The 144,179-nt window shown below is 41.2% G+C and overlaps 1 long non-coding RNA gene across 1 annotated transcript; it reads left to right on the forward strand.

The window, feature by feature from the left end:
• Nucleotides 1–23,784: 23,784 nt before the first annotated feature.
• LOC131412024 (uncharacterized) lies at nt 23,785–100,907 on the forward strand. The gene is made up of 9 exons (XR_009221689.1): nt 23,785–23,873; nt 59,133–59,362; nt 61,252–61,298; nt 62,473–62,527; nt 63,134–63,251; nt 82,617–82,723; nt 84,820–85,013; nt 91,889–92,059; nt 93,108–100,907. It is a non-coding gene; the product is annotated as an uncharacterized LOC131412024 (long non-coding RNA).
• Nucleotides 100,908–144,179: the final 43,272 nt, after the last annotated feature.

Consider the following 144,179-nt stretch of genomic DNA (forward strand, 5'->3'; position numbering starts at 1 on the left):
GAGACAAAGTTGAGAAATTGACAATTGCTTCCCAGGTGATCACACAGAGAGAATCTTTCTTTATTGGGCAACCATTCTGAAGACTTTGAAGGGCTTCTTTGGTTGAAAACCATAATAATCTTTGATTTATTTATTTTTTTTTTCCCCCAAAGCCCCAGTAGATAGTTGTATGTCATAGCTGCACATCCTTCTAGTTGCTGTACGTGGGACGTGGCCTCAGCATGGCCGGAGAAGCAGTGCGTCAGTGTGCGCCCGGGATCCGAACCCGGGCCACCAGCATCGGAGCGCATGCACTTAACCGCTAAGCCACGGGGCCAGCCCTAAAACCATAATAATCTTGATGGGGGAAACTGGTCAGACTACCTAGAGCTTGTAATGTGCCCCACATCTCTCACAGATTACAGGCACGGAACAGAACCCACAGCTTATGCAACCTCTCTTTCTTTTGGTCATCATCTGTTTTCTAGTTTATTTGTGGTTGGTCCACGTGACACCAAACAACTGGCTTGACTGGTTTTTGTTCCACTAAATGGATGAGACTGACCTATTTGGTGTCCTGTGGAGAGAGATCCCAGCACTGGGACCTGTGGCTTGCTGAGGGAACAAGCCTCCCTTTTCATGGAGGCGAGTTTGAGTGTTCCTGTATGTTTGAGGTATTTTGATATGGCAGAACAGTAAGGATATGTTCTCAGTGGTTTTAGAGTAGGTCTGGAAAAAACAACAACCACCCACACCACACCCAGACTGGAGGCACTAGAAACGGGGCTTTAGCGACAGGTCCCAGAAAGACGTGGGATTTTGGAAGGTGCTGATGTGTTCCACGTCAACCCTGTGGTTGTTGGGAGTGGCTGCAGAGGGCAGGGGTTGTGAGAGAAACCAGGTACCAGGGAAGGGTGACGAGCTGGCATCTAGGCCAGCTTGAGTGCCATTCTATAGGGGGCATCCAGACATTGGTGGGCCACATCAGAAATATGGTGCCGGTTAACTCCGTATAATTCTGCTCTCAATTCCAACGTGTGGGTTTTTTCCCCACACCACCAATTCTCCCACACTAGCTATGTGGCTTACAATTCAACTTAATTCTGATACTCTCTACCTGGAGATCATATCAGATCCCACAGCTTAAGGGCTCAGTCCTACAAGACTGCCCCCTGCCCCCACTTTAGATACCAATTGCAAGTTCAGGTTGTCACCTGTGCTTCTGACCCACTATAGATGGGAGGTTCTAACCACCCACTCCTTGGGTTCGAATAATTGCTAGAGTGTCTCACAGAACTCAGAGAAACATTCTACTTAGTAGATTACCAGTTTATTATAAAAGAGTATAATATAGGAACAGCCAGATGGAAGAGATGCATAGGGCAAGTTATGTGGGAAAGGGGCACAGAGCTTCCATGCCCTCTCTGAGCACACCTCTCCCTGAATCTCCATGTGTTCACTAACCCAGAAACTCTCTGAACTGTATCCTTTTGGGTTTTTATGGAGGCTTCATTACATAGGCATAATTGATTAAATCATTTGACCATTGGTGATTGAACTCAATCTCCAGCCTCCCCCTCTCCTGGGGGATCAGGGGGATGGGACTGAAAATTCCAACCCTCCAATCACCTGTTTGGTTCCCATGGCAGCCAGCCCCCATCCTTAGGTGCTTTCCAAGAGTCATCTTATTAACATAAACTCTGGTGTGGTTGAAACGGATTTGTAATGAATATCAAGGCATCTTTATTGGTCTTATCACTTAGGAAATTCCAAGGGTTTTAGGAGCTCTGTGCCAAGAACGAGGACAAAGACAAAATACATATTTCTTATTACAAATCACAATATCACCCTCAGGTTCCTACACCTGCAAATGTAACATTTTATTTGCATGGTACGTTTAACCCTGAGTCTAGCCACTGACAGTTGCTTGATGCCGATTTTTACAGTTGCTACAGTTCTGAGACAAGTTGGCCCAATACATTTGCTAGTTATAAATGATTAACTTTATTATGCAAATTAAAAATGCTTTAATACGCTCCCTCCTCCCACAATAAATTGTTTGGTTTGGAGAATTACCTATGATATATGTCATGCCTTAAGCCTGAGGAAAGAGGTACAATGTTTTTATTAATGTAAAATAAGGTTGTTCCTAAACATGTATCCAAATGTTAAATAATGAAAAGTATAGCCATGGAGTGCTTACTATGTGCCAGGAACTTTACATATGTCATTGCATGTTTGACCCACAACAATGCTGTGAGGTAGGTATTATTATTTCCCTATTACAGATGAGAAAATTAAGGTTCAGAAAGCACAAGTAACTTGACTTCAGGTCATAACATTTGTAAGAGTCAGAGCTGGAATGCCCACCCAGGCGGAAGGACTACCGAGTTCCAGCAATTAGTCAGCCCCCTCTGCTGTATTGCTTCCAAATATTAAAAAAAAATTTAGTTTGAAGAGTTGTCACATTGTTAGCTGTCTGGGTGTCAGTCTGTGTGTGTTGCTTGGGCTAGTGCCATTAGGCAAAAATGCCAGAGGAGAACCTTGGTTTCTTGAATGATATTGAAGAGTGAATATTCTCCAGGTGAAGTAAACAGGGTGGGCAGAGAGAGTCAGCCTGGGGATAGGGAAAATGTGTAGACTCCCTGAGAGGTGTCTTGTAGAATGCCTTGGTGGGCTGTGGAGGGATGCAGCCCAGATAGGAGCTCTCTGGGGCCAAGTAGGAAGAGCCTTTCTTATCGAGGAGGCGGAGACTGCTGGGCCTGAGCAGGAGGGCTCCAGAGGGTCCTGCATGTTGCAAACACACGGAATGATGTCACTCAGGTGCAGCACTTAGCATTGGCAGGTGTGACCTACAACTCCAGACTTGCGATCTCTAGCACCACTCAGGATGCGGCAGGTGCTTCTCCATTTGTCCCTGATGGTATATCCTTGGACTGAAAGGAAGAAGGTTTAGGGGCTGTGTTGCCACCAATATCAGAAAACGATACTGCTTCGAAGTGCAAGGAGGATTTCAGTGACAGAGCCCTGAGGGAGGGAAAAAACTGATTAACTTGTGAAAACATTCATCTCAGATAGCGTAAATGCTTGGATTCTTACCAAATATAAGTTTCCAGAAGTGCCAAGTATCCATTTTCTTGCTTCTCTTCAATTTCCAAATTCTGGTGTTGGAGGCATTCAGGAATTAGCAGGATATTATTTGCAACAATTGCAAATATCCAATGACTGAGAAACATTTTGTGACACAAAACAATTCGTATTAATCTTAGATTTGTATATATGTACATCTGGGTGTAACATATGTGAGGCATAACACCCATTCTTTATATTAACAAGCAACCACATAGACTTTGGATGCTAGAATTGCAATGCTTTATTATATTATAAACGATTTATTATAAAGGATGTTTTATTTTTATAAAAACCCTCAATATAATCAAATTAAAATTTCAGGAAATCAAATTAAAATGTCACCATTATTTAAATTTTATATTCATTAATTATAATTTGTATTTTGCCATTTAATTTTAAAGGATAATTTTGAATATTAAAAGTATTAAAATAAATTTAAACTGTGTGAAAATTTTACTTTTTTATTTTTTTACATTTTTGATGAAATATACTCAACTTAGGCAAAGTTTGAATAGAATCGCATTTTATATTAATCTTTTTGTCATTAAGAATGAATACAGGGGCTGGCCCGGTGGTGCAAGCGGTTAAGTGCGCATGCTCCACTGCGGCGGCCCCAGGTTCACAGGTTCGGATCCCGGGCGCGCACTGACGCACTGCTTGTCAAGCCATGCTGTGGTGGCGTCCCATATAAAGTAGAGGAAGATGGGCATGGATGTTAGCCCAGGGCCAGTCTTCCTCAGCAAGAAGAGGAGGATTGGCATCAGAAGTTAGCTCAGGGCCGCTCTTCCTCACACACACACACACACAAAAGAATGAATACAAGTCAAGATTGTGATAAAAATATAAAATAGAAGAGTAAAGCTCAGAAGCGGAAAAAAACCAGAAAATCATCATAGACGTGATCTGCTTAAATCTTATAAAAAACTGCAGAAATAATAAAAGTGAGTAGGCTTTTGTTAGACCATCCCACATAAAATTTTTACGGAGGTACTTACAAATGATTCACTTAATGAAGATTTAATTAGTAATCAAAACAATGAGAATGTAAAAGGGAATTATTCATATCAAATTTACAATTTAGGGGCCACAGATGCAACTTGTGCTTGCCTAGGAGACACAAGGAAAATTACATTCATGAAATTAGCCCAGTGGAGGAGAATAATGAAACAGAAACCTTGGGGGCTTCACTGTTCTTGTGGGAGGCTGATTCTGAAAAATGGCCCATCATGTCCTTCTCACAACAGGAGAAAGTTTCCTTGAAATGCAGTCCCATGCAAATGAATGATTATAAATCTTGGATGAACATGGCAGAAAATCTAATATTTCATTTTATACCAAAATTCTTCCAACTGGAGAAAGAAATTGTAGAAACTGGCTTTCATATACTAAGTTCAAAGACAGTATTTTGTTAATTCTGTATCAATTACAACCCATCTTGAAGGTCAGCTTTGGCTAAAGAAGGTGGGGCCAGCCCGGTGGTGTAGTGGTTAAGTTTGCATGCTCCGCTTAGGTGGCCAGGTTTCGCAGGTTCGGGTCCCAGGCTTGGACCTACACACCGCTCATCAAGCCGTGCTGTGCTGGCCTCCCACATATAAAACAGAGGAAGATGGGCACAGATGTTAGCTCAGGGCCAATCTTCCTCAGCAAAAAGAGGAAGATTGGCAACAGATGTTAGATCAAGGCTAATCTTCCTCACAAAAAGAAGGTATTTATGGCCAGAAGAGGAAAGTCACTAGTATTCAACAAAGACAAGGAAACACCAAGACAGAACATTGGTGTGATATTCTTAAAGGAAAAATGTTATGTGTCTAATATTTAGCCAAACAAAATGATGCTTTTCGTGGTACTAGTAGTGCAGTCTTTACAGAAAACAGTGGAAAGTCATCTGGGTTTTATAAAAATGATTTAAGAATTGTTGCTAGATGTTCTTTAAAGATGCAAAGTTGTTTTTGTGTGTGTGTGCGTGTGCGTGTGTGTGTGTGTGAGGAAGATCAGCCCTGAGCTAACATCCATGCCAATCCTCCTCTTTTTGCTGAGGAACACTGGCCCTGGGCTAACATCCGTGCCCATCTTCCTCCACTTTATGTGGGACACCGCCACAGCATGGCCGGAGAAGCGGTGCGTCGGTGTGCGCCCGGGATCTGAACCTGGGCCGCCAGCAGCGGAGTGCCCACACTTAACTGCTACGCCACCGGGCTTGCCCTAAGGATACAAAGTTAAGATGAGTGGTAAATAAGCCCTAGAGATCTAATGCACAGTATAGTGCATATAGACAACAATATTGTATTATAATCATCAAACTTGCTGAGACTAGAACTTAAATTATTCCAACCACTAAAAAGAAAAGAAAATTATGTAATGGGTGATAGAAGTGCTAATTATCATGACAATGGCAATCATATTACAATTTATAAATGTATCAAATTAACATGTTGTACACCTTAAAATTACACAATGTTGTATGTCAAATGTATTTCAATAAAAAAAATTTGCTGCTAGAATGATCAAACATGAAAGAGAGATTAAAAAAAAGAAACCCAAGTGATCATTATTGAGGATGGAGGATTAAAAAGAGATTATTAAATTAATGGATAATAAAATGATAAGAAATATACATAACATTTAAAAAGCAAATATTACTTGGTTCAACTAGATCATAGTGGAGTCAAAAGTCATGTTGAATGACTTACAATTATGCTTAATGTTAAATTATCAGAAGAAGAAAAACAAGAAACTTGAAATTAATGAGTATTTTATTGGATTTACACCCGTTGTGAAAAATACAGGTTTTCTCTTAACTGAAGACATAGCTTTAAATTTTAGCCACTGATTTAAAAGATTATTGGGGGTAAGCCTATAATAATGATGTAACCTTGATTGTTAAAGAAAATGTATACAATCCAGAAGTTTGGCTGAAAATACAAAAGCATTCTCTGAACTGTGGTTTGAATTTTAACAAGGACATGCATAGCTTCAGCTGTGCGGATAGCAACGGCAGTTGCTTGGAACAATTCAAAGATTATATACATTGTTTTCAACATATTATATTGTTATTGCCCAAAGGTGGCAGAACGTCTTGATGAAACACATACCAGACCTGACTTGACGAACACTTTTAGCTCTACAATGGAAATTCCAATGAAATGCTGTTAAAGCAATTAAATTTAACTTAGACAAGATATGAAATACATTAGTGGAGTTCAACAAAACAATAGAAGATCCTCAAAAAAAAGAGAAAATCTTGGTCTTTGGCAGAAAGTGAAATTAATTTTGAATTCTCACCATCCATTTATCTGTGATGAAAAGTTGCTTGCCATAAATAATGCTAGCAAAGGTTTATAAAAACAAACAAAAACAACCAAATCCTGAACTGTTTTAAGTTTGGTTATTTTACTTTTAAAGAGATTCTAAAAATGTACAGTATTTAAAAATTTAGAGAAAATTGTTATTCTAAATTTTAAAAAGCTGCGTAATAAGTAGGCAACAAAAGTACAATTCCAGTAAAATACACGGAAATTTCAACAATGAAACAAAAATGTTTCTATGATTATAAAGGAGAAGATTCATGTATACACAATCTGGAAACTGTTTCTATAGACTGTTTTTTGGCCATTCTAGATGAAAGTATCATCTTGATTGGAGAGAAATTTGAACAAATAAACCAACACATTGCTATTTTCAGTTTTCTTTATAGTAATCCAGTCCAGAAAAATTTAAAAGAAGAACTTATGAAATGGTGTATAGATTTAGATATTGTTTTAAAAGAAGGTAAAAATCACTATATAAGTGGCAGCAATTTGTATAACGAAATTAAAATATTTCATATTTCCAGTGACAACACTGATTTACCATATGTGACCCCGTTACAGTGTTTGAGCTTGGTATGTAAAATGCATGGTTTATTTCCAACCTAAGTGTTGCTTTAAGAATTTTAGTGACAATTCTAATGGTTACTACCTTAGCACAGTGTTTCCCTAAGTTGAAATTGCCAAATTTGGCATCACTGTGAAAAATTTTGATTATAGCAACACAATTAGTGATTTGCTGAAATGAAGGATAAGAAATATAGATTTTATGAAATAAATTTATGATAATTAATTAATTATGGTGTACCTTTATTGTATTACCCTCCTAAACATCATCAGCTCATCAAGATGTGCAACCAGATATGTGCAATCAGTTGTCTTTGATATGTTGTTAACTTTTAGTCATACAAAAACCATAGTTTTACACACGTTTCAATTTTGATGTTGCAAAAGTTATATTCGTCAAAGAAGGAGGAAAGGACATACTGTATTTAATAGTTTTTAGCTTGGGTTGTAACTTTTAAATATTTAGACATATGGTACCTTGGGTGGGCTTGAATGCTGGGCTGACTTCCAGATGGATGTGCACGTAGCTTGCAGGAAAAGGTTTGGGAGCCCACACCTGATGGGGAGATTAGGAAACAAATTTGAGGTGGAACTGAGAATTCTTCTACATCTGAAGGTAGTGTAAACCCAATGCTTCTTTCTGCTAAGAGAGCAGTTCTTAACCTTGGTTGCCCATTAGAATCATCAAGGAAGCTTTAAAAATGCTGATGCCAAGGCCCCACTCTCAAGAGCTTCTGATTTAGTGGTCTAGGTTGAGACCTGAACATCAGCATTTTAAAAGCTCCGAAGATGATTTTAATGAGCAGTCAGGGTTGAGCACAGCTATCTGTGGCTTGGCTAGCAAACAACAACCTGACAGTGTCGAATGAGCTTTGCAGCCAGTCACACTATGGCCAAATTTTGGTTATGTTATGTTAGGCCTTAGTCAAGCTAAGGTTGGACAGGGCTGGAACAAGAGGCTGTCATTAATAGAGAAATAGCAAGTGAGCCTCAGGTTCATTCGTTCAACTGACATTTATTCTGCTTCTACAATATTTTAGGAACTGGGCATACATAAAGGAATAAAACATTAATTCCAAAATGGGGAACAGATGTGTAAACAAAAAAAAATAAAATATTACAAATACTATGGTAAAAGTATATATAGTGTAGAGTAGGGATAATATTCCATATAGGAAGGAAGGTTAGATGAAGGGGGTCTAAATTGAGTCTTGAAAGACATGGGGGTTTGAGAGGGCTGTTGGGGTGGAGGACCAGGAGTTTGTAGAGAGACAACTTGAATTGGGCAGGATGGGAATCCCAGGTGTGTTGAGAGCAGAAGCAGGTTTTTTGGGAAACAGGAATGTGGGACGGTATTACTAGGATAATCGGCTGGCTTCTCTTTGTTCTGAAACAGACACTGGGTGTGTACTCTGAGCAATATCTTAGAGCATCTTCAAACTGGGATCGTGGGGGGCTTTCTAAGAGGTTTGAGGGCAGGGGAAGGGGATCTATTTCCAGATCCCTAACTTCCATATGTTTTTTTCCTAAGATTTCTCTGCCGAAAAGCTGGTGATTGAACCATTCTCTCAGCAGCTTCAAGCTGTTTTCTCCTCACCCACAATCACAGGCAGTAGTTCTGCTTTCCACAGGCAGTAGTTCTCGTCATTTCAGTCTCCCTGTGATGTGCTGCCCAGGGTGTAAACTCAGAGGCACCAAGTAAAAGGATTATTTGAAACATCAGTTCCAGGGTCGTCCTTTAATGATTAATCAAAGAACCATGAACCTGCCACTGGTTTTGTATCTTTAACACATTTCTCTTAAAGATAAAACGTAGTGTTAGACAAGGGTATTTTGGCCCATTTTGTGATGTTTTGGATCCTAATATCTTGTAGAGCGGAGAAGTTGGAGTGAAGGCAAAATTCCTTTAATGATGGATCTTGCCTCTTCCACCCCCAGATGGCTGTCAAAGAATGAATCTCTCTTGAAGGAGAATTCCAGAAGAGAAAGGCAAAGAGAGCGTGTGAAAAATACTGAACGCTAAAATGGCTATTTTCAAATGTTTAACACAAGCAATTCCTTTCAGCTATTCTCATATACTCATTCTGGGATGCCTCATCAGCTAGAAGAAAAAGCACATTTAACCAGTGGAAGCAATTAATGATGCTGATTCTTTTAATCTTTTGTGAGATTACCAAATTATTCAAGATATATTTGAAAAAATATACAGATAAAACGTGTGATTTATTTCAGAGGGTTCTGAGTTAGTCAATAAAGTACTTAAAGTCTATATTATGAAATCAAATCATGAATTGATTATACCTTTGCTTATCTTATTTCATCTTATAAAATATTTAATATTTTCTGTTACCTACTTTGTAATATCTATTACTTTGTAATAAAAATACAAAGTTATGTGCTAGCTGCCAAACTGATTAGTTTTGTTTCTTAGCAGTATATACTTTTCTCTGTCATTAAATGGATAGGAAAAGTTTGATCATGATGTTTAATAAATTATTTCTGATTTTTAAATGTGGAATTTTATTTATTTTTCCCCAAAAGCTGAACACCAGAGTTTGATAACACACGTATACTGAGGGAATACTACTATTTTGATCATCCTCCTTCCTTCATAAAAAACATAATTTTTGCTACCCATTACTTTCTATTATTACAAATTAAGAAAACAGAAATAGCACATTGATTTATCATGTTGTTTTACAACTTTCAAAACCAGGGACAATTAATTACATGGATCGACACCACTTTAGTATTGACTTGGCTGTTAATTCCCATAAATCAAATGAGCTCAATCTTTGGGTCCAAAATTTTGGCAAAAACACAAAAGAAACACAATAATGTTAAATATTTTGTCAAAAAACATTGCATTAGTAAAAATATATTCAGATTACTGTTATTTCAATTTTTTCTAACCCTTTTAGTACTTTGGCTTAAACAAGGTGGGGCTAAGCGAATGAGTAAAAGGTATACTTGTTAGCGATTTGCTGAGTCTTGGACAAGAATTTTTGCTATACTTTTCAGCAAATGAAGAAGCAATTGACTATTGCAAGATTGCTGGTTTCTAATTCTCTTTACTTTCAACCAGATTGAAGAAGCTTTTTGAGTTGTCATCTGTTGACATTAAAACTGCTTTTGGGAGAACATCACTGTGATCCTTGGCATGTAACTCAGGAGCAGTTCAAAGAAGTAAGTGACATTCTAATAAACTCCTAGTTCTAGCCACCCCCTTATATGGACAAGTTCTCAGTGCTTTCTTCTATTAAAATGAAAAATAGCACAGAATTGATTCTGAAATTCTATCTTTGTGGCAATGGACACACGAGTTAGCTGGAAAATTAAGACTCATTCTTATTAAGAAATCCATTTCTAATGAAATTTTACTTTTTATGTAATGTATTAATATTTTGATTAATTTTGTATGAAATAATAACATAGTGATAACTCAATTGAGAAAGATTTTGAATACTTAGCTTGAGGGTCACAAGAAATCTTTTTAAAAATTAAATTTAAGTTATATATTTGTTGTGAGAAGTATGATATGGTGATGAGTAAGACTTTCAACCATAAAAATATTACATTAGGGTAAAATTCTGTAGGGGAAGTAATGGAAATACAAGTTCAAGCAGAAAAAGGAATGATAAAAAATTTCTGTCTGTTAAATACCAGCTTGTTCATGTAATTTTAAAAAGTTTTAAAAAGTTATTTAAAAAATATATATAGTAAAATTAATTATCTGTGGTGTACAGTTTTAAAAGTTTTCTTAAGTGTGTGGTCATTTAATCACCACCACAATGAAAATACAGATCCTATCATGCCCCCCGCCCCACCCACGCAATTCCCCTCTTTTGCCCCTTTGTAGATAATCCTTCTGTGAATCTCCCACCCCAGGCAACTTCTAATCTGTTCTGAGCTGCGATAGTTTTGCCCTTCCCAGAATGTCATACAAATGGACTCATACAGTGTGTATCCTTTTAGGTCTGATTTCTTCACCTAGTGTAACGCACGGGGGATTCATCATGCTGTAGTGTGTGCCAGTAGTATGTTTCTTTTTATTGCTGAGTAGTAGGCTGGGCTGTAGGCTGAGCACAGGTGGCCCCAATGAGATGACCATTGCAACTGAGTTTTCTATGTGTATTGGGACATTGCCTATTTCCGATATTTTGGCTCAGTATATTTGATGCTGAGAAGTATAAGAAAGCAGCAGGTGTAGCAAATGGCCTGGGTGTAAACCCCTGACCCATCATATATTGTCCTGTGGCCTCAGGCAAGTTCATCAACCTCTCCAGGCCCTGTTGCCTCATCTGTAAAATGGGGATAATAGTACTCACCTTGGTGGTACTATTTCCTGTGGTACCCGTAGGGGCATCCTCTATCTTAGGTTTTGCTAGGTTGGATGCTGCTTGAAGGCTAGGACTTTGCATTGCTAGTGACCAGCACATCCTGGACTTACCACAAGTGCTGCTCAACAAATGGTTGCTGACTACAAGTGGCAATAGGGAAGCAGTAGGTGTTAGTGAATTATTGGGTCAGACAGACCCGCGTTCAAATCCTAGCTTCATTATTTACTAATTGTGCAAGTTACTTAATTTCCTCCACTTCACTTTCCTTGTCTGTAAATGAGGATAATTAGAGAGCATGCCTTACAGGTTGTTGTGAAGATTAAGAGAGGAAATGCACGCGTGGTACACAATCGAGAAATCACAGCTGCGATGACTCCAGGTAGGCATGAGGGAGAGGACTGAATGTGGGGTCAGGCAGCCTGTGCCCAAGTTCCTGATCTGATACATTACCAGCCCTCTGATCTTGGACAAGTCACCTAAACCTAACCTTTCTGAGCCTTGTTTTCTTATCTGTCACATAGAGATGTTGATGCTCCATTCCTCCGGACTGTTGTAAAGTTCAGATGAGGTGACATATAGGAAAATCTGACATCCATGAAGCACTAACTAAATATAAAGAATTAGTGTATTCTGACCCCTGTTGCTTCTACCATCCAAGTCCTCTGTGGGATGTCAGAATCCACCATAAGGTGCCCTGGGGGTTCAAATTCCTTTCCTTGTAGGAAAGTTTATTTTCATGAGAGTCTGCTGCCCCCTGGTGGATGTTATCACCACGTTGTAAAGAATTTTCCTGGAAAAGATTAGGCAGCTTGGCTCAGCACCTCTAGTGAAGCTACAACATTCTGGTCTTTGCCCTGGAGCCCCCCAGCCCCTAGCGTGTGAGGCTGCACAGTTACTTGAGGGGCTGGAGGCCATAGCACATCTGGGAGTGTCAGCCATGAGTGGCCGGTCCTTGGCCTATCTTCTAGCCCTCTAGGGCAATGGTTCCTGGAAGTGTGGTCCCTGAACACAGCATCAACATCACCTGGGTGCTTGTTAGAAACGCAGACTCTCGGGCTCTGCCCAGACCTATTGGATCAGAAACTCTGGGAGTGGGGCCCAGCAGTCTGCTTGAACAAGCTCTCCAGACTGAAGTTTGAGAACCACTGTTCATGGGACTCCAGGACTTCAGAACTGGAAGGGAGGGGCAGGAGAAGAGGTGAGAAGGGTGGTGACTTTGAGGTGTGCAGTCACACAGCTGGTTGGGGATAAGGTCCCTAAAGCAAAGCAGGGCCATGGATTCTTAGATGATGTGGGAACCTCTAGGAAGTGGGCCCTTGGTCATGGGACTCGGCCCCTCTCATCTCCCCTCCTGCAGGAGGCCCTGCCCTGTGGGGACACACATGGGGCTCACCTCATTATTTCCAGAAGAACTTTCTGGGTCTGTCGGAGCCTCTGTGATTGGGACACCCCCACCCCCACCCCCCACATGGTACCAGGGTAAGTGTGGGCACACCCACCAGTAGGGGGTGGGATATTCTCCCAGTTTTCTTCTCAGGGAGAAGAGAGAAGCCCAACTCAGCCTGAGCCTGGAGTTGGAGGAAATTTCAGTTCCTGGGGAGAGGCCTTTATTGAACCCGCTAGAAGCCTGGGGACCAAGAGGAAGGAAGTGGGTTTTTCCAAAAAATGGAATTCTTTTTAAAATTTCTATGTGGAAGGCAGTTTGAAATACTCATTAAATATTTGGTTTTAGGAGTCGGGTTGCCTGGATTTGAATCCTGGCTCCTCCAGGCAAAATACTTCTCTAAGCCTGTTGGAGGAGAAGAGACCAACTTGGAAATGGGAAGCAGGAAGGTACTCTTCTGTGGATGAGGAGAAGGGATCCCCCTCATCTGATCCTTAGACTTAGGGGCTGTGGCTGTAGTTTTTTTAAAAATGGAGATGCCACGCCCTGGGCAGCCCCTCCCTTGCGCCCTCCCTCCCTCCACCCTTCAGCCCCAGCTGTGGGCAGCAGCAAGCTAAAGTCAGTGTCCCTGTTGGCAGGACTGGTGTGGTAGACAAATGTGGAGAGGAACTGAGAAACGTGAACAGGAACATTTGCCTAGAAGTCTAAGCAGACAGTATCAGCAGACCTGCACCCCGCCCCCGTCACCCTGGGAGGGATCATTGTTTTGTCTCCCGAAAGCACCTACCTTCTGCTCTCATAGCCAACATCCAGCACTTACACCAAGTCTCTAGAGGGATGAGACAGAGACCAGAAGGCTGGGTGGCATGAGTGACTCCTATTATGGACGGAGCCAGGCTGAGGCCTGCCCTCAGAGGGAAGAGGCCCTGCAGGTGGAAACCTTGTGTCCACGCTTGGTCCCAGTACTTTGCCCGGCCTGTGTCTCTGGATTGCAGGCATGGCTTCTGCTGCCGTGCATCACCAGTACTGGGGAAGGAGGACACGGACTTCTGGCCCCCAGTGCAGAGGAATCTTTCTGCGGTCTGACAGGCAGCTGGGGAGTCTTGCGGCCACACTGTTTTGCCATCTGCAGCTGAGGGAGGCCTTGAGGGCCGGCAGCCATGCTCCAAACATCTCATGGCCCTGACATTCTTCTGCTTGGAGGAGGGACAACTGGTAGGTGCTGTCTTGGGGACTGGGGGCACCCACACTGCGAGCTCCTTCCAGGCCCAGAGGGGTGATGTTCAGTCTTTCTGCCTCTGTGCAACTTTTTTTTTATGCCCACAGATGAACATTTATTAGTCCTTGTCCCAAATTATGAAAGTGTTCTGCATTTTGTCGCCAAAAATTTGGAAAAGCCAAGGGTGGAGGGTGGGGACAAGAAATTCAAGATCAACTATGATCACTCACAGATAATCAATGTCAACATTAAAAACTGTTTTATTTTGAAAATGTTAAAACTGCAGAAGATTTTAAAGAATGATAGAATGATTACCATATACCCTTCACTGGATTTATCACTTGCTACCATTTTGCCACATTTCCTTCATATTCTGCTCCCTACATTTTTTTGTGTGTTGAACCATTTGAAAGAATGCTGCAGAAATCATAACACTTCACTCTCAAATATTTAGCAGGCATTTTGTACAAGTAAGGAACTTCTCATATACAGTCACAACATCATCATCACAACTAAGAAAATTAACAATTTTATCATTTCTGTATTCAAAGTTTCAAATTTCTTTAACTGTCCCCAAAATGTCTTTTGTGTTGTGTGCGTGTATGTTTTAAGTCTGAGCTCTAATCAAGGTTTATGCATTGTATTGGATTGTTATGTTTTTTTAGTGTCTTTTAACCTAAAATAGCCCACCCTCCTTGCCTTTTTAACAAATTTTATGATGTTGACTTTTTTGAAGAGTCCAATAACTGGATTTGTCAGATTGTTTTCTCATGATTGGATTCAAGTTAGCCTTTTTTTTCCTCCCCAAAGTCCCAGTGCATAGTTGTATGTCATAGTTGTAAGTTCTTCTATGTGAGCTGCTGCCACAGCATGGCTATGACAGATGGGTGGTGTGGTTCCGCGACCAGGAGCCAAACCCTGGCTGCTGAAAGAGTGAGAGCGCCGAATTTTAACCGCTAGGCCATCAGGGCTGGCTCCAGGTTAGGCATTTTTGGCAAGAATTCTTCATTGGCGATGTTGTGTGCTTCTTGTAGCATCACATCAGGAGGCTCCTGATGTCCGGTTGTATCATTGCCTTTTAATGCTGCTTGTGCCTCTGAATCACCTGGGGAGCTTTCTTCCCATACAGATTTTTGGGCTTCACATCTGGAGTTTTAGTTTCAGGGGTCTGGGGTGTGCGCAGCACATTTGCATTATGCAAAAGCTTCACAGGGATTCTGCTAGGCGGCCAGGGTTGTAACCTATGGGAACACAGCCTTCCAGTCTCTCTCTTTTTTGTGAATTGACACTGTCCATCCATACATTGTAAAGCCTCCCTCCCTAACCAGTGGAAGCGGAGCAGTGCTACCCAGTCGCCCTGCCTCTCCATCACCCCATAGAGCCTCCTCAGCCCAACCTCCTCCCACCCCCAGGGGATCCCGGGAGACAACTCGCTCCAGCCCCTTTGCCCTGGGACACAGACTCAGGGGCCTATGTGGATCTTCCCCTCACTGTGGGGTTTGGATGGTGGCGGGTCTGACTGTGGGGTTGGGGCTGGTGTCAAGGAACCTGGAAGGAACTCTGCCTGGGGATGGGACGTAGAACTGCCACAATCTACCCACTGGGTTGAGAAAGAGAGAGCGAATGTAATCTGAGCCCCTAAACTTTCTTCTTGTGGTTGGGAGTGACATTTCTGGAAAGATCAGACTGACTTTGAAAATAGCAATTTGGAGATACTCAACACTCCCTCTTCATATTGCAACAGATCAGCTAGTGACAATTCCCACTACCCCAACATTTGTGTACATGCACACACATATACGCACACACACACAGACACACTCGTATATCCCCCACGCCGAGTTTATGGCTTGTTTTGACTTATAATCTCTACTTCAGTGGAGACGATGATAAAAGTGCAAATGAACTTGAGAGATGCTGATGTCAGCATGGATGGAAAAGTGGAAGGAGGAGCAGGAATCTTGGCCTCCTTTTGAGCTGGTGACCAGGAGTCAGGTACAGAACAGTGAAGAAAAGGTAGTCGAGGCATGGGGATTTGATCAAAGTGAAAAGACTCGCAGGAGCCGCCACTGAGGGGAATTCGTTCCCATGGATTGTGGGAGGAGAGACCGATCAAGAAGTGCTGAGTGGAATGGCAGGGGAGTTGCTGCAGGGGATAAAGATAGAGGAAGCTGTGGAAACGCCCTTAAATCCAGCAGGTTTGACAGTGTCCTTTAGGCCTAGAGATCAAGATGATCAACTAAGAGTTAGAACATGGAGGTAGTAACACAAGGTTGATCAGTGCAGGAGGCTAGGTCAGGCAGGACACGCTGGCTGGCTGTGCTCTAGTCAGTTACCTCCCTGGGTACCTGTACACAGTAAGTACTCGGAGATCTCAGCAGCAGAGCACAAAGGTACTGTGAACAACTGACTGTGTGAGTAGCTGGAGGAAGCTGTGGCCCCAAGGGGGCTGGGGACCCTTAGATGGAGGCAGCAGACCATTGAGGAGCACAGACCACTCTCGGCCTTGTCCCTGGAGCATCACTCTGTCCCCACTTGGACGTTGTGGTGGGCACAGGCTAGCTGGAGCCCAAGTGGATCCCGGGGGGGAGAAACCATTTCTAATCCTTGTTAGGATCAACTGTCTACCTACCTAGTGCCCCTCAACTGGGAGTAAGAAGCAGCTCCTGGGGTCAGGATGGCTGAAGGTAGCCACATCAGGCGAGGTGAGGAGTGTGAGCCCCTGAGATGGAGGGGTTGGGAGGAGGAGGAAGGCATGATCCTTTGCAGCATTCCTGTAGCTCTTACCTCCCCACATCTGCCCCTCGTGCCTCACATCCAAGGCTGGCTGCACGGCACCTCTGATCATGCATGGATGCCTTTGGAAATGTCAGAGCCCAACAAGAAACTTCAGAAGATGCCACCTTGTCATGTATTCACCTATATGTACTCACACACGCACACACACCACATATGTACAAACACATGCACACGCAAGTTAGGACTCAGGGCTGGGCCCTGGCAGGTCCAGTCCCCGCTCTGCCACTTACTAGCTGTGTAGCCTTGAGAAAGTTGCTTTACCCCTCTGGGCTATAGTTGCCTTCTCTGAGAGAGAGTGAAGTGAGGTGGTCTCTGAGATCAGAGAATGTCAGAGCTGGATGACAAGTTAGGAGTCATCTTCTGCTCTCTCTTCATTTTACAGATGCACAATCAGAGACCAGAAGGAGCTCAGAAGCTGTATCATCCACCTCTTCCCTAGACCACTGGAGAAACTGAGGCCCAGCTGGGGAAAGGAAGTGAACTTGTGCTGGGGCATTTTTATTCATGGGCCTTGCCCCAAGAAGCCAGGAGACAAGCTCCTCAGAAATCTCTTTTCAGTCTCATTCCTTTTCAAACTTCCAAAATCAAACTGGAGAGGAAGAGGATGGTGGGTAAGCAATGGACAAAGGAGAACATAGAGGGGAGAAGACCAACAATGGTCACTTTGGAGTGGAATGGCATGAGGCATGCGACTGAGCGTGAGCACGCTGTCTGTGCAGTTAGGACACTACAGGGGAGAAGCTCCATAAGTGTATATGTTGGAACACGTATTTGTTATGCATGGGTACCGAGGAGTGTAATTGTGAGGTTGTGCAAGTGGCTGCTGCTGCTATGTTTCAAGTTGCCTGAGGTCATAGTTTCAACCTTTTAAAATAGTTTTGTCAACCACTCAAAAGAACTGAGTCCACATTTTTTGTTTTTGGTGTGTACTCAGTCTGGGCCCACCTAGCTCAAACGTGAAGGTTTAATCTAGAGTTGCCCAGAGTGAGCTCCATGGAGTGTTACTATATTTCACGGAGTGGGGAAAAATGTTTGGAAATGCTGGGGTTGACCAAGGCAAGGAGGTTTCTTTACTCAGAGTAAGTCGTCTTAGGGCCTTAGAGCTTTGTGGGTCTCTGGGTGAGGATGTGATGTGCAGCATCCCTCAAACCGCTGGATCGTGGATCCTTCTCCTTGGGTCTTAGCATCTCTGGAAGCCAGAATTTTATGGACTACCCTTTAGGAAACACTGTTTAAGTCCCAGGCATTTATTAAGTCATAAAGATAAAAAAAAAAAAGAATTTCTTATTTTTAGTATGCAAAAATTTACTCATGCAACTGATTTTAAGCAACATTAAAAAAGACTATATTCAAAAATCATCATCAAAGATGATGATTTTAAGTAAATTTAAAGACTCTATTCAATATTTTTTCAATGATTCATAACATTTATGGTGAGACAGCATAGGATTTGCTCCATCCACTTTTCATTCTTCTGACTGGGCAGTCATACTCTCAATGTCTATTCTTTTTTTTTTTTTTGGTGAGGAAGATCAGCCCTGAGCTAACATCTGATGCCAATCCTTTTTTTTTTTTTTTTTTGCTGAGGAAGATTGGCCCTGAGCTAACATCCATGCCCATCTTCCTCTACTTTATATGGGATGCCGCCACAGCATGGCTCGACAAGCAGTGTGTCGGTGCACATCCGGGATCTGAACCGGCGAACCCTGGGCCCCTGTAGCAGAGTGCACGCACTTAACCGCTTATGCCACCCGGCCGGCCCCTCAATGTCTATTCTTTTATTTGTTAAATTGGAAATTTAACACGCATATTTAACTTAAATTCTTAGATTAGGAGCTTTACTCTTCTCCCCAAACCAACTCAATGACTTGAGAATGCTTTAACCCTAACCATACCTCTTGCCTTATATGCAATTGTTGTCCGACATTTTAGCTGTCTTATCTCTGGAAGCCTCCAAATTAGACATTATGACTATTGTTTTATATCTCGACGTTTGTATAGATTTGTTCACACGTTAACAAATTTGCTTGCTTTCTTTGTTGCTTCTTACGTTTCAGACTTTAGAGTTTTCTTACTGAGGGTCTGTTGATAACATGCTCTGCTCTGCTTTGTCTACAAATTTCTTTACATCACTTTATTCTTGAAGGATAGTTTTGTTTGGTATTAAATCTGGGTGGATGCTTATTATCTCCAAATTTCAATTCCTTCATCTATTAGACATGGGTAGTAAATATCTTCCTTAATGACTTCATCAGGAGGTTCTTGGGAGGACCATATGGCGCAATGACTAAAAGCTTTAAGCAATAAATGTCAGATGTTTTTGTTTGTCCTTTGACCCATGAGAAAACTCTGGAAGTTGTGTAAGACAGCACTAACTTTCTCAGCAAACAGGCTCTTTGGCAAAATGTCCTAGCATAGTGTTTCTCAACCCTGTTTTCATTATTGTCCCTTGTAAGGAGACTTCTTAGATATTTTTTTCTAATTACTTCTCCCTCCATAAAATTTGATACTAAAAATGTACTGTATATCTATTACGTACTGTATGTATATCTGTGTTTTATACACAAAAAGGATAAAGATTATTTTGCCCTCCCCCCCAAGAACCAATTTTTGCTCCCTTCAGGGCCATATCGCCTTCGTTGAGAATGCACGTCCTAGTGGCAGTAGAAAATTAGCAGCATTTTCAAATCATAGTGTTGCCTAAGCATTAAAGGATCATGCTTTGGAATTGGGTAGACCTGGAACTGAATCCCTGCTCTGTCATTGACTAGCTGTGTCACATTGGGCAAGTTACTTACCTTCTCTAAGCCTGTTTTAGATGGGAAATATGGTGACAATTAAATGAGCATTTAGTACCATGCCTGGAACATAGTAACTGTTCAGTAAATGTTAGTTATTAACAAACACTGCCAAAAGAGTCTGTATTCCTTCACATTTTTCTTTTGTCAATTTATTATAAAAACAACACATATATGTTTTAACATATTTAGACATTAAAGAAAAATAAGTTATCTAATTCCACCCTCTCCCTCTCTCCAGACCCAATCCCTGTCACTGTAAGGGGGACCCCAGAGTAGCAAAAGCCCGCAGAGGTGCCTGGCTCAGTGGCCCGGTAAGAAGGAACCCTCCCTGAGGAGCCCAAGGGGAGTCCTGAGGCTGAAGAAGCAGACAGAGGTCCTGGCAGGCTAATTCTCATGGCAATTGTGCAGAGCCCACCACCTACCTCTGAACACACTGGAGGAAATTCCCCGAAGGTCTGAAAGAAGTAGCCTGAAGAACTTCACCTTCCTCTATGACAGTGGTTCTCAAAATGTGGTCCCTGGTCTAGCAGCATCAGCATCACTGGAGAATTTATTAAAGCTTATTTGGACCCCAATCCAGATCTACTGAATCAGAAACTCTGGGGTTGGAGCTCAACAATTTGTGTTTTAACAAGGCCTCCAGATGATTCTCAGACATTCTCACTTATGAGAACCATTGCTCTGAACAAGTGTTCCCTCCCACAATGTTTCCTAAGGGCAGGATTGCAAAAGATTTGAATCTCCTCCTAAGGAGAAACAGGGGTTAGAAGTTTACAAGGCTTTGAGCTGGAAGTCAACTGTGAATGCTTGAACATTCCTCGGAGACCTCTAATGTAGCTGGATTCTGTTCAAAAGAAGCTGTTAGTTAAGAGTTCAGTTTGGAGCTTGAATTGAACACAACCACCAACAAAAATATATAGGAGTTTGCCTGCATGTTGAGCATCTTCCTCCGCAGGATATTATGTTTTCTTTCTACATGAAAACAGAATGTCAAGGTGATGCCAATGTGGGGTTTAGATATAGAGTATGTTGTGGCCCCAAATGTTTCACGTGTCCAAGATTAATTTTGTGCCAACTTGTCCCAGTTAGAAGAAATGTTCTAATTTATAAATGTATCTCTCTAAAGCTAAGGTAGTTGAGCTAATAATAGACTTTAATTCCTCTGCTCGGTTCTTAAAAGAAAAAAAAATCAGTGGGATTTAAGCAGATCTGCTTCTACCAACTTCTCAACCTTGGGGAAGAGAGACTGGTCAGTTGGAAATTAGGCCAGGCTACATAAAACAGGAAATCTAAATTAACAGTGGCTTATACCCATAAGGGTTTTATTTTCTCACATCAAGGAAGTCTGGAGGTAGGCAGTTCAAGGTCCATGGTCATCCAGATTTAGGCTCCTTTTATATTTCTGCCCCATCATCCTAGCTTGTGACTGCCATCCTCGGTGAAGGTCACCTCATTCCCAGAAAGCAGGACTGAGAAAGGGGAAAGGGGGAAAAAAGGAAAGGGGGAGAAGGCAACAGGGGGCTGGGGCTGCCTTCACTGTGCCTCCCAGGAAGCCCCACACTGAACTGTCTCTTACATCTCATTGGCCAGAACACTAGCTGCAAAGGAGTCTGGGAAACGTAGTCTTATTCTGAAAGGCAATGATCCCAGCTGAAAACCAGGGTTCTGTTACTAAGGAATAAAGAAGGTTGGATAGTGGGGTAAGCAGATAATAACCTGTGCCCTGTGAGACTGGTTCTGTCGACATACAGGATCTTTGAGGGGCCGAGGAGAAAGCACTTTAAAAGGGCTAAGACTTGGCAACAGCCTCGAGCAATGGCATGACGTCCTGAGACACAATCTTGTTTCTCTGCTTCTTCCAGGAGGGGAGAGAGGCGCTCCCATGCTGAGCTGTGGTCCCAAGGAGGAGAATGCAGGACTTTGCCCTGGCTCCCCTCTCCCTCTCATTCCTTGACTGTTTTGCACACGATGTTTGCATGCCCCCTTCCTCCATTTATGCATCCTGGATCCTCACTTGCCTTCCTGTTTCCACTAGGCAAATGAGGAAACTGAGGCTCAGGGAAGGTAAGCAACTTTCCGGGCTGCAGAGCTACATTACAGAACCAGATGTCTCAAGGTCCCCTCTGTCATGATGGGTGTCCATGACCTCCTTCACGCCTTCTCCTGGCTGAGCCTGATCCCTAGAGAGAGCTGGGCTAGGAACTCTGGCTGGATTTCTTAGAGGCTTTAATGGAATAGGGGTGCATCTGACCATAGGGCAGTGTGTCCTTTTGTGGGGGAGAGAGGTTACTGTTAAATAAGTTCTTAGGGGGCAAATTGCGTGAGGGACCTGCATGGGATAGATACAAGGGCAGAGAAACCCCTAGCTTTGGGGAGGGGCAGCCCCTCCCACTCCAATACCACTGAAGGTGAAGTCATCATCAGCCCTTTCTAGCCCTATGTGGGCATCCTCTCCCGACCCTTTCCTCACTGGAAGGAAGGGCTCTAGTCACACAGCTTGCCAGAGCCTTAGGCTTGTGATTTGGGAGAAATCTGGAGCCAGGTGGAAACTCTTGATCATAAGGATTTCATTTCCTGGTGACTTGAGTCTTTGGGCCCGGAGAATGCTTGGAGTCTGAGCAATCAAAGCCTTGGGCCTTGAGGGAGACACAACAGAATTTGGCTTTAAAAACTAGCATGTATGACAATAAGGGAATAGTTAAATACATTCAGGTATGAAAGACTGTAATTAAAAAGAAATAGGGATATGGACATAGATCTCTGAGATGTACCATTTAGTGAAGAAAACAAGTTGGAGAATAAATTAAAAACAGAGTCCTGTTTATGTAAAAAAACAACAACAAAAAACCAACTTTATTCCAAACGCACATGCATGAAACTATCAAAAAGGTGCTTTAGGATTCCAGCAGACCAGTAATTGCTCTAAACCTCACAGAGGCTTTAAATGAGCTTTAAATAAGATAATATATGAATGTGATTTGCAGAAGTTAAAGTGGGAGACAAGTGTAAGGTAGAGGATATGAAACATTCCTACCCTTGCTCCCAAAGTGAAATTGGGATAAAGAAGGAAGGAAAAAATTGAGAGCTTATCATAGGACAGACACTGTTCTAAGTACTTCTCAGGCATTACTTGCATGCACTACAACCCTATGGAGTAGGTATTATCATTACCATCCCTTTCACAGTTGAGGAACTAAAGAATTTTTAAGGTCATTTCCATGGTCATTCAGCTAGCAAGTTGCAGTCAAAACTTGAACCTAGGGTCTGACTTCAGAGTGCTGTTCTCAATTGTGCTAACAGGTTGAAGGATCCAGGACACATTCATAGTCAAATATATATAAATATATATTTTATAATATCATATATTTTATTTACATATATAAAGTTTTTTACCATCCCCTTCTGGTAGCAGTTCTGAGGAAGCTGAGATTTAAACCTCCAAGAATGAGTATGTGAAACTGATTCTAAACACTATGAAGTACTTATCATACGCTGGCGTCAGGCACAGGAACAACGGTGGCTACTATTTTCGGAGCTTTTGCTATGTGCAAGACATAGCAAGTTATAAGTGCTTTGCAAGTATGAATTAATGCACACACTTTATGCAGGAGGTACTATTATCCCCATTTTACAGTTGAGAAAAGTGTTGCACAGAGTTTCAGTAACTCGCCCAATGCCAAGATGTTTACGATATGGTCTCTACCCTTAGTCCAACGTGGGAGTAATAAGTAAAACAATGCAGTAAATGCTGCAATGTCATATTTACAAAGTCCCGAAGGTGCTCAGAGAGGTTCAATCCCTGCAATGGAAGGTGAGACATTTTGCGTGGGATCCTGAAAGGGGGAAGTGGTGGGGACTGGGGGGGGGGGGGCGACCTGCACGTGCAAGCTGCTGGGACGAATAAGTGCAAATCCAACCTAAAGTTCTGGGTCAGAAGCGAGCCCCATGCCAACTGCAGCGCCAGCCAAAGAGCCGGCGGCTGCCAGTCTGAGGCCGAGGCCTTTCGCAGATCCCCAACCTACAAAACCCGCACATCCCCGCGGGGGCGGGGCCCGGGCTCAGCGTCGGCTCCGGCTCTGGCCACAAGGATTCCGCCTCGCCCTGGCCCACGTGACCGGCAAGCGGTAAACTGCGCTGCCGATAGGCTGAAATGGTAAGGAACACTCTCGGAAAGTAGAGCGATGATTGGTGGAAGCGATAAAGGCGTGAGGGGACTATCGGGATTGGTTGCCGCCTCCTCCGCCGTAGGAGGGCCGGGCAGGGACTCCTCAGCTAGAGAAGTTTTCGGGTAAAGACGTCTGGAGCCCTTTCTCCCCGCTACTGACTCCTGTGAAGGCTTCCCGTCACGTGAGTGTCACTTTACATATTTAGAAACCAGACGCCCCGTAAGAGAATTATCTAGTCACCCTGCACTGCTCTTCCCGCGGTGAGCGCTGCGCCATCAGCGAAGTTTCCGATTGGCTGCTGTGGGGTGGGGCGGGCCTAGAGAGGAGCCCGCGCAGCGTGGGGAGGAGCCCAGCTTCCGCGTCTTTCTCTCCAGCCCAGGACCGTCAGCGCCCCCAGGTGGTCCGCGGCGGTAACGCCTGGCGCTGTTGCTGCGCGGAATGCGCGCTTGGCTCGCGTGGCTCCCGGGTCGGAAACCATTTAACCTAGAAAGAGAAAGACCTAGATTCGAATAGGAATCGGCCATGCTGGATGAGAGCGCAGGCTCTCGGGGCAGACTGCCTGTGGAAGGTTCCAGCTTTACGCTTACTCAGTTTCCTTTTTTTCCTGTCTGGGTCTCATCTGTAAAATGGGTGTAATAATAATACCTACCTCAGAGGGTTGTTTTGAAGTTTCAATGACTTAATATGCTTAAGGCTCGCACAGTGCCAGGCACTTAAAAGGTGCATAATTAATGATAGCTGGTGGAGATATGTGAACTGGTTAAGAATGAGTGTTCTGGAGTTTGAAAGACTAGATTACTTAGCCTTTCTCTCAATTTCCTCATCTACAAATGAGACTAGCAATAGCACCTTCGTCATGGAATTGTGGATTAATTGAGATAATATTGGTAGAAATACCCAATATGTAGCAATTGGTAAATGTTGGCTTCTATTATTATTATTATTATTCAACTATTATGATTACTGTTTCCCTCCTTCCTCCTCCAGGCAGAAGGTCACTTCAGCCCAAGTTGGCCCCTCCGAAGGAGGAATAGTAGTTTACTTTGCCTGGAATTAGAGTCTCTAAATCTATGACATTCACGTGTGTGAAGATAAGACTTGGAAAATCTCTACATCGCAATTCTGTTCACTATTTCCATTACTCTTTTAGGCACTGTCTTCTTAAGCCCTGGTTGGTACCTGAGAAGAGCAGAACATTATAATCATTAACTCTGGTGCAGAATTAGTTTGTCGGTGTATCTTTTAAGTTGATTCTATGTTGAACAGTATTCTGAGGGCACGGCACACAGAATGACATGTTCTGATGGGGTAAGATAATGTGTCAGCGGTCTGAAAGTGAAGGACCTAACTCAACATATGCTCCAGGGTGAGCCTGTGATGGGACTAATGATGGTGAGGTTGTGGTGGTGGTTGGGTTCAGGGCAGCCTGGAGTCCTTGTGCAAAATGCAAATGGAATAATGTTCTCTTGTATGGTTTATGGCACATAATAAACACTCTATAAATACTAGTTGTTATTGTTATTATTAATTCCTCAAAAGTATGTTGAGGATTATGGGAAAAAATGCAATCTGTTAAGCTTTTATATTTCAAGAGTCATGGGTACCTGAGATCACTGAATGAGCAATTGGGAGTTTAGGAAGGGTGGTCCACGTTTCCTTTCTTTTCCACTTTCTAGTTGTTATCTCCTCTTTGTCCCTAATTAAAAGTCCATTTAGCAGGGGAAGTCACATAAGTGACCAGTTTCATGAGGTCTTCATAATTCCTTGGTTGCCTCCCTGGCCTACTGTATATCTGACCACCTTCCGTTATCTGCCCCACACACTCCTTTCCCTTTTGGTCTGTAAGACAGAACTCTAGCTAAAGCTTAGGCCCTGCATACAGTGATCTCTGTGTACCTTGGCAGCCCCAGGGTCCCGGGGTTCTTCTTGGGGTGAATGACTTAGTAATGGGAAGCCCAAGGGTTAAGGTAGTACTGCTGAGAGCAGCTATGGTGGGGGTGGGTGGGTAGGACAGTTGATGTCTTCTCCAATCATCTAACAACTATTTTTGTGTGATTAGTATATTCTTCTCACCCTGGGGGCTATGTCTCTCCCATTCTGAAGATTTATGTAGAGTTATTTCTCAGTTAAAAATGAAAAGAGGGAGAATTTTTAGTGGGGCTTTTGTGTTGGGCAGACTTACATTTGAATCTAGTGCTTTACTGTGTGATCTGAGATGAGTTGCTTATTTTTAGTTTTCTTAGCTATAAAATGGGGACAATTGGAATACTACTCAGCAATAAAAAGAAAGCTATTGATAAATGCAATAACATGGATGAATTTCAAAATAATCATGCTGGGTGTAAGATGGCAGATAAAAAGAGTACACACTATATAATTCTATTTATATAAAATTCTAGAAAATGCACACTAATCTATAGCATCAGAAAGCAGACCAGTGGTTGTCTGGGGACAAGCAACTGGAGAGGGGCAGGAGGGAGGATTACAAAGGGCACAAGAAAACTTTTGAAGGTGATGTTTTCACGCGTGTATACATATATCAAAATCTATTACATTGCACACTTTTAAAATGTGCAGTTCATTGTATGTCAGTACTTCAATAAAGCTGTTAAAATGGGCATAATAAAATAAAATAATAAAACCTATTCATAAATAGTTGTGATGTTTTAATAAAGTAAACATTAAAGTTAAAGTGCCAGGAACACAACAAGCAATCAATAAAGGACATTTCTTTTCTCCCTCATTTCATACAGAAAAAAAAACTATTAAAGAAATTAGCTTTAATATCGTATATTTATATGACAAGGCCTGTGAGGGAGTACCAACACCTTAAGTAATACAGGGTACAACTTTTCCTACTCATTTTGGGATTATGGGTACATTATATTGTAAGGATTAAATGAGACAGTTGTGTGAGGAACTTTGAACAGTGCTGGGCATGCAGTAAACACTCAATAAATATATATATATTTTTTGTTTTCACTACTATTATCATTGTCACAGATTTGATGGATGGCACAGAGTGAGTTGTCAGTAAATATTGATTGTAATTATAATTATTTTCATTACTAGATTGGATGGAAACGAAAAACTTGCTGAAAGATCAACAAACTGATTTCAAAAAGGGTTTATTTTTCCTGAGATTCCTTGATTTTGTATTTGGTGCCAAATCGTGACGGAAAGCGTCTATAAGAAATTTGGTTAATGTCTTTTCAGGAATATAATAACTCATCATGACTGTCAATACAGATGATAGTAAAGGTATCAGGTGCATTTACAGTGATTAGTTAATTCAATGGGAATAAATGGTCTCCAGTCCTAAGAAAGTAATACTAACATTTGGGAGACATCATTTTAACCTCAGACATAAGAATCTCCTGAGAAACTTCTCAAAGTGCAGATTTGTGAGGCTTACCTGTAAAGATTCTGACTCAGTAGTTCTGCTGAGGGCCAGGAATCTGTATTTTAACACGCATACCCAGTTGATTTTGATGCAGATAGTCTATAGACCATACTGTGAGAAGCACTGGTGTAAGACATATGGAACCTTGGACAGCTCCTGCAATGCTGGCCCATAATTTTCAGGACTCAGGACAGCTCCTAGCATCTCCAGCCCCATTCGCTGTGGGAAATGAACTCCAATTCTCAATGGGGCTTGCTCATTTTCCTAGAGAATTAAAAAACCACAGTGTCTCTTAAGACTACACTTTGGGAAGCTGAAAGTTCTGGTTCCTGATGGCAAATAAGGAGAAGGGGTAAATGGTACACTCTATAGGAGAAAATGTTCTAAGTCCAGAATGCTTAACTTGGAGACTCTGGGGCAATGGGGGTCAGGTCGTCTTCAGAGAATCTGAGCCCCTCCTGTATGCAAAGCTTGTGAAGAAGATTATGTACTTATATTTTAGTGGTTGGGGGAATTAGCTTTTTCTCCATTTGAGGATGGAAATATTCTGGATCAACTAATTTGTGTACCATTATGTACAATTTATGTACTTTGATAGACTTCTTAAAATTTGTGTGGATGATTAAAGAATTTTATTTAAATTCCTCCTTTTTGTTCAAGTACCTAATAACTATCTGTGTCACTTCAACTATGACAATATCAATAAAAACAAGCAAACAAACCCTGAAAGTATCCAACTCTGACATCTCAAGCCATAACTTGAAGTGTTGTGATGGAGGTCTATTAAAGTTGATATAAAATTGGTTATATTTAATCTTGGCTAATCTGGAAACTTTGTGTTACTAAAATACTATCCTATTATAGGCCACAGTTAATGAGGGAAATGAGGTTATTTGGGTGATTAAGGAGTTTTCTTTCATATTTCATTTGATGTTTAAATGTTCTTATCCTTGATGGCTTTACAAATAGACAAGTCGGTGGTCATGGAGTGTTGAGTTAGCTATATTTTCAGCAGGCCAAACTATTTCTATAGACAAGTGATGGCCATTAACAATATTTCATTTAAAATACATCCCCAAGAGCAACCCTGTTAATATTAAGCAAACCATCCCACATTCTTCATCTGTAGTCTGTCTGATGGTAGTCTGTAGCTTGATATTCTCATATACTTTATATATATATATGTGTATACATATATATGTATACGTATATATTTCTCTTTATATATATACATATATATATATGTATATGTATAAAGAGAAAGTCATTTTCTCAAAGGCATAGCTGATTTGAGTGATCTGTCCTGAAAGGTTTATTTTTTACCTATGGAGAAGACCTTCTTGAGTCAGGGCCAATAAAACATGAGCTACTCCAGCTGTAGAGAGGAGGAAGCAGAGCTATTAATATGCTAATCAGCTCCCTAGGAAACTAAGAGCATACATTTGAAGAGGCAGCTTGTGTCCATGACTCTGACATTTTTCTTTCTATGAGGAAGAGTGAGATAGAAATTAATAACTCAAGGCTCTAAGCAACTCAGAAAACCTTCTGAATTTGTGCTAATTTCAGAGAAAAGATAACCTAAGTAATTGTTTCTCTTGGCTTCTATGACACCAGCTTCTCATGTTTGATTCTCCACCTCAAATCTCACTGGGTGCTCCCTTTCAGTCTCTTAACTGGCTCCATCTTCTTTGCTTGACCTCTCAGCCTCTTTCCTGGGTCCTCTTCTCTAGATACACTACTTCCCTGGTGGATTTCATTTAGTCCCATAATGTTAATACCATCTATATGCAGATGACTTGCAAATGTAAGTCTCTAGTCTTGACCTTTCCTTGAGTTGCAGGCTCATAAATCAAACTGCATACTTGATGTCAAACTGCTTCCCTGACTTGGAAGTCTAATAGCACTCTTAAATGTAACAGGCCCAAACAGAACTCTTTATTCTCTGCTCTTCCCTCTCCCTAAACTGTTCGTCTTCCAGTCTCTTACTTGGGAAATGGCATCACCTTTTCCCAGTTTCTTACGATAAAAACTGGGGAATCATTCCATTCTTTTCCTCATATGTCACACCCAGTTAATCAATTCCATCTCCAAAATATATCCCCAACGTATTAACTTCTTTCCATCTCTACAACCATCACCTTCAGTTTAAACAATCAATATTTGTCATCTGGACTATTTTAATGGTCTCTTAACTGTTCTCTCAGCTTCCATTTTTGTCCCACTCTAATTCTTTCTCCAAACAGCAGCCAAAATAAATGATAAGTCAGATCATATTACCTCCCTTCTTAGCACCCACCAATGGCTTCTCATTGAATTTAGTATAACATTCAGACTTCTTTCTTTCCATGGCCTTGAAGACCTTATGTGATATGGTCATGTCCTTCTCCCTTACTTACCTCCTACCGCTCTCTCTTGCTTTCTCTGCTCCAGCCACATTGGCCTTCTTTCAGTCTGTTCCTTAAACACACCGAGTTCATCCCCACCTCAGAGCTTTTGCACTTACTGTTTCTTCTGCCTGGAGTTTTCATATTCAAGAACTTCACATGGCTGGCTCCTTCTCACTATTCAGCTTTCAGCTCAAATATTATTTTCACAAAGAGATCATTTATATTCATGACAGAGAAATTATTCCTCTATTTCTCCTTCAGTCACTATCTCTCATGTCACCTTGCTTCATTTTCTTAGTTTTTCTAACTTACTGAGTACAAATTTTATATGTCACATATTCAAACAAGCAAAAGAAAAGAAAGTTTTGTTATTTTAATAATAATCATCGTAAGCTAACTACTGTCACAAACAGCCTCAAATTTCAGTGGCTTGACACAATAAAGTTGGTTTCTTGTACGTGTCGCAGTCCCATGTGGGGTGGGCGATTATGGGAATGAGGGCTGGGGAAGGAATGTCTGATCTGTTGCTAATTCTTGTCCATTCCCATCTCTTCTGAGAGATTGACAATTTTGTCTCTGCTGCCGTGAGTCACTGAGGTCCTCACCCTGCCTTATTTAGTGAGATCCAAGCCAATCACCCAGCATCCTCTTTGTCCAAGGCGAGTTGCCTCTCCTGGTCCACTGGTGCTCTCTTAGACAACTCTGTACCCTTTTTGGGATTAGGGAAAACCTTTTGATGCCCTCCATACCATTCTGTGCTGAAGGAGACGTGGGGTGGGGGTGGGGGCGGTGTTGGAGGACAGCTATGTTGAGTTTTCTTTCTGCCTGAACATGCCAGCCTCTGTTCTGCTCTGCGGGAACAACTCCTGCCATGTGGGACATCATATGAGGCTGTGAGAAATTCTGTGCTCTCAGATTCCTGAACCTATTGGGAGACTCGATCATCACCAAACCGAAGTTTCTTTTCTGAGAGGGTCCAGGAGGAAGAGCCTCTGTGTTAGTGACCATCACCAATAATTTTCTCTTTTGCTTTTATCTCCCAATTTTGAAGCTCTTTCCTTCAACTCAGAAAGGTCTTTGATCTCCCCTCTGTGTGGCGAGAAAATGGTATAGAATAGAATCTCATCTATTCTCTTTCCAAACTGTGTTTATGGATAAACTCTGTGCCCTCTTTTTCCCAGTCTTTGTCTTCATAATGTTCAAAGCCAAGCTTTTTGAAATTAAACAAAACAAGGCAAAACAAAGCAAAGCATTTCCTCTTCAAACATCTTGATTTTCAATACTATTGTCTCTTCTATGAATAAAAAGTCTGCTTACACACTCAAAGCCACTGAGGGCAGTGACAATAGAAAGGGACTACTGCTTCTTAAAGCATACAAGGAAATGTGGGCATTGAAATGAGGTTGGCTGTGGAAATGAGAAGCCTCAGTGAAGGTCTCAGCATAGTACTCCTCCACATCTTGTTGTGTATGAGCTCTCTTCCTCCTGCTAAATAATCTCCATGAGAGCAAAGACCTTGTTTACTTATACATTCCTGGGGCCGAGAGCAGTGCTTGTACAAAGTAAATATTTGTTAATTAAGTCATTTTCAATGATTAATTAATTAATATTTGTTGAATGAATAGAAGAAAGGCTTTGGCCTTTTTCTGAACCTCAGTTTGAAGTAGGACTTCTGTCTGCCCATCTTTTCCTACATCTTTACCCCTTACAATGATTTGAATGACCATGGATTACCAACTAAATTTTGTTGACATTTGAGGAACTCTTAGCAGAACCTCTCTTTAGACTCGTTCCTATAAATACTCTACAGACTGAACTCAAGTCTTTTTCTGAAGCACAGTTACCAGGGGATGCACCTGGATTGCTGATACAGACCTTAAGAGGGTCCCTTCTAATGATAAGAACTGAAACAAAATGAGGTTTTGTTATCTAGAAATTAAAATAATTCAAGAAAATAGATCTAAAATATATCCATGCTTAATTCTATAACATTTTCTTCACATTGTTTTAACTTTTGTAGCATTAAAATAGTTTGAGCACGACAGTCATCTTACAGCTTAAAACAACTTAATAAAGTACCATTTTATATTGTTTAAAGGAAGTAAATGCTTTTCAAAATTTGGAGGGAGAAGAAAAAGAAAGGAAATACACTTCTTTTTGTAAGAGTCAAATTTTGAGGCTAAGGTTTTGCTCCCTAGTTGCAGTCAGACACTGACATGTGGCTCCACCTTTCTGTTCCAAGGCTGTCTCTCCAAGTGCCTCGCATGTGCCCAGCCTGCCTAAGCCAGCCAGGTGCTTCCATTTCTCCATCACCTTGGCCATACCATTCCCTCAGCCATTCTTCTACGTTAGAGCTCAGGCTAAATTCCACCTCCTCTTTGATAACTTACCCCCTCCACCTCCCCGTCAGAATTAACTGTTCCTTCCTCTATTTAGCATGTATTCCATTCTGCCTTGGGTTTGAGTGGCTTCATTACACGTGGTTCTCTCTTACTACCCTGCAAGCCCCTGACGAGGCTTCGCTCACCGAGCCTACCACAGTGCTTTGCACTCCGCAGGTGCACAATTATTAATGCTGTCATTCAACAAACACCTGTCTACTGTGTTCCAGGCACTGATCTAGGCCCTTAATATAGCCAGATAGACTAGGCTCTCTGCTTGTAACTAAACAAAAGTCTATTTTACATTATTATTTTCAATTAAATAGACATGTATTTTACTTCAATATTGCAGGACAGATGGTTTTCTCTTCTTTTTTTATTTTTTAAATTTTAGGTACAGGACTTAAACAGATGAATATACTTTTTGATTGTATGTCATTTCCATATTTATTCATATTTCTGCCCTGTTCTCACTGTGCAGAAATCGAGCAGAATCTTTTATACACGTGAATACGTAAAGACACTTCTTCCAGCTTGGTGGGAGGGAGTGAGGGGAAGTTTACATCTGTGTTCACCTTCTGCTATCTTAGTTTGAATTGCTTTATCAGACAGAGAGTCCCTTTTGAAACATTTATTCATTGAATACACATTTATTGAGTATCTTCTGTTCATAAAGCACTGTGACCAATTCTCCTTAGGTTTGCTTTTTACTCGTAGGAGGTATTGTCTCCCCTAAGTGAACGTCTCCCGTCTGGCATTTAGAGCTGGTAGTGACTGGAAAGGTGAAGGCTCCTGGTCATAGCTGATTAGTGTTGAGGTGGAACTAGAATTCAAGACACTTGACTTCCAGTCTAAATTTCTTTCACTTTACTAATGTTTTATTATTTCATTGTGTACTTCTCATCATGCCAGGTATTTTGAAATACAGTGATAGTTAAAATTATATAAAGAAAAATAAAATAAATAAATAAAATCTTTAAAAAAAATAAAAATAACATAATACCCTTCTTTTTCTTTTTATAATTTTATTTATTTATTTATTTTCCCCCCAAAAGCCCCAGCAGATAGTTGTACGTCATAGCTGCACATCCTTCTAGTTGCTGTATGTGGGACTTGGCCTCAGCGTGGCCGGAGAAGCGGTGCGTGGCTGCGTGCCCGGGATCCGAACCCAGGCCGCCAGCAGCGGAGTGCGCACACTTAACCGCTAAGCCACGGGGCCGGCCCCATAATACCCTTCTTGTTATCCATATTTCCTCTTGGTATAAACTAGCATGAACGATCCACCTTTGAAGGGATTATTAATTTCCTGCCAAATTCAGCCATACATTGACTACATTAACCTATTAATTATGGAATTGCTAGTTGCTGAAAGGGACAATTCCTGAAATCTCAGTGGTTGAACCAACAGGAGTTATTCACATAATAACAGTTCAGTGCGGGTGCAGTGGGAGGCCTTCTATGTGGTGATTCAGGGATCCAGGCTCTTTCCATTTGTGGTTGTGGCATTTCTTAGGGCTTCAGAATCCTTTGCTTCCTGCTGGTAGAAGGAAAAGAGAGAGGGTGGAAACTGTGTAGGAGACTTTTATAGGCTGAGTTTTGAACTGGAATACATAATGGCCCACAATCCATTGTCTCCCAGTCTGTCACATGGCCCCACCTAGAGGCAAGAGGGAGCTAGCTGGAGAATATAGTCTCTGCCTGAGCAGCTGCTTCCTGGCAACACCACTAGCAGTATGGACTGGAGCGTGAACGTTCCATCTCTGCCGCTCTGCAGGCTAAATGCTGAAGCCAGTAGGGTCTGTCTTCTCATGCCCCCAGCTTCCTGTTTCTGTTCCTTTTGCCTCCCTCCATGACCCTCCCTTCACTTCCTCCCTAGCCCTATAGGTGCCCAGTCATCTGTCCTTCATCAGAAACTGCTCTCAGGAAGGAAGCAATGGCTGTACTGGAGTCTTAATGACAGACAAGGCCCAATCTGGGGCTGTTTGCATTTTGACAGAAGAAAGCCTCTGTTTGATATAAGTAAAAAAATATGAAGCTTTAATAAGAGAATTTGAAAGTATGTGAAGTATTTTGGGGGAACAAGAAGCATGCAGTCCCTAAAATTAAACCACATGTTAGATCTGGCTGTGTCTTTCTACATAGCCCCAAACAACCACAGGGCTCTTAAGTTAGGAATGGATTTCTTCATTGTTTCATATAATTTGGGAACTGTCCATAAATACAAGCTGTTATGGGCTGAATTGTGTCTCCCCAAAATTCATATGGTGAAGCCCTAACCGCCCCCCCACCCCCCAGCCTCAGAATGTGACTGTATTTGGAACTAGGGTCTTTAAAGAGGTGATTAAGTTAAAATGAAGCTGTTAGAGTGGGCCCTAATCCAGTCTGACTGGCGTCCTTTTAAGAAGAGGAGATTAGAACACACAGAGAGACTACCATGTGAGGACACAGCAAGAGGGCAGCCATCTGCAAGCCAAGAAGAGAGGACTCAGAAGAAACCAAACCTGCCAATACTTTGATCTTGGATTTCTAGCCCTCAGAGCCGTGAGAAACAACTTTCTGTTGCTTAAGCCTCCCAGTCTGTGGTATTTTGTAAGGGCAGCCTGAGCAAACTAATCCACATGTTCTCTGGTGTTGTATATGGATTGGTGTTTTTAAGTATGAAAGGAGGCTATGGAAAGGCTTGGGAGCAAGGAGTCTTGACTGTCCAAGAATCACAGATTAGTGAAAGAGCTTAACAACTGAGAGTGAATGGGTGCTGTGTTTCCTTGAGAAGCCAAGGGTGTAATCTGTTAGATTTTCTCCAGAATAGAGAATTTGCATTATCAGCTCTGCATTAACTCCTCTAAAAGGTGGTCAAATAAATTTGTGCTTCTCTCCATTTGTGTTTATTTGGACTGGTTTATCTTAAGTTACATTGAGGGAATAGAAGATTCCTGCAAAATGCTTCAACACATGGAAAATAAAAATTCTAGTTAAATATTATTCAAAACTTCTTGCTTTAAACTATATCAAATACCCAGCTACCAATACACAATTGGATGATTCAAATTTAAGTTTTCATTTGAAAGGTGGCACTGTGGTCAGCACAGTCATTCTGGAGCCTTGGACTACCTTTTTTTTTTTTTTTTTTTTTTTGCTAAGTAGGCAGAGACTCAAGTCTTAATTTCCTTTTGCTTCTGAAACTCAAAATTGCCAAAATATTCCAAAGCTGAGTTCAAGACTTGAAAATGCCTTAAGTCATGCCAATACTGGGTTGGCAAAGTCTTTCTCTTTTCTTGCAGACACACCAGTGGCTCTGGGGCCTTTTCCAGGAAACAGTGTTCAAGAATTCAAATGCAATCACAAGTCCGCTGTGGGTAGACAGGAGAAAGCAGGCATCTGGCATCCAGAGATAGGAAACAGAAGCAACATGGTCCTGTCAAGTCGCTTTCTACAATGCCTTGTTAGAATTCAATTCTCTTTATCTTAAAAAGCAGTCATGAGCTGCTTAATTTGAGATTTTTGGAAAGCAAATCATACTACTGGCAAAAAACAAAAAAATGTGTCAACCATCTGGCTAAATCAAAGACACCAGCATAGAGGAGGGAGCTTATGCAATGAAAGGGGCAGTGTGGTGCAGGAGAATGAGCCCTGGACTGGAGTCCTAGTTCCCACCCTGCCACCAGCTGCTTATGTGTCCTGGCTCAATCACTTAACCTTGAGTTTTCCTCACCTGTTTTAACAGAGTGGGTCTTGGTGGGTCTACGCTGGGACTCTTGGTGAATAAAGTTAGGAGACATTACTAAACCCATGTAACTATTTGCAACCAGTTATTTGCAAAGGGCCTAGGAAAAAAGGGCTTCATTGCTGTCCACAGCTGAGGTTCAAACATTTATAGACATATCTGATGGATTGGTGTGTGTGCGTATCTGTCTGACTGAAGTCCTATTCTAGGGGAGTGATGGAAGCCACTGAGAGAGAACTCAACAGAAGGAAGAAGGAGTTGGGCAAGGAGAACCTGATTTTAAAATGAGACATAAGTGTGTGGGTACAATGTGGCAGGAGAATCTTGAACTCATCTAGACCCAGCCATTCTAGGACAAAGAGATTTTGTTTGTGAGTTTATAAAGTGCTGTATCAGTAAATACTTGGTGAGGACCCTTCCTCCCATAACCGAATGTGACACAGAAGGAACAGTACCCTTCTCACTTTGGAAGAAGGGCTTGGTCTTATGGTGCAGGGCCAACTTTCAATTCCATGGCATCATTATGGGATGGCAACCATGGCCACAACCACAGATCTAAGTCATGAATACATATGTGCATCCTGAGGGTTACAGGGAAAACTTGGAGAAGGGTAATATGTGAAAGACAAGACTTCCTGTCAACAGAAAGATAAAGGCTTGGAGCCTTTGAGATTTAGGTAGATTGAAATATTCAGCTTTCATGTAAGAGTTTATGGTTGGAGACAGGATCTTTGAACTCAATTCTAGTTCTAATCTTCAATGTTTCTCAGAACATGAAGGAGAATTCAACAGAAACTCTCACAAATGTAATGATAGTGATAGCTATCATTTGTTGAGTCACCTACCTTGTGCCAGGCACTGTGATGAGTTGTTTACATTTCATAATGAATCTAAAAGGTGGATGGCAATAAACCCAGTTTAAGATGAAGAATCTGAAGAGAAGCTAATTTGCCCAGCTCAGACAGTGAGCAAGTGGTATTTGGATATGTCTGATCCCAGATCTTATGCTCTCTCCACTCTACCACAACACCATGGCAGGAGATGTTTTGGAATGGCCTTTTGACCATGCTTGACAGGATGCCTAGAAGATGTGGCTGTCACCAGGAAGCTGCCATGTCAGAGCCCTGAGGTGAGAATTCCAGTGAGAAAGATGAGGCGGGATAAGCCACTGCAGAACCTCTACATCAGTGAGGCTACTCTGGAAGCTCTGTGGCTGCCCTAGGGCCGGGGACAGGTAGAGGGCTCCCCCACTGTGTTACATTTCTGGGCATTTTTGTGATCAAGACTGGACCTGAGTGAAATGGTGAAATGGGAAGGTAATAAAAACAACAATAACTAAAATAACACCTAGCATTTACCCAACATTATTACATGCTAAGAACTGAGCGAAACACTTTATAACCCTCTCTTTTAATTCTTACCTCTCCGTGAGTTGACCGTTAGTATCGTTATTTTACAACTGAGGAAACAGAGGCTCAGGAAGATTAAGCAAATTGTTTGATGATAAAGTGCATGAGTGGTGGGCAGAACTAGGACTTAAATCCAGGTAAATGGAACTCCAAGGGGTGGTTGCAGAATCACTATCCTATAGTGCCTCTCTAGAACAATACTCTGTCTGGTGTCCTCTTCTTCCTCATCTGAATCACCCCACATCTCCCTCTTGCTCTGCATGTGGGACCCTCTTCTTCTCCCTTGAAAAATCACTGGGCTCTAGTGTCCTCCAGCTCTTCTCTGCCCCAATTATAACCCCACGGAAGTTGGAGCAGACAAAAAGACAGGAAAAAGACAGATGATTTTTACTAACCCCAAGAGGATCTGAACAGTTTTTATATTGGTTGACTTAATTATAAAAGTCTCAGTAAAGTTGTTGTGGGTTAAATATTACAAAATGCAATTTTCTATAGCAAATAAACAATGATTGGTAAATACAATTTCCTACAACAGACAATTAGGTGAGTTTCATAGTCTCAAGGTTAGAGGCTGTGTAATATTTAAACGTTATAGTAAAATCCCACAAGAGACCACTGTACAAACTACTGAAATTTATGACAAAATACAGAAAAAGGATAAATCTGATCAAAAAAGCATTCTACCCCTCCAACTTATCTAAAGTTTGTACTCTTAGTGGTTTCAAGTTAACTGACTGGTAAAAATTTTCCAGTTCTTCCCTTTTCTGTATAACGGTGTAATTGTTAGCTCAGTGCAAAGTGTTTTCAAAGTCTCATGTCAATAGTTCAAAGCTTCTCAATCTCTCAAAACTCTTCATCACAAAACTTGTGGCTTCTGGGTTTTTTTTTTTTTAACATGTTATTTTTATTTTCTCCCTGGCTTTATTGAGATATAATTGACATATTACATTGTATAACTTTAAGGTATACGACATAATGATTTCATACACGTCTATATTGTGAAATGATTACCACAATAAAGTTAGTTAACACTGCCATCACCTCACATAATTACCTTTTTTTTTTTTGTGGTGAGAACATTTAAGATGTATTCTCTTAGCAGCTTCCAGGTATATTATACAGTATTGTTAACTATAGTCACCAAAGAGTACCTTAGATCCTCAGAACTTTAACTTTAATTTTAATTAATGGTTAATTAAAGAATTTAGGGTCTATAATTTTTATTCCTGTGGTGTAAATTTAAAAGGAATTTGCATTTTGACTTACCTCTAGTTGAGAAACAACAGCTTTGACCCCCACATAAAGGAATTTTGAGATTCACCCAAGGAAAAGTGTTTTTTGTGGTAGAACAGAGAGTGACTTTTCTCATGGTTTCTGAAATCATGACAGCCAGAAGTCTTTCCTGAAGCTAGTCCAGCAGGTCATGCAATATGGGCAACTGTTTTCTCAAAGATGACATGACAGGAACATAGAGCATGAATGACAATGCACAGTGGTTGGGGATATAAGTGATGGTGTGCACAGAGGTCTCCATAAGGTTGCATAAGCCAGAAAATGAAGCAGAGAGGACTGCTGAGTCCCAGGAGTGTGGCCATGCGGGCTTGAATTTCTTGATACTTCACTCCTTTTTTAATATATTCTGTTAAAAACTCTATTGATCAAGTGTTCTAGACACTGTGCTAGTATTACGGATATAAAGGTAAGCAAGATAGACCAGTATCCTCAAGTGACTTACAGCTTAATGGGGAAAACAGATAGTTAAATGAGCAGTTATGAAATGGTGTGATAAACGTCACGATAAAGTCCAGAATGTTGGGAGAACAAAGCAGGGGCACCCAGCCTCATCAAATGGAGGTCAGGAAGTGGCATTATCTGAGGTCTGAAGGATGAGTAGAGGGTAGCCAGTTGAGGGAGGAGTTTAGAGATGAGGGTTCTAGACTGTGAGTGCTTCTAGTTTGAAGTCCTAGGGGCAAAGATAATGTAGTGTGTTGAGAATTGAAAGAAGTTTACTGTGGGAGGAGGAAGCTGTAGGGCATGAGATAAGGAAGGGAGAAGGAGTTTAGGCTGGAGAGACAGGTAGGGCCCCATCAGAGGCCATGGTAAGGTTAATTTCATCTGAAAGACACTGAGAAATCACTGAAGGGTTTTAAGACAGAAAACGATGTGGTGAGATTCACATTTTAGAAAATCACTCATTGTGATTGAAAGAGTAGATTGGAAGGGGCACAACTAGAGACAGGAAGACCAGTTAGGAAGCTATTACAGATTACCAGTTGATAGATGTTGGGGGTCTGGACTAAGGCAGTGTCAGTGGAAATGATGATAGTTTGAAGGACTTGGAGGAGGTAAAATAGACTTGGTGAGAAATTTAATATGGATGTGAGTAAGGAGAAGGATCAAGGGTGGCTGGTGTATGAAAGTGCCGTACACATAGTCAGGAACAGGTTTGAGGGGGGAGGATTAAGAGTTCAGTTTTGGACTTGTTGAATTTGGGTCCTGGTGGGACAAGTGGGGATGTTGAGTAGAAGGTGGGTTATATGGGTCTGGAGCTTGAGAGAGTGGTGTCGGCTGGCATTACAGTCATGTGTCACTTAATGATGGGGATACATTTGGAGAAATGTGTTGTTAGGGGATTTCATTGTTGTGCGAACATCGTAGAGTATACTTACACAAACCTAGATGGTATAGCCTACTACACACCTAGGCTACATGGTACTAAGCTTATGGGACCACCATCATAAATGATCTGTTGTTGACTGAAATGTTATGTGGTGCATGACTGTGTAGATGATAACTGAAATGATGGGAGAGGGTATGAATGGAAAAGAGAAGAGAGCCTAGGATAGAATACTGAGAAATCGACGTTTGAGTGGCAGAGAAAGAGAAAGCTCCTGTGAGTAGAGAGTAGGAGGAAGACCAGGGGAGCCTGGGCCATGGAAGAGAGTGTTTCAGTAAGGGAGAGGTTGACAGTATCAAATGCTGAGGATGAGTCAAGTAAAATAAGCAGTGAAGAGTGTCTGTTGGAGCTAGCACAAAGGTACACACTGGCATCTTTGGCAAAAGCAGTTAAAGGGCAGTGGTGGGCCAGAAGCCAGATTTCATTGGGTTGAGGAATGGAAAGGAGAGAAAATGGAGGCAGGGAGTGTAAACACACTTCTTCAAGAGGAGAGGGGCTGTATTATGAAGGGGGTATGGGGCTAAAGGTGCACATCTTATCTATTGATGGGAAAGAGCCAGTAGATAAAAAAATTTGAAGATGCAGGAAAGAGATGGGATAATCAATAAAATGAGGTGAAGGTGGGTGGTATCCCAAAGCTAAGGGGAGGGATTAGTCTTAGGCAGGAGGAGCCTTACTTCACTGGGTGTGAAGGAGGCAAATATGAGCACAAATGTGAGCATTTTGCAGATGTGGAGGCAGGAAGTCGTGAAGTGGGGGTCAAAGTGGTAGTCTTCTACTTGTGGGTTGACGTTAGAGACATAACCCCTTATTTCTTTTCATGCATCTCATGAAATATCGTCAGAAATGCTATCAATGAACTTTCTTTTCTAGCTGTGGCTATTGAAGCAGATTCTCCTGATTAAGAAAATGAGAAGAAGGGAGAATTCTATAAGCAATAACCCCTCACTTCTAAGTGAAACAGAGTGAGAGTGCTGCTAATCTCAGGATTATGGCAGTTAACATATCTGGCCATCCAGGCTGGCTAGCCTTCCTTTGGCTGCCAGCTTTAGGTTAGCACCCATCAGGATGTCAACCATACAGGCTAAACGAGACTGCAACCAATGTCACTATCTTAGCCTTCTACCATTTAGTTTTGGCCAGAACATCTTAAGGATCAAGGAAGATAGGATTTTTGAAAGACCTGTGAAAATTGCAGATGATCAGAAATGTAGTGGAGAGAAATGATTATGTAAGGTGGTATGAAGTGGTGGAAAACAGTGGTATGGAAATTACTTGCTGTATAATTTTAGTTGGGTTCCTTAACCTCACTGAAACTCGTCAGCTTTTCATTTATAAAGTAGCCTTTTCCTACCAGCCCTATAGAATTATCATCAGCCTCCAATGCAGTGATTTTCAGTGTGGCTGGTATTGTCCACTGGGGGTGATTTTGGAATGGATAGGGCAATTTTTACTTATTGCAATAATGGAAAGAGTGGCATCTGGTGGAGTGCAGAGATTCAGGAATTTTGTATATCTCACATGCACTTGACAATCCCACAGAAAAATTTTCCACACCTGGTAGTACAATTGCTGGGTCATATGGTAGTTGCATATTTAGTTTTTTAAGAAACTGTTTTCCAGAGAGGCAGTACCATTTTACTTTCTCAGTAGCAATGTATGAGTGATTCAGTTTCTCCACAATCTGGCTAGCATTCGGCATTGTCGCTATTTTATATTTTAGTCATTCTGATAGGTGTGTAGAGTTATCTAATTGTGGTGTTAATTTACATTTCCTTAATGGTTAGTGATGTGAGAATATTTTTGTGTGCCTATTTGCCATCTGTATATCATCCTCGGTGAAATGTCTGTTCATGTCTTTTCCTCATTTTCTAATTGGATTGTTTGTTTCTTTACCATCAAGTTTTGAGAATTCACTGTATATTCTAGATACTAGTCTTTTGTTGGATATGTGCTTTGCAAACATTTTCTCCCAGTATGTAGCTTGTCTTTTCATCCTCTTAGTCTTTGCAGAGCAAACTTTTACATTTTGATGAAATCTAATTTATCAAGTTTTCCTTTTATGGATCATGCTTTTGGTATCAAGTCTAAGCATTCTTTCCTAGCCCTGGATCCTGAAGATTTTCCTTTAAGTTTTCTTTCTAAAGTTTTATAGTTTCGTGATTTATATTTAAGTCTGTGATCCATTTTGGGTCCATTTGTATAAGATGTGAGACTTAGGTTGAGGTTCATTTTTTTGGCCTATGGATATTCAATTCCTCCAGCACCATTTGTTGAACAGGCTATGTTTCCTTCATTGAATTATTTTTTACTCCTTTGTCAAAAATCAATTGGGATATTTGCATGAGTCTGTTTCTGCATTTTCTACTCTGTTCCATTGATCTATGTGTGTCGCGCTCCGCTAGTACCACATGGTCTTAATTATGGTAGCTATATAATAAGTCTTGAGTAGACTGATTTCTACCACTTTATTTTTTTTTCTTAAAATGTTTCCTCTATTCTAGTTTTTTTGTCTTTCCATGTACATTTTTAGAGTGATCTTGTCTATATCTACAAAAACTTGCTGGGGTTTTGATAGTATTTGTATTAAATCTGTATATCAATTTGGGGAGAAAAGACATCTTAACTATGTTGAGTCTTCCAAACCATGAACATGATATGCCTCTCCATTTATGTATGTCTTCTTTGATTTCTTTCATCAACATTGTATGGTTTTCAGCATTAAGTATTGTACATGTTCTGTAAGATTTACACCTAAGTATTTCATTTTTGAGTGATTTGAAATGGTATTGAATTTTTATTTTTGGTATTCACATGTCCATTGCTAGTATATAGAAGTACAACTGATTTTTGTATGTTTATCTTGTATCCTGCAACCTTCCTTAACTCACTTATTAGTTCTAGGAGATGTTTTGTAGATTCCTTGGGATTTTCTATGTAGATAATGATATCATCTGAAAATAGGGACAGTATTATTTCTTTCTTTCTGATCTGTATGCCTTTTATTTTCTTTCTTGCCATAATACCTTAGCTAGGACTTCCAGCACTATGTCGAATAAAAGTGGTGAGAGTAGACATCTTAGCCTCATTCCTCATCTTAGAGGGATGTATTTTTAACATTAAGTATAATATTAGCTGTAAGTGTATTATTGATGTTCTTTATCAAGTTTAGGAAGTACTCTTCTATTCCTATTTTTCTGAGAGTTTTTTTTAAAATCACCAATGGGTGTTGAAATATAGGGTTTTTCTGTATTCACTGATATGACCATGTGATTTTTCTTCTTTAGCTTGTTGATATGGTGAATTACATTGATTGATTTTAGAATATTGAACTAGCCTTGCATCCCTGAAATAAACCCCACTTGATCATGATTTATAATTTTTTTATATTACTGAATTCTATTGGCTAATATTCTGTTAAGGATTATTGTGTCTGTATTTATGAGAGATATTGGTCTGTAGTTTTTTTTTTTATACTGTCTTTGTCTAGTTTTGGTTTCAGGGTGATACTAGCTTCATAAAATGAATTGAGAAATTTTCCTTTCCCTTCTGTTTTCTGGAAGAGAATACATAAAATTGATGTTAATTCTTCATTAAGCATTTAGTAGAATTCTTCAATGAAACCATCTGGGCCTAGATATTTCTCTTCTGCTCTTTATTATTTCCATCTTTCTGCTTGATTTGGGTTTATTTTGCTCTATTTTCCCCTAAGTTCTTGAGGTGGGAGTTTATATTATTGATTGGAGACTTCTTTTTTTTCTAATATATGCATTTAGTACTATAAAATTCTCTCAGCACTGCTTTAGCTCTGTCCCATAAATTTTGTTATGTTGTATTTTCATTTTTGCTCAGTTAAATAAAATGTATTTTTTGATTTTCCTTGAGGCTTCCTCTTTGACCTATGGATTATTTAGAAATGTGTTATTTAGTTTCCAAGTGTTCGGAGATTTTCCTGTTATCTTTGTTATTGATTTCTGGTTTAATTCCATTTTGGTCACAGAACATACTCTGTGTGTTTTAATTCTTTTAAGTTTGTTGAAGTTTGTTTTATGGCCCAGGATATGGTTTATCTTGGTATATGTTCTGTGGACACTTGAAAAGAATGTGTATTCTGCTCTTGTTGGGTGGAGTTTTCTATAAATGTTGATTAGATTCTGTTGGTTGATGGTATTGTTGAGTTCTTTTATATCCTTGATGATTTTCTGTCTCATTGTAGTATCTGTTATTGATCTAGGGGTGTTGAAGTCTCCAGCTATTCTTGTGGAATTGTCTATTTCTCCTTTCAATTCTTTCAGTTTTTACTTTATATATTTTGCAGCTCTGTTGTTTGGTACATTTACATTTAGGATTGCTATGTTTTATTCATTGCTTGATCCTTTTATCATTGTATAATATCCCTTTCTGTCTCTGGTAATTTTCTTTGTTCTGAAGTCAACTTTATCTGATATTAATATAGCCACTCCTGCTTTCTTTTGATTAATTTTTGTATGGTATATCTTTTCCCATTCTTTTACTTTCAATAGTACTATTTATGTTTAATGTAACTATTGTTATGTTAAGATTTAAATCTGCCATTTGATCTTTTGCTTTCTGTTGTTCCTCTCAATTTTTTTTTTGTTTGTTTCTCTGTTTTCTTCTTCCTGCCTTCTGTGGGTAGAATTCCATTTTGATTTACAAAATAGTGTTTTTGAGTGTTTCTCTCTGTGGAATGTTTTTAGTAGTTGCTGTAGGTATTACTTTACACACATACTCTCACACACACCTTATCACAATCTGCTGATGTCAACATTTTACCAGTTTTGCATGAAGTGTAAAAAGTGTACCCCCTTTTATGTGCGTTTTCTCTTCCCTATTTATAAGAAAGATGTCTTAAATATTTCCTCTACATATAATTAGAATCACATCAGATAGTATTATAATTTTGCTTTTACCATCAAATATAATTTAGAAGACTCAAGAGGAGAAGGAAAGTCTATTGTATTTACCTATATTTTTGCTTACTGTGTTCTTTCTAAGGGCACTCCTTCACTCCTCTGGAGAAAGACAAGGTGAAAAATACATGAATCATCAAAGATCGTGACTTACTCTGGAGTAGTTCTGTTTTTCTTGGAAGCTGCCATTCCCTTCAGGAATCCTCACTGGATCATGTAATTCATATTTTTTTGCCCTGTGTGGGGATTTGGCTTTTCTGTTTATATGAGTTTCATAAATACAGCCAGGTTGCATGTTTAGCTAGTGTCCCAGCAGGCATCAGAGAGGCAAGTGTGTCAAATGTAAATTAGCATATATAATCTTAACATACTTCCACTAATTGGTTTAATATGTGCTCTGCCTTCAAAGAAGTCTCCCAGGTAATAAATGTTGAATGCTTGGGAATAGAATATAGACTTATATCTCAGCCAAAAATTTAGCTCCTGAAGCCAAGATTTGGGCAAAGAGACAAAGGGGTTATTTTGTTATTTTTTTTTTAAAACTCTGGGTGATTAGTTAGCTGGATAAAGAAACATAAAAGTGATATAATCTCTTTCTAGTTCTCATTAAACAGAATTTTGAATAAAAATAAACAATAAATATATTAGTATATTAGCTCATTTTAGGATACCTATATGATTATTTCCTTATTGAAAATATGTAAATATATTTCAATAAGGAGAAAAACCTCACTAATTTTGAATAATTGGCTCAGTCCTGTAGAGAAATCCAGTCTTATTTATTTATTTTTTATTGAAATATAATTGATGTATAACATTGTATTAGTTTTAGGTGTACAACATAATGATTTGATATATATATATATTGCAAAGTGATTACCACAATAAGTTTAGTTAACATCCATCACCACACATAGTTACAAATTTGTTTTTTCTTATGATGAGAACTTTTAGGATTTACTCTTTTAGCAACTTTCAAATGTACAATACAGTATTGTTACTATAGCCACCATGTTGTACATTATATTCCCAGGACTTATTTATAGAGACCTAGTTTTAATAAGTAAAAATGTTTGAGAAGTATGGAAGATTTGAATAAATATACAGTGTTAATACTTTGAAGAACTAATAATGAAAGATTGCCAATTAAAAATCCTGACACAATGGCTTTAAAGAAAGGACAAAAATTTTGTCATTGTGACACTCAATGTTGACATGCAAGGAAGTTTCTCAAATACAGTAATTTGGTTATTCAATTAAAATAATATTTTCATTTATCATGTGAGTGCCATTAATTTGTCAAGAAAGCCTTTCTTTTTACAATTGGAGCAAATTCACACTTCAAATTAGAGTATGTCTGAATTAAAATTTCTCAACAGTGGCACTATTGATATTTTGGGTTGAGTAATTCTTCATTGTGTGGAGCTGCCTGGTACATTACAGGATGTTTAGCAGACTCTTTGACCTCTACCTGCTAGATGCCAGTAGCAACCACCCCTATCCCTCAGGTATGACAAATAAAAATGTCTGCAGGCATTGCTAAATGTCCCCGGGGGACAAATTTGCTTCTATTTGACTATCACTGGTCTGAATTGTTGGAATATCCAAAACAGTGAAGTTAAAATGACTAGGTCTTATTGAACATCTATTCTACAATGAACATGAAAGAAAAGATGCCTTTAAATCAGAGTCAGTGATGTCTAAATAGACCGAACTTGATGGCATCTGGGGACCTCCATTTCAATGCTCATTTCAAGGACTGAATTTGGGTGACTATCACAGACTATTGGTTTACGTATGCTTCTATTTTCCTCCTTTCCTTGACTGGGTTTGGTGGATAACCTGTCTACTCTAAGATAACTTAGAACAGAGTATACTGTGTTATATTCAACATAACAGTTCAAGGATACCCATGCTGGCTAAATACATTGTTGACTTAATTACTGTGGCTTTGAATAAAGAATTTGGACCTCTTCTTTCTGAATAAGTGTTTTATTGACCTTTTCTTTGTAGCTCTTCATCACCCTAATGACACATTCACTAATTTCAAAAAGGGTAATTCCTCTCCAAAGGCTGATAATTTCAATTAACTGTTTTGATCAAGGGAGGATTTATAAGTCTTTGCCAGTTGGGCTAATTGTTCATTCAAGGCTTTAATTGTTCCCTGGCTAATTTCTTTCTAGGAGGCATCTGAACTAGCCTTTCTTTTGCTCATTAGGTGCTTGGCAGCTTCCCAAAGTAAGCAAATGTTGACATCTGGTGTGTGGTACTTAGTACACTGGGGATTTTTGTCATCTCCTTGATCTCACCCACTGTCCCCTTCACTTCTTTCAGGCCCAAGTTTCTTCCTTTCAGGATGCTCCTTGCTTTCTAACTAGGCTGATAATATAACTTCAGGAGCTCAAGTGAAAATCATCAGCTTTTATTTTTGCTGGGTCTGGTTGAACCATCTTGATGTAGACTAAGAAAATGACCAGTGTGGGATATGTTCAGTCTAAGGGTTGAGTGGGTTGGGAGTGTTAGGAGATGACCAACCATTTTGGTTTGCCTGAGATTGAGGAAAAGTCCTAGGCAAACTGGAATGAGTTCGCCACCATAGGAATACTACTGTAATTCAGGTGTCTTAGGTTTCAGCAGCCTGTGAACCCAAATATGGCCACATAGTCATCAATACCTAAAAATTGATAGCTCTGAGTCCCTACATCATAACTGCAGAAACTTAGTTCCTGAAAATCTCTCAGACTTTTCTAGAAGTCTCCAGAGATTGTCTCATATGTTCTCAGAAGTAAGGGCTTCTTTCTCTCTCTTTCTTTTTCCTTTCCTTCCTCTTCAACTTTCCAGCAGTGGTTTGTAGCCTGCAAGCTGCCATACTGCTACTGTTGTTGGAAGTGTCTGAAAACTCTGTCTACCCTCTGATCTGGTCTTTCCACTGCTTTGCTGAGGATAGTTTTCTCCTGTGGGAGATCCTAAAGCCTTCAGGCTACTCAGAGTGCCCAGAGAGTCACAAGGTCCTTTAGCTCTTGGGCTTCCTTCTCTTTCCTCCAAACTTCCCCACCTCCAGCTCGTTTCCTTCTATTATCCTTTTCTCCCACCTCTCCTTATTTTTAGGCATTCCTCCACCAATAAAATGGAAAGTCAAAACCCTCTATGCAACACCAACCCACACCATGGGGGGCGCAGTCTTACTTCACCCACTCACTCAGAAGCTTTTTTTCTGCTCAGCCAAGCCACTGTCTTACACAATCACAAAGTGGGAAGATTTTCCGACCTCACCAAGAGTTTCTTCTCAGCCTCCAAATGTGTAATTAAAACCAGTTTAGGCTGTCCCTAGCTCCTGTGGTGTATGGCGTAAGTCTGGGCCTTTACCCATCAAATCCAGAGTTACCAGGAAGCCGTCTGGACAGGCGGCAGGAGGTCAGGGGTGCTGTCCATGTGCTACATCAGTGCTCAGTGTTGATGAGCACCGATGGGCTTCAAAGCACTGAATTACAGGGCAAGTATTAGTGACTCAAACTCTCATTTCCCCATTAGCCACTCTTATCCTAACTTGAGTCATTCTCGTATCTTTTGTAAAGAAAGCAGATGCAAAACAAGCTATCAGAAGGATTTTGGCTGCAAGTAACATAAATTCTGATTCAAACTGGCTTAAATAAATAGAACATTTATTGTCTTATATAATAGTAAGTCCATAAGTAAGGCAAGCTTCAGAGATGAGTGACTAAGTGGCTTAGAAATATCAACAGGAAGTCAGGTTATCTCTGTAGCTGGAACGTGTAACCCATACATTGTTTCATCCTTGGACTAGTTCTCCCCCTGGGCACAAGATGGCTGCTGAAAGAAATTGGGAAAACCTGTGCCCTTGATTTCATGCATTAGGAAAAAGAGAGAGGGAGAGGAAGATAGAGAGATGGGGGGAGAGAAGGGAGAGAGTGAGGGATGGATGCCTTTCTCAAATATGGAATGTAAATTTTTTCATTCACTCTGATTGGGCCAATTTAGGTCCTATGCCCACTCTGTGATCAGTAAGAGTCACCAGGAAAATGCTATCCATTGATTTGTTTAGACTAATTAGAATTTATACCCAGAGTTAGAAATGAGTAAGCTTCTCTGAGTTACATGGGCTAGGTGAGAGACAGATGGATAGTTGAACAGAATTCAGATTTCTTTAGGAAGGAGGAAGAAGGGAATGGATGCCGAGTAGCCAAGTGACAGAGTCCCCTACACAGACAATTCTGTTTTATGCCATTTCTCTATCTCTGTAATGGCCTTGGTAGTTCAGGAACTTTGGTAATATCCTTACAACTTGGCAGCATAATGAGTGCAAAGAGCATGTGTTTTGGAGTCCTACAGACCTCCGTTTGAGTTATGGCTTTGCTGTCTTCTAATTGTCTGACTTCAGACAAGTGAGGTACCATCTCTGATCTTCTGTTTCCTTATCTGTTAAATAGCTTAATGCTACTGACTATGGAGCACTGTTGTAGGTATTAAAGACACAATGTATGTAAGGTATTTATCATAGAGCTGGGCACATAGTAGGTATTCAAGAAATGTTAGTTTTCTGCACTTTTTTCTCCCGCGACCAATTTTGGAACATAATTGCCCGTTGACTTCCCATTCCCACCCCTCTTGGCCGGCTCTTAGAGACACTCATTTGCAGTTTTTCCTTTTTACATCCACACTGCTGGGTGGCTTTGGGCCATCCAGGGGCCAGTAGTGAGGGTAACATGTCTAACAGCCTTTCCAAAAGGTGGAAATCAGTGGTGTGATATACACCTCTTTACTACGTGGTGTTGGGTGGTTCAGTCCCTCTCTTTGTGATTGATTCCTCCACAGTGTCCAGCTTCTCGAGTCCCTGATCCTTGAATAAGCACAAGTTTGGGGTTGGGATATCTTGATCCTCCCCTTTGTGGATGTGGAATCAGCTATTTGAATATCTCTGAGCATCAGGTTCTTTGCAGTACAATTGTGATAATAAAACCTCTGTTGGTTGTTTTTTGGCATAACAATAAATAGGATAATATATGTGAATGCACTTAAAAAATGAATGTGTGTGGGGCCGGCCTGGTGATATAGTGGTTAAGTTCGTGTGCCCCACTTTGGTGGCCTGGGGTTCACTGGTTTGGATCCTGGGTGCAGACCTACACACCACTCATCAAGCCGTGCTGTGGCGGCATCCCACATACAAGATAGAGGAAGATGGGCACAGATGTTAGCTCAGGGACAATCTTCCTCACCAAAAAAAAAAAAACAACAAAAACAAGAAAAGAATGTGTGAAACCATGTTGAATAAGTAGGAAAATCTGCTATTCTCCAGTCTCAGCCTCTCCGGTATCTAAGGCTGCTGATGCAGACCCAAATATCATGACTGAATCTAGAGCCATCTTACTCAGTAAGGGATGTCTGGTCAACTTATTCCTAGCTTCACTGCCATTTCACTCCTTTTCTTCTTTCATTCCTCAAGGTTTTAGGACCTTCTGTGAGTGATAAAAACTGGGGTACAAAGACAGTTAAGACACCTGGCATTATGAAGTAATGACTTTACCTCCATCCACAAACCTTGGTTGAGTAAAATAAATGAACTCCTTGCTTCTCTAGCTTCATCTCTAGAGGGTGCCTTCTCAGTGCTATTGTAACTTCTGTATGACACTCAGTATCCCCTGAGCATCTGAGTGCCTTGTTTCAGTGGATCCTGATGCTGAGGATGAAAGCACTCTCCAGAGAAGGGAAAGGTCTTGTTCAAGGTCACACAGATTATTTAGTACTTTGTTCTTAATGCTATTGTCTCCTGATGAGCTAGTGAATGTAGGGCTCAGGCCAAGGCTCTTTTCTCTCTAACGCATGGGTTCTCCTGAACTTTCATGAGTGTGTCTTCTCTAGTATTGAGGGACTCACTATTTAAAACTATATCCATCTCTTCTTCATACCTGGAAGTCCATCAGCTGAAGTCTATTAAAAAAATCACCTCCTTTTGCTCTCTGCTATTGGGTTGTTGTAGACAGAGTATGGGACTGGTAGAGTGAAGACAACTTGGTTCTTATTTCAGTGCAGACTTGGTGAGGGGCCTTGGACACATCACCAGATGTGCCCATAAGTGAAAGCAAAAGTTGCTACCTTCTGTCTGGTCTTCAGGGAACTTTGAAGGATGTATGAGAGAAAGAAAGGAATGCAGGAGAAGAAGGGTCCTGGATTGGGATTCCAAAAGATAAGGGGTCACCTGCCCTCTTTTGTGCAATCTTGGACAAATCCTCACATCTCTTTTTGCCTCCATTTTTCCATTGGTAATATGGAGATGATAATAAATATTTGCCTTCTTAATCCAGTAGGGGTTATGGGGAGAAGCCAATATGGCTGTAGCAGTGAAGAGGGAAGAGAAAATGTGAAGCGGGTGAGATAATATGGGCCAGGAGGTAAGTACTGAGAAGGAACTGAAGAGAGGAGGTGGGGATATGTTGGTGAAGTCAGCAGATGCAAACAGAGTAGGAGCCACAGGGATCTCAGTCTGGCTGTCTCTTGTAGGAGGTAGACTTGGTCCTGGTGAACAACGGTGTTATATATGGATTGGAAAGAGGCGAGGAGAAGGGGAGGATTTGTAACACCCTAGAAAGAAGAGGACAAGAGGAAAATTATTCCAGCCTATTTGAAATTGTCAGATTGTTTTCTTTTTGGTTAAGGTTGGTCTAAGAAGAAGAAAACAAAGACCATCAATATATAAGGGGTAAGATGGAGAAATCAAGGAATAGTGAGTCATCTCTGAACCATCATGAGGAAAAAGTCAAAGCAGAAGTTATCAATGCTTTAGATTCTTAGACTATAAAAACCAGTGGAATCCCTGTGAAGGCAGGGGAGAGGAAAAACATGCTCTAAGATGGCGTTGTGTTTCTGGAAGCTTCCACGGGTACTTTTACGTATTAGTCAGAAAATAGTCATATGGCCACACCAAGCTGCAAAGGACACTGGGAAATATAGCTGTGTGCTCAGCTAAAATTTCTATTACTGTGGCTACAGGGGGACAACTGGAAGTCTCTGTCACAAAGATTAAATAAGACAATGTGTGTAAAGCAATTAGCATAGTGCCAGGGACAGAGTGGGCACTCAGTGCATGTTAACTTTCCATCTCTTAGTAAAATTGGGAGCAGAAAGAATACCAAAGGGAGGCTGGGAGGGGCTGGTGAGTCATGTGCTATTGTTGAAGCCCTCTGGAGAAAAGCTGCTTCTACATGCCTCCAGGAGAGGTATGGAAAGGAAGCAAGATTTGGCCAGGGATTGGAGGTTTACAGTTGCTCTTTTAGTTTTCTGCTTTGAAAATTGGTGTTTCAAAGAGAGATAATCAAAATGGAAATGTGCTAAACTGGGACAGAGGGAAGAGGGTACAGATGAAGCTGAAATGTGTTTAAATGTTCTAAAGAACTTTTAAAACTATTTACATAGCAACCTGGGAATGTTTTTTCTAATAAAAATTCTGAGAGAATTAGACACTATGTGTGAAAGGCTTTAAACCCTTAGGCGGAATGGAGCTATGCAAATCTAAAGTGTTGGCGTTATTAACAACAACAATAGCTTTAATACATGTCAAGCACTTTGCCCTTCAAAAGACAGGACTGCCCTTTCTTAGTGACTAATTCATACCTTCTTTATCTGTGGCAGAATGGAGGGTGAGCTGCCATTTAGTTAATCTCACTGTTTAATCACAGGGCTGGAAGCGTTCCCTTTTCCTCTGTTTCTTTTCTCTCCTTTGCTTCTCTCCTCCCTCTTTATAGAGGGAAGAGTACATGCCCCTTTACTTCTCAATTTCCCTTTTTTCCTCCTTTCAAATTCTTTGAGGAGTTTTGGCTCTTGCTATAGGCCTAACTTTGACTAGCAAAGCCAATATTTTCTCAAGGTCCCTGTTTTTCTTCCGCAAAAATGGAACAATAGTGCCTGTCCCTGGTGTATGCTTAGAACTAGGACTCTGATCGTGCTGGGGTGGAGGGAAGAGCATTGGATTTGGAGGTAGAATAAGTGTTTTCTACTGTTATTAATGTAGTTATTCTGGAAAAGCCATTTACCTTCATTAAGCTATGGCTACTGTATTTTTAAAATAAGTAATCATTAAAAAAATTTCAGAGAGTATTTGTGAGGATCAAATAATGGATATGAAGATGCTTCAACATCCATAAAGCTCTAAACAAATATTATTATCTTGTAGGGCAGAGTGGGGTCCCAGTTTGCCAGTGTTGGGGGAGGAAGAATGTCATCTACCCACTCTGGGTCCTTTCTGGCTGGGCTACAAATTAAATTGACATGAAACCGAATAGCAGGAGAAAATCAAACAAAGTTTAATAACATTTATACATGGGAGAAACCAGGTAAACTGAGTTTCTCAACAAATGGTGGAGGTTTTCACCTTAAATAGATTTAGATAAAGACAAAGGAGGATGTTCGGAGTGGGGAGGGAGACAGGAGGGAGACAGAAATCACAGTAATTAACAGTATACAGATTTAAGTCTTCTCCTTCTGTACTGATAAGAGTTTCTAGAGATAAGGTCATCCGCCCTCTTCGTAGTACTGAGAGGGAGATACATTTACAAATGGAGATTTCCCTTACAAATGTAAATTATCCACACCCAGAGTTAAATTCATTTAGGCAGTTAGTGGGGGAGGTCAAATGTCCGTCAGAGAAACTAATCAAGGTAAAGAGATGTATTTTGGGGTGGCCAATTTTGATCTCCCACGCCAGGCAAGTGGAGATCCAGGAATGCACTGTAATTGATCCTACTTATAAATGCCAAGGTTTGTTTGCCTCTGCAAGTGGTTTGCCCCTTTTTAGGAATAGGGATGTTTCATAGAGTCATCTATTTATTTGACAATTCCAACACACATTTTTTTGTGTCTCTGAAGTATAAGGTGCTCTCCTGTGTACTGGACACAACAATTCCTGGCCTCGTGGAACTTATGTGGGGGAGACAGGTAATAAACAAGTAAACAAATAATTAAATTTACAATTCCAAATTGTAATGTGCTAGAAAGAGAACTGACAGGGCTGTGGTAGAGAATTCTGGGCTGTGGGTTGGAAGAGCTGCCCTCTGCTGGCCCTCTCTAGGATGTGACTCTCTGAGCCAGAAGGAACCCTGAGACAGCTCTGGTCTTTCCTCTCATCCTTGGTTGGACCTCCACTTAAGTATCCAGACTCAGAAGAGCTAATCTTATTTAAGAAGAGCTGCCCTTAGCCATTGCCCCATTGCTGTCTGCCTTCTGCCCCCCGCTGGGGAGGACATGCTGCTTCCTTGCCCACTCTGCACCACCCCCCCACCTCCCTCTGTCCTGAACCTGGGCCCTGGGATCTGCTGACTCAGTGTCTCCCACCACCTGTGTCTCACCAACAGAGGGCAGAGACTCCTAATTCTCAAGGGAAGGGCCCTTCCCTAAGCCTTCACCCTGTAGCAACCCGGCCAGCTTCTGAGATGCCAGCTCCCAGGCCTGCAGGCTGAGTGATGCCAGAAACAATCATTTTGGGAGCTGACTAGATTTTTATCAGGAAGCTAATGAAGCCTGCTTCCTTCTCATGCATGCCTCCCTGGGACAACTTGGCATTGCTTTAGGCAGCCCACTTAGCACCTGCTTTCTGGATCAGGCACTCTCCGGGAAGCCAGCAGGAAGCTTGTTGGCATTTATTTCCTTTCTCAGCTTTAAAAACGCTGCCCTCTGAGTAAACCAAGTAATTGCCATGAAATAGATCTGGGAAGTCACATCTGGAGACGAAGAGTGAAATGTCAATGACAGGTGTTTACATGATTTTGCTACCCTGGGGGTCTGATGGTCCGATTTTGGCTGCCCAGGAAGACAACGACCTGAGAGGCCGTGTGGTGTAGTGAGTGCCCTGCGCTCGGAGTCAGAATATTTAGACTCTGCTCCTAACCATGTGGGTGACTTTAGGCAAATCACTTCACCTCTCTTGTCTCAGTTCCCTTATTTGTAGAGTGAGAGAGATGGGCTAGATGATGTCCCTAGAACTTTCCACATCAAATAATGAGATTTTATGTAGCATTGCTAAATATAGTCATTGAAAACAATACTTTACAGTCTCCTTCCTTCCTTCTCTCCCTCCCTCCCTCCTTCCTTCCTTCCTTCCTTCCTTCCTTCCTTCCTTCCTTCCTTCCTTCCTTCCTTCTTCCCTCCCTCCCTCCCTCCTTCCCTCCCTCCCTTCTTTCCCTCCATTCACCAGGAAAGGGAAAGCAGAGGCTAATTCTCTGCCGGTGATTCTTCAGTTTTTATAAATTGGTGACTTAAATTCTTTGTTTATGACTGATGTATAGTTTCTGCAGAACTGAAAGGCCCACCCTGAGTGGCCTCTGGCCTCTCCCTCAGGAAAGTGGGTTCAAGAAAGTGATTGAATTATTCCTCTAATCCCCAGGGGCAAGGAGGAGGAGAAGTCAGGCATTGGGTGGACAGGCCAGACGGGCAGTGGGGAATTGGGATTATTGGTGTCTCTGCCGTTGGCGCACGTGCTGGCTCTTCTCTGCCCGCCCGACACCGCCCTCTTCACACGCTCTGCCAGTTCTGCCCTGCAGAACTGGAAGGTGGGAGGAGAGGGAGGTCAGGGTACTTGTTTGTGCTCGCTCCTGCCTTGGCATCTGGTCACACCCCTGACTATGGCTCTCCCACAGCTTGCACCCTCATTGGGCTCAGGTGACACTATTCTGTTGCTTATCCCTTCATCTCCAGGGGCATTAATGGCTTCCTGCTGCATTTGTTCTCTTAATCCTGCCCACATTTCTGCAAATAGTCCCATGTGGGGTAAATTATGTTTCTTGTCAGGTCCCTAATTGTTACAACATCCAAAGAGGGCATGAAAAGCAACCAGGAGTGAAGATTATATTTCTCTGTGGTTCTCAACCGGGGCTGAACATTGGAATCTTCTGGGGAGGTTAAAAAATACTGTACTTGGGCCCTATCCCTAGACATTCAGATTTAATTGGTCCAGAACAGAGCCCAGGACTGATATTTTTAAAAAGTCTCTGATGTGCAGCCCGAGTTTGAAACGACCAGTACCACTGATTGGTATTAATTGTTGGGCTAGGGGAAAATGCATCTTTTTCCTGAGAATCAGGGTCATTTCCTTGGTTATAGAGGCTCACTGTTTTTTTCTTTTAAAGTTTTTACTATAGAAAATCTCATACATACACAAAAATAGGTAGAGTCGAGTAATGAATATGTACGTACACATCACCCAAATTCAGCAATCGTCAACTCACGGCCCATCAAATGTACTTGTACCATTTTATACACTGACCAGCAATGTAGGAGCGTTCTGGTGGCTCTACGTTTGGTATTGTTAGTCTTTTTAATTTTTGTCATTCTCATCAGAATGAAGTGATATTGTGATTTTAATTTTCATTTCCCTGATGTCTAATGATGTTAATTACCTTTTCATGTGCTTTATTGGCCATTGTGTGTGTATTTAGAAGTGTCTACATGTATTTTGCACATTTTTAATTGTGTCTTTTATCTTTTTATTGTTGTTTTGTAGAAGTTATTTACATATACTGAATACAAGTTTTTGTTTCTTGGTCACATATATATATATGCTGAAAATAGTTTTTCCCAGTCAATGACTTGTCTTCTTTTTCTTAGTGGTGTCATTTGATGAATAGACATTTTTAATTTTGATGAGGTCTAATTTATCAAGTTCTTTCTATTATGGCATGTGATTTTTGTTCTGGTTCAAGAAGACTTTGCCAACCTTGAAATCATGAAGATATATTTCTATGATTTCTTCTGGAAGTATTAAGATTTTGTGCTTTGCTTTGAGATCTCTGATCTATCTTGAGTCAATTTTTGTGTATGGGGTGAGATTGGTTTCAGTTCATTTTTGCCCATCTAGATATCTCTTTGTTCCAGCAACATTTGTAAACAAGATCCTTTTCACCCTTTAAATTGGCTTGGTAAAAATCAATTTGTTGAAGTCAATTGAGTTTGTGTGTGTGTCTATTTCTAGACTCCTTCTTGTGTTCCATTTATCTATTTGTCTATCCCTATCCAATACCATACTATATCAATTACTATGGTTTTATAGTTAAATCTTGAAATCAGGTAGTGTAAAGCCTCCAACTTTATTCTTTTTCAAAATTAAGTATTTTAGATTCTTTGAATTTCCTCGTAGATTTTAGAATCACATTGTCTATTTCTTCAAAATAGCTTGTTGGCATTTTTATGTATAACATTTAATTTATAATTAAACTTAAGGAGACTGTATATCTTAACAATGTTGAGCCTTATATTCCATGAACCTGACATATTTCTCCATTTATTTAAATCTTTTAAAATTTCTCTCAGAAACGTCCTGGAGTTTTTAGTGTAGTGGTCTTGCACATATTCCACTAGATTTATTTCAAAATGTATGATATTGTTGCTGCTTTGTACATTTAAAAAAATTTGTTTTCTGGGCCGGCCCCGTGGCTTAGTGGTTAAGTGCGCACGCTCCACTGCTGGCGGCCCGGGTTCGGATCCCGGGCGTGCACCGACGCACTGCTTCTCCCGCCATGCTGAGGCCGCGTCCCACGTACAGCAACTAGAAGGATGTGCAGCTATGACATACAACTATCTACTGGGGCTTTGGGGGGAAAAGTAAATAAATAAATAAATAAAATTATAAAAAAAATTTATTTTCTAATCCTTTGTTGCTAGTATATAGAAAATTCTAGTTCCCAATGATTCCAACATAATTACTCATTTGCGTTATCTCACAGCAGTCCCACAACAAAAATATTAAAACCATCACCAATAATACAATTATCAAAATTAATTTAAGCATCTTTTCAGTTCCTTTTTATGTTAATGTAGGGGTCAGCCAGTTATGACTGTGAGTTGGCTGCCTGTTTTTGTCAGTAAAGTTTTATTGGAACATAGCCACTTTCATTCCTCTACATACTGTCTGTGGCTGCTTTCTCACAATATTGGCTGAGTTGAGTAGATGCGAGAGAGACTGTATGGCTTGCAAACCTAAAATATTTACTATTTGTCCCTTTAAGAAAAAGTTTGCTGATTTCTTCCCTAAACAGCGTTTCTCAATGAGGGCAATATTGACATTTGGACCAGATAATTTTTTGCTGTGAGGCACTGTCTTGTATTGTGTCTTGTGTATGCTGCTGTCCAGCAGCATATCTGGTCTCTATTTACTCGATGCCACTAGCAACTCACCCCTTGTGATAATAAAAAATGTCTCCAGACATTGTCAAATGGCTTCTGGGGTCAAAATTGCCACTAGTTGAGAACTGCCGCCCTAAGGTATATCCTACTAGGGATAAGCTGTCAAATTACTGTATTTTAAAGTTTTTTGAAACAGTTTCTTTGTGGTTATATCATCAAACCAATAAATACTTAGATCTATTGGGTTAATTTTTCTTTTGAATCTTAGCTTTGTTTTAAAATTTAATTTGTTTTATAATTATATAAATATATGGTTCCAAAGTCAAATCTGTAAATTAAGATATAGTTGGAGAAATCTAGCTTCTAATTCTGTCCCTTCCACCCTGGTCTTTACTTACTGCTATAAGTAGTGAGGAAGAAAAAGTTACTCTGTCCCTCAACTGTATGTTTGTTTCTTTCTTCTTTTTTTAAATATAAAAATGGTCCACTCTTTCCAGGACAAGGAAAAAGATGGACGTGTCATCCACGGCACATGCAATACAACAAGTGCCAAGCTGGAGTGTGTATGTGTGTGTTTGTGTGCGTGATTGTGTCTGAATGGTTTGACACATGCCTTACAGACCACTCCAGGTGCCTTCCCCATTTTGCCAGCTATTGTCTATGTCACTCAGGGTCCCAGTGGGAAACAGATGCCATACCAACGGGGTAATTGAGGAGATGATAGTAAAAGGACTATTTATAATGGTGTGGGCAACACTAAGGGAAAGCAGAAAGGGATGATGCATCACTCCAGGGCTAGGAGCCGAGGAGCCATTCTCTCTTTAGGCCTGAGGAGCAAGAGAGGGAGTGGTTATGGGAGCCCAGAGAGAACAGCTTTCTGGAGAGGGCTGCCCTTGTGAGAGGTGTGCACCCAGCTCAGTTGACCTGGAAGGGAGGGAGCTAGATGATTTTAAAAGCTGATTTTACCTTCTTTTTTCCTTCCAATACCCAACTGGTGCTTCTCAATGTCTGGGACTAACTGAAGCCAAGGGGCTAGGGAACATACTGATGCAGTCTGTTCTTGTCAACCTCCCGTGGCAGAGTCAGATGGAAATGGGTAGAGAGCGGATTTGAAAGGGAAAATGGGAAATAACCAGCACATTGCTTGTTTCAGCTACTTGTATGGAGGAAGGGAATCAGCCTCCATGGAACAATCACTATTTGCTAGGCTCTGTGCCAGACCCTTTGCTATCCCATTCCTGTAACACAACGTTGCTTGTTCCTGTGCCTCAGAGGAGGAAGCACTCGATGACTTACCTCAGGCCTGAAGTGGGATTCAGAATCTGTGCTGACTCATTTCAAAGTTGTTGTCTGTGCATTACACCGTGATGACTCTACTAATACATGTTCTATCTTGTGCCCAGGGAGCCAAATAGAAAAGTAGGACTTTCATGCTGCTTTATGTGAACATTCTTTCCTGCAATAGAGAATAAAAAACTAGGAAAGAGGTAGCTAACTCAAGGAAGTTGTCTTCTCTGCATCAGAGGAGAGCACGGGGCTGATAATGACCTGCTCGCAAAAATAAGGAGCTGGAGACCAACGGCACTTGAGTGGTTATCAGTGGTTAGCACGTCACTCCCAATCTGCGTCTTTGGTAAGTGTATCCTTTACTGGGTCCCTTCTCATGCGTTCTCACTTAGCATTCATGGGGCCTTGGGGATCCATGGATGGAACTGTATTTCAATATAATTGGTCCCTTTGTGATACAATGTATTTTATTTGTGCATTTATAGACTTTACTGAGTGACGTAGGCATCCCACCATGCAAAAGATTGAGAACCCCTGTGTGACAAAAAATTCAACACTGGTTAGTCATAGAGGACTTTAGTTTTAATGAGGATACAATCAAAAATCACACATCCCTTGTATAAGGGCAGGAGAGGCACTAACAGGATGCCCAGCCTCACTGTTCTAAATGGGTAAGGGAAAGGCCATGCTTTCATTGGACAGAGAACAAAGAAAGCAAGCATGCCAAAAAACATTTATTATGTAAATATCAGGCATTGTAGTAAGAGATAAAAAACAAGCGACGGACGCACCCCTTGTCAAGCCATGCTGTGGCGGCGTCCCATAGAAAGTAGAGGAAGATGGGCACAGATGTTAGCCCAGGGCCAGTCTTCCTCAGCAAAAAAAAAAAAAAAAAAAGAAAAGAGGAGGGTTGGTATTGGATGTTAGCTCAGGGCTGGACAAAAAAACAAGGGAGGGGCTGTAGCTATATTGCTCCCCTCCTTTGCTCTGCCCAGATATTAGTATATTCTTGCTTTGTTTGGTGTGCAGGTTTGTTGTTTTTGGTTGACGAAGTTGAGGTGGTGTGGGGTTGGAAGACTCAAGGCTTTGCTGACCCCATGTAAAACCATAGCAAGACAAAGTCACAGAGGCATAGAGTCAGAAGGGACATCAAAGCCCATAGATTCAACCTCCCACCTAACGAAGGACTCTCTTACATAACTTGTGTGACAGCTGGTCATCTGACCTCTGCCTGATATGCGGAGCTGGACCACTCAAGACCCTACAGGGCCCAACACTGCCTTTTGTTGGCCTTAATTTAGCAATAATGAAACTGCAGCAACACCACCACCAACAGCATTTATTGAGTGCTTACCGTATGTTGGCCACCGTGCTAAGCATTTTACGTGCATGATCTCCTGTAAGCCTTAAAATGACTCTACAGGATTGGTGATCTTACCTCCATTTCATAGATGGATGAACTGAGGCTTGGTGATTTGCCCTCATAGCTACTGTCACAGGTGTGTGTGTGTGTGTGTATTTGTGTTTGTATGAGTGTGTGTAAAATAAATATGCAGTACTCTGCTACTCCTCCCACAAGTAGAGCCCCAACATGCTGCAGGAGATTGACAGGACATTATCATGGGTGTCCCAGACAGGTCTAACCTTTGGTGACTTTTTAAACTTATTTGGAATTTTCTAGAAATTATAATTTTTCTCCCCAGATAACTTATTGGGGAGTTAATGTATATATTTATCGTTTTCCACCTCCTTTTTAAAAACTATGTTAGTCTAGTGGGTATCTAAGGATGAGTCTTGGAGATTATGACCTGAAATGCTGTTTGGGTTGACTTGCCTCTTAATCCAGCTCCAGACGGCAGCTTCAGAGCCTGTAGGTAGGACATTTCTAGGAAGATTTCCTCCTGGTATTCCTTCAGTAGCTGACTCGAGGTGCTGCTGGGGGGGTGACTGGCATTGTTGATGAAAAGAGGGGTCCTCTGCCCAGAGACAGACTTCCTCCTCTGTAAAATGATGCGGGCGGGTGCCATGGGTGCCTGAGGGTCTTTCTGGCAGTGACCATGTGTGAGTCTATGAACCTGAAAATGAAAAATGTCAACATGGGGATAATAGAGAACACAACATTGGTTGGCTTGGGGGAATAATAAAGAAATTTTACCATAGATAAATTTACTTTCATCAAATTAACTTAATTACTTATCATTGCTAAATAAAAATGGAACTTTTTTTTCCATCAAGGCTGAATGCTCAACACGTGACGGACCAAGTCCCTGTTCAAGAAAAAGGTACTTTGTAATTTTTAGTGTGACCACTGGGTGATGCACTTGCTCCACAGTGTTAGTAAAAACCACCCTGCACTTTCAGGCGAAGGGGGTCTGCAGGTGGCTGCGGAACCCGCTGCTCAGTAAGGAGAAATACACAATGGTATAGCTGGAGGGGACTTCTGGAGTTATCTGATTCAATCCCTTTTATGTATTTTATTTTATTTTAATTGCATAAATGATACATAAATACATTTTAAGTGAAAGGATTCAAGTTTTATATATGTCCCTCCTCTCCTCCTCCTCACTCTCCCTCTGCTACGCTCATTCCCCATCCCAGAGAAAACCCCTTGTTAACCTTTTGGGGTATTTCTTTAAGGTCCTTTCTATGCAAATAGACAATTTGTATGTGTACGTGTACACATATGTCTTTTCTTGATAAGCATCCATGCAACCTCCTCATTTTGTAAATGAAGAAAGACAGGTAGGATTTGGAGCCAATATTGTTTTGTGGGAAGGGCCTGTGCTTTGGAGTCACACAGACTTGGGTTTTAAATTTTGATTTTGCAACTTAATAGTGCCAACTTTGGCCAAGCTATTTAGCTCTCATCTGAGCCTCATTCCCTTCATCTTGCAAGCTGTTCAGGTGTCCTAAATAAGACTAATACATGCAAATGCTCCTAGCTCAGCTGGCCTGGCCGTAGGTGTTGGTTTCGTTCTTTACCACTCTTTGCCAAGTTCATACAACTCATTAGTGGAAAAGCACAGTTCTCCCCATCCTGTGCCTCCCAGGAACCTTTGAAAGATGTGAGTACCTGTGTACACACATTACCGTATGCAAACTCCAGCTTAATGACCCAATGACCTGTAAGTACGAATCCTGCTGTTGCCAAAGCCTTCCCTGGCCACTTTGTGTCTTGGTTCTGTCCAAGTCCAGGGAAGAGCTATATTTGAGGGCTGGAGGGGAATGCCAGGGTGCAAAATGGCACAGGAATTCAGAAAGGCTCAATCAACTGGGGTTCGAGTTCAGACTCAGCTCAGTCTCTAAGCTTGTACAAAACTCCCAAGTTCTCTGTGCCTGAGTTTCTTTATCTGTAAAACTAGAAAGATGAATTTGGACCCCAGTAGAACTGATACTAGTAAGAAGATAAATACGCCATGAAGCTCGTGAAGCTTTCCTTTTTGCCTTGTTTTCCAGAAAGCTCAGAGCCAATGTGAATTGAAAGCACTCTCCTTGTCCCTGGGTTTCTGGGGTAAGTATCTTCCATTTCATGGTTTAATGTTGGTTATTATTTTATTTTAATTAATTAACTAATTTTTATTTAGGTAAAATTGGTATAAAGTATTATATATGTTTCAAGTGTACCACATCACAATTCAACATCTGTATACACTACAAAGTGATCACCACCAGAAGTCTAGTTCCAATCCATCACCATACAATTGGGTTATTATTTTTGTGGTGTGAACTGTGGATCTATGAAGGTGGAGGTGAGGAGATAGGCTGGACTTCTTGCTAATCCAGACGTGTGGGGGCTTCAAGCATTGCCCTTTGGGATACCACGGGTGGGAAGGGATTCATCCCTCCTTTTTAAATTTCCCACTCTCAGTTTTGCATAACAATCCCTGATATTTCATTTGACCATTTTAGAAAATACTTTCAAATGGGTATTTGAAAATAGTTATTTAAAAATAGATCTATTATCTTATTTGATCCTCACAACCGTCTCTGAGGCTGGATTGAAAAGCAGCAGGCACACGTGACACTAGTTGAATCGTGTTTTATAAAAACAACACAACCTTAAAAACATTAAAAACAAAACAAAATAAAACCTAGAGTAATAGCTTATCTGTTTCAGTCAAGAAAACTCTTTCCTGAAGTACGGAGCTGGCTTTAGACGCAAGTAAATGGCAGACAGCACAAGTCTTCCACGGGGTCAGCAGCTCTGCAGGTTGATGGATTTGTTCTATCCCCAGGTAGGCTGAGCTCCACCAGATGGGCCTGAGGCTCCCTTGTCTCTGTCTCGTTGTCCGCTGCTCACTGAGTGATAGCTCTTCTCTTCTTTTCCCTGTGGTGTGAATCTCCCTTATGGCCACCACATGGTTTTGCTCAGGAGGAGGAAGGGGCTATTTACCCCACCTTTGAGCTCACAGGTTACTATGGCACTTGACTCTGCTGCTGTCCACGAAATGGGAACTGCCTCTCCTCTTGGTTCATATCCTGCCTAAACTGACCAACGAATCTAACCGGGTTCCGGGGGCGGGGTCCTGGAACTCCCCTGAGGGGACCCTCTCAGGGACTCCCTGGACCCATGTTTTTAGAAACCTGGATTGTTCCCGAGAGACAGAAGGATTGATCTTCCAACTAAAATGAAAGGATGAAGAAACAGACCTCAGAGTAGAATCTTTCAGTCCCTTTCCAAAGTAGCCCATTCCTGTTAATTCTAGAATTAGCTTGCTTCTGGGATGAACAAGAATGACCGTTGCCACTTTGGCTGGTTTTCTCTCATCCTCAGGCAGGTGAGGTGGGGAAGCAGTTGCAGACTTTGGTTTTAAAGAATCTTTTGCTGTGATGTAAATGCTGAGCTTTCGAATGGAAAGGAAATAGGCGATTTGATGATGGACGGACCCCTTCACATCTCAGCAGAAGGGATGGGAAATAAGCTTTGACAATCTTCCCTGAAGAGGCTTAAATGAGTGACTTATTTTTCTTTACCAGAGTTAGAGTCAGGCACAGCCTACAGTCACAGCTGTGAACTGTGCTCCCGGTAATTCTGTTGAAATAGAATTTCTTCTCTTTCCTGCATGAATTGCTGCTGACAGTGTTTCAGCATCTTCCTTGCCAACTGTCTCCCATTGGAGAGTCCTGTCTCTGAGTAGAGCTGTACCTAAGCCATTCAGGTAAAAGCTGCCCAGAATTAAGCAGAAAAAAGCCTGCTAGCAACAGCCGTGTTAATGGTTGCTATCTTGCCTCCGCAGGAAGCCTGGCAGCTTCTTAAAAATGCAAAGTCAGCTAAGGTGGTGCAGTACTGAGAACTGATTAAGAAAGCCTCGCTATTCAATTCTATCTCTTTAAATGAAATGATTTTCAAAATCCCAACAGTTTAGTTGCCAAAGGAGAGGGAAGAAAGCCAAAGCTGAAGGAGAAAAAAAAAATCACTTTCCAAAAACAGGGGCTATTTTCACAATGAAAGGGACAATCAGTTTTGAACTACTGCTGTGGGGCCAAAGACAGCGGTGCTGCAGAGCTGGGCTTCGGGGCCTGTCTGTAAAGTGTGCAGAGGACCCTGTCACTTGGAAGGAGGCTGCTGACTGAGACGCCTTCTGGTTCCACTCAGCCTGACTAAACTGTCAGTCCTACAACAGGGCTGCTCCCTGACTCCAGGCCTCTGACTTAGAGTGCTTACTTCAGAAACCTTTCAATTGTAAATTCTTTCTTTGCCCCTTTGAGATGTAAATCTACTCCCAGCCTCTTGACAGTTTAATAACCCAGGAATGTCTTTCTCAAGGACGTGAGAGCCATCTCTGAAATGTAGTCATCAGGAAGGCTAGTGCCCCATCTCCCAGTCTCTGTGGGCAAGTAGGAGTCTAACTTCCGTAAGCGCCAATTAGCAAACGCCGACGGCCTCATCACACTGATCAACCTCCCTCCTAACTTCCTCCAGTACTTTTCCACCAGCTCACCCCAACGCTTAACCACTCTCCTCTCTTGCCTTTTGTTCACTCTCCTCTATTGCAAGAGTCTTGAGTCAAGTCTTCCTTGCCTGTTTAACTCTGTCCGGTGCAATTTTTCTTCAACACTGCTCCATCCAAACCTCTTTCTGAGTCTCTAGAATCATACCACCCCTGTGGAGCAACTTCTTCTTCCCAGATGGAACAACCTTGGGAGATGTCCTCCAGCTTCACTTCCCGACTGGAAACACCCCCTTCCAGTTCCTCCCTCTTCCTTCTGTAATCCTGAAAATGCTCACAGCAGTACTTCCTTGGGAGAGAGGACACAGGGAAAAGGAAGGGAGGGGCCATCCACTCCCATCTCTTGGCTGCTCCTTAGGTCTAATCTCTTTTTCTAGAAGGTTCTCTCTGTTTGTAATTTTCTTTTAAAAATACATTTTTATTTCTTGGGTGGGGAACAAATTAGAAATGCTATATGCTGTTGTGAGAGAGAATATCTCTTGAGCAGCTGCACTGGGGTTCCATGAGTGTCTCAATGGCTTTACTTTGAGAAACGTGTGGCTCACTGGGTGGAGAGGATCCTATTATGTGTGGTGCCTTAGAGCCTGGGCTCTGGCGTGTGCCTGGCTGGGCTGATTCTCACCTCCACAGCTTGATGTGTGACCTTGGGCGAGTGAGCCAGGTCTCTCCCTGTGCCTCAGTTTCCTCCCCTGTAAAATGAGGGCTACATCATAGAGTTGTCATGAGGATTACATGCTTACGTGTAAAATGCTTACTGCAGCGCCTAGCACAGAGTAGCCTTCCAATAAATGCTTAGCCATCGTCATCATTAGAGTATGCACATCTTTTTTCCTGGAAGGATGCACATACAGTTGTTAACAAAGTGACCTTTGGGGAGAAACAGACTAGGGCGGGAAATGTTTCCTTTTGATTTTGTACTTTCTTGTACTGTTTCAACTTTTTAACCCTATACTTCTTTTATTTAAAGATTTTAATTAAGTCAACATATTTTCTTTCTGGCAATTAAGTGAAATAGCCCATTGATAGCAGGAGAGGAAACGCTTGTCTAGAAACAATGCTTTAATATATCGGTGCCGGGCTGGCCCTGTGGCTTAGCGGTTAAGTGCGCGCGCTCTGCTACTGGTGGCACAGGTTCGGATCCCGGGTGCGCACCGACGCACCGCTTCTCCGGCCATGCTGAGGCCGTGTCCCACATATAGCAACTGGAAGGATGTGCAACTATGATGTGCAACTGTCTGCTGGGGCTTTGGGGGAAAAAAAACAAAGGAGGAGGATTGACAATAGATGTTAGCTCAGAGCCGGTCTTCCTCAGCAAAAAGAGGAGGATTAGCATGGATGTTAGCTCAGGGCTGATCTTCCTCACACACACAAAAAAAAATCGGTGCCATTTCAGAATAAAATTTAGTCTTAAAGAGCCCACTTTACAAAATGGAAAACAAACATTTGAAGCAAATGCTACTTATTGCATAATCCCTTCTGCTAAATCTTTTTGATTTGATTGACTTAAATTTACATGGTAATCCAACGGCGTCACTGCTGGGAAGACACTTAGAGAGTTTCAGATAGACACTGCCAGGCAGAATGACACCATGACGGATTTTGGGGTGGAGAAAAAAAATGTGTTGTTTTCAAACTGATAGCAGAATTCCTGTCAGAGTGAGATTTTCCTTCATTTAGGAAAATTCACTGTTATCTTTTTTAGGTATGAGAGGATGCTTCTGCTCCCTCTGGCTTCCTGCCCCTACTGGCCGAGTCAGAGACCAGGAGAGAAGAGAATTTCTCTTTTAAGAAGCTGGGAGCAATTTTAGATTCCTGTGGGCAGCTGAGAAATGAGGGGATAAGGAGCTCAGAGAGAGAGAAGGACAAGAAAGTTGAGCAGTGAGAGGTTCTGGTGGGAATGGTCAAGGGGATCTTTAGAACAAGGGTGTCTCGTGGTTGATTTTAAGTTATCTGCTGTGCAGGAATGTTCCACCACAATCACCATTCTGCACAACTGCTCTTCTGGAAGGGTTTTGGGAAAAGGAAGGAAACAGACTAGGGGAGGATGAAAAGAGAAGAATAGCCTTAAGAGGACTGACTTGACTAAGATAATTAAGGGACAGAAGAAGTCAAAGCTGGAGGTATCAAGGAAAGCATGCAATCTCTCGGAAAGGTAGTGGGAGTGTTGAGTTTCCCACAGCGTGGTGACTAGGAGGCTGTAGCCATTTCCTCTATCAGTGTGGCAGGGACCTCTAATTGTCCCCCATGTCTATTCTTGCTTTTAATAGTAGAACTCCCCTAGTTTCACCAAAGCACATGACTACGCTGCTGGAGACGACGTTCGCTTTTCAGCCAGATGTGTCCTTTTGACCATACATCTTGCCAATGGAGGGCGAACAGATTGTGCAATGTGTGTAATTTCCATTTCACTTCCTTGACAGGTAATGACTTGTCTTCTACCTCCTCTTTTCCTCATTTCCGTGGTCTAGAATGTGCAAGTGGCAGTAAGTCGATTTTGACCACATAGATAAGGACAACACCTAGAAGTCTTGTCAAAGCAGAGATTACAGGACCTCTGATTCAGAATGTTTGGCGTGGGGCATGAGAATTTGCAGTTCTAACAAGTTCTTGGGTGATGCTGATATTGCTGGTCTGGGGACCACAGGAGATGGTAGAACAACAAAGCAGAAAGAGCCTGGGTCCCTGGATGCTCTTATGGAACAGAGCTATCTAAACCCCTGTGTCATCTCTGGACTATTACTATAAGAGTGGAGTAAACTTCTATCTTGTTGGAGCCACAGTGTTTTTATATCTCTTTTTTTTAAGCAGTTGAACCTATATCTTACTTACTACAAATATTATAGGTAAGGGTTACACAGTAAGACTGGAGGACTTGGAGACTCCTGGGCAGCTGGCTCTTACGTTCAAAATGGGTGATTTTTATTTGGAAAAATAATAAAACAAAGGCAATTACCTGTTTATTAACATAATGGCTTCTTTTATGAGACTATCACAGATAGGCAATGGACTGAAAACATTCTTTCCACATCTGCATCAGTGCTTGTTTTCTTGCCTTGGGAATATCTTAAAACGTGTATGCCCTTGTGTTCTCAGTTAAGTGGGACATGAGATTTCAGTGCTGTTGTTTAAAGAGGGGCACTTTGGACATCGTCTTAGAAATCATTGGGAATTCAAGTATTTTCTGAACGTTTACTAGGTACCAGGTACCATGTAATCACTATGTGTTGTATCCTTTATTCTTACAATGACCTATGAGGAAGCATTACGACTAGCTCCATTTTGCAGATGAAGAAATTGAGGTTTAGAGGGCTCAAGTAACAGGTCAAGATTCCAGTCCAGGTCTGCGAGATACCAAAGCCCATAACCTTAACCTTGGCAATATTCTCTCCCTCCCTGGTAAATGACCCAGTCTTAGATTATTTTTAGGCTCGATGCCTCAGGCTAAACACTGGTTAGCAATAGCGTTCTGTGAATCTGTATGTGTTTTCAAATGCAAATATTATTTTTTTCTTTGAGCAATTGGGCCTACCTCGCACAATCTAGACTGCTGTGCTCAGGCTCTAGGAGGATGCTGTGGGGACTGTTAGTTGGAAATGAGAAAAGGGCATAGAGTCTAAAAGGTGACAAATAATGACACTGGGTTGCCTAGATTTAAGGCTGTGAGAATTTACTACCGTACAAGATGTTGGATTCCAGTACAGTGTTGGGTTTAGTAAGTAATCACCTGTCTATGGGGGAAACTGTGAAGGGGCCTGTCTGGCAGCAGTTTCAGGCAGGGACTGTGGTAACTTTCCAAGTTATGTGCCTCTAGGGCAATGTCAAATCCCAACAACCCCAGGCCAGCATGAGTGGGAAGCATTACCCACCATCAGAACAAATTCATACATCTCTACAGAGGCGCTTCTTGGTTCTGGGCCTCTGGCTGCCTCTTAGAATCAATTTTCTCCCCAGCCTCCTGTCATTCCTTCAAAATTTACTTATTCTGTTTCCCATTCTTTTCCTTCATCTATCTACATCGTAGTGGAACAATTTTTGAATTAATCAACAGTTAATTAATCTCATTCTTAATTTGATGGGACTATTAGGACCAAGCAGTGCCAAGAGCAGAGTGTCTCTTGAATTTTAGACAGACCACAGGAATGATTGCATTTTTACATGAATTCAAAACTATGTGAACCATTTTTCCTAAATGTGCTGATTAATCATTTGTAATAAACTGTAGGCCCATAGCACCCAGTGCTATGGATTTGCCTGGATTTCATTTTATGTATTTCAAGGCTTTAGTTTGGGGATTAGTAAACTTTTTCTGTAAAGGGCCAGATAGTAAATATTTTTGGTTTATGGACCATACGGTCTCTGTAGCAACTACTCAATTTTGCCATTGTAGTAGGAAAGCAGCCATAGACAATATGTAAACAAATGAGCATGGCTGTGTTCCAGTAAAACTTTATTTACTAAAACAAGTGGTAGAATGGATTTGGCCCATGGGCTATAGTTTGCCTACCCCTGATTTAGATGAAGACAACAATTTATTCACTTAAGATTTAAGAGTACGCAAATCTGCTGGGAAAACTTAGGGGAGGAAGAAGTAGCTGATACCATGGTTTATAGAACCAACATTGAAAGATATCTTGACATTCTTGACCCTGCTCAAGACAAGATTAAATATGGGAGGGATAAATAGAAGATTATGCATTTTTGGTTCAAAATATGACTTATGAGTATATAGGATGGGAGGAAACTTATTGGGAGAGAATTTGCATGAAAAAGACTTGAGGTCTTACTTTGCCTTAAAGGGTAGGAATCTGGAAGGCCTTGCTTGCTAAAAGAGATGGCTCATCTTAGGCTGCATTGCAGGTTGACTGGGTATATATCAGCGATGTATAGATCAGACTAGGCATTACAACCCGTAGTCTTGCTGGGTTCTTTGATGGTTAGATCACACGTGTATTGTGGTGTGCAGTGTGAACACCTCATTTTGAGAGTCCATTGACAAGTTAAAGTGCATCTGAAGGAGGGAGATCATGATGGTTAGGGGCCAGGACACCATTGTCTATGAGGAATCATGAACTGATCTGAACTTTAGTCAAGGAAGAGAGGACCAAATCGAGGACTGTTACATTTATCTGGATTTCTGTCTTGGAAGGGAGTAGGACTTGTATGTGGCTTAAGGGCCGTGGCGCTTGTGCACTGATACTGCACAATTAGTACTTGACTGAACAGTGTGCAGAGAGCTTACAAGAAGGGAGAGTGAGGCTTGGCATAAGGATAAACTTTCTAACAGTCACAGTTGTCCATCAACGGGATGCCTGCTTTGGTTCTTTACCCAGCACCAGGAGAGTGCTGGGCACCAAGGAGTCACTGAGATGCAAAAATATTTCCCTCTGCAGTAGGGAAACGAAATTTTTTAATATTCTAACAAAATGGCCTTTAAACAAAGATACAAAGAGTGAGACCAGATGGGTTATTTTTATTGTTTGTAAAATCCAATAAAAATATTCTCTGTAGTGTACAATGTCTTTGGCTGAGCAGGCATTCAAGTATTGAGGGGGATAATAAACACTATTTTCAGCAAATCACTTGTATCATTCAATGGAGAAGAGGGAGAGGCACAGTGTAAGTGCTTATAAGTTTGTCGGGTGGTCAATGCCGCCCGGATCCTCTTACCAAGGCCTTTAAGGATGGAGAGTGATGCAGAAACATGTAAGTTTGTGAGGAGCTCTTGCAAGAGTGGTGAAGTCCTCTTTGTTATGGAACAGACTGTCTCTCTGTTCTCTAGACTCTTGCCCTCTGGGTCAGGTCACGGAGCATGCGCTTTGTGCCAGGAGGGGGTGTAAGCATTTTATATGTATTGATTTGTTTATCCCGCTACAGCAGTGATCTCAACCGAGGACGATTTTGCCCCCCAGGGGACAGGTAATACTTGGACACATTTTGGTTGTCATAACTGAGGAAGGAGGAGGTGCTACTGAAATCTAGTGGTTGGAGGCCAGGGATGCTGCTGAACATTCGACAATGCACAGAATGGCCCTCCACAACAGAGAATTATCGAGGCCCAAATGTTGATAATGTTGAGGTTGAGATGCCCTGATTTATAGGATACTAGGGGCTATTATCATACCCATTTTACAGATAGAGAAACTGAGAAGTTAAGTAACCGATCTAAGTTCCTCCAGAACTAGAAAATTGCATAGCCACTTAACTGTTTTGCCTCTTTGTTTATTTAGTGATGTTATGATGCACGCAGCCTGGGAAGTACTATGTGTGGTTGTTATGTTTATCTCTTGGAACCAGCCTGAGAGTGAAATTCTGTTTTTTTTTTTTTTTTTTTTGGTGAGGAAGATCAGCCCTGAGCTAACATCCGTTGCTAATCCTCCTCCTTTTGCTGAGGAAGATTGGCCCTGGACTAACATTTATACCCATCTTCCTCTACTTTATATGGGACGCCGCCACAGCATGGCTTGACAAGCGGTGCATCAGTCCGTGCCCAGGATCCGAACCTGTGAACTCTGGGCCGCTGAAGTGGAGCATGCGAACTTAACCCATACACCACCGGGCCAGCCCCTGAAATTCTATTTTTATTTTTTATTTTATACTTAATAAACACAAAAATTCTTAGGGAACACCCCTGTTCTCTTCTGATGAGTTTGTCAGTGGAGTCAGACCAAAGGTGCAGGGAGGTTCTGGACGCCTGGGAAAAAGAGGGCATGATCCACTATTCCTCATTGTCTATGGTGCTCCTAGTGGCTGATGGCAGAGAAATTACCTGCTACCGTGTAGGTAAGTACAGATGAACAGCACTTCCTCACTAGAGCTAGTCTATGTGTCAGAAAAGGAAACCACTTAAGTTTGTGACTTAGAAGCAGATCAAAATTCTCTGTTTTCCTCCTTACTGTAGTCCCCAGTCCTTACACTAATCCCTAGCTATGGATCTGAATTTCTTCTAGAAGTAGCTTGTTGCTCATTGCGATAAAGGATCTTAAGGCACAGATGTGTTTTCTGGGAGGGATGACCTTAATTAGGTTTCTCCATTTGTTCTAGGGGCCTCTCAGGATTCTTAGGGAAGGAGAGTGGACAGGGGATTTCAGTGGAGAGAAAAGAAAAAAGGAAAGACAAACATTCATTACAAAGGAAGGGCTCCCATGGCTGGGGCTTGGGAAGGAATGAAATTGAAACATTTGCTTACTCAATTAGTAGGCAACTGGCCCTGTCTTCATTCTCCATATTTAGCTCTGCCACTGGTTTGGCTCTTTCTTCCAGAGACAGTCCCAGAGACTGTATGTATGTCCCTGTGGGTAGTGTATGATTAACCTTTGAGACTCCGGTACTTAGGGTAGAGCCTGGCATGTCTTTATAGATGCATCCATTCAGCTGGCATTTTAGGAATGCCTAACATATGTCTGGCACAATGCTAGATACAGCTTCCTGACCTCAAGTGGCTTGACATCATGTGTAGGAACCAGATATGTAAAGTGAAGGCTACACACAGTCTGGAGAGTCCTTTGACTAAAATACGTACAGGGTGCTCTGGGGGCATCAGTATATCTAAGTCAGATGGGGTGTGGTCAAGGAAGGTCTCCTGGAGTAGAAATTTCTTGACTTGATTTTTGAAGGCTCAGATTTAGTTAGCTAGTAACAGAAGTGGTGGAAAGGTATCTCAGCCCAATGGAGTAGCACAGGCAGGATACAGAGGTCTGAACCTTGGCAAGGAGAGGGAGTCATAAGGGGTTCAGCAGAGTGAGTGTGAGGGAGGGGTGGGACTGAGGCCAGGGACGTGGGCAGTAGCCACACCGACAGGAGTCTTCGTGCCATGCTAAGAACTTTGAATTCTGATCTGAAAGCTGCAGGACTCCATCAAGGGCTCAGATTGTGCTTTCAAAAGTGGCCTCTGGCAGCTGCCTGCAGAATGGATTGGAGAGGAGCCAGGCTGGCAGGAGGAAATGGTGTTGGGAGCTTTCGTTATAATGCAGGTGAGAAGCCCAGAGGCCTGAGCTCACGCCCACAGTAGCAATGGCCAGAAGGGACTGATTTGAAGCATACTTGGAAGTGCAGTCTACACTTGGGTTGGGTTGGTGACTACTTTGATGTGAATAATGACAGGAGTGCACTTCCTGACTCCCCTTAAAGTTAGGTGTGGCCGTGTGACTTGCTTTGATCAATGAAATATGAGTGGAAGCATCTTCACGATGTCTCACCAGAGATTGCGCTGTTTAAAATGAAATTGAAGCTACAAAATTTTCTTTTTGTGAGGAAGATCAGCCCTGAGCTAACATCCATCGTCAATCCTCCTCTTTTTGCTGAGGAAGATTGGCCCTGGGCTAACATCCGTGCCCATCTTCCTCTACTTTATATGGGACTCCGCCACAGCATGGCTTGACAAGGGGTGCATTGGTCCGTGCCCGGGATCCGTACCTGTGAACCCCAGGCCGCCAAAGTAGAGCATGTGAACTTAACTGCTACGCCACTGGGCTGGGCCCGCTACAAAAATTTTTTGAGCAAAACATTTTAGCAGAATATAACAAAAAAAAAAAAGACCAGCAACAAAGATCTTGTGTTTAAATTCTCTGCAACCAGAGGAAGAAAAGAAAGAAAATAATCAAATCTCCCAGGATCCTTTCACAGAGTGAACCCTTGTGATTTTCTTTTTCTACAGATTTTTCAGCATTTGACTCATATATTTTCCTGCATCTTAAGTGGAGATACTCTGCAGCACAAAGACACACACACACACCCTTCCACTCAGGCCAAGATATAATGTTCTAAAGATGGTTAAAGAGAACAGAACAGTTTCACCTCGGTTTGGATTGCAGCCTGGTGATGAAGGGAGATGAGTTCAATGGTCAAAGTTGTTGATTTCTGGTGTCTTCTCTCTCAGTGGTTCGGGTATGGCTGTGCAGTCAGCTCTACAATACTCAGGGGCTAATTAATGAGGAAAGTCTTATATGCCTCTTTCCTCCTTTCTTTCTTACTTAATCTGCTGGCTTGCTTTTTTGACCACTTAATTGCTAACTGCACTGTTGTGGCAGGGAAAGAAGATCCAGCCTCAGTCTGATTTGCTGGTACCTGCTCCACAGAACTGGGGGAGGGGATTGAAAAATTACCCAGGAGAATAGTCTACTGATAGCATTTTAAAAAATTCAGATTATTCTCTTCCTCAGCTGGAAAAGGAAATTTGCTGAGTGTTGACTTCAGGGTTAAGGACTCATTCTCAAGTAGTTACTCCATAAGTTATGAAACATGTCATCTTGAACCTACAGCTCTGCTACCACTTGAGAAGTTCTGCAGAGCCTTTGATGGTCCATAAAATGAGATGAGTCTTTATGGTGCAGGGTGAAGCTATCTGGGGTGTGTGGCCTGGTAGGAGATGCCCTTTGAAAAATTTCTTTTCTGCCTCCCTCTCCTACTAACCACCAAGATTTCAACTCACCGTCAGACAGAGAGATGAGCTCTGGAAGTCTCAATTTATTGCCGGGATTCAAAGGTACGAAAATAACCACAAAGAAATGAGATTCTGTCTTCAGATTGCTGAAGAAGGCAGTAAATTGATCTGTGACTTAGAGGTATCTCCTTCAGTTAATCATTGCTGACTCTTCACTGCCTGCAGTCCCTATAAATCACTATGAAACTGGGAAGAAAAATGATATATGTGACATAGAAGGAAGTGGAAATGGGCTGCACATTTCTATATAGGGTTTCTGAAACAGGAGCCCCAAGTTTTTAAGATGCAGCACCTGCGTGCAGAAGGCGGGGAATGACAAATGTGTCTGAATTGTTGGTTAGCAAAGCTGGCCTCGCTTGGCTGACGTCTGATGGTCTCTGCCCTTTCCCATCTGCTTCACAAGTTCATTGCCAGTAGAGGAAACATGCTTAGCTTAGAACCATGTTCCGGTCTTGCTTGATGCTTTGATAAATCACAAGAACCTTGGAATCAGCTGAAGGAGACTAGAGCAGATATTTCTTCTGCACTCTGTCCTGTATCAGAGTTCCCTTGTAGGCTGGTTCCACCACGATAAGACTAAGCCAGGGATGCTGTTTCCCAACAAGGTGGGAAAAAGGGAAGGCAGCTCTGATTTTCAACTGAGAAGGGTCCCCTGGCATACTGTGTCTACTTCCACGGTCATAGCCCTGGAAAACTAAACAAGACAATTGTGCTCATTTATGGGAACCCTCATAACTCTTCGCAGAAACATTCTCTTTCCTGGTGGCTCTGCTTGAAAGCATGAGGTCCTCCTTCTTTTGCACAAGGCATTATTCAGTGTCCTTAAATATAGCCTTTATTCTTGCAGGCCCTGATACCTTGAGGCAATAATTGAAGAGAATATGTGTTTGTAACTTGCAGTCCCTACCACTGGTCTCTCCCTGTATAGTCAGACCCAAGCGGTACATCTCCCTGTGCTCTGTGGCAGCCATTGTGAACCTGGTCTTGCCTCTACTCAGTGGTTCCCAGGACTCACTGTAGTTCTCCAGTGGGTTGATCTCACTACTTGCAGCCATTGCTTTGGCTTTGCTTCTGCAATGTTATACGCATCATTTGGGGAGGTGAGAGATTTGTGAGGAATCACTAGCAATAAAGTCTTAGTGACAGAATGATAAAGATGGTGCCATTGGAAATGAAAAGAATCAACAGACTCGGTGAGCGTATGGCTTTCAGTCATTTGGGAAATTGGAGTTCTATGCTGGTAAACTAAGGAAGAACCTAATTGCATAAACAGGGTGTGAAGAGAAAATAACTAAAGGAAGATAGGAAGGTAGGAAGAGGAAATACAAGTGAAGAAGATTGAGGGCTAGTAGGAAAGGTGATGAGTTCTGTTCTAAAATGGTTCTAGAATTGGCGAGCTGGCAAGGAAGGTAGGCAATTTTGGGGGGTCATGTTTTGTAGTTGGGAATCTCAGAAGAACCTGAGATACATAAGTGAGATCTGCACTAGTGAGGTAGGTTTAAGAGTTTTTTGTGTTGATGTGATAATAGTTAGACCCAAGGAAGTAAGTACAATTACACAGAGAGAGGTGTGCACGGAAAAGAGAAGAAACCTACAGACCCTGAAGTGTTTACATTTGAGGGCTAGGAGGAGAAGGTGCATGGGCAATGGAGACTGAGAAGGATCAGTATGAGAGGGCATGGAAGAAAAAAACAGTTTAAGGAGAGGACAGCTACAATAAATGTTTCAGAGGGTCAAATAGGAGGAGGGCTGAGGTAAGGCCATAGGATTTCCAATTAGAAAGATATCAGAGATATTTGAGAAAGCATTTTCAGTGAATATTTGATTCTAGGGAGTTGAGAGGTGAATGAGTGATGGGGAATCATGGGTGGTGAATGTGATTTGTGTATCACGTTGAGGATGGAAAGAGAGTTGCTTGATGCAGGGACAGGGCTGAGGACACATGGAAAAGGCGTCTTACCCTAGGGCCTCAAGGGAGGTAGTGAACATTTGAGAGAGGGAGAAGAGCTGGTTAATGTGACAAAATCTAGGAGGAGGCATGAAAGATGGGAACCAAAGCCCAGCATTCACTGTCAGCACTGGAGGTGGGTTGAGATCCTTCCTCTTTGCAGGGAGATGCCAGAGGGGCAGATGAACCAATGAAGTTAACTTTGAGGTGAAGGAAGGGGGAGGTAAGGAGAGAACATTTAAGTTTTCCAGTGAAGTAGGAGGCTCCGAAAGAAGGGGCTGGGGTATTTGAAGATTAGAGAAGAGTAGAATAGATTGAAATTGCTGCCATGTGGAGCAGGATAGACAGTTAACAAGGAAGAATAAAAGGATTAGTGAGCAGCTGAGGCGGAATAACATAGATTTATCACGGGAGCTGGTCAGCGGCTTTTATAATTTTCAACAGCTTGGGAACAGGAGTGGATAAAATGGATGATTGGGTTTACCAGGGCTGCGTTTGGCAAAATTAGAGAGATTACAGGTTGGGAGTAGATGTGGGGAGAGGACTTGATGGTGTTTCTGTGTGTCCCTATTTAACCACAGAGCTCCCCTTGATGGGTAACTGAGAGAGACCTTCAAGTCTTGAATGCCAAAGCACAAATGAGCGTACCAGCTTTCCTTCACTCAGAGCTTCTCAGAAGGGGTTTTCCTGGTATAGTACCTTTCAGAGGTGAGTTTTCTTGGGAGGAGTGAGGAAAAATGAGGAATACCACTAAGAGGATTAGGATAGTCTTGGAGATCAGGGGCAGTGGGAACCTTCGGAGAACAGAAGTTTCCCAGAGGGAGGAAGCAGCTCCTTGGCCTCTAATCTATGCCAAGAATTGCATCATTTATCCTTTTTCTTGGGCTATGAAATAAGCACAGAAGTCTCAGACATTTGCTCAGAGTTGCTAGGGTTGCAAATAAGAAAGAGAACTGGGCTTCAAGCCCAGGTTTGTATGGCCTCAAAGTGCACAAACCAGTCACTGCCCCACACCACCACCTTCCTTGCGGCTGTAGAAGGTTCCGGGAGGGGAAATGGCTAGTTCGCTTCATCACTGAGCTCTGGGGTGGCACTGACTGTGGGATTAAGTCCACCACTGAAGTAGTTTGGACCACCAGCACCAGCCTTTACTTTACTCTTCAGGGGTCAGCTTTCGCAAGTGCTTGGATAGGGTTGGATGGGGGGTAGCTGCCCTTCTGTAAACTGTGAACAATAACCAGGGAGGTGATTGTTTCTGGTGTGATGTAAATTCCTCATCACTTATTTCTTAGGAGAATGCTTCCTCAGTTGGCTTTTTAGTTCTCTTGACATAAGCTTGGAAATTTGTGTTTTAACTGAAATTTGAAAACATTCTGAAGTATTTCTTGCCTACTTAATTCTACCTGCCACTTCCCTCTTGGTGGAAGCAGAATGGGTTAGAATTTGAGCGAGAGAAGTACGTGTCATTTGCTTGCCTTCCAGGAGAAATCTCTGACAGGAGGCAGTATGAATTGTTTCCCAGGCAGTGGACAAAGGCCCTCAGAGAGGCAAATATGGTGGTAGCTGATAGTGAATGAACTAAAATTCCAAATAAAGGATGCATCATGAGGGACCAAGTGAGCTGAGAAGAGTGGTGAGCATAAGTAATGTGGGGAGCAGGAGCCCAGAGCCAAAAGCAGGCCCAAAGCCTATAGCTAGGGGCTTGTGTGCCTTAAAAAAATAAAAACAGGGGCTGGCCCGGTGGTGTAGTGGTTAAGTTCGCACACTCCGCTTCGGCGGCCCCGGGGTTTGCAGGTTCGAATTCTGGGCACTGACCGATGCACCACTCATCAAGCCATGCTGTGGCAACATCCCATATACAAAATAGAGGAAGATGTGCACAGATGTTAGCTGAGAGCTAATCTTCCTCAGCTAAAAGAGAAAGATTGGCAATGGATGTTGGCTCAGAGCCAGTCTTCCTCACAGAAAAATAAATAAATAAAAAAAATAAAAACAGCCTCCCTGGGGCTACACTATGCCCAGGCCAGGCAACATTTTAGAAGATGAACAACCGGCCTCCTTTCATTTCTGAGCTTTATTTTGATCAGAGCAGGGAATAGAGGCAAACGTTCTGAAGGGAAGACTTCCAGGAGCTACTTTTGGTTAGTTTTTAAAATCACTATTATGATAGACAGCCTCTAAAATGGCCCCCAATGATCTCTACCTACTGGTATTCATATCAAGGTGCATGAGTCAGGGCTAAAGCTAGTGATGCACTTCTAACAAATAGAATGCGGCAAAAGTAATGGATATCACTTCCAAGATTAGGTTATAAAAAAGACTGTGACTTTGTCTTGCTTGCTCCCTTTTGCCATCTTACTTGCTTTCTCTGATGGAGTTAGCTGCCATGCTGTGAGCTTCCCTAAGGAGACCCAGTGGCAAGGAACCGAGGCAGGTCTCCCAGTCAACTGAGGAACTGAGACCCTCAGTCCAACAAGTGGCAAGGAACTGAATGCTGCCAACAAACACGTGAGCCTGGAAGTGAATCCTTCTCCAGTTGAGTCTTGAGATGACTGCGGCCCCAGCTGATCTTGATCACAGCCTATTGATCACAGCCTTGTGACTCTGAGCCACAGGACCCATCTAAGCAGTACCCACGTTCCTGACCTGCAGAAACTATAAGATAATAAATGTATGTCTAAGATGTTAAGTTTTGGAGTAATTTATTGCACAGCAGTAGATAACTAATGCAACTGTATGAATTCCCACATGACCACTTCATATACTTTTGGAGTAAAATAGGCTCTTCCTGGAAATACAGAAAAGAATTCTTTATAGTCACTCTGGATCACATGATGTTACTGCTCCCGAATCTGTAACACTCCAATGCCTCCTTGCCAAGAACATTGATGAGCTCTCAAAAGAAACCGGAGAGGCGAATGTCTCAGTGTCTTCTGATGGTGCCTATTACACTACTTGGGCCCCTAAGTGTAAAAGGCTGTGAAAATTCTTTGGTTTGTGGTTCAGTAACACTTGGAACCCACTGAGGAAATAAGCAGGTTAGTTAGGGGTGTTAAAGTCAAGTTTTAGGCCAGGGTAAAGTAGAGCCAAGCACAGATCAACTGGGCACATTCCTCCCCATAGGAATCTGCTTCTTGACTGGGCTCTGTTCCAGTAGGTGGGGCATCCCCGTCCACGCCTAGATAATGCCCTGTTCTTCCTGACCTCGCCACAGCAAACTGTCTCTGGTTTTCTGAATTAATAACCACACTGCTTTTCATTAACCCTAGATCCCAAGTGTTTTTCTGACATCAGCCTTTTAAGTTCCTCCACTCTGCTTTCTATACTGATGCCTTTCTTTTTTTTTTTTTTTTGTGAGGAAGATCAGCCCTGAGCTAACATCCATGCTAATCCTCCTCTTTTTGCTGAGGAAGACCGGCTCTGAGCTAACATCTATTGCCAATCCTTCTCCTTCCCCGCCCCCCCCAAAGCCCCAGTAGATAGTTGTACATCATAGTTGCACATCCTTCTAGTTGCTGTGTGTGGGACGTGGCCTCAGCATGGCCGGAGGAGCAGTGCCTCGGTGCGTGCCCGGGATCCGAACCCGGGCTGCCAGAAGCGGAGCGCGTGCTCTTAACCGCTAAGCTATGGTGCCGGCCCTGATGCCTTTCTTAACATCAATTCCAACTCTATCCTGGCTCCAGCCACCACTATCATAGTGGCACAGGAGGAAAAAGGCCAGATTTGGCCTTGAATTACAGTATCTGGAACAGGGTTTTAGAGTTTTTCTCCTTTGAGAAAAACTATCCTATCATTTCATTGTACCATCCCTAGGCAATCGTTGGAAACTCCTTACTTGGAAATATTTCAGTTTGTTCTTGGATATAAAAACCTATTTTTGAAAAAAGTGCTACATAAGAAAATATCTTATGATGGCATGGCTACCCCTTTTGACAAAATCACGTGTGCATTTCTCTCCTTCCACGCTTAGAATAGAAGCAGTTGCATTACATTTGAATTTTAACTACTTATTGTTGAACTAAAAGATAATGAAGCACCTCTCCTCTGAATTATTTCAGAGCCTCTCTCTCCTCAAACCTCTGACACCTTCACTTCCAGCATTGCTTTAAGCTGGTGACTGTGCATCCTACTTTATTGAGGACATCAAAGCAATTAAGAGGCTTCCACAGACTGCTCACCTGCCAGTGTCTGCCCTTCAAACTCACATCAAACCTCTCCACCATGCACCAGGTCCCATCCTCCTCTTGCTCTTTCAGGACATCATTACTGCAACTCTCCACTTCTCTCTTACATCATTGACTTTTTTGTTCTTTATTGGATCATCCTTATGGACACGCTATTATATCGCCCATCTTAAAATAGGGAATCTTCCTGGACTTTTATTTTTGGGGAGGTTTTTGATTACTGTTTCGATCTCCTTACTGGTGATTGGTCTATTCAAATTCTCTACTTCTTCTTGATCCAGTTTTGGAAGGTTGTATGATTTCCTTCATTAAGTAGTAGATAATAACAACAATAAACAAACACATAGGGACAGAGATTGGATTGGTGGTTACCAGAGGGGAAGGGGGGAGGGAGGAGGGTGAAAGGGATAATTCGGTACATGTGTGTGGTGATGGGTTGTAATTAGTATTTTGGTGGTGAACATGATGTAATCTATGCAGAAATAGAAGTACAATGATGTACACCTGAAATTTTTACAATGTTATAAACCAATATTACTGCAATAAACAAAAAATTAAAAAAAAGAAAAAAAAAATAGGGAATCTTCTCTTGAGTCCGCTTTCTCCACCAGCTGCCACCTCATTTCTTTGCATCTGTTGGAACAAAAAACCTAGAAAGTGGTATCTATGCTCACTGTCTCCACTTTCTTTCCTCCTGATTTCTCTTAAACCTACTTAGTAAGGCTTTTTCTCAAATCCCTCCGTAAAATGGCTCTTGTCAATGTTACCTATAACCTCCACATTGTTATAGCCCATGGTTAGTTGTCAGTCTTCGTCTTCCTTGAACTGTTAGCGGCATTTGACATACATGTTCATTCTCTGCTCTTTGATACACATTCTCTGCATGGCGTCTAGTATACCACACTCTACCCGTCACTCCTCCTTGGCTTCCTTTGCTGGTTCCTTCTCTTCTCTCTGATCACTGAATGTAGCAGTATCCTAGGGCCCAGTCCTTGATCCTCTCCTTTTTTCTAACTATATTCATTTCCTTGGTGATATTATCTAGTCTCATGGCTATAAATACCATCTATATGCCAACAACTCCAAAATTGATATGTCTAATTCATACTTTTATGCTCCAGATTATTCTATCTGTCTGTCTACTTGGCATCTCCACTTGGGTGTTTAATTGACTTCTTAAACTGAATCTGTCCAAAACTGAATTCCTGTCCCTCTGATTTCTGCCAAACCTGCAGCAGCTGCAGCCTTGCCCATCTGAGTTGAGAGCAATCCATTATTCCATTATTTAGGCCAAAAATCTTGGAGTTACCCTTGACTTTTTTCTTTCTCTTATAGCCCATGTCTAAATAGTCAGAAAATCCTGTTGGCTTTATCTTTAAGATCTTTCCAGAATGTGACCATTGTTCACCAGGTCCTCTGCTGTCGCTCAGATCCACCATCATCTCTTGGATGGATTCCTGCAATAGCCTCCTGGGTCTCCTTGCTTCTACTCTTGCTTCTCTGCACTCTGTTTCCAACACAGCAGTTAGATTGACCCTTTTGAAAGATCATGTCACCTCTTTCTTAAAACATTCCAAAATCTCCCATTTCACATCAGTGCCCTTAAAATGGCCTGCATGATCTGACTCCTATCACTTCTGTGATCTTGGCTGTGGGGTACTCAACTCCTCTAAGCCATAGTCACCTCACCTGAAAAGCAGAGAAGAATATAATTCTTACCTCACAGGATTGTTATAAGGATTAACTGAGATAATACATGTAATAGTAAAAAATGGGAGTAGTTATTTTGTTAATATTATTAGTAATTATTAAATAATATTAAGTTTAATACCCTTAGCTTGGAATTCAAGGCCATTTATATTTTTCCCCAATCTTTCCTTATGCTGTATTTCTCATAGTTCTTGCTTTTCTGTTTCTCAGTTTTCTTGCTTATAGAATTTGTAAAATAGAGGTAAGTCTTGCCCTTGCTCACAGGGTCTACACATCAAAGTCCTCTTACTGTAGAAGGGGCTGCACAAATAGAAGATACTGTCATTTGACCCCAAGGACTGAAAGGCTCCTCTTTCTTGTCTCTGCAGTAATAACAACAAGGTGTTTTTCCTTCAAATGTTTCACCTGGGAACCCGGAAAAAAAGTGTATGTTGCTATGGCAACATCAGAAAGGGAATTAGCACCCGAAGAAACTGTAAGTACTGCCCCTGAGCAGGCTTCAGGGTTGGGTACTTGATTTGACAGTTTAGAAAACAGCAAAGACCCTTGCTTTCATGCCTTGTGATACCATTTGTCCTTGTCAACTCTGTTTGATTAATTAAAGTTCCAGCAGAAAAGAAATGCCATTCATTGTGTATTCTTCTTGGTGCTTGAAGTTGATGGAGCTTGTTTCTTTCATTTAGTTGAAACGCTTCCCATACAAAAGAAACAAAGTCAGCTTGTTAGATTCCCAGAGAATATCCATTCACTCTTAGGCCCAGAGCACAATCATTTCAGTGCAAGTTGTGACAAAAGAGGAAAATGTATCATTATTCAATCATCTTGTAAAAAATCTGGTGTAATGTCTGAGGTCAGCAGATGGATGGACCTGGGAAGATGAAAGACTCTGTCCTAGATCTTTGTTGGTGGACCTTTGAGCCATCGATTTGACGTAGCCTGTAAGGCTCCTATGTGAGAACCCTGCTCCTGTTAATCCTGCCTCTGCATCTTTGTCCATCCATAGTTGTCTGTATTGTTGGAACTGGGCAACCTAGGTCGGGAGAGGAAGAGGGAAGAGGTCCTGGACAGAAGTGAGGTGCAGCCAGTTCTCTACAGGGAGAACCCAGACTAATGTCTGTTCATTTTAAATTTGAATAGAAGACCAGGATATGCGAACAACAAAAATAAAAATCTGGTGCAACGAACAGAGATTGGAGCCACCATCAAATACCTTAGGGTAAAGTTAGTCCTTACTATATGTAGCAATTGAATAATTGTTACCATGTATATGGTATTTGGACAGAAATTTAACTTAGCACCTATTTTGGGGGCCCAGGTCATCTGCAAAGCATTGTGCTTGGCGGTGTGATATGGTAGGAGAAGCATGACCTCCACACTCCGCTAGCTTCTTCACACCAGCTGCGTGTCCTTGGGCTAGATGTTGCACTTCTCTGTGCCTCAGTTTTCTCTTCTGTAAAGTGAATGATGTGATAATAATGATAATAATACTTTGTAGGGTTATTGTGAGGGTTGAATAAGATATTATAGATGAAACTAATTGGACTGGAGTTAGAACCTTGACCCTACATACTTTCAGGACCATAAAGGGATGAGAAGAGTATAACAAGATCATGATAACACAATCTCTTCCACTCCAGGTGGCAGGAAAGTAAAGAGACAAATAATATAAATAGTGCAAATGATTAAATGTGCTATAAAGCAAAATGATTATAAAAACAAAGGAATGAGATAAATTTTGACTAAGGAGAAATCTGGATGCTTTGGAGAAGGTGGAATGAGTGGATACTGTTAGTGATGGGGAGATAGAAGGACCTTCTAGGTGGAGGGGAGAGCAAAAGTCAGGGCCTGGAGTCCAGAGAGCACAGGGTATAGTGGGGAAACCTTATCAGGAACAGGCTGTCTGGAAGGGTAGTGGAAAAGAATCCCATTAGCTTGAGATTGAATGCTGGATGAGTAGTTTGGGTTTTATTGTGCAAAAAATTGGGAGCCATTGAAGTGTTTTTTTTTTTTTTAGCAGTTGAATGACAATGATCAGGTCTGAGCTTCAGAGAGAGAGCTCATTCTGGCTCTAGTATGTCTGAGGGATGATGGGGAGGGAGACTGCAATACTCTAGGGGGGAAATGATGAGGGCCTTGTCCAGGGAGGCTGGAGGCAGGGGAAGAAGTGGATGTGGGAGATGTTGCTGAGGGAGAATCTACAGAATTTGGCAACTTATCAGATGTGATGGCTGAGGCTGAGACAGGCCAGGCCTAGGCTAGCCTGGAAGCTGCTTGGGAGTCTGGGTGACCGGGAAGATGGACAGGGTAGGGGCCTGTGGTTGTTAAATGACTAATTGGTATCACTTCTGGGTCAGTGGTAGGAAAGGTTAGGGGAAACTGGGTGAAACAGAGAATCACCGTAGGCCCCACTAAAGGCCCCTGGATCTGTAGCTCAGGGTGAGGGATGGGGAGACATGGCACCCACACTGTCCAGGTACACTGGAAGATGAAGCCTGAATTTCCAACCCTCCCATTTCCTTCCAAAGTAGGAATTGAGATCTGACCCTGTTTACTCTTCCCTTTCCTCTCCAGCAACCTGTCTGAAGCCTGAGGCTGTGCCCAACCTTCAGCAGTCCATGAGGAAGTCATCTCACATAACCAAGAGGAGGACGCTTCTTGGGGTGTCTGCTGCAATGCCAGCCCCAGAGTTCCACCCTGGTCTAGTCACCAACATCAGGGGGCAGGCACACCTGTCAGCCAGGAGTCGGCATATGGAACTCAAAGAAGTAATTTTTTTTATTATTATTTTTTCCTCGTTGCCTTTGGTTCTTCTTGGCTTCATTATCTAATCCTTCAAGAGGAAGTTCCTGAATGCCCTCTATGTGCATGGAATGAGGGCATCCTTATAATACGAATTAGACATTGCCCTCAAGAAATTTATGCTAGACATTTATGTTGCTTAGTATCCTTTCTGGTCTGTTAATAGAAAAAAGAGCTGCCCTAGGAAAGTTAACAGTTGATGGTTGGCATTATTTCTGGTTAGAGGCTGCAGTCTTTATAAATCTAGTCCAACTCCCTTATTTTACGCACAGGAAACAGACTCAGAGAGGATGTCAAACGATTTCAAAGATGACACAACTAGGTGGTGTCGAAATTGGGTTTGGAACCTTTGTTTTCCAGCTGTGTCTTTTGAAATTCCTCTGTCTCTCTGGGGCTGAAAACCCCAGAATAAGTCATCATAAAAATATCCTAGCATGAAATCTCTTTTTTTGGTGGGGGGCAGTGGTGGTCAAAGAGTAGTAACACTAATTGTATTTTATTTGTTTTATTTTTGAAATATTTTTATTTATTTATTTTTGACAAATAAAAATTGTAGCTATTTAAGGTATACAACGTGATATTTGGATATATTTATATGTAGTGAAATGAATACCACAATCAAACCAACATATCCATCATCTCCTGTAGTTATCTTTTGTGTGTGTGTGTGGTGAGAACATTTGAGATCTACTCTCTTAGCAAATTTCAAGTATATAGTGTATTATTAATTAACTATAGTCACCATGCTGTACATTAGGTTTCCAGAACTTATTCATCTTATAACTGAATTTGTACCTTTGACCAACATCTCCCCATTTCCCCCACCCCCCAGCCCCTGGTAACCACCGTTCTATTCTCTGTTACTATGAATTCAACTTTTTTTTTTTTTCAATATATTTTTCCCCCAAAGCCACAGTAGATAGTTGTATGTCATAGTTGCACATCCTTCTAGTTGCTATATGTGGGACACGGCCTCAGCATGGCCAGAGAAGCGGTTTCTCGGTGCGCGCCCGGGATCCCAACCCGGGCCGCCAGCAGTGGAGCACATGCACTTAACTGCTAAGCCACGGGGCTGGCCCTCAACTTTTTTTTTTTTTAGATTCCACATATAAGTGAGATCATTTGATATTTGTCTTTTTGTGTCTGGCTTATTTCACTTAGCATAATGTCCTTCAGGTTCATCCATGTTGTCATAAATGGCATGATTTCCTTCCTTTTTAAGGCTGAATAATATTCCATTATGTGTATATACATATATATAAATATGTATATATATATTTCTTTATTCGTTCATCTGTTGACAGACACTTAGATTGTTTCCATATATTGGCTACTGTGAATAATGCTGCAATGAACATGGAAGTACACTGTCAGTTCGAGACAGTAATTTTATTTCCTTTGGATAAATACCAGAAGTGGGATTGCTGGATTGTATGGCAGTTCTGGAATCCTGGATGGATTTATTCTTATTCCATACACAATTCTAACAAGCTCGTTTACCTGGTTTCCAACTCCATATCTGATCAAAAGTAAGATTCATATATAAAGCATGTATCTATATCTATGTCTATCTCTGAAGTATTGGGTAGGAAGAGAAATTCCTAAATTTAATACAAACTTGGAAAGAAATCTCTCCTACTACACAAAACTGATTGACTTGGTTATATTTCCTGTGTTGCAATATCAAGCATCTGTAGTTTTGACTGTTTCATTATTTCATGCTCATTATTGAGGATAAACCCTCAACAATCAGTAAGCTTCTGCTAATCCCCATAGTAGATAGACTTCAGGATATATCATTAGTCTGGGGTCTAACCACTTATCCAATGCTTGACTCTCTCTTCATCATCCAGTAGTGTCAGTATCATCTCGTGTTAGAAAAGGAGAATCACGTGCCCAATTCCAGATCTACTCAGTCAGAATCTGCATTTTATCAAGACCCCAGATGATGCATATTCACGGTATAACCTGAGAAGCACTGATATAGACCATCATGAATGTTCCCGGTGAGGTCAAACTTATGCATCTCGGAGAAGCCCATTTCATCTTGGCAGATTCTTAGAAGGCTGATACTGAGCCAAAATCTGACCTTTTGTCTCTTTCCCCTTCATTCCTGGTTTCACATCCAAGGCCTTACACAAGGCCACTTCATTTTTTCTTGACAGTTCTTCAAATGTCTCAAAGCAGCTTATCCTCCCTGAGAGTTTTCCAGGCCAGTATCTCCTAAAATTTGTGTCAGGGAATATCAGTTTTGTAAAGTGTTCTGTGGAAACAAATGGTTCAGGGCTCATGTAAATTGCAACTATGTTTCACTTTGGAAAGTTTCATTTGAGGTTCTGAGAAGTAAGGAAAACAGCTTAATTTGGCCTACTCCAATTTTCCCAAACTAATTTGTTTAGGAAGACTTTTCCACTCATGTGCCAACTAGTAACATTGTCAAAATTTGAAGAACATATTTTGGGAAATGTGGCTGTTAGCTGGAGCTTCTTCGTGTGCTCTGTGGCAGGCTAAATATTGGCTTCCAAAGATATCCGGGTTCAATATCTGAAATCTGTGAACATTCAGATTTACATTACATACATTACATGTACGGCAAAAGGGACTTTGCAGATATGATTAAGTTAAGGATCTTTCTTTTTTTTTTTTTTTTTGTGAGGAAGATCAGCCCTGAGCTAACATCCGTGCTAATCCTCCTCTTTTTGCTGAGGAAGACCGGCTCTGAGCTACATCTATTGCCAATCCTCCTCCATTCTTTCCCCCCAAAGCCCCAGTAGATAGTTGTATGTCACAGCTGCACATCCTTCTAGTTGCTGTATGTGGGACGCGGCCTCAGCATGGCCGGAGAAGCGGTGCATCGGTGCACGCCCGGGATCCGAACCCCAGGCTGCCAGTAGCGGAGCGCGCGCACTTAACCGCTAAGCCATGGGGCCGGCCCAAGGATCCTGACATAGGGAGATTATACTGGAGTATCTTGATGGGCCCTAAATGTAATCATGAATGTCTTTATAAGAGGGAGGCAGAGGGAGACAGAGGGAGATTTGATTACAGATAGAAACAGGAGATCACAATGAAAGTGAGATGTTGGAGTGATATGAGGGAAGGGTCACTAGCCAAGGAATGCAGCAGGCCTCCGAAGCTAGAAAAGGCAAGGAAACAGGTTCTCCCCTAGAGCTTCCAGAAGGAACCAGTCATGTTGACACTGTTACTTCAGTCCAATGAAACTGATTTCGGACTTCTAATCCCCAGAACGGTAAGAAAATACATTTGTGTTGGTTTAAGCCACTGTTTGTGGTAATTTGTTATTGCATCATAGGAAACCAATATGATCATCACATCACTGCCTACTCAAACCCTCCAATGGCTTTCAATTACCCTTAGGAAAGAAAATCCAAGCTCCTTACTACGGCCTGCAAGTCTGTACCCAGTCTCCCTAACCCTTCGACCTGAGCCTTCCCGCTCTCTCTGGTCCATGGTGCTTGAACTGCACTGCTCTTCTTTCTGGTACTTGAACCTGCCAAACTCAGTCTGGTTTCAAGGCCTCGCACTGCTAATCCCTCTTATTTATTTGTTGACCTATTTATTGTCTGTTCTTTCTCTGCTCTGAAGAGAAGAGAGCCTGGCACATAGTCAGTGCTCAGAATACACTTGTTGAATGGATAAATGGATAATTGAATATGAAATGTGGTCTCAACTTTCTTTGGCATCCTGGTTGCTTTCTTTGGAATATGTTCTAGTTGGTTTATGTCTTTAAAATTATAATTTCCAGGGCTGACTCCAATATTATGGACCTGGTCTCACCATAGTCAAGCAAAGCAGAGATGATATTTCTTGAGAGTTTTAGGGAGCTTGTGTTTCACAGTTAAAAGCGTAGTATACCTTTTCGTGTCTGAATTATTTTGTAATACATTTTTTAAACAGGAGCAAGGTCTGAACCTCTTTTTTAATATTCATCACTAAAATCTCTTATATTTTGCTTGTTTTTCTTGTTTGGTGTCTGTCTGACCATACTAGAAAATAAGTTCTATGCTGACAAGGACTTTGCTATTTTTACAAACTACTGTATTCCCAGTGCCTGAAGAATGAGTAGCACAGAGTAGATGTTCGATAAATGCATGTTAAGGAAATGAATATATGAGTAAATTAACTGCTGAGTTTATTCACCCAGCTATTGGCCAGAAATCAATTTCAAAATTATTATTATTTTAATGATTTCTGGGAAGAGGGACCTAGATGCTTATGAAAATCCATTTCCTCCCTTTCCTAGGTACACAGCTAGATTACATTCTCAGTTTCCCCCCCGTTCAGTGTAGCTAAGGGAACGTGAGCAGGAGAGTTATGTCTCTCTTCCAGGTCTGCTGCGTTAAACTTCCCAAACCTAATTCTCTCTGCTCCTTACCCTCCTGTATGTGACATGTCGATGCCAGGACAACACTGAACGCCACGTGTTGAGGCTGGCAGAGTCTCTGTCAGTCTGGGGCCCCGTACAATTTTGTGGAACCAAACAGGAAATGCCTTGAACTATTTATGTGAGGGAGAAATATACTCCTTTTGCACATGAACCTGTTATATAGGTTATACATGTATACATCTTTGGGTATATTCGTTACAGCAGTTAGCTTATTCTAACAAATAAATTTGTACAAATAAATACTCTAAACCTATTAAAGCGGTTAACATGAACAAAGAGCTAAGACAGACGCAGGATAATATTTTCATTACTGTCTTTATTTTTCCCTGTGTCCTATTTGTGAGGTCCCTGATTACACATGACAACTTGAGGAATGGGTTATTGGACAACTAGGTCACCCCTAAAATATGCCCTTAAACCATTCATTCTCTCTTCTAAGCAACAGAAAGCAATATCCCTGCTTTAGCATTTCTTTCTCATCAGGGTGATTTATGGAAGCCTCTGAATTACTGGGTTTGCAGCAACGTTTGGCTGTTCCTTAGACGCCAAAACAGTGTCATTAAAGAATCGACAGTCTTGCAGTTCCCCTCACACACACCCTCATTTACAAAAGCATGTGTAAGCACTGTGAACCCCAGAAGCCCTCTGCGAAAAATCAAATCAACGATCTGATGTGTTCGGCTAACGTAGATGGAGGAGGTTGGAAGCAAAATGGATGGAGCCCATTACAGCTGACACATGGCTCTTCACCAACAGTATTGCACAAACGTGCAATTTTGATCCATAATTCAGAGTATATTTCTGTCTCTTCCCTTATTTGTTTTCTGCAATATCCCATGAGGTGGGTTGGCACATATTATAGTTCCATTTTGTGGGGGAACTGAAATTCAGAGGAATTAAGGAAAGCACCCTCTTTTGGGGTGAGTAACAAGCTCCTATGGGAGAAAGGGGGCAACATCATCAGATGGGTTGAGCTGACACCTCCTGCATGAACATCCCATTTCATTGGGAATGACGGTTAGGACTAGGGTCAAAGCAGGAAAGAAATGGATGTGCTTTAGGGAGATGTGAACATCCTGAAATTACAAACAGCCTTTATGTGTGCCTGTGTGTATTTTATTGGAGAGAGGGTCCACAGCCTTCAACCAATTTCTGAAGAGGCTAGAAACCCCCAAGCGGTTAAGAACCGTTGTTCATGTTTTCTGTGGCTGCAGATCGTCTCGGGCTCTATCTAAGGAACTGATATCCAAGGCCTTGCGGTGGGAAAATAGTGCTTTTGTGTAAGAGAAAAGGGGCACAGAATCTTCTTAGGCAGGGCTAATTTCTGCCTTATGGATATTTACTTTACTGCACAAGACAATATGAATATCCAATCCTATAATCCCAGAGAATTCCTCTGGCTCCATAGTGATCAGATTTACTATTTTGCCAAAAAATAATGAAGAAAAGCTTACCATTCTAAGAAGAAAATGCTTAGCATTAACAAAATTATGTGGCTCCATCCCAGGTAAGGTGTATAAGACTCAGACAGCTTTTATCTTGTGCACTGGTGTTTATATAGTGGGAAGGTTAGCTTACTGAGTTACTGAAGGTAGCCAGAGTTATTGGGGCACCAGATAAGGGAAATAGGGACTTAGGCAGTTATTTTGTAAGCACTTCTTTGCTTAGAATTTCGGAGGGGTTGACAAGATCGTACTCACAACTCTGGCTACGAACATGCCTGTCTCAGGGACGGTTTCACACGTTTTCTGAACAAGGTGCTTAACCAAGTGTGGACCATGAATGGAACCGTCACTCTGGGAGTGCACTGTGCTCACGGTTCGGGGTCTATTGAGGGAGAGAGTGTTATGGAAGAGAGGAATAGCCCTGAGAGCTGCCCTAAAATGAGGAAATTATAAAGTTCATTTCCTTTTCTTGAAATTAAACGTTGGGCCTGCTTGGGGCACCAAGGGCAAGCCCTGAAGCTGGTTGCTGACACTAGCCAGTTGTTTGTATTTTGGCCTTAGGAGTTGACTCTAGGGAAGCTCCTTTCCCTAGCTTAGAAATGAAGTAACTGAATTCTCAGCACAGTGTTGATTCGGGGAAATCATTTTGGTTTGCACAGTTTGGGGTTCTGAGCACAGAATGTAATCAGAGTGGCAGTGATGGGGTCAGGCACCCCAGGAGGCTGCCTGTTCTTTTTGAGTCTCTTGTCTATGTGCTTTAGTAAGAGATTAGAATTTCCTAGATGCCATCCCATGATTGCTGGCAACTTTATAGCAAACAGCGACTGGGTCTAATTTTCCACTCAGGATGTAAAAGTATGTTTAGGAAACTGAAGCAAAATGCAAAATATGAAGAATATATCTTCTTTATGTTCCCCCCAACTTCACTGTTTACCCACTGATTGTGAAAATACTCTTCATCTTGCCATTTATCTCTTTACCTTTCTAGAACTTATCAACTCATGTTTCGGCTACAAGTACATTGCTGTGGCATTGCAGCCAGTCCTGAGTTCTCACCCGTATTCTAAGTCTCAACCTCTGTTGTTGGCCAGATTCTTGCACATTTTGCTGCTGCTTAAAGGAAGGAGATTGGGATTCAAAATCCATCTGCCCAAACAAGGTATGTATGTATGTATGTGTATTCATATGAGCAGTGGAGCAAGGAGTTGAAGACACTGGAGACAGGATAGAGATAGACAGGGATACAATTTGTGGGGCTCATTCTTTAGTTAGAGGATATGAATTTTAGTCCCAAATACCCCCCATGTTAGCTATATGACTTTGGCCAATTCAATTAATCTTTTTTGAGCCTCAATTTCTTTCATTTTTAAAATGGGAATAGTGTGTGTGGGGAATCAGAATTGGCCACTTCAAAATATATCTCTTTACGTTGATTATTTTCAAGAACAAAAGAGTCTGAAAGAAACTTTGACCTCCCCCCAACCAACTGCCTAAAAGAATTTAAGATAGAAGGCCTGTCCCCAGGACAGGCCATCACCAGAGATAACTCTGCGTATGGATAGACTGGGAGGGTCCTTGCTAAGCCCATTCTTGTCAAAGCTCTGAAAACCAAGTAAAAGTAGAAGTTACTCTTTGTAAGAAACATTTACAGTTGTAAGGGAAATCTCCATGTGTAAAGGTATCTCCCTCGCTGTACCGGGGAGGAAGGGGGGATGACCTTATCTCTAGAAACTCTTATCAATGTGGAAAGTGAGGACTTAAATCTGCATACTCTTGTTTACTGTGCTTTTCTGGTAATCTCCCATAGCTGACTCCCCCCACCCCTAACATCCTCCTTTGTCTTTACCTGAATATAGTATTTAAGATGAGAACCTCCGCCATTTTGTTGAGTTATTCACTTTCCCTGGGTCTCTCCCGTGTATACATGTTATTAAACTTTGTTTTATTTTCTCCTGCTAACATGCCTTTTTAATTATTTGGCCAGCCATAAGAACCTTAAGGGAAAGAGTGGGGGCAGATTTCTCCCTCTTCCCTAACAAGTACATGCCTTGCCTGCCCTATTGTATAATTATGAAGACCAAATGAGGTAATGCCTTATTCAAATATAAGATGGTATTCAGTCAGGAGAGGTTAGATTATGTTGTGGTAACAAACAATCCTGAAATTTCAGTTGCTTAAAACAACAAAACTTTATTTTTTTCTCGCAGTACATGTCAAAAATGGGTTGGATGGGATGGCAGGGGGACTCTTCTCACTGAAGTTTCTCTGAAGATTCCATCTTCTTGTGATGCTCCCCTTGCCATGTGCAACCGCCATGTACTTCCGTTGTTACTGCATCAGGAGAGGAGAGTGCTGGAAAGTCAAACACTGGCAATTACATATGTTGGCCTAGAAGTGACATTTACTTCTGCTCACATTTCATTGGCCAAAACCAGTCGTATGATCTTATCTAACTTTAGAGGGGATAGAAGTGTCATGCCACAAGAACTTATTGAACTTTAGTAATGCCAGCCATAGGTGGTATTACTGAATTTCATTGATTCTAAGTTGCATTTTTTTTCCGTTTTAGTATCTCTGAAATTGGGATGCATTGCACAATCAATATCATTTTCCAATCACCATAAGCCACTCTTTCAAATTTTATCTCTGAAACCAGAATGTATTTTACAATTGGTGACATCTTAGATTTGATGATAATATGGTATTATTGCTATTCTTCCCACAGGCTTGGCCTTCGGTGATCCTGAGGAACCTTGACTGGGGTGGAGTGTGTAACCCCAGTCGTGCTAATGTCCTAATTGTAGTTGTGAGCTATAGTCTAAGGCCTTCCTCTCTGCCTTCTTGAATTTTCTTGTACCGTTTGTGTGGGGTCAGTGGGAGGAGAGTTTTTTGAGGCTTTTTCACACCCCTGGGAATGACAGTCCTCTTCTCCTTTGCCCTGACATTGGACCCCAGTTCTGGGACAAGTCTTTGAGGCTATAAAGGCCCGTAAAAGCTTACAAGACAGCAGTTTCCTCAATGGCGGTGACGGCATCTTTTCTGTCTGTCCCAATAATCTCCTAGACATCCAAAGTCTTGCTCTGACGTTGGACCCCAGTTCTGGGACAAGACTTTGAGGCTATAAAGGCCCATAAAGGCTTACAAGACAGCAATTTCCTCAATGGCAGTGACAGCGTCTTTTCTGTCTGTCCAAACAATCTTCTAGACATCCAGAGGGTCAGGATAAATGCTGATTTATGATTCAAAGATCCTATTCCAGTAGCTGAAGAAGGATGACCATCAGCCTCTGACTGGGCCAGTGTCATGCTCTCTTGCTTTTGAGGTTGACGGCTTCTTTACCTACATCCCACTCATTGCCTTCCAAGTCATTGCCTTGAGACATCAGATACTGCCTTCTCTCTCTTTTCTGGTCTCCTCACCTATAGGCTCCTAGAATGTTTGCTTTGCACACCTGTGCACTCAAACGATAATGGCCAATAAGAAGTAGGAAGAGAGACTGAGGGGTTGGAGAGGAGCAGGGAATAGAATGGAGGGTGGACTGAATCTCAGACTGAAGCCATCTGATGGCTGAAGTAGGAAGAAGAAAGCACGGGTCTTCTCCATAGTTTATGCCCAAACTATGTGGATCTCCTGGGCTCTAGATCATGCATCATAGTACTTTGTACACATTACCATAAATAACATGATTTTTTGGCAAAAGGACTGAGATTAATCTTCTACACTATTCTCATTTACAGCCCAGGGATCCTTTCATGTATAATTTGGTGTTTAAATCCCCCCATTATAGCCAATATAATGACCTTTATGGGGATTAATGGCTGAATAAAAGGCTCCCATGCCTTTTTTGGGAGCTTCTTGGTAACACGTCTGATTCTCAGCTAGACCCAACTCCCTAGCATTCTTGCCTGCTTGGAGACCAGCTGGGGCTAACCCTGGGGCCAGAGAGCTCTCTTCTCCCAGGCTTGAGTGCTATTGGGAAGTTTGGGGTTAGGTTCTTGTCCAGAGCCTTCTTAGCTTGTGGTCCTACTCCGATTTCCTGGGTCTTGACATTTTTCTTCTCCTCTATTTTTAACGTGATTCACTCATTTAAATTTTGTTGGAGGCCAACTTTGAATACCATGGAGTTTGTCGGCCACTCCCTGGTGGCTACTGGGTCTAGACATGCCTGGTGCCTCGCCAGCCTCCTCCCACCCCATATGACATTTGTGCTCTGAAAGAACTGCATCTCAGGCTTTGCTTTGACTCTCCTCCTGGCTCCTTCAGGCTGCTGCCCAGTCGTAGTCTCCTGCTGTTGACTCCAAATGGGTTTGCTCTGGTCCCTTCCTGCTGCTGCCCCTTGACGGTATGGAATGTTTCTTTGCTTCCTTGTGTTCCGAGGGCATACCACAGGGCACAAAGCACTGCTGATGCATTCCCAGCCCATGCTGCCACCACCTGATTCTGCCATTGTCTCCATCCCTCCTCCCAACATCAACAGTCCTGCCCCGGCTCAGCCACCAGCAAGCTCCACAGTCATGGGCGCCGGTCACAGTTCTTGTTCCTTTTCTCATTCCAACCTGCCTCTGTTCATTACACATTTGAATGGTGCCACAGCTGGCTTTGGAGTTGGTCAGAATTGGGCTCAAATATTGGTACTAACACTTATTTTACTGAAGTCAGTTTCCTTAACTTTAAAAATTGAGTATAGCAATGCCCAGTCAAGCACCCACCATACAGTTTGTGCACAGTATTAACTGTTAGTGTGTTATTAATGTGGGAAGTAGAATAATTGTGGTAAAGTTCATGAGATTTAGAGCCAAACAGACTTGAGTTCAGATTTTGCCTCAAGGCTTAACCAATGTCAGTTTCAGTTTCTGACTCCCAGCCTGGTGCTCTCAGTATTTCTTTGGGCTCCCTTTCCACATCTTACTGTTCATGTTGGCAGATGGGGACCTAGCCAACTCCTTGGACAGACCATTGTAAACTGCTGCATCTGAATAAAGGGTTGATTATTATTGCAGGGGGGAGGGTGTGTGAATAATTGATAGTCACTCAGTCCAGACCCTTAACAGGAGAATACTGCCTCTGCATGGCTCCAGGCAGCCCCAGCTTGCCTGGGCTCAGACTATTTTTTGAAGAAGAGCTAGTGACAGAGGTGGGGACTGACTCCTTAGTGACAAAGAGTGATGGGAAAGTTAATAAGGTGTTTGGAAGAAAAAGTGCCCTCTCTCTCTGGACAAAGAAAGAGGTAAGAACCACCATTTGGTTGGGCTGGGATAGAAGGGATGAGCTCATAGGACTTTGGAAATTTGTAACCAGATTGTCTCTTTGCTGAGAAAGCAAGCCAGTGATTCAGCAGTTTTCTCAAATCAGCAGAAGGAGAAGGGCTGAGAGTGTCAGAGATCATGATTCTGAGGGGAGCAGGTTATCTTTTTTTTGGAGACTTGACAGCAGTCAGGCTAGAGAGAGAGAAGTTTAGCATGGATAATGGAAATTCACATAGAATCCTCCGTCCTGGTTGTCAATAGTGCTGACCACAGCCTCTCACGCAGTGAGTCTTTCGTCAGAGCTGTTCAAAGGCAGCAACAATGATCGCTTTGATTTCATCTGGTTTCATTTCCTCTGTCCCCCTTGAGGGGAGCTGCAAATAAACTAGGGACCAAGCTAAAAGATGAGCTGGCAAAGCAGGAGAGAGGAGCTAGTTGGTCGGGCCCTGGGTTTTGAGCGGGAGGAGTAGCTGGTGCCACAGAGAGGGCTGGGAGCAGCTCATACACTCCCGCCTGTCCCCAAAGGTACACAGGCTCACTTCTCCCTGGTTATGTGGGTCAGGTGGGTTCCATACACGAAGGACTTTCACGCTTCGTGTAAACCTTTTGAGTATTGTAGAAGCACAGTGTTCCACGGTAAGACTCAAATTCCTGAAGTGTCCTGCTTTAACTGCATCATAATGTGAATTGCGTTTGGAGTGGACTAGGGAGAATTGCCTTTTAAGAGCTTTTATGTGAACCCTTTTTAGAAGTAGAGAAATCATTTTTAAATTATCTTTTTGTAAAACTCTGCATTTTCCAATTATTCAGTGTGTATGAAATCTCCCTTTGCCACCCTGCTTCCGATTTAGTCCTCTAAGAAATTCTGATAGCTGCAAATTTGTAATTCTCAAACCTTGTTTTTAAAAATAGTCATGTAATTTCTCTACAAAATGGTAGAATTTGAAGGAATTCTGGATGTGCTTCCCGGCTTTCCCAAAAGGCCTTTCTTCACCAGGGGACCCGCTGCAGAGAGTGAGGCTGTGCATTGATGACAGAGAGGGCTACCCCAGAGAGCTGCAGGAGCGAAGGAGGCAGAAATACTTGCCAAATGCACAAAAAGAAAAGTTAATAGGACAAGACCCCTGGGTTAGAAACTCACGGTGCTCAATCCCAAGGGGCAGGGAACTTGCTCTTCAGATGATCTTGCTGTGAAAATTTCAAAGACTCAAGGGGATTTATTAATAGTTGGGGCATTGAAACCTTGCAGCATTGCCCTTTTCAATAGTAAATTGTCTTTTAAAATATCTAGAACTCGTACTTAATGTTCTTTACGGATTTAAACCAGGCAAGGAGGCAGTAAATCAGATTATCATCATCCTTGGGAAGAAGAGCAATCTGGAATGTTAATTTTCCAGCTAAAATTACTGAAAGTTTCTTTTGGGTTTGATTTTGCTTTGTTTTTTGCAGAGAGAGAATAAAAGAGGAGAAAGCCAAAGGTAAAAAGTTATTTTCAGGAAAGCATGTATTCCAGGTTTCCATTCTTTTTTTTTTTTTTTGGTGAGGGAGCTTGGCCCTTAGCTAACATCTGTTGCCAATCTTCCTCTTTTTGCTTGAGGAAGATTGTCGCTGAGCTAATATCTGTGCCAGTCTTCCTCTATTTTGTATGTGGGATGCCGCCACAGCATGGCTTGATGAGTGGTATATAGGTCGGTGCCCAGGATCTGAACCTGCGAACCCAGGGCCACCAAGGCAGAGCGTGTGAACTTAACCACTACGCCACCGGGCCAGCCCCTCCAGGTTTCCATTTTTGTAACTTGGTGAGTTATAACTTATTGTCTCTTGTATTTCCCATGAAAGTATAAAAGTCCAGAGAACCACTTTCAGTGGTGCAAGGGATTTTGTCCCCATATGGAGTATGGACTGTAGGGATTTGTTTAGGGATATTAGCCACCCTGTAATCAGAGAAGAGATTTCCATTCTCTTCTGGAGAAGAGAATGGAGACTGCCATTTCCATGGCAGATAAATTTAAGGTCATGTTTCATAGCTTATTGACTGTGGCTATGTTGGAAAATGCCTTAATGGGTTTATTTATTTTGATATGTGTTATTCTTTACAAATGCAAACTTCTCAGAACATGGCTGTTGACCAGTTTCTCTTGTGGTGACTGCAGGTCAGGGAGGAGATCTACTCAGGGGAAGGGCCTGGAGTTGGGTGCCAGAGAGACCCAGATTCAAACTGGCTCTGGCACTCATTGGCTCTGTGGTCTTGGAGCCAGTGAGTGCTTGAAGTCTCAGCTTCTCACTTATGTATGTGGAATAATGGCATTGGCCTTGAAGAATGGTGTGAGGATGAGAGTGTGCATGTATGAAATGCCCAACAAAGTGTCTGGTGGTTAGTCTATGACTTCATGGATATGGGATTGGCCCAATCCAGCAACATTTTCTGCTGGAAATTCCCCCCGACAACCTGGTTTAGTGAGACTGATGATTGAAGTTGGAGGGAAGAAAATTAACTTATTCATGAGTAGAAATATCACATACGCAGAATGCCAAGTCCCCTCAAAGACCTTGAAATATCAATTCCAGCTCCCTTTTGTGGGAAATGCTGTAGGAGTTTTAAACACAGACTCTGCAGTCTTCCCTGGAATCACAGGAGTTGTAGGCTAATTACTGTGTCAGAGGAGTGCCTCATGAGTAATGGTGGCACTCTGAATTGACTCTTGGGATAATTAATCAGCATAACTTTGTGAACCTTCCATGGCCTTCTTTTCTCAGCAGCAACAACTTGATTAGTTTGGACATATAATAATAGTTTGGTACTTAAACAGAACTGGCTTCATAGTGCTCATTTTCATGATATTCAATTTCTTCTTCTTGAATTTTTTTAACTTTTAATTTTTAAAGACCTGAAAATTCTTCTTAAAAATTCAGAGAATCTTTAGGCTTTAGTTTTGATCATTTGTGTGTTATAATTCATGGATAGAATTTTATCCCCTCTAGAGGGGACACTGCTCTGCAACCACTGTCAAACTCTATTTCTTATCGCTGGGCTCTTCCTGGCCTTAAATATTTGAGGCAGAACCAGTGATATTCTATCACACTGATAAAAGGGGCAGATTTATGTAGTTAAGAGAGCACTAGACTTAGGGTGACCAAGTGGGTATCGGTTTGTCTGAGACTTTTCCTGTTTTTGCACTGAAAGTCTGATATCCTGGGAAACCTCTCAGTCTCAGGCAAGCAGAGACAGTTTGCCTGGACTTGTCCTGCTTTAAAAATGGAAAGTTTCACGTCCTGGGAAACCTTGGGCAAACTAGGGCGGTTGGTACTCTAACTGCAGTGGGCGTGTAGAGACCCAAGTTCTAGTCCTTGCTTTGCTGCTACATAGCCATGTGACATTGGCCAAGTCACTTGCTGAAAAAAATGAGGGAGTGGGTCATATAATCCTAAAAGTCCCCATCAGTGTTGACACTGTGCTTAAGAGGCCGTTTATTACTGGAATTTACCCTTTGTGTCTTTACTTTAGGGTTTTCTTTTCTTCTGAGAGACCAGTATTCAATTTGCTCTGAAAGGTCATGTAAATGAATTCAGGCAACAAACTGGATAAAAATGTTCAGAATATATCTGGATCAAATCTCAGATATGGAGGTAGATGATGCTGATGAATATTGGGATGCCAGAATAAGCAGGTGCTGCTCTTGTTGATTATAAACCAAACACCCAAGGCAAGTATCCTCCATTTCATGGCCAGGGAGGAAATTGGCTGGGATTTTCTGTTTTAGCTAATGTGCAGTATTTCCCAGCAGTGAGCTTGAAGCCTTGGTTGTAACTCTGGAATGAAGCCTCTTTATAAATTGGAATAAATGTTGCCAAGCCAAGATCCGAGTTGGGGTTTGGAAAGACGCTGATGCTTGTTGGGCTCTTGTTGAGTTGGTAGTGTTGGTTTCCAGGGGACCAGCGATCACCCGATGCACCAAGAACTTCCCAGTTGCCCATCTCATGCTCAGGATCCAGATACAAATAAGACATGGCTCCACCCTTTAGGAGCCCACTGTTTTGCTAGGGGCATGGAATAGAAATTAATTACTAAACACAACATGGCCAATTCTATAATGGAGGCATAAGCAGAATGACGTGGGAAGACAAAGGAGGAAGCGATTGATTCCACTATTCTGCTCCATATGCCAATGGCACCCTGCTCCCCATCCACTAGCTCACACAGGTGTGTCCATATCCCAAAGGAGTGTTATTTGAGGTGAGGCCAAGATGTCCCAAAGCTGTGTTTCTGTGGTTTCATCTTTGGGTATAACAGGATAGAATACCATTATTATTATTGTTACTGTTCAAGGCAGAAAATAAAGATAACAAGAATGATTTGAGTTTACATTGACTTTTCCTGAAAGCCTACACCTAGCTTACTTCCTTTAAGCTTTTCAACTTATTAGCTGCTAAAACAGGATGTGCACACATTATAAATGTGTCCTTTTAAAATCCCATGCTTTTGGTTTTAAAGGAATCTTTTCGGATGACATGCCTACCCAGACTAGGGAAACTAAAGAAAAAATAAACAAGTGGGACTTTATCAGATTAAAGAACTTTTATAAGACAAATGAAACCAGAATCAAGATGAACAAACAACCAACCAGCTGGGAGAGAATATTTGCAAAACATATATCTGACAAGGGGTTGATCTCCATAATATATAAAGAACTCACACAACTGAACAACAAAAAAACAAACAACCTGATCAAAAAATGGGCAGAGGAAATGAACAGACACTTCTCCAAGGAAGATATACAGATGGCCAATAGGCTCAACATCACTAATCATCAGGGAAATGCAAATCAAAACCACACTAAGATACCACCTCACGCCCGTTAGAATGGCTATAATCACCAAGACAAAAAACAACAAATGTTGGAGAGGATGTGGAGAAACAGGAACCTTCATACACAGCTGGTGGGAATGCAAATTGGTGCAGCCTCTATGGAAAACGGTATGGAGATTCCTCAAAGAATTAAAAATAGAGATGCCCTATGATCCAGCCATCCCACTACTGGGAATCTATCCAACGCACCTGAAATCAACAATCCAAAGAGGCTTATGCACCCCTATGTTCATTGCAGCATTAATCACCATAGCCAAGAAGTGGAAGCAACCTAAGTGTCCCTTGACTGACGATTGGGTTAAGAAAATGTGGTATATATATACAATGGAATACTACTCAGCCATAAAAAATGACAAAATCGTCCCATTTGCAACAACATGGATGGGCCTGGAGCGTATTATGTTAAGTGAAATAAGCCAGAAAGAGAAAGACAAACACTGTATGATCTCACTCATATGTGGAATATAAACCAACACATGGACAGAGAAAACTGGACTGTGGTTACCAGGGGCAGTGGGGGTGTGGAGGGCACAAGGGATGAAGGGAGTCATATATATGGTGATGGACAAACAAAAATGTACAACCCCAAATTTCACAATGTTAGAAACCATTAAAACATCAATTAAAAAAAAAAAATCCCATGCTTTAACTTACTCCCTGCAACAGGAGATAGCAAAGAAATTTGGCTTCTGTCATTTTGAATCATTGTTCTCCTTTTAAATAACAGTAAAATGACGACTCCAACATGAAATTTCTCGTTAAAATGGACACCAGTGTAGCCCCCTGGTTAATGGTGTAATAATTTTTGGCATAAAATGATACAGGATGTTTGATTTTAACTATCTTACATTGGGGGAAACTTGACTTTTGTGTTTTATAATGAGGCTTGAAAATTTATAGAGTGCTTTTCTTCCTAGGAACAAGGAGAATTTCATATATCTTGCTGATTTATCTTCATAACATCCTTGAGAGAAGGGAGGAGGAGGTACTTGAGTCTATGTTTTATAGAAAATGAAATTTGGGCCCAGTACAGGTAAAGGCCTTGCTCGAGAACGCACAGCTGGATAATGAAAAGCTTTTCCCTGCTCCCATGTGTCCTCATCTAATGTCCTCTCACTAGGTTGTGCTGTTTTGCTGTGGTCATCAAGATAACTCAGGAAGTCATATTTTGTGATGAAAAAGTTCACTTACACTTATGAAAACTCAAAATACTAGATCTGAGGGGCTACTCCTCCAGATGTCATTATAGCCAAGGTGACCCTATTTTGAAATTTTTATAGCAACATTCTTTAGGTCTTCACTCTCAGGGGTTAAGGTTCTGGAAGGGTCAAACTCCTTTCTTAAAAAAAAACAGAATCTTTGGATCCAAACCGAGTTTCACGGTACAATAGTGCATGTTGTAACAAAGCTCCAGCACGCTTCTTTAAAATTGGAAGCAACTAGGGAGCACTGTGCTAGGCAGTGACCTGGGCATGACAGCTGAGAAGAGGTGGGAAGAATGGGTTAGGGAATATAGGTCCTGGGTCTTCATGCCAACTCTATCATAATCTTGCTGAATGATGTTGGGCCTTAAGGTCCTATCTACTTGTAAAATGAATGGGCTAGGCTACACTGTCCAATATGGTAGCTATTTAAATTAATTAAAATTAATTAAAATTAATTAAAATTAAAAAATTCAGTTCCTCAGTTGCAGTAGCCACATTTCAAGTGCTCGATAGCCGCATGTGGCTAGTGGCTGTCGTAACGGACAGTGTAGATGTAACACGTTTCCATCATTGCAGAAAGTTCTATTGGAGAACCCTAGGCTAGACTGTATCAATGGTTTTCCAAATTGTAATTCAATAAATCTGAAGTTCCTTAGGGGCTCTGAGAAGAGTCAGGGAGAGCCCAACAAGCAAATGGGGCTCTGAGTCCCCCTCCCTAGCTACATTTTCATCTATTTTAAATAAAATTGGTAAAAATATCTCAAAATTTTGAGACTTCTTTGAATTGCCAGACTTTCAGGGCACTGCAGTGCTATTGAGAGCTGAGGTGGGGTCAAGAGAGAGGATGAGACCCTGGGCCTGATCAGGACCAGAAAGAATAGTCTGTGAATTATCTGCCATGGACATCAGCAGTGGAAGCCAGTGGGATGCCTGGAGTGGGGTTATGGGGTTGACAAACCATACCTCATGTTGACCCAGACCAGTATATACTCAAGAACTGGCACAAGGTGGTGGAGAAGAGTGGGGGCTTCTCTCCTTCCCATCCCAACTCCCAATGCCATAAGGTCACATCTGCTCCCTGTACACCCAGATACCATCTTGGAAAGGACCTGGGGAGGGGGAGAAAACCAGAAAGGCTGAGTTAGTCAACAGGAATCTGAGTTTACTGAGTTGAAATGTATTTCTCCATTTCTCTGCCCCATCTATCCAGTGTGGTGTCCGGGCTTTGGGTGTGGGTTTGGTGGTCTGAGGGTTTTTAAAAATCAGATCCACGGGGCTGGCCTGGTGGCATAGTTGTTAAGTTCGTGTGCTCCACTTGGCGGCCTGGGGTTCACGGGTTTGCACACTGGGTGCAGACCTACACACCGCTCATCAAGCCATGCTGCGGTGTCGCATATACAAAATAGAGGAAGATAGGCACAGCTGTTAGCTCAGGGACAATCTTCCTCGCACACACACAAAAAATCAGATCCATTACAGAAAACAAAAAAGTTATGTCTTCTTTGCACTAAGTATAGTGTAAGTAAATTTATGACCCAGTACCTTATATATTGGCCTTCAATTAAGATTTCATTTAGAAAAAAGAATCCTGGGCTATATGTATTACCCTGGGGAATAATATACTACTTATGACTGTATGTGTGTCTAGACTAGGTCATGATGCAAAATGTATTTCTTACTGTGGATCTTGGCCAAAGAAGTTAGAAAATACTTCTCTGGATGGAGAGACAAGATGTACACATATATGAGAGCTTTTCTAGGTCTCACCATCTCATAGGTAACTGGTAACATCAGCAATGCCAACTGAAAGTTCCCTGGGGCTTCATCTGTTGGTGTAGGGTCTTGGGTTCAAGTCCCTTGTGAGGCTCAACTGCTCTACATGACCTTGGATTTTCCCAATAAAGTTCCCCTCTCCAAGGATTCTTTGTTGGCATGTGTTCTTTGAAGAGATTTATATTGCAACCAAAAGTGCTTTTAATAAGATAAGAAGGGAGATCTTGGGAACAGGGAGCACATTTGAAAGGCTTACATGAAACAGTAAAGAGTGGAACCAAAAGCCAACCTCCTCTTCATCCCATTCAAGGTGCTCTGAATCTGGCCTCATGTTTCCTACCATGTTCTTCTCTGTCCTTATCATGCCCCCTGAGCTCCAGCGAGGATCTCTCTTCTTCACGGTCTCCACATGCCTCACCAATTCCCATCTCAATCTCATCCTCTGACTTTCATTAATCTTTCAATTTTGTCCAATTTCTGCTTCCTCCTCAAAGGTCACCTCCCTACCGACCTCTGAATTCCTCAGGGATGCAGCACAGTATGGTGGTTCAAATCCTGGTTCTGCCAGTTATTAGCTGTGCAATTTTGGACAAGTTAGGTGAAGTCTGTGCCTTGGGTTTCTCATCTGTAAAATGGGGCAATAATAGCATCTACCTCCTAGGGTTGGTCTGAGGATTATTTGCTTAGAACAGTGCCTGGCATGGTGAGCAATTTGCTATCTTCGGTTCTGCATGTGCCTCACTCACTGTTAATTACTTATTGTATGTGTTAGTCATGGTTCCTTCCCTCTTCTCCCTCACTACTAGATTCTAAGCTTCTCTTGTTTATTTATTATTACTACAGCCTCTCAGTCTATAATTTCACATTTTCACAGAATCCAGCTACTTCTCTTTTTGGTAACTGAGATGGTACTAGCCTAGATTCAGTCTCTGACTCCACTCTCTTTGTGTATGATTTCACACAGATTTGCAGCTCTGGGACTCTGATAACATCTGCAGCTTCTCTCAGTGTCTTGGAATCAATTAATCTGGGTCAGGACCTTGAACTCAGGTAAAGCAGGAGTTACGGGATCTTATTGTCTTCTCTTCCATCCCCGGCTTCCATTCTTTGTGGACGATGCGTGTTCTATTCCGCAGAGTACACATGATTTTTCTTAGTAGCAACGAGGTAGCAAAATAGGATTTGAGTAACTTCCCTCTGCAACTGAGTAACAATTTCTGTTCTGATTTGGGGGTTGTGCCTATTCCCTTCTGGCACGTAACTGAAAGTGCCGTTGTGGCTGTCTCTGTCGTGTTGTGCAGGCTTCCCTTATGCCCTGTGAATCTGCGTCACGCAGCTGAACCACTGCAACATGGCTGTGCTTCTTCCATGACTTGTCTGCCTGATTCCCGCTTTCTCTCTTTAGCTCCTGCTCATGGAACTATGTGCTTTGGCTTCTATATTTTGCTTTGTTCAGGATCTGTTTTTTCTTGCTCCCCTGACCTTCTTTGTTCCTTGGGTCTAGAAGTTCAAGTTCAGATGCCCAGCCCCCTAGGAGATGTGTCCAGATTCAGGAGATCTTTGGTCCTGGCATGGCCTGAGTTTCTTGGGGAGATAGAAATAAATTGCATCCTGGATTGTGGTTGTTAGGATGTTGAACATTCTGTTAATCAAACAAAGAACATATAAATTTCTAAACCAGATCTTTGAGCTCTGTTTACTGTGATTTTGAGCTTTTCTTTGGGAAAAGTTGTTGGCCAATGTCTTATTGAAGTCAGGAAGAAGTTATAGGGAGGCAGTTGCTAGTTTGACACAAAGAACTTTCTAATAAGCTGCTTTCTGAGGCAGTAAGTTCCCTGTCATTGGAAGTATTCAAACCAAGACTAGATGATCTTCTGTTTAGGATATTGGAATAAGATTTCTTTATTGGATGGCAGATTAGAGTCAGAAAGCCACTGAGGTCCCTGCTCTACAGAAGCTGAACCTTGAGGATACCTTTTTTACTTTACAGGCATGTCTGGGTGCCTAGCCCAGTGCCCAGGACAGACTGCGCTTAGAGCAAATGCTTGTAGGTGGACATTGTCGAAGCTTAAAGGTCCGAGCCTTCTGTTCCAGGCTCACCTCCCACTTGAGGCTCCAGACATACAGGACTGTTTCCACTCCCTTAAATGCGTCCTGTTCTCTCTTACTTCCTTGTCTTTGAACTTATAACTTCGGGTTCATGGAGTTTGTTTTTTCCTCCCCTTTTTCATCTGGCTAACTGTTAACTAGACCATTGGGACAGTCTGGCCTGGGTGGTCCTCACTGCTCTCTGGGCTTTCCTTGTCGACTCCCAGGACTCACTTCAAGGTGCTGCACCCTTCTCCTTGTCTCGCCCCATATGAAATGTAGCCCTTTCTGGGACCCAAGGACTGTGTCTAATGCCTCTGTGTTTCCCCCCAGTGCCCATCACAGCCTGGCACAGATGAGGGGCCTAACTGGTGGTTGCTAAATGAGAGAAATGAGCTGTGACTGTGGTTCCAGGCCTCACAGTCCTAATGTGTTTCTGTTCCCTAATTTCTCTCTGTCCCTGATCCTTCCTTTATGGGACTGAATTGAAAAGCACTTTTGGAGGAAAAAATAAATGATGCTATAAGAAAAACTGCCTTAGTGCATTGGAGACACCAAACCACCCAGCATTTCTTTCTCAGTCAATACTGGCAAGAGACAGAGAAACTGAGCTGTGCTGGGCAATCTTTATCTACTTTTTAGTGTGACTTGGCAGAATTAAATGATTCTCTCTTGCACTTCAGGGAGTAGGCGGATGCCTTAAAATTCAAACCGGTACCTTGTTGGGATATCAGATCTGGAGAAATTTTTGTCAGAACAGATAGGTGGTAGATGGAGTAATCGTTCAGTGTGCACTGGAACTTTCTCTGCGTGTCGGTTTAATTAATGAAGTTTGTTATAAAGCTGTACTTTGTGTTCTTTATGCATGTGTATCATTCTCTAACCAAATTTATGAAAATGTATCGGGATAGTGAGCATTTAAAGAATTTCAGGGAATAAGTCAGAATTAAAAGTTCCAAACAAGTGTAATTATTATTGCATGCATGTTGTGTTCCAACTCTTGGCCCTCCTGGGAACAGGCTGACGTCACAGAGTGCCTTATTAATTAATGGCAAAACAAATGTGCTGCAGGAGTAGTTCTTGCCTCTCCTTGGGCTGACCTTGAGAGAATCACTTCAGCTTTCTGGGCCTCAGTTTCCTCAGCTGAAAAATTAGGTGTGTTTTTATCTTTGGGATCTCTTCAGCTTGATATATCTATAAATAAGGCACAAATGTCTGCTTTTGCTTTTTCTGAAGACCTGCACCTGACAAGTAGCTTTGTGGCTGAGATGGTAAATTTGTTTAATGTAATTTATTTATGCCACAAATGTTTATTGAACACTTACTATGTGTAGGTCACTGAGTTTATAGCAAAGTCCCTGTTCTTAGGAAGCCTAGAGTCTAGAACGGGCATTGGCAAACTTTTGCTGTAAAGGACTGGATAGTAAATATTTTTGGCTTTGCAGATCAGTCTCTGTCACGTCTACTCAACTCTGCCTTTGTAATGGGAAAGTAGCCACAGACAATATGTAAATGAGTGGGTCTGACTATGTAAATAATCAAAAACAGATGGTGGTCCTGATTTGACTCTTGCGTCATGGTTTGTAGACCTCTGACCTAGAAGGTGGAGACATTCAGTAAACATATGAAGAAATAGATTTATAATATTTAAGTGGTGATAACTGACAATCTCACTTTAAGGTCAATGATTTAAGGTCAATGAGAGACACAACATTTACTAACAATTCAGTATTTCTGATCAAAACCATCTAGTTTTGCACAGGCTTAAATATTGGCTAGGTATTCCCTGTACCATGAAACCTAAGTATGTATACTAGTTAAAAATAAATTCTTGAATTTAATAAGGAACAAAATGAAGACTAGGAAAGTTGTAAGTGCCAACACATAATTAATCACCACAGTGGGGTGAAGGCTTTGCCATGCTAGAATGTAGGGCAGCTTATCTGAATCATATTGAGAGTGGGGGCAGCTGTGATCTGTCCCAAGCTGTGGGGTGAGGGGCTGCTGAGGGCAGACAGATTTCCACAAAGATCTGTCATTTTGAAATTACTATTTAAAGGTATGGCATTTGGTTACGTATAATTAATCAACAATATTCCTACAATTTCTGCTTTGCTCCTGTTCAATCAGTCTTAATTTATAAAGATTTTCTGTAATTGGAAAATGAGTCAGAAGCAAGAAAACAAGTTTAATCATTTAAAAATACATTTTGGGAAACTCTAAATACATCTCTTATTTGTTACCAATGCAGAGACCAAAGGAAAAGAAAGGTTCATTTGCTTTGTGGCACCAGGCTTCTTAAAAAACTACAGCAATTAACAATACTTCTTTGTGCAGAAGGGTATTTGCAGACCTGTCCAGGAGACTTATGATTAGTAAAGAAGATAATCCTACTACCCAGAGATGATTTTGCTGCTCTGCAGCTGTAATGGTGCTATTGCCTTACTCTGCAGTCAGTTGTATTCTTTGCTTTTGTGGCGAGCTTGTCAGGTGCAGAGGGAGGCTGGCAGGATCCATGGCCATGCTTCCCTATGTGACCTTTCCCTTAAACCCAGTCTGCATCAGGCCTGTTGGGCTGATGGAGAGAAAAATAAAGACCCCATCAATCATGTGTCTGGACAAAGAGCAAGCGACATTTAGCTTCCCTGTGGAGTGGGCCCCAACAAGCAGATATATAGTGATATTTCTATATGTAGTGATATTTCACCAAGAGAGTTAGTTAGAAGCAGGATTTTCTGATGCATGTGAAAGGCAGACAACTGAACCCCTTTACTTTATACAGAGCCATGTAATATACATTGAGCGTCATCCTTTTCTTTTGCTTTAGCAGTCAAGAGCAGGCCACCTGAGGATGCCAAGCAGCTTGTTCAAGAATCCTTAGGCAAAGAGGAAAAGTTATGGATTGTCTACTATGGGGGCATTTTATATACTTTATCTCACTTAATTTTTATAACCCCATCTGTGGTAGGAATTATTATACCATTTGCTTTAGGAGGAAATCAAGGCTCAGAGAGGCTGAGGAGGTTAAATAACTTGCTCCTAGTCACGTACAGTTGTCCCCGCTTATCTGCAGGGGATACATTCCAAACACCCAGTGGATGCCTGAGACCTCAGATTGTACTGAACTCTATATAGACTATGTTTCCTATACATACATACCTATGACGAAGTTTAATTTATAAATTAGGCACAATAAGAGATTAACAATAACTACTAATAAAATAGAACAGTTATAACAATATACTGTAATAAAAGTTACCATAGATCTTAGCAATCTCAGCATATGATTTATTTTCTTTCCTTATTAAGCTGAGAACTTTCACCTTTTCACTTAAAGGAAGCACTTTACGGCTCCTCTTTGGCATATCCGAATTGCCAGCCTCACTACTCTTGTGCTTTGGGGCCGTTATTAAGTAAAATAGGGGTTACTTGAACACAAGCACTGTGATACCGCCACAGATGATCTGATGGCTGACATGGCTGCTAATACTAATGGGCAGCATCCACAGTGTGGATACACTGGACAAAGGGAAGATTCACGTCCCGGGCAGGATGGAGCAGGGTGGTCCAAGATTTCATTGCGCTACTCAGAATGGTGTGCAATTTAGAACTTATAAATTGTTTGTTTCTGGAATTTTCCATTTATTATTTCGTACCATGGTTGACCTTGGGCAACTGAAACCTTGGAAAGGGAAACCATGGATAAGGGGGGACTACAGTACGTAATGAGTATCTGACCAGGGATTAAACTGTAGCTTGGATTCCAAAACCTCTTTGTTCTCTATGCTGCTTCAAAATAGTTTAGTGAGAAATAGGCAAGCTATTTTGCTAGCGATTCAAAGAAAGAAACAGAATTGCAACGTAGTACAAATTGGAATTTTGTGCAGTCCTCATTCGTAGGAAGGGGAGGTAAGGGTTCCATGCAATGGTTGTCAACCTTGAGGGTACTTTGGAATCATTTGGGGAGCTTGATAAAAATGTTGAAGCTTGAGTCTCATCCCCAGTGATTCTGATTTGATTGTCCTGGGGTGTGACTTGGGCATGGGGATTTTAAAAAGCTCCCCAGTTGGTTCTAACGTGCAGCCAGCCTGGGTTGAGAACCACTTACCTAGAGAGGTTATAAGACATGATAAGGGTTGACATCCTTTTACAGGCTCATCTGGATGTGGTTCGTGGGGAACTTAAAAAATATAGATAAATATTTCTGAGACAAAAAAGAGACAATCTCTGGAGTTTCTGGTCACAGTAGGTTTTTGTCCAATCACAGTAAATTTCACGGCTTAGCATGAATCCCAATGCTGGTTCGATGCCCTTCTAGACTATGTCCCTTAAAGGCATAGAGGGTGTGGTTTTAAAGCATTTTAACTATGAATTTGGGATTTAACATTTGGGATTTTGCTTTAGGAAGAAAGCATGGTACTGCAATAACAAAAATTATGGAATGTACAATGGAAAGGCCAAGAATAAATGACACCAAGCCTGGAAATTATTCTTCTTGATTTTTAATTCTGGAAGAAATTTCTAATTTAATAGAATGTAGCTGTGAATGGAGTGTCAGGGTAAGCACGTAGGGGAAAATCTCATCTGAATTCAGAGGGCAGAAGAAAAGCCTGATACACTGATCCTCATTACATGGTTTTGTGTAGCTCTTTTCTACAAGCTCAACTGGAAGAGATGACAGCTATGAAAGCAAGCTGTCCTTGGATTAGTGGCAGTGGCTGGTGCTTTTCAAGAAGAGGGTTTTAGATGGGGACCCAGTGGTGTGGCAGTTTACAGTTTATAAAGCATGTTTACATAGATCCTATGGTAGAGTAATTGCAAAATGGCCCTAATTCTTCCCTGTTCCATGTATACATGCCCTTTGCAATGCGATTTTGGAGTCTTTTCCCTCAGCCCTTGAATCCAGGATGGTCTTGTGATTTACTTAGCTAACAGAATGTGGTGTAAGTGATCTCATACCACTTCTGACTCTAGGATTCAAGAGGACTTGAGTGCTTTCTCTGTCTCTGTAATGGGAACAAGCCTGGGCTTGCCTGTTGGAGATGAGAGGCCACGTGGAGCAGAGCTAGTTATCCAAGCAGTGCCATGCTAGATAGCTAACAACCAGCTGACCACCAGACACGTGCTCAGACCATTAAAACTGTCCCATCTAGTCCAGCCGAGATCAGCAGACTGCCTAGCCTTCTCATAGTCTCAGGAGAAATAACAAATTAAGTTACTGTGGCAAAAGACAACTGATACACAGCTTCACATGACTATAGAAGGAATTATAATAATCACTTACTGGATGAAGAGACTGAGGTTCCGAGAGGTTACATTTAGGAGGTATCCCACCGTTGTGGAAAGGGTGGATGCTTTCAAATTATACACATGCTTTCAGACCAGGGAAAAGTCCTGGTTCTGATATCTCTAGTTGTAAAACCTTAGGTGATTATTTAAGTTTTATGAATCTGCTTCTTGATCCATAAAGTGGGGATAATAGAATCTTGCTTGTAAAGTTACTGTGAAGATTAAAGTAGATAACCTGTGTAGAGGGCAGAGTTCATTGTAAGTTCTCTGTAAGTTATAGCTGTTACTATGATAGTGACAGCGATGAGAATTGCTCAAGATTACATGGCCAGGAAGGGTCAGGGACTGAATTCAGGTCTTTTAGTTCCTAATTCAGCAGACTTTCTGTCTCCTCTTTTTCCTTTTTTGCTTCCATTTCCTTTTCTCTCTCCCCTCCATCTCTCTCTTTCCCGCCCTTACCTCCTCTGATGTCTTCTAAGGACTTATTTTCTGTTTTCAAGCCACCATCAGCTCTACCTGGTTTTTGAAAAACTTGCTTTGTCCTTGAAATATCTTCTAGTCACTTTGCATAAAGATTATTCACCCTCAACAATAATTTTTACATCTTGTCCGGCTCTCAATTGCCCACCTCTGTGTATTTGAGAATATAGTTTCATTCTTGCATTTCCACTTTATTGCAATAAAATTAACTCCTTGGAATAAACATTTTAGTTCTTGTTTTAAACATTACGTCCGTTTGTTTATTATGTCTCCACCTTCAGATAATTTCTCTTCACGAACTCCTAGGAACCAGGGAGCAAGGATGTTTTGCAGCACACGGCCCAGGCGTGTGGGTGGTCAGTGCATCACTCACTTGTGCAATAAGTATAGGAGCAAGAGCTGTGAGGAAGAAAAACAGTGCATCTCAGAGTCCCACTGTCTAAACTCCTGGAGAGAAAGGAAATCTATATCAAGATTATTTGTGGAAACAATTATTCAGTACTGTTGGTTTCATCAAAATGTCTCTTAGCTAAAATTTGGAAGCCTACTATTAATCAAGTTGCCTTGGGAAAGATCAGTACTTCCCTCAGGATCCCACTTTTAGCATCAAAAAACAGATGTTTTGCTAGATAAGAAACAAGCATTTTTAATAGCAACATGCAAAGTTTAGTCAGCAAGAAACACCAAGTTTAATCTACGGTCATGGCTCTATTTTTCCCTCTAGGCATTATTAACTCCAATAATGCTAACAAGAAGTAGTCCCTAGTCTTCTGAGGTTTCTGGTCTTTTTATTTTAGATAAATCTTCTCTATCATTTCTAGCTTTAACTTGATTTAACCATTAAAAACCTGATGATTCAACCTATGGTACTCTGTGCATAATTATATACCCAGATTTTTAAAAATCAGTAATTGTGGATCTTTAAGCATAACTTTTGAAAACCGTACCACCAGAAGCATGGCTCACCATACTTGTACTTTCATTTTCTATATCTGTTTCTCTATGTAAATTACCTTTGATATCCCTTTAGGTGGCAAAACTGAATGTTATTTTGAGTTGAAAATGACTTAAAGGGAATACTCTGGATTTGTTTAGTATAAGAAAGTGGTGGCTCTTAAAACAATCTATTTGAAGAAAGAGAAACCAAACGCTCATAGGTTGCAGTTTAAGATCAAATTTTTTGTTTTTTGCCTGTCCTACATAATTGTTGAATGAAGGACATAGATGGCACAGAGCTGGAAGTGTGGCTTGGTAAATAATCACTATTTTTTTTTAAAGCAGAGAGATGTAAGTGCATGGAATCTTGAAATCTGAGCATTGGTCAGTGTGTGGATATCATTTAGGCTTCACACTCAGTAATGGAGCCCTTTCCAGCATTCCATCAGACAGTCATGCCCTCACCTTAGGAACCTTTCTAGTGAGAGGCAACTCATTATTTGAAGAGGCAACGTATCCATTATGGCATTGTACATTTTGTTATGCAAGTTGTAATTAGCTACTTAATTCCATTCTCCACAAAGCACTGTTACTAGTTTGGGCACAGGCACTGAAATTATTCAGAATCTGAAAGTAGACCCAAGGGTAGAAATTAAATGCTGTTTTGTGCCCATCATTCACAGTCCTGTTGGTGTACCAGGTTGCACTACCTCCATCTGGTACCTTTCTTTCTTTCTGCGAAGTGAATCAAAGGACATCATAGGGTGAGCATATATTTTAGTTTTTTCTATAATGTTCTTATTGGCCTTGAACTCAGCTGCAGCAGCATAGTCGGACATTTAGGATGCTAGTCTCTAAATTTAACCATAGAATGGGAGTTGAGAGTGGCGTGGGAGAGTGGACTTGACTTGGTACTAGATAAGTTTAGTCTATGCCGAACTTTATCTTCACCAGCTTTTAAAAAACTGCTTCCTGAGATGGTGACTCATAGGTGCAGAGGTTTATTTATCTCTCAGTATATCAGTAGTAAAGGCCTTTCTTTTGTGCCAAGTGCTCATGAGTTTTATTCCTAAGGCTAAAAAATATGTATACATACAAATGAATTTGGGGATAAAGCTTTGAATTACTTTTAGAAGTTACAGAAGGAAATCTGAGTACCTTACCATTGTGTAATTTAATTTTTTTCTTTGTGTTAGAGATTTGCTAGATATTAATAAATTCCATTTCCTTTTCCTGGACACAAAGGAAGACTGCATTTCCCATTATCCCTTGCAGTTGCTTCAGGACCAAGTACCTGAGTTTTGTCCAGTGAAATATGGTTGGAAGTAATGTGTGTTATTTGTAGGCCTGGTCATAAAACCCACTGTGCAATCTTCCACATTCTCTTCCCTTTCTGGGAAAGTGCAGGTATTGGGGATGACAATATCAAAAGATTCAAGGAGATTTAATCTCTGAGTCATATAGTTAAGTTTTTGATTATTCCATAATTATTTTTGACATCAAAGCCATTATCATTTTAACTATGCAATTAAAAGGCAAAAACTCTCCCTGTTTCTTTACCTTATTATATAGGTATTTTAATTTTATAAGTGGAATAGGAAATAAAAAACATAGCAAGTTGGCAATTTTAAAATAATGACATAATTCTAAAGGAAGTTATACGTACGATAGAGGATCAGGGAAAAAGACTTAAAAATTTAATATTCAGAGGTTGGACAAATGAAACACTGACAAATTGCCTTTCAAAGATCATTTTGATGTGAATGTTTCTAAAACTTGATTACGTGCTCCAGTGTTAAAATCAATGCTTTTTTCAAATGCTAAAACAAATGATTCCTGAAGGGTCCAGTTTGTTTTCCAATTCAGCTTAAAATCGAAAGGAAAATATTAGTGCAGTAAAGCATGTACTACTGTAATAGAATTTTCCCCTCCATTTACTTCAGTGACATTGCTTCAATGGAGTCATATGAGCAGTCATATACAATATATTATTTCTATAAGTCTTAATAAAAATATCAGACATTTTTTTCACCACTTTTTCAAGATTGATATACTCCAATCAATGTGACACAAATCTTATTGAGAAATCACAGGTGAAACACAAGATAAACACACTTTCAATTTAAAGTACAGTTTGTCCTGGTAAACAGTTTTAGTGACTATCTGTGGGAACCTTAATTACTCAAATGAATCCATGTACTAGCCTGGGATGGTACCAGGCTTCCTGTTCATCCATGTCCATCTACCCACCCCGTTGCTGCCTCTACTTTGTAATGTGCTCTCCCACATCTCTGCTTTGGAAGCAGTCTTTGAATATTTTCATTTTTGCAGATGCAATGCACTTTTTTGTGAGCATATCTAGAGCTTAATTAACCTTTATTACTTTGAAATCCATGTTCATTCTCAGGTTTAATTTATGTCTTCTTGCTTTTGAATTTTCAAAGATAGGGTTGGATAACAATGGGAGCATTTGGGAAAATCTAATTATCCCAGCTTGGCCCCTACCAAGTTGCATAATTGCAGGCATATTATTCTACTTTGCTGAATCTCTATTTTACTGTCAGGAACTGACAGCAGTTACCACTATTTACTTCCAAGTAAATTATTCATTTTGATATTTGTCTTTTAAAATTTTAGAAAAACCCATGATGGCTGATAAGAGGGCTATAAAAAAAATGGTGTGATGTGGAGCCTTGCATCAGGAAAGCTGGGTGTGCATCCAGGCTCTGTCATTTATTGGCTTAAAATACTAGACAAGTCATTTAATCTCCAGGTCTGTTTCTTCAAATATGGAATGGGATAATCTTATTATAGAAGAGTTTCTGATAAAAAGCAACTGGTTCCTGCCCCGTGTATCTTTCCCTCAGTTCTATTTCCCTGAGGCCAACTCCTTTATTTGTATTTTTAGTTCTTCTGATATTTAATACCAAAACTCTCGAGTAGTCCTGTCTAATAGAAATATAACATGAGCCACATATATAATTTTAAATTAGTAGTAGCCACATTAAAAAAGTAAAAGCACACATATAAAACTTATTTTAATAATATATTTTATTTAACTCAGTATATCCAAAATATTATCATTTCAACATATAATCAAATAGAGCTTATTAATGAGATATTTTACGTTTTTATATTGTTTTGAAAATCTATTGTGTGTTTTATACTTGCAAGTCATTTCAACTTGGATTAGATACATTTTAAGTGCTCAATAGCCACATATGGCTGGTGGCTACTATATTGGGCAGTGGTGCTCCAGGTAATCTGTGCCAGATCATGTTTTTTGATTTATAATATATAGTATACATTTATTATACATAATATATATAATTTATCTTTGATATGAAAGATAGGTTGCTTATACATTACTCTCTCCTCCTATCCTTTTCGTAATTTTTTTTTTTGTGAGGAAGATTAGCCCTGAGCTAACATCTGTTGCAATCCTCCTCCTTTTGCTGAGGAAGGTGGCCCTGGGCTAACATCCATGCCCATCTTCCTCCACTTTACATGTGGGCCACCTGCCACAGCCTGGCTTGATAAGTGGTGTGTAGGTCCGCGCCCAGGATCTGAACCCATGACTCCTGGGCTGCCGAAGCAGAGCGGGCGAACTTAACCACTATGCCACCGGGCCAACCCCCTCCTAATGTTTTTAGGTATACACACACACATACACACACAAAAAACATACATGTGTGTATCTGTATATATGTATATAATTTATACTTATAATTTTAGTTCTTTTATTGGTTACTCTTATAACTTTAAATAATATACCTAGAACTCTATTTCTGATTCTTCGGCTTCAGTAATATTTCAATTATATCTCTTGACCTCTCACTTTATGATGTCACCATTTCTACCACATTCTGTACATTTCCTTCCTCTCTTTCTGTTCCATCTTTTGTCAGCCACACTTACATAGTTGTAAATATTTACAATTGATTCTGCAACCATGTGTTTTAACCTTTCTAAAAGATTATATAGACAGGGAGTGAGTCTCTGTGTAATTTTGATTAATATTGATGGAGATATACACAACCAGAACTTGATCTGCCTAGAGCTGAAGACCAAACAGAAAAGGAGTTTCCTTTCTGTTGGACAATAAATTATGTAGTAATGGTTTTTGATAATGGAATGAAGTATCAGATACTAATTTGAACTGGGACTTTTATTATTTTATGAGGCCATTCTTGGAGATTAAATATAGTAAGGAAATAGATTCACATTTGACATGTAAATGATTTTTCCTCCTTCTGAAAAGCTGGCTCTTTATGGATCAGGGTTATGTTCTGTAAAAGACCAAATGCTGACAGCTCAGAATCAAAGGACATGTGGAATCAGAAATGTCATGTGCCTTTCAGTGGTATTGGGGGCTGATGTCATTCACAGAAAAGAGTATTTGCAATTCTTTTTATTTTTAAAATTAGAATTTGGTGTATTAAAGTTATAAACTAAAAATTATTTTTAATTGAGCTGTTACTTCCAATTCCTAATTCCATTATTCTATTTATAAATCTAGCAAGTGTTACCAATCACTTTAAAAGAGTTTATTAATGAACTTGATTAATTATAGTCCCTTAAATATTTTGAACTTTAATGGATTTGCTTTCCTTAAGAACTAAATGCCTATAACAAGTAAATCACTTCTAAGTACTTAAAATGTCCTAGTTAATTTAATAAATAAAATTTATATATATTGTAAATCTCAAGTTCTTTTATATATTCTAATAGTATACACATAGGCGAATCCATTTATACCTTTTAACTGAAACCATAAGTCTAAAAATCAATTATTCAATTATATATTTTAATCTTTCAGATGCTTTGATGTACCAGATTTTCTAAGCAATTTAAAAATATTGATATCATGGATTTGTTTACTTTATCACCTCTATTTATCTCTCAATCTTCTGGGCATTAGAAAACTCTTACCCACTGAGGATAGGGTCACCATCCTGAGCAGACTGGGGTTACTTCTCAGCAGGCTGAGAAGGCTAATCGACCAGAGATTTGTGGCTAGGGCAAGAGCCGGGGCTGCAGGAGGTTTTCCTTATGGCCACATTGCAGCTTGGTCAAGACGCTGAACTATAAATGCCATTTATTTTGCAGCCTAAGTCCCTGGAGTCCAAGTTAAGACCTTCTTAATTCTTATGCTACATATTTCAACTTTATTGTTTGATCTGGGTAGATGAAATTCTGTAACTCCTACCCAGGTTGCTTTATCACTAGATGGGAATGAATGAACCAATTTAAAGTTTGAGTCTATCCTTACGTTTCTTCATCTCTCCTAACTAGCAGGGCCAGGACTCATAGGTATTTAAGTGGATTCTATATGTCTTACATCTTTTCTTGGCTCTTCAGTTGCCACATTGAGGTCCTGCTAATAACAGGAGATAGTAGTCACTGGTTTTGTTTTGTTTTTAGCAAGTAATTTAGAAGTCATGATTTTCTTTGTATATCATGAAAGTGAGCACTGTGTTGGATCTTGCAGTAGAACTTTCAAGTAAAAAGAGATGTCATTCAACTGAACTGGAAGCCTCAAAGAATGTTGAGCGCTCAGGACTTCAAATGCACAATCAGAGGCTGGAGGAAGGCTACAGAGGGACACTTGCTTTGGGGGAAGGTGGGGCTTTATAGCTTCCAGTGTCCCTGATGCTCCCATAAATAAGAGTGGAAAACAGAGGATATGAAAGTTTTGGTTCTCTTATTTTTCAGACTCTATTCCTATTAACCCCAGCACATACTACTATTAATTATCACTTCTTGAGAGACTGATATGTGCCAGGTCACGAGGTGTTATAATCTCCAAGGAGAATAGGAGATCCTTCCATTGCTATCTTAGTATTTTTATCTCTAATCTATTACTCACCACTCCCTGTTGAAGGGAAAATAGCTAATCTCACTGGTCAGTGTCTGAAATATTCCTTGGGTCACATTTCCCATGAGGACAGAACTACAGGACTCTGAAATGCTTTCTGCTCATCCCTGCACCTTCTCTTCCTGTGCTCTGTATCCATGAGCTTCTCCCCCGTGGGTGTCTAGGTAAGGCAGGCCAAGCATGCCATCCAGGCAGCTTGGTAAATAGACTAAGAGTCTGCTCAACCAGTCATTTTAGAGTTCAGAGAATAGGGAAGAGGAAGCTTTGCTTGAACTCCTAGCCTTGTTCTCCAATCTACTTTTCAGTAGAGTTGGGGTTTTGGGCGCTTGCCCAACTATTGATAAAATTGGTATTTGTTTCTCATTTGACTACTGGTTGTTGTGGTTATGTTTCTTTTGGTTGAGAATCCCAGAGTGATAGATGGAGAATGGGGAGGATTTAAAATGCTACTCTAAGTCCCTATGGGTCCTCCTATTCAGAAAGATTAAGTAACTTGCTTAGATCACATAAACTAATAAGTGGTCAAACTGGCGTTTGAACATGGATCTGTCTCCAAAACCAGGATGCATTCCATGCTGCCTCACTACTCCCGAACCTCCTGATATTTCCTGTGAAAATTTTATAACCAGGAGCACACATTCCATTAGCCCTCAGAGTGATGAGGTCATTACATGCCGTGTAGCCTCTGGAAATCTTTACTGTAGACTCAAGACAGACTGAGAGCGAAAGGCACGTCTTAATATTATTGTGAAAATACTTTTGACCTTGTGGTTCCCTGAAAGCACCATGGGGATCTCCAAGGCCCCCAACAACACTTTGGGAATCATTGTAGTAACTGGTTGGAAAGCAAGTGGGCAGGGGTGAAGATTCAGGGCTCTCAGCTGAGTGCCAGAGGCTGCAGGAGAGACTCTTCCAACAGAAGCCTTCATGCACCTGCTGGAATGCAGTGTACCCAGTCTGACAGCGCTTGTCATTCCTCTCATCTGCTGATCTTAGTGGCCTGATTTTGACCCCTACCAAACTCTGAACCTGCCATAGTATCTCACCTTGGGGTTGGAGCAGGTATATTTGTGTGTGTGGACATGCACATGGGCATCTACTGTGCATACTGCTGGTGACATTTGCTTCTTGGCATCCCGGGGACATGTGAGCAGGTGAGAGTATGGCTGTGGCAAGCTTTTCAGGTTGTGCATTCGTATACTAATTTACATGCATGCATGCATACATATATATATTTTCTTTTAACTTGAGGAGGGGGCGCCATTTTTCTATTTGCTCAAAGATACTTTATGTGTTAGAGGCAGCTCTGAAGTACTGTGAAGTAATATGTGTTAGAGGTAGCCCTGAAGTACAGCAAAGATGCTACATGTGTTAGAGGTAGCTCAAAAGTAGTGCTTTTTTGGAAGACTGCTTTGGCATTGGCGTGTGCTGAATGGTTTGGAATGGAGAGAGGCCAGCATTGAGCAGGTCGGTTAAAAAGAATCCAGCTCAGAAAAATTAAATTAATTAGGATGATTTACATTTATAAAATGACCTATATTGCTAAGCAGTTCCTGCAGGTTAGTCAAATTGCTAAATTAATATGGAATATAAAGTTGGAAATTCCCTGACAATCTAAGTTTACTTTCTCAACCTTAAATTTACATTACCCTTTAACTTTCCCATTTAGCTGCATGTATAATTTATTACCAGAATTTTTCCCATGGTTAACCTATTTGCTGTTAGCCCTAAGGGACTTTTGTGCTTTAGATCTACTCTTGAATCTTAAAGACATTTTGTTTGTTTCAGTTTCTTACTCAAAGGGAAACCTGGCCACGGTGGTGGCCCCACTTATCTCCAGTGACCTTCATGGGCTCAGTGCTTGATCTGAGGATGAATGAAAATTGAGAGCGAGCCCCATATTCCTCAGAGATAAGAGGCTTGTCTGCACCCGAGCTTGGTTTTGTAAAGTACTTCACATGCACTCTCTACTATTCTTTGTGCGTCCGGTCACTGTGCCTTACAAGTAGGTTTTAAGGCACCTTGCAGGAATAAGCAAGAGTAGGAAAGCTGTGAAATCCAGGTATTATGCCATTTTAATCAATTAAATTGTATTTAAAAATTGCTCCTTTCTCTCTAGGCTTGTAAAAATGGAAGCTTATTAAGGAGAAAAGTTTACTTTTATTGTGTGAAGAAAATGTACTTTGTATTTGCTAACAATATAATTTTTTGTATTGTTTAATATCGAGGACCAGATGTATACTTTTTTCTGCTGCTGGTTGCAAAGGAGATGTACTAGAGAAGAATTTATGACTGTGTTCCCCAATGAACTACTGTAAACTTTTTGAAGGTATGGGCCAGGATTTTTTCTCTACATTCATGTACCATATTGTGAAATATATCAATCTGTGTGTATTAAATGAAAATAAAAGAATTAAAACTACTATGTCCTTTCCCTATAGTTGCATTGATGGAGTGGTATTATAATATAGGTTTTTAAAAAAACATGTATGAGTATATACAGGAGAGCACTGGCGAGCTCTTATATTTGGACTTGTGTCAGAAGCCCCCAGAGTTTCCATGTGGTCTGGATCTATGAGTGTGGCTCAAGAGCGTGTGTGATTATCTCAACCTCTGCGTTCCTCAGTGTAGAGCAGACCCACCTAGGGGTCTCCATCTAGAGGAGCCTTCAACTGTGCCTGAAAGGCAGCCTTGGGTTTATGAGCTCTGTAGTCACATAATTTAACTCCAGTGTTATGGACTGAACTGTGCTGCCAGCCCTGCCCCCCAAGTCATATGTTGAAATCCTAACCCCCAATGTGGCTTATTTGGAGATAGGGTCTTTAAGAGGTGACTAAAGTAGAATGAGGTCATAAGGGTGGGGCGCTAATCTGATAGACTGGGTCCTTTTAAGAAGAGGAAGAGATACCAGGGATGTGTGCTCACCGAGAAACCAAACCAAACCTGCCGACATCTCAACTATGAGCAATAAATGTCTGTTGTTTAAGCCACCCAGTCTGTGATATTCTTTTATGGCAGCCCAAGCTACCTAAGACCTCCAACAAGGAGGACACTTGTTTGACAGTCTTGGAGAGAGCGTGCTGTGCTGTGTTCAGTACGAAAGTAAAGCATTGCTCCAGTTGCTTGCAGACCTTTTTGCCTCTATCATTACGAGTTTACTGCATTTATAGCAAAGAGGAAGGAGAAATGGCCTTGTGCAGTCTCCCAACTGGGCTCTCATTCTAGCCCACAGTCCCTTTCACAATCTTGCCCTGGTCCTCTTCTAGTCCTTTTGGCTGCAGAATGCAAGTTGTCTAGCTTTGTTACCAAGTGCAGAGTACTGTTTGTTAGCATAAGTGGCAGCAGGAGGAGGCAGGAATTCAGGGGATACTGGCAGAAAGGTGAGAGGGAGGATGCAACAGTGCAGTCAAGGCAAACGGTTCTGTTGGTCCATGACGGGAGCAGGGAAGGCTATAGTGGTTTCACACAGACTGTGGAGCCAGACTGCCCAGGTTTGAATGCTGGCTCTGCTACTTTTCAGGTGGTGATTTGGGCAAGTTACTTAACCTCTCTTTGCCTCAATTTCCTCATCTGTAAAGAAGACATTAATAGGGTTGTTGAGAGGTTTAAATGAATTATGTAAAGTGCTTGACAAGTGGTAAATGCTCTGTAAGCGTTGATGATGACAACGATGATGATGATGATGATGATAGTGATAATGACGATGGCTGATAGCTTTTCACATGTACTTGGACATAGTGGTGTAGTCATGCCCCTTTCCCAAGGTCTGCCTTGGTTCCATCTCAGACAGCTTGAGCAACTTGGTTTACTCATCCTACTCAACTCAGGAGGGAAACTTCCTGTCTCTCATAGTCTGGAATGTGTGGAGTCTCCATCACTAGGACTAAAAACTGTTCCCACTCAGTATCTTTTCACAGACTTAGTTAGGGCATCCTATTCTATTACTTGAATGTCCGTCCACCTTGTGCCAAGAATTTAAGTCATTTCCCTCAGATCAGATCTCTTGGATATTTGGTGCTAACCTGGATTTCTGCTGCTCTGCAGATTTCGGATTTGGACTTGAGCCCTTCCTCGGCCATCCTTTCTTTTCTGTTTGGTTTTTCAATCTCTATCTCACTTGGGCCTGTTTGCTTCCTTCTTTCCTCAAGGAGTTCTCAGTAGGCTCTGGACTCCATGGCTGGGCCGTACCATTTATGACACGCTGACATCACCCACATGATTCCCTTTCCTTGGAATGTTATTTCCTGTCATCTCTCTAAGTCTATTTCCTGTATGTCAGCTAAGCCCTGTCCCACATGACACCTTCCCACAAAACCTTCCCCTATTCTAATTTTTCCCTGAATGGATGTCTCATATAACATCTTGACACAAATTTAAGCTCCTGGAGTAAGTAATGGATGTTTCTGAAAAGCACAGATAATTCTGTTTCAAATGCAGCAGAGAATAGGCATGCACACATACAGGGTTATATGGGAAATTTAGATTGAGATGCTAAGTTCCAAAAGATACCAGATACCAGAAGATATCAGACAATAACTTCAAATTTGGTGCCCAGGAACTGTTAGATTGACTTGTCCATGCTGAACATATATGAAGGGATTGGGTTGTTGGAGATGAAGGAGGATTGTGCAGAGGATTTCTTTGGAAGAGAGTCTGTTTCATCACCCTCCCCACCCCCCAGAGCCACTAAACCATTCCTAGGCAGTGTTTAGAATGGCCACATCCACTTTCTTCTCACAATGCCTGGTCACAGTTGGCTACAATGCTTGGATTAAGCAGTTTGGCTCTTACAAAAGTTAAATGAATTATTCAACAACTATGGTTTGTTCCCAATAAGTAAATATTTTTTACACATTGAAAAATTTTACAGATAATTTATGACTCTAAGCCAACTACAAGGTGAGTCAACTACATACAGTGGAATATGATTACCACGTGATTAGCAGCTTGATTGTAGAGCGATCCGACCTGCATATTTGACAAGCCATCAAATATCTGTTAATAGACTGTCAAGCACACTCATGTGGTTGTTAAATGTCTTCTGATCTGAAGAGCACAAGAATCTTCACAGTAAGCCCTAGTCAGTTTCCACATCAAATTCTGTGTGCCCTCTGGTATCAGGCACATTATTGACATGTAGACTATTCTATTCATTCAAATAGAAGGAGGAACAGGGTTTTCTTGGTTACTAGTGCTTCCTGGGTGTTAGCGGTTTAATTGTTTTCCCCCCCAAATTCATATGTTGACATCCTAACCCCTAGTACCTGAGAATGTGACCTTATTTGCGGATATGGTTACTGTTGATGTAGTTAGTTAAGATGAGGTCATATTGGAGTACGGTGGGGCCCTAATCCAATTTGACTCGTATCCTTATAAAAAGGGGAAATTTGCACACAGAGACATGCACACAGGGAGAATGTCATGTGAAGATGAAGGCAAAGATTGGAGTGATGCCTCTGCAAGCCAAGGAATGCCAAAGATTGCCAGCAAACCACCGAAATCTAGTGGAGAGGCATGGAACAGATTCTTCCTCACAGCCCTCAAAAGGAATCAACCCTGCCAGCATCTTGATTTCAGACTTTTAGCCTCCAGAACTGTGAGACAATAAATTTCTGTTGTTTAAGCCACCCAGTTTGTGGTTCTTTGTTACTGCAGCCCTAGGAAACTAATACACTGTGTTTGTGAAGTGAGCAAAATCATCAACGAAGGAATATTTTCTAAGTCTGTGGACTCCTTTCACCACTTCCTATGCTTTATGTGCTATAATAATTCTCACTCATCTATTGCCCCTATGACAATACCTCATCTTTCCTTTCTCTTTAGAGAAATTGCACAAAGCCTCTAGTATCTGGAACGGATAGCTATTTGATAGACAAATTTTGCTGAGGCATGCAGAGATTTACTAAATGACCATGGAATCTGTTTAGAATGTCCCACTCTAGCAAATTTTAGAAGTTTCAGGTTGCATGCACACATTTTCTATAATCCTAGAAGTAAAGACAAACATTGTCTAAAAAATGGTGGACATTTTAGCACAACCCGTATGGAGATGAAAGAGAGCAAACCTACAATTAACCAGAACGCTTAATAGGAAATGAAATTTGAAGGGAGGACCTTATATATTATGCATAGATGAATGTGTTTTATTCTATAAATAATGAGAGCTACAAATAACTTCAGTGACGATGTGACACGATCAGTTATTTAAAACTTTATTTTGAAATAATTATAGATTCACAGGAAGATGCAAAGAAATACACAGGGAGGTCTCGTGCACCCTTTACCCAGCCTTTCTTAATGTGAACATCTGGCATAACTATAGTACAGTATAGTATGAAAACTAGAAAATTAACATTTGCATAATTTGCTTATTCAGATTTCACCAGTTAAGATATGCACTCATTAATCTTATTTGTGTGTGTGTGTGTGTGTGTGTGTGTATAGTGCTGTGCAATTTTATAACATGTGTAGCGTCATATAACCACCATTACAATCAAGATTCTTAACTGTACTGTTACCAAAAGATTTTCTCATTATTAGCCTTTTATAGTCCCCCCCCATCTCCTCCCTCATCCATTCCTAACCCCTGGCAACCACTGATCTCTTCTTCATCTCTATAATTGTGTCATTTAATAAATGTCATATGAATGGAATAACGAAAAATACATTTTTTGACATTGACTTTTTTCACTCAACATGGTTTCCTTGAGGTTCATCCAAGTCGTTGCTTGTATCAATAGTTCATTCCTTTTTATTGCTGACTAGTGTTCCATGGGGTGTCTGTAGTACAGTTTGTTCAAACATTCACTTACTAAAGGACATTTGGATAGTTTTTGGCTATTGCAAATGAAGCTGCTGTGACATTCGTGTATGAATTTCTGTGTGAAACTAAGTTTTCATTTCTCTGGGATATATGTCCAAGAGCGCAATTGCTGGATCATATGGTAAGCACATTTTTAGTCTCAAAAGGAAATGCCAAACTATTTTCCAGAGTGGCTCTACCATTTTACATTCTCACCAGTAATTCGGTTTCTCACATCCTCCCCTGGATTTGGTGCTATCACTATTTTTTATTTTAGCCGTTCTGATAGGTGTAGTTATATCTTATTGTAGTCTTTTTAAAAATTTTTTTTTAATTTTTATTTATTTATTTATTTATTTATTTATTTATTTATTTATTTATTTTTTAATTTCTTTCCCCCCAAAGCCCCAGGAGACAGTTGTATGTCATAGTTGCACATCCTTCTAGTTGCTGTACGTGGGACATGGCCTCAGCATGGCTGGAGAAGTGGTGCGTCAGTGCGCGCCCGGGATCTGAACCCGGGCTGCCAGTAGCGGAGCATGCGCACTTAACTGCTAAGCCATGGGGCCGGCCCAATCTTACTGTAGTCTTAATTTGTGTTTTTTTTTGTTTTGTTTTGTTTTGTTTTTGGTGAGGAAGATTGGCCCTGAGCTGACATCTGTTGCCAATCTTCCTCTTTTTGCTTGAGGAAGATTGTCCCTGAGCTAACTTCTGTGCGTCTTCCTCTATTTTACATGTGGGACGCCACCACAGCGTGGCTTGATGAGCAGTGTGCAGGTCTGCACCCAGGATCTGAACCTGCGAAGCCTGGGCTGCCGAAGCAGAGCACACGAACTTAACCGCCACGCCACTGGGCCGGCCGCAATTAATTTGTGTTTTGTAAATGGCTAATGATGTTGAACACCTTTTCATGTGCTTATTTGGCATCTGTATATCCTCTTCTGGGCAATGTCTGTGCATGTCTTTTGACCATTGTGAGTTGGATTGTTTGTTTTTCTAATGTTAAGTTTTGAGAGTTCTTTATATATTCCAAATACAAGTCCTTTGTTGGAGATGCGATTGCGAATACTTTCTTCCAGTCTATAATTTGTCTTTTCATCCTCTTAAGAGGATCTTCTTTTTTTTTTTTGGTGAGGAAGATTTGCCCTAAGCTAACATCTGTTGCCAATCCTCTTTTTTTGTCTGAGAAAGATTAGCCCTGAGCTAACATCTGTGCCAATCTTCCTCCACCTTGTATGTGGGTGGTGGTCACAACATGGCTTGATGAGTGGTGTAGGTCTGCGCCTGGGATCTGAACCCATGAACCCAGGTCGCCAAGACAGAGCGCACTGGACTTTAACCACTACGCCATGTGGTCGGCCCACAGGATCTTTTTTAGAGCAAAAGTTTTAAATTTTGATGAAGTCCAATTTATCAATTTTTCCTTTTATGTGTCATGATTGTGGTGTCAAGGGTGTGATCAGTTTTGTATTTTTGAATGTGAAGGATGAAAAGGAGAGCATTAAGCATGGGGAAAGGTAGAAGGTAGATAGTTGCAAAGATATTCAACAGTCCATGTGAAAGGGCAGTGTCAGTACAGCTGGAGAGAAGAGGATAAACAATTCTATTAGGTAGTAAATGTTACAGGACTTCATGATCAATCATGCATAAAGGGTGCGATTATCAGGTGACATTTGGGGTTTGGGTTTACATAATTGAGAGGATAGTTTTGCCATTAACTGGAATTGTTATGTGAGGGAAGAGTAGGTTTGGGGATGGGGCCAGGATGACCAAGACTTGGCTTAAGGCTCAAGGTGTCTGTGGGACATCCAGGGTGAAATATTTCATAGGCAGTTAGAGAGATGGGTCTAGACCTCAAGTGAGTGTTGGAAAATGAAGACACAGACCTGGGAGTCATTGACACTCAGTGTGCTTGAGAGCATGGAATAAGCCAGACTATCTAGGGAGAGATAGGCCGTATGTGTTCAATTCTGCACATGAAATCAGAAGACAGTGGTGGAGTTCAGTGAACAGTGTAGAAAATCTGAAAATAGGCTGAGAAATTCCAGGACGTCTTCTATTACCAAGAAGTTCCAGAAATCTGGGCAAGTGAGAATCTTTCAGTGTCTTCCTTTGGAGAGTGGATTCAGGGAATGATTCTAACTTATTTATTATTGAGTTGTTGGACCTTAAACATATGAGAGAAAGATCACCAGATAGTGCCTGATTTTACCTCCAACACTCTCCAGCCCATTTTTCTATTCCAAACATACCCCAAAGGATTGGGTTTAGCATCCTATCTAGCTTGGAATGAGAGAGACCCATTTCAGTCTGCTGCATCTATGTAATATCGCACGAGGTAAATAAAAGAAAAATGAAAAAGAAAACTAAAAAAAAATGTAATAGTTGATGGAAATTGGTATTTGAAGATCAGCTTTTGATCAGCATGTGCCATCTAAGCCTTTAATTTTTAAAGTGCTCGAGCACAGTAATTCATTTTCATGCTGTGAGTGAATAAAAGGGGAAGATTGAAATTCTTTTAAAAAGAAAGACTGCTGCCTGTGGTCTTGTAAAATAATAGCACCATATTCTCAAGCTGGAAGCCCACTCTGCTCTTAGATAACACAAGCTGTGCTTATAGGAGAAGAAAATGTGCGAGGAGGAATGTACCTCGCTATATTTAAAAGAGATTTTGGGAGGTTTTGTCATTAGAGTTGTAACCAAAAAGCCTTGAGGGTTCTGAAAATTAGACACCTGGATTCATAGGTGTGGCAGGTTCTCTCAGCGACTGTCACAAGCCCACACCGCCTCCTCCTGCTGCCCTCCCCTGCCCTGGGTCCCTCACGCAGTGTTCCCTTGTGCTTTTGGCTCTTCTCCGTCACCATCAGCGCATGCATGGATTTCCACCTGCCTTTCTTTGCTATCAGGCTGAAAAGAGTTTTTGGTCAGAAAATCAAACTTCCTCTTGAGCATGAAACCTTAAAATGCGAAAAGGAGGTGTAAAACGTGAGCAATTTGCTTGACACGCTGTGCGGATCTCCAGGTGGACCGTTATGGGAAGTGGAGATGTGTGCTATGTCCAGCAGGTGGCAGTGTGAGCACATGGCAAGGCCAATGGAGGGCACGCGTTCCTGAGGACCAGGACCTGGGAGCTGGTTCTGTATATCGCTGAAGGTAGGTAGGTTTCCAGCACCCTGCCTCCCACCTTTTAAGTCCTTGGCAAATTCTGTAAAAGCCTTTCCACTTGCTAATTTATAGAAGCATCACTTGTCTCTCTTCTATCCAGTGGCTTATTTTGAAAGGCTGAGCTCTTTTAATAAATGAGCAACCTACACAATATGAAGGGAAATAAAACGCTTGATAGCCATTTGATGGCAAGTGTTTGTCTGCCTGAAGCAATCCAGTGGCAGAATGATCAAATAAGGACAAGGTCATGGTTTTGATCTCTGCAGAGGCCAATTAGCTTTGTTCTATTGTTGGCCAAGGTCTTCACCTTAAATGTGTTTAACCACCTGGAAATGCCTGTTTTGCATATGGAGGTCAACGCTGAAGTGTTGCTCAGTCAAAGAAATTCACTAGGGTTAAGAAAAGAAGATTGACCGCACAGTCATGCAGACTTGGGTCCAAATACCTGCTCTACCACTCAGTGGCTGTGTAACCTCAGGTAGGTCACTCTCTGGATCTTTCTTCCTGTCTCTATAGGTGCTGTGTGAAGGTGATGGTGTAGACGAAGTGCATGGCACACTGGAAGTGCTCAGTCAAGGGTAGCTAGAAATAATAATGACATTAGAATCCATTGGCTGTTCCTATGACAATCTACCTGGATTCTTTGTACACCAAGGAGAACATTTTTTGTCTTCATGTCCTTTGAAGACACAGTCAACTTTTTGCTTCAGTGGACCATCTAGTTAGAACATATCCTCTCTCCCCTTGCTGGTCTCGGGCTGCTGAGAGCGGTCTGAGGTGGAGGAGTGTCTGAGTTATAAAGAGCAGGTTAAGTATATGTTGTGCCACATCACTGCATTCCCACAGACAAATATAAATGACCTTTGGATGATCGGTTGTTTTCCTTGTCTGCAGAACTATTAACAGAATATGAGATACACAGGTCAAGTGACTTCTCCAAGGGAAGAGCACTCAGATTCCATGCCCTCTGATCATTCACATGAATTGTTATTTAGATGGTAGCCCTACCTTCTGTTTCATTCCATGCTGCTCCTATAAGGACTTGCATCACGGTTCTCCATCTCAGTGCACAGCTCCACCATCCATCCAGTTTTGCAAGCCAGATACCTAGGAGCCATGCTTGACATCTCTCTCTGCCCCTTGCCCCATCAGCAAGTCTTGTCATTTTTATCTTCAAAACGTTTCTCAAATCTGTCCCACGTCTCGTCATCTGTATTATCATCCCTCTTGTCCATGTTATCCTCATTTCTTCTACATTTCCACAGTAAACTTCCAGCTGGCATACCTGCATTCACTCTGTCCCTTCACCAGTCTCTTCTCTGCTCTGAACTTAGAGTGATGTTCTCTCTTCTCAAAAAACCCAATGGCTCCCATTGCCTGTAGGATGAAGACAGAACTTCTGACATTACTTACCAAGTCCTGCCTGGTCTAACCTCATTTCTCAACTACAGCCTTAATGGCCTACTTTTAGTTCCTTGGATTTTCCACTATCCTTCCCACCCGTGGACATTGCCTATGCTCTTCCCTCTCTCATTTAACCTAGTTAACACTACTAATCTTTGCATATCTCAGCTCAAATGTTACTTCTTAGGAAGCCTTCTTTGAGGACCCCAATTAGGCAATGTAATAATAATGAAACAGCAAATCCACATTTAGTAGTTATCAGGTCTCACCCCTCCATCTGTTAACTATCTCATTTAATCCTCATAACAACCCTATGCAGTAGATACTCCTGTTACCCTTCTCTTATAGATAAATAAACAGAAACGTGAGGCAGTAAGTTCATTGACTTGCCCAAGGTCATCTACCTAGTAAGTGGTAGTGTAAGAAATCAAGCCCAGGCCAGCTGGCTGCAGAGTCTATGCACTGGGCGCCTCTCTCCCTCCACGGTTACAGGTGCTCACAGTGTAATCTCCTCCACAGCACCAACTACAGGTGCATGTTTGCGCTTGTTTGATTATTTGAATGACAGAAGAGACTGTAAGCTCTGTGAGGGTGAAAACATGTTTGTTTTTGCTCTCCCTGTAACCTCAGCAGCTTAATACAGTTTTTGGCATACAGCAGGAGTTTAATAAATCCTCGTATGAGCAAGTATAAATGAATGGAGGCTATGAGCACTGGCTGCTGGGTGCCTTCACATCCATGGCAGACGCCTTACATCTTCTAATTCTCATGATAACCTGCTGACGCATCTTTATCTTCATTTTTCAGCTGAAGAAATGGAGGTCTCAAGAGGCCAAGGGCCGGGTCTGGGGTGGGGGAGGACCGAGTAGGGTGTGAAGTTACACTGTCTGAATTCGGAGCTCAAGCTCCTTGCACGTCACTGTGTTGCCTCTTCTTGTCCTTCACTAGCCTCCTTTCATTACCCTTCTAACATTTTTCATTCTTTGTTTCTTCTAGGTCTCTGGACAAGGTCTTCTATTCTTCAGGTATCGGAGGCTTCGGTATTGATAGAAAACCAGGCTGAAGACAACTCAAGAGTAAGGTGGGATATGGCTATTTAGTGCCAATATGACTTTACTTAAATACTCAACTTGACCACTTAATGATTGCAGACATTTTTGGTATATTCTAGTACATTTAAACTTTGTTTGCCTTTGGTTACAATGTTATCTGAAGGCAAGGATTTTAATGTTTTTATCTGCAGGTTTAGAAGCATTTTACCTTTATGAGTTAATCTTTCTTCTAGACGTGGGAGTGGAGGGAGTATGCTTTGCTCTGCTGGGAACGCACAGAAGAACAGCCCTGATGTCAAGAAGCTCACATTCTTGTGGGGAGAGATTGACACATAAACAAAATACTACAAAGCAGTGTATCACACAGATGGGTGCAGGAGGAGGCCAGCGGGCCCTCGCTGAAGTGTGATGGAGGGAGAAGGGCCGGCAGGAAGCCCGCGCAGAGACATCTGTTCGACAGACATTTGTGCGGGGCTCTGGGCCTCCGGGCCTCCTGCTCAGGGCTAAGGCCCTGTCCTCATGGAATTTGCAATCTAGGGGGAAAGAAGGTCTTTAAGTAAATGTAAATACACAAAGAAATAATGACAGATGATAATTCATATTATGAAAGAAAAGAGCAGGGTATGATGAGAGAGTAACAGGGCTGTGATTCTGTTTGGGGAGGTAGGAAAGGGCTCCAAGAGGGAGTGGCCTGGAGTGGAGCGGGGAAGACTCAGTAGAGAGGGTGCCAGCATTCTTGAAGCAGAGGCTGGTGTGCACCTGAGGAAGGAAAGGGCTTGGAGTTCAAGGAACTGCAGACTGGCCAGTGTGGCAGGAGCACAGTGAGCAAGTGAGAACGTGAGGGAGTAGATCAGCAGGGCCTTGCAGGCCATGGTTAGGAGATGGATTTCACTCAAGTGTGATGGGAGGGAAGCCACTGAAGATTTTAAGAAAGTGGGTACCATGATGGGATTGATGTGTGGAAACCAGCCTGGCTGCATTTTAGAAGGTGGATTGGAGAGAGGCAAACAGGGAGATGGAGAGAGCAGTTAGGGGGATTCTGTTATGTGGGACGTGGTGGTGGCTGGAGTGTGGCTTCTCAAAGGGACTTAAACAAGCAGATACAGTTGGACTGGAAGACAACCATGGGAACAGAATGTCCAAAATCAAGAGGCAGGAGGAAGCAGGGCATGGAAGGGGAACTGGCTCTGCAAGGAGCAGAGGGAGGGTAGTGGGAGGGGTGCTAGGAGGTGAGCTGGAGAGGAAGGCAGGGGCAGGAGGTGCCCACCATCTATGCCAAGAGGGATAGAATTTCTCGCAGAGAGTGGAGCTACTAAGTGTTTAAAGCAGATCCTTAACAAATCAGATTTGCATTGCAGAAGGAGCTCTCCAGGGATGCTATAAGGAGGCTCAGGAGGAGGAGAGATTCGAGTTCCGTGGTTATTGAAATAGTCCAAGGACATGAAGGAATGGTGTTTCCCTAACAGTAGTCAACAGTGATAACTATCATTTACCTAATGCCTATGACATGATATGGCCAGTGCTAGCCACTGTACCAGGTACTTGACATCTGGATCCCCCACCACACCTCTTCAAGGGGATTGGAACTGGTAAGAGCATAGGGGAGCAGGGTGCTTTCAACAGCAAGCAACACCCTCCTTGCAGCCAAGAAGCCTCTTCAGCACTCTGCAGGGTAGTGTTCTGTTGCTATAAGGAAATCACAGTTCTTTGATGAAGTAGCTTTTCCAAAGGTGACTGAGCTGAACACATTGCAAAAGTGGGATTTAAACCCCAGTCTCTCTAATTCCAAAGGCGGTGTTCTTTCCGTTGTATCAAATAGTCCCTCATATCTCGAGTAAAACCTAGGTGGTGCAACGTAGTTATTTATATGACTACTTTCCTTTTCCTGCTAGAATGTGAGCTTATTGAGGACAAGGAGTGTATATTATTCATTGCTACACCCCCCAGTGCCTAGCACAGAGACTGGCGCAGGGAAGATATATGTTTGTTGACTACAAGAACCTACAGAATGGGGTGGCCGTTCTTCTATTAAGAATCTGAAGTCTTCTTTCATTCTGTTGCCTGCTTGAGTGCCCTGTCTTATCCTGTGAGAAGCAGCACAAGGGGAGAGCTGCTGGCCCGTGTCTCCATCTTTGTAATAGAGTCATCAACCCTGATGGCTGCAGGGAATACAACCAGAGGAGAAAAACCCATGCTCTGTGCCGAGCTTCCTCCAAAACTCCTGCTCACACTTGTGCCCAGCTTCCCCAAGCCCATGTGCCCTCAGTTCGGAGTCCTTTGCTCTGAAAGCATCTGCAGGTCTGACAATTGGAGAATCAGAGCACAAGTTTATTGAAAGGCTATGGATTACAGGCACCTAACGGGATCTGAGAATTATGCACACACATTACTGCAGAGAAGCAGGGCTGCTGGAAGAAAGGATGGTGGTTGTGCAGCCAATTAAAATGCATGCTGCATAGCACCGACATTTCCCCACAGTGCTAGCTAACGATAGGTTTTAATTATACAGTAATTAAAAAACAGAGAAACAGCAGTAAATTACAATCTATTTCTGTGAATGATCTTAGTCCAATAGCTAAAATCTACAAATTGTATAAAGCAAATAATTCCAGTTAAGTCACAGAGTGTTGGTAGAGCACCGGTTGTGCACAAGGCATCAGCATTTTTTATTGACACCTTGCTGTGTATGGTTAGGTAGCATGGTCGCTGAGTTGGGGATGGAGTTGGGGATCCCAGGCTGGGGCCGAAATGGAATTGGCACGTGTGGGAGGGACAGGGAGTGAGAAACCCCAAGCCTTGGGACAATGAAAAGGATTCTGAGTGATTTGCAGGGCCAGCAGAGGATTGTCCTTGGCTCCTGGCAGCTTCTAGGATCAGGCAATGAAGGGGAGCTCTGCACTGCTGGCCGGGTGGGGAAAGGAGAGGGCGTCAGCCATGCCTGAGACAGGGGACCGCAGTTTGTTGACTTGCTCAGCGCATAACCTGTTGGTACTGAGGGCTCCAGGCTAGAAGGAAGGTATGGCTGTCTCAAGCATCCTATTTCCCTGTGCTTTTAGCAGTTTCAAGGCCCTCTTTGAGCAGCTTTGGTGGGAAATTCAGGTTTTATGGAGCCTGAAGCTTGTAGAATTTTGGGACCCCTCATAAAGAAAAGAGGCCAAAAATATCTTCTTTTTGCAAATTTTATAAAAATATGTGAGCACCTTGCTAGGGCTCAAGTTTAATTAACTTCACATACATCCGCCTTTATCTATGACCCTTGATGTGTAGATGTATAGTGACTTGAAGATTTTTATGAACCTCAGGCAGCCAACAAACCCCATGGCAGGCCAGGTAAAGCATCATCTCTAACCTGTTACTCACTAAGTTGTACACATTTGGTCAAGTTTATTTACATAAACTAACAGCCGTTTATTGAGTGTTTACTTTGTGCCATCACTGTTAGCACTGCTAGTGCTTTGTTGCTTTATGCTCTAGCACAGCCTAGCATAATCTCTTATTTCTTCCCTTCCCAAAATACTGTTAACAATAGCCAGGCACTTTGGATGACAGAGAATTGGGTGGAGGGAACATTTTCTTAAGGACCTATGAATTCGCTATTGCAAACTTTGTCATTAGCTGGGGGATTCTTATATCTTTTCTTTATGAGATCTTAGTGTCCTATGACAGTGCCCATGGTGGCACCAGAAGGTTCCCGGCTCCCTTGGATATCCTGGCTCATGGGTCTCCCCCAACAACCAGTATCAGTGGTTACAAACACCCCAGATTACATAGATCCTTCTCCCTAACTAGGACAGCTCATAAGAATCATCTGAGGCCCTTGATAAAGACGCAGATTTCTGGAGCATTCCTGACTTCCTACCCTAGACTTCCTGAAATAGAAGCTCCAAGAGATGGGGCCTGTGAATTTGTATTTTTAAGTGTTTCTTAAAGTGCTTTAGTTGTTCTTAAAATAAAGTAAGCTTGGGCATCAATGAACCAAAGGACAGGTGAAACACGTTCTAAGATAATAAGGGGGTGTGAGTTTTCACTGGGTGAACAAATTGACTAGGTGGGAAAAGAGAGAGGGGCATAGTATTCCTGAAGATGATTGGTAGGAAGAAAATAACAAAAAGTAACATAATTGTGCATTTATTGCATGCCAGTAACCGCGCTAAGCATTGTGTGAATATTTCATTTAAAGCTTCTCACAGATCTTTGAGGCAGAACCATTTACTTCCCTTTTACAGATGGGAACACTGGTTCAGAGATGTTAAGTAACTTGCCCAAGTAATGTAGCTAGTAAATGATGGAGTCCAGATTTGCACCCTGGCAGCAGGATGTCAGACCACCTACTGTTTCTGCTATGTTACACAGACTGACATATATATTGCCTAATCCCGGAGAAGCTACAATGCCCAACACTGGGGTTAGGAGGAGAGCCCAGAATACTCCTCCAACTGCTATGGAAGCCGTCCCCTAAAGGCACTGCTGGTGCAGATTCAACATCCAGGGCACTGGGTCTGCCATAGTGGTTGAAGGCAGTGACATGGGGGCTCACGAGCATGTGGCTGTGCCTTGGGCGTGGGACACTGTGGTGCTCCTTGAGCAGTCAGCTGCACTGATGCCCATGGCCACATAAGAGGCAGTGGCCCTGGCTGAGAGAGGCACCTGTGGGCAGTGACAAGGATGGTGATGTGTTCGACCCATTTGGTGGGGAGTGTGGTTAACGGTGTGGTATGGTGCTTAAGAACGTGGGATTGAGAGTCAGACAGCCTAGGGCTGATCCAGCCACTGACTTGACCCCTTATTCACAGTGTGACCATGTTTGTTTTCTATTGATGCTGTAACAGATTACTATAAAATTTTAGCAGTTTAGAATAACACCCATTTACTATCTCACAGTTCTGTGGGTCAACATTTAGGTAAACTGTGACTCAAAAGCATCCTATACTCAGGGCCTCACAAGACTGAAATCAAAATGTTGGCTGGACTGGGCTCTTACCTGCAGGCTCTGGGGAAGATTGCACTTCCAAGCTCATTCAGGATGTTGGCTGAATTTACTTCCTTGCTACTGTAGGACTGAGGCCCTTATTTACTTAACCTGTGGCCCCCTTTGTTTTCAAATAAAAAAGGGCCTATCAAATCCTTCTCATTCTTCGAATCTTGACTTCTTCTTCTGCAACCAGCCAGAGAAAGATTTTTGCTTTTTTTTTTTGGGAGGAAGATCAGCCCTGAGCTAACATCCGTGCTAATCTTCCTCTTTTTGCTGAGGAAGACCGGCCCTGAGCTAACATCTATTGCCAATCCTCCTCCTTTTTTTTTCCCCCCAAAGCCCCAGTAGATAGTTGTATGTCATAGCTGCATGTCCTTCTAGTTGCTGTATGTGGGCCACGGTCTCAGCGTGGTGGGAGAAGCGGTGCGTCGGTTCACGCCAGGGATCCGAACCCGGGCCGCCAGCAGTGGAGCACGCGCACTTAACCGCTAAGCCACCGGGCCGGCCCCGAAAAATTTTTGCTTTTGAGGGCTTATTTGATTACCTTAGGCTCACTGGATACTCCAGGATAATCTCCCTAGTTTAAGGTCAACTGATTAGTAACCTCAAGTACATCTGCCATGTAATTATAGAACAATGCAGATAACATATTCACAGGAGTAACACCAGAGAGCAAAGGTCATGGGGCCAAAATTCTGCCTACCACAGTGATCTTGGACAAGATCTCTTGGACTTAGTGGCCTAAAAAAACACCAGTTTTGTAGATATGTGATATTTACAAAAACCAAGATTTTTTATTTTGCTCTACTAGAAGGAGTTATATATTAGTCTGAAATTCTGTGTTCCATTCAAAGGCAGCGTACATTTTCCAAATGATGACTTGAAAGCTAAGAATGAGCTAAAATAATTTCTTTTGTAAAATCTGCTAAAATAATATACAGAAGCAGCATGCATCATTTATCCTTCCCATCTTCCACCTACCCTCCCACTCCCTCACTCACCATGTTTATTTGAAAGTTTTCTAAAATCCTTTTCATTAAATTCTGGAGTGTAAAGCTAATGGACACCATTAAGCCAGTGATAATGTCAGACTCCACTTTAGTGTTTTTTTTTTCCTCCCAGAAAAATCATACCTCCAAGCAATGCAAATTATAAAGAGTATTTGAACCAATGTCTAATTTGAGGAAAATGAATACCTTGAGAAATAACATGGATACCTTATAATTTTTCAGTCAAAAACTGTCAAACAGAAGTTCTCACATGCTGCAATTTTTTCATAGTAGTTCACTCAAAAGTATTTCTTTTCCACTGTGCCCTTTGCAAAAGCTCTTTGAGATTCACACTCTCCTGTAAGTTTTTGGAAGTGGATGTGGTCTTTCATTCTGTACTCTCCAAAGAACATTTTGGCATTGAACAATGACAATGAAGATGGAAAAATGAGAAACTAAATGTAGTTCCGTTTTCTAAGATTTAAATGAACCATATTTTAAGGTTGGCAACCTTCATATGCATGCTACTTCTTGGTGGTACAAAGAGAACAAACAAGAACCTTAATTTTTCTGAGTACAAAACAATGGAAAAAATCTATTTTCGATTAGCTCAGACACATATGAATGATGAGAGCAATGCAGGCTGTGTATTTTATTTGCATTGTTTTTCTAGTTGCACAGGGATAACGACCTTGAATTCAATATAATGGATGAGCTTTTTAATCAGCTTTTATATGGACAATCGACTGATTTGAAAATTTTGCTAAGCAAAATAATCCATAGTGTGCTGCCCAGGACTGCATATGTCCGACAGTTTTGTGCAACCCCTTAAGAGGCAAGTAGATAGTGGTAACAGACCTATGTTGTGGTGTCACTTCTGCACAGGGATCCCACTTGCGCTGAGTTTTTTATTTTTATGAGAATTGAAGTTATTCATGTTCCTGTGTGCTCATTTTAGAAAAATTAGAAAGTGCAGATAAGCAAAAAGAAAGAAAAAAAATAATTCCACCTCACAGATGGTCTCTTTTCCTCATGGTATACAGATATATATATATACACCAGATTTTTAAAAATGCATATGTAGATAAATTAGGCTATACACTATGTCATGTATATATACTTTCTGTCTCCAGTTAGTAGCTGGTGTCTCTTGTGGCAATGTTTACTGTGATTGCTGGTTATAATCACAATTCCAGAAACCCTTGGTGTGAGCATTTGAGTCAGGAGGTCTAGCAATCCTTGTGCTCATCCAGCATTTCAGCATTTTCCAGAAGGCTAAGAGTGCAACGAATGGATCAGAGGCTAAAAGGGAACTAAACTCTAATTACAGGTTCACCATAGGATTTTTGGATTTCCCCATTCAGAGCTCTAGGGATCTGTCTCCTCCTACAACTTGATTCCTTAGGGCTTTCAAAAGTACCTTCACTTAATTCTCCAAATCCTCAGAGGCCGATAAGCATCACTGATGGAAAAATGGACAGATATTTGTTAAGTCAGTTTAAAAGATCAGCCAAGACTAGACTTGATCTCCTTAATTCCAAGTCTATGGAATCTCCTGTTGCTTCACTCCACCTCTCTGCCCCAGGAAAGGGAACATTGTACAAATGTTTGCATGCTTTATGCAACCAACGAAACCTACTCAGAAGTGAATACAACCCCAATGATTACATCCTAGCATTTCCCCTAGAAAACATTTACCTTCCTTGAATAGAGACCAGGCATATTTTGAAAGAAAACCTTAAAAAAAATCCTATACAAGTTGAATATAAAAATATCTTCAGCAAATCTCTTTAAATATTTTTAAAGAGAATGAATATATGAGTTATAAAGAAAAAGTATTTCACACAAGAAATACAGCCGTACTTAAACTGTTAAATGAGAGGAGTGTTGCCCCTTGAAGGGGTTGCTATGAAAGGATTTGTTTTTGTTGCTATGAAGCTATTGTTTTCTCAACTGATTTTGAAATTCATTGTAGCTTCAGGATCAGTTTATAAGGTACACTGGGAAAATATTCCTGTTACCTCACAGTCTCACCACCTGGTGTTTGAGCAAACCCAAGTATATTATCCAACTTGAACACCCATTTCAGTTGGCTCCAAATAATGTTTATATCTTAAGAACAAAATGAAATAAGAACAACTCTTCCTTGATGGTGATTTGCTACCACAGAGGCTGTTCAAAACAATGTGTACCAACCCTGAAGACAATTCTGAAAGAGAAGCTCCGGAAATGTTCTGAGCAAAGGCAGCAGTGCCTGTGAGAGTAGAGAAGATACAGTCCAAGCTGACTACTTTGAAGGAGAAAAAAAATCATTTGGTTGTTGAGTTCTGGCATGTTGCTCAAACAATGAGTTTCTATTTACCTTGCATGTTGATCTAGTCTATCAGATTTCTGAATTATTTATAATAGCCGTCATCTTTTTCACCTGCCAAATCAATGAGAATTTCTTTACCACTAGAAAATATATATGAGGAGCTGCTCTTTTGAAAAGATCATAGGGTTGAATAATTGAACAACGGGGTTGTATTGGAGCAATAAAATTTCTGCTGTGTTTAGTTAAATAATCTGTTTTTTTTCTTTGTAAACATTAAAAGTTTGTAAATGAGGTACATGTAGAGAGCCAAAAGTCAATCTATCTTTAATCCTTCTAGTCACTGTTAATAGATCTGCAGTTCCATAAGAGAAGGGAGAGACACAAAGGCATATAGAAATGGAGTGGAGATGCATATAATATATAATAATATATATAAATATATAATAATAATAAAAGCTGAGCTTTAAAAAAATGAAATACCTAATTGTAAAATAAAGAGGGAACTCAAAGCCAGAGCCACGGAACAGGAAATAAGGACTTAGGCAGCAGAGAGTTTGAGGGGAGCTCTTGCATAAAGCATGGAGGATTCGATAGCCATCCTATTGATAGGAAGGATAGTGGAGAAAACTAAGGAAGCACAAGGAAGTTTTCTGGGTGTTGGGGGCTAGTAATTGAGGTAAAAAAGTCAGTTATGAGAAATCAAATCCCTGAGTTTAACTTATTTCACTATTAAGGTATTGGAACCACAAGGTAAGAAATTATTAATAAAACTGGTTCAGATACTTTTGGAGTCCTCAGAGAAGTGCATGCTAAACCACTCTATACAGAGACTTCCATAAATCAGAGCCCTTGAGACATCCTAGGAAACACTACCCTCACTGAAAATGAGCTCATAATGAAAATTATAAATTATGAGAGAAAATTCTGCATCATGAGAGAAAATTAGCTGATGCCAGATATAGGAGAATTAATGCTTCATTACGTAGAGAGAATAGAACAATCTGAAAGATTTTTATACAATAAGTATATTTAAAGGGTTTATAGAGCTCAATGAAGGAATAGAAACCATAAGAAATATGAACTGATAGAAAAAGAACATGTAGATTTGAAAAAAGTCAAGTAGAACTTCTAAACATAAAAAATAGTTATTAAAATTATAAACTTAATTCATGGCTTAAATAGCATATTAGGTACAACAAAGAGATAACAAAGTGGAAGATGGATCTGAGGAAGTCACCTAGTGTGCTGACCCAAAAGATAAAAAGACAGAAAGAAACACAGAGACTATGGAAGAAGAGCCAAGAAACATGGAGGAGAAAACGAGAAGCCCAGCATAAACCTAACAGTGAAAATAAAAAGATGGGGCAAAGGCAATAATTTAAGATATAATGCCTGATATTTTTTACAGAATTGAAGAAATATATCAGTCTCCATGTTGAAGAAGCACATAGGTTCTAAAGAACATGAAGTATATTTACATACAGACATCCTATGGTGAAAACTGTAGAACCATTTAAGGCATAGACAAAACAGTAAAAGCAGCCAGAGAGAAAAGGCTAATTGCCTGCTGACAGATATCTCATCAACAGAAGACTGCAGAGGAAAAGGGAATAATAGTTTGAAAGTTTTGAGGAAAAATAACTGATAACTTAGAATTCCATACCAACTTAAACTATAATGTAAGAGGGAAGGTAAAATATAGACATTCTCAGATTAACAAGAATAGAACATTTATGACTTAAAGACCCTTGCTCTAAGAACTACAAAAGAATGTGCTTCAGGAGAGAGGAAATTGAAGGAAGGAGTTAGAAGCAAAAAGCAACGGAGAACGAAGATACTGCTGAACATATGGGTAAATCTGAATAAGCACTGACTATACAAATAAAATTCATTTGAGGAGCAGTTAAAGTGGAAGCAAAACATTCCACAATAATATCATGGAGGATGAGGGTTTGCTGCAAAGGAAGATTGGAGTCTGTTGTTTAGGAGGATGGCATAAATGTTAATTTCAGACTTTGTTAAGTCAGGTATGCATGTTCAAAATGTAAAGGTAATAACTAAAAAAAGCATAAAGAAATCAAGTCATCAGACCAGTGGTGGAGAAAAGGGAGTTAAGAAATTCTATCAGACAATGATAGGAAAGAAAGAAGAAAAAAATTGAAACAAAATAAAGGGATCAGATGGTTGTATGGATGAATTTTACCAAACTTTCAAAGAGTAAATAATCCTAGCCTATTCAAATTATAATAGAGCTAGAAAAAGAGGAAAAGCTGTTCACCACATTTCTTGAACTTAGTAAAACTTTGATTCTAAGATGGAAAATAAAGTGCAATAAAAAATTAATACCCATTTTACTTATGATCACTAGTGCATAAATCCTAAACAAAATACTTTATACCTGAATCTAACAATAAATTAGAGTTAATATGTGATTCATAGAATTTACTGAGGAGTGTAAGATGGTCCAACCTCAGAAAATCAATCAGTGCCAGTTACCCCTTTCATGTACTAACAGAATAATCATCTGCTTATCTCAATAGATGAAGAAAAGCATTTTTTGATAAAGTTCAACTTCTATTTATAATTAGAACTTTCAAGAAAATTGGAATAGAAAGAAACTTTCTTAACTTGATATCTACCACCACAGTGAACATTATAATAATGAGAAATTTTGTACACAGTCCCATTAAATTAGTGACAAGACAATTACACTTTTTATCATCCATCAGTGCTTATTATTATAGTGGATATTCTGACCAAAGTTATATGACAAGAAGGCATAAGAGACGTAAGAGTATAAGGAAAAAGATAAAACTATCTTTATTTGTAGTTGATTTAATTGTATACCCAGAAAAACAACACAATCAGCAGAAATCTATTATAACAAAAAGTAGAGTTTAGCAAGGTTGTCATATGTAATGTCGACTTACAAATATCAATAGTATTCTTATCTTATAGCAGCAATAAATATAAAATAAAAGAGAAAATACACTACTATTTACAATAGCAATTAAATTGATGAGGTATCTAGCAACTTATTAAAATATGCACAAGATTTTTATAGAGAAAACATTCAAGTTATATTAAAGACATAAAAGGAGATCTTACTAAATGAAGAGAGAGAGCGTGTTCCAGGAGAGTTCAACCTAATATAGTAAAGGTGTCAATTTTCCTAAAATTTTTCTATACATTCAATACAATCCTAATCAGGATTCCAGCAAGGTTTTCATTTGTTTGTAGATATGTTGGGAAAACTATTCTAGAATATCATATGAAGAAAAATAAAGCGGAATTCCTGCACTCTAGATGGCTTAAAGAACTCAATAGACAAGGCATAACCATAAAACTAACAGATGAAAGTGTAAGAGAATGTTTTTGTAGTCTGGAGTAAAAAGACCTTTTAGGAAAGTTCCTGAAAGCAAAAACTGCGAGATAAAAATTGATAGATTGTTCCGCCAACGACATTATAGACAAAGTTAACAGACAGATAAAAGACTGGAAAAATTTATTTGCAATGTCTAAAACTATCAAGAGGTTAATATCTAGAAAGTATTAAAAGAAACCCCAAATCACTGAGAAAATGTGAGAAATCCAATAGAAAAATAAGCAAAAAACAAGGATAAGCAAATCACAGAAGGAGAATCCTGAATGACTATAAATATTTGAAGAGAGAATGCTCAAACTCACTAATAATCAGAGAACTGTAAGTGAAGACAATAATGAGATATCATTTTACGTCAATCAGATTGTAACAACTAGACAGATGGCTAACATACAGTGTTAATAAGCATGTGGAGAGACAGAAGCTCTCATGCATTGGTGGTGGAAGTTCAAAGTTTACAGCCATTCTAGAAAATAATTCACAGTCGGTTCTTAGTGAAATTAAACACACTAATATTCTATTACCCAGTAATGCCACTCTCGGGGAAATTCTTACTCTAGTTCACAAGAGGGCACATATGAAAATGTTCTTTGCAGTGGTGTTGGTGGAAGTGGAAAGTGGAGGGCACCTGGGGTACCCCATCTTGAATGGCTAAGTGAAATATAGTGGTTGCATACTATGAAATAATACATAGTAATTAGAATAAACAAACTTAGATATACACACAGCAACAGAAACAGATCTTAAAAACAATGTTGGGTGAAAAATGCAAGACAGAATGAGATTTAGAGTATAACGCTATTTATATAAACTGAAAAAAATACATATTCAAAACACAACTGCATGTTTTATAATCACATTAGGCATATCAAGGATGTATTCCAATCACATGGGATGGGTGATATATGAAGGAAGGAAATGGAAAAAAACAAACATTAAGTGTGTATAACTAGTGATAATTTGCTACAAAATGAAAATGGGATTAACTCAACTCTTGGCTCTTGAGATCCAATTCAAACTGTGGAAAAGGCAAAATCAGATGAAAGAAATAAATTCAAGAATATCAATAATCATAATAAATGTAAATAGATTAAATTTGTCTATTAAAAGACGTAAAATCTCAGATTGAAAGGAAAAGTTTTTTCTCTTTGTTAGAGACATAGCTAAAACCTGAAAGATAGAAAGTAAAGAGATAGAAAAAGCATGTATCAGACAAATAGTAACTGAAAGAAACCTGGTATAACAATATTAATATCAAACTAAACAGATTTTAAGTCATAGGACAATGTTAGGAATAAAAAGGATAATTGTGGTTAAAAGAGACAGTTTACCAGGAGGCTATCCCAATATAGTGGCTTGGCAAATGCACTATATTATTAAGTGCACTTAACAACATAGTTTCAAAATATATAAACTAAAAACTGACAGAAATACAAG

Source organism: Diceros bicornis, chromosome 12, assembly GCF_020826845.1.
Source record: "Diceros bicornis minor isolate mBicDic1 chromosome 12, mDicBic1.mat.cur, whole genome shotgun sequence".
NCBI lineage: Eukaryota > Metazoa > Chordata > Mammalia > Perissodactyla > Rhinocerotidae > Diceros > Diceros bicornis.